Source organism: Ambystoma mexicanum, chromosome 8 (genome assembly GCF_040938575.1).
Source record: "Ambystoma mexicanum isolate Mex_15411 chromosome 8, UKY_AmexF1_1, whole genome shotgun sequence".
Lineage (NCBI taxonomy): Eukaryota > Metazoa > Chordata > Amphibia > Caudata > Ambystomatidae > Ambystoma > Ambystoma mexicanum.
The window spans coordinates 1,596,491,278-1,596,635,456 of record NC_090929.1 but is presented as its reverse complement, the minus strand read 5'-3'; the positions used below and the strand labels follow the sequence as shown (position 1 = coordinate 1,596,635,456).

General features: G+C 45.3%; 1 protein-coding gene across 1 annotated transcript; it reads left to right on the top strand.

The window, feature by feature from the left end:
- The first annotated feature begins 45,667 nt into the window (after nt 1-45,667).
- Nucleotides 45,668-138,845, top strand: LOC138473225 (guanylate cyclase 2G-like). The gene is made up of 10 exons (XM_069611789.1): nt 45,668-45,833; nt 52,841-52,996; nt 53,086-53,263; nt 57,390-57,530; nt 62,657-62,849; nt 74,165-74,339; nt 80,724-80,822; nt 81,306-81,397; nt 118,986-119,093; nt 132,392-138,845. The coding sequence occupies exons 1-10, from the start codon at nt 45,668-45,670 to the stop codon at nt 132,530-132,532; spliced, it is 1,449 nt and encodes a 482-aa protein (XP_069467890.1). The 3' UTR covers nt 132,533-138,845.
- The last annotated feature ends 5,334 nt before the right edge of the window (nt 138,846-144,179 follow it).

Here is a 144,179-nt window from a genome sequence, read left to right as displayed (position 1 = left end):
TACCAACAAGGTGCCCCTCTAGACCTCTGATTTCTGTTATCACCAGGGTGCCCCTCTAGACCTCCAATTGCTGTTACCACCAAGGTGCCCTTCTAGACCTCCAATTGGTGGTATCACCAAGGTGCCCCTCTAGAACTCCAATTGCTGTTATCACCAAGGTGACGTCTATACCTCCAATTGCTGTTGCCACCAAGGTGCCCCTCTAGACCTCCAATTGATGATACCACCAAGGTGCCCCTCTAGAATTCCAATTGCTGTTACTACCAGGGTGCCCCTCTAGACCTCCACTTGCTGTTGCCACCAAGGTGCCCTCTAGAACACCAATTGCTGTTACCAACAGGGTGCCACTCTAGACCTCCAATATTTGTTACCACCAGGATGCCCCTCTAGACCTTCAATTGCTGTTACCACCAAGGTGCCCCTCTACACCTCCAATTGCTGTGACCACCAGGGTGACCCCCTAGACATTCAATTGCTGTTAGCGCCAGGTTGCCCCTATAGACCTCCAATTGCTGTTAGCACCAAGGTTCCCCTCTAGATCACCAATTGCTGTTACCACCAAGGTGCCCCTCTAGACCTCTGATTTCTGTTATCACCAGGGTGCCCCTCTAGACCTCCAATTGCTGTTACCACCAAGGTGCCCCTCTAGACCTCCAATTGGTGGTATCACCAATGTGCCCCTCTAGAACTCCAATTACTGTTATCACCAAGGTGCCCCTCTAGACCTCCAATTGCTTTTGCCACGAAGGTGCCCTTCTAGACCTCAAATTACTCTTACTACCAAGGTGACGTCTATACCTCCAATTGCTGTTGCCACCAAGGTGCCCCTCTAGACCTCCAATTGATGATACCACCAAGGTGCCCCTCTAGAACTCCAATTGCTGTTACTACCAGGGTGCCCCTCTAGACCTCCACTTGCTGTTACCACCAAGGTGCCCTTTAGACCTCCAATTACTGTTACCAACAGGGTGCCGCTCTAGACCTCCAATATCTGTTACCACCAGGATGCCCCTCTACACCTCCAATTGCTGTTACCACCAGGTTGCCCCTCTAGTCCTCCAATTGCTGTTAGCACCAAGGTGCCCCTCTAGACTTCCAATTGCTGTTGCCACCAAGGTTCCCCTCTACACCTCCAATTGCTATTGCCACCAAGGTGCACCTCTAGACCTCCAATTGATGACACCACCAAGGTACCCCTCTAGAACTCCAATTGCTGTTACTACCAAGGTGCCCCTCTAGACCCCCACTTGCTGTTACCACCAAGGTGCCCTCTAGACCTCCAATTGCTGTTACCAACAAGGTGCCGCTCTAGACCTCCAATAGCTGTTACCACCAGGATGCCCCTCTAGACCTTCAATTGCTGTTACCACCAAGGTGCCCCTCTAAACCTCCAATTGCTGTTACCACCAAGGTGCCCCTCTAAACCTCCAATTGCTGTAACCACCAAGGTGCCCCTCTGTCGACCTCCATTTGCCTTTGCCACCACGTCACCCCTCTAGATCTCCAATTGTTGTTACCACCAAGGGGCCCCTCTAGACCTCCAATTTCTGATTCTACCAAGGTGCCCCTCTAGACATCCAATTGCTGTTGCCACCAGGTTGCCCCTCAAGTCCTCCAATTGCTGTTAGCACCAAGGTGCCCCTCTAGACTTCCAATTGCTGTTGCCACCAAGGTGCCCCTCTAGACCTCCAATTGATACCACCAAGGTGCCCCTCTAGAACTCCAATTGCTGTTACTACCAGGATACCCCTCTAGACCTCCACTTGGTGTTACCACCAAGGTGCCCCTCTAGACCTCCAATTGCTGTTACCACCAGGGTGCCGCTCTAGACCCCCAATTGCTGTTACCACCAGAGTGCCCCTCTAGACCTTCAAGTGTTGTTACCACCAAGGTGCTCCTCTAGACCTCCATTTGCTGTTACCAGCAAGGTGCCCCTCTACACCTCCAATTGCTGTTACCACCAAGGTGCCCCTCTACACCTCCAATTGCTGTTACTACCAGGGTGCCCCTCTAGACATTCAATTGCTTTTAGCGCCAGGTTGCCCCTATAGACCTCCAATTGCTGTTAGCACCAAGGTTCCCCTCTAGATCTCAAATTGCTGTTACCACCAAGGTGCCCCTCTAGACCTCTGATTTCTGTTATCACCAGGGTGCCCCTCTAGACCTCCAATTGCTGTTACCACCAAGGTGCCCCTCTAGACCTCCAATTGGTGGTATCACTGAGGTGCCCCTCTAGAACTCCAATTGCTGTTATCACCAAGGTGCCCCTCTAGACCTCCAATTGCTTTTGCCACCAAGGTGCCCTTCTAGACCTCAAATTACTCTTACTACCAAGGTGACGTCTATACCTCCAATTGCCGTTGCCACCAAGGTACCCCTCTAGACCTCCAATTGATGATACCACCAAGGTGCCCCTCTAGAATTCCAATTGCTGTTACTACCAGGGTGCCCCTCTAGACCTCCACTTGCCGTGACCACCAAGGTGCCCTCTAGAACACCAATTGCTGTTACCAACAGGGGGCCACTCTAGACCTCCAATATTTGTTACCACCAGGATGCCCCTCTAGACCTTCAATTGCTGTTACCACCAAGGTGCCCCTCTACACCTCCAATTGCTGTTACCACCAGGGTGACCCTCTAGACATTCAATTGCTGTTAGCGCCAGGTTGCCCCTATAGACCTCCAATTGCTGTTAGCACCAAGGTTCCCCTCTAGATCACCAATTGCTGTTACCACCAAGGTGCCCCTCTAGACCTCTGATTTCTGTGATCACCAGGGTGCCCCTCTAGACCTCCAATTGCTGTTACCACCAAGGTGCCCCTCTAGACCTCCAATTGGTGGTATCACCAAGGTGCCCCTCTAGACCTCCAATTGCTGTTATCACCAAGGTTCCCCTCTACACCTCCAATTGCTATTGCCACCAAGGTGCACCTCTAGACCTCCAATTGATGACACCACCAAGGTACCCCTCTAGAACTCCAATTGCTGTTACTACCAAGGTGCCCCTCTAGACCCCCACTTGCTGTTACCACCAAGGTGCCCCTCTAGACTTCCAATTGCTGTTGCCACCAAGGTGCCCCTCTAGACCTCCAATTGATACCACCAAGGTGCCCCTCTAGAACTCCAATTGCTGTTATCACCAAGGTGCCCCTCTAGACCTCCAATTGCTTTTGCCACCAAGGTGCCCTTCTAGACCTCAAATTACTCTTACTACCAAGGTGACGTCTATACCTCCAATTGCCGTTGCCACCAAGGTGCCCCTCTAGACCTCCAATTGATGATACCACCAAGGTGCCCCTCTAGAATTCCAATTGCTGTTACTACCAGGGTGCCCCTCTAGACCTCCACTTGCCGTGACCACCAAGGTGCCCTCTAGAACACCAATTGCTGTTACCAACAGGGGGCCACTCTAGACCTCCAATATTTGTTACCACCAGGATGCCCCTCTAGACCTTCAATTGCTGTTACCACCAAGGTGCCCCTCTACACCTCCAATTGCTGTTACCACCAGGGTGACCCTCTAGACATTCAATTGCTGTTAGCGCCAGGTTGCCCCTATAGACCTCCAATTGCTGTTAGCACCAAGGTTCCCCTCTAGATCACCAATTGCTGTTACCACCAAGGTGCCCCTCTAGACCTCTGATTTCTGTTATCACCAGGGTGCCCCTCTAGACCTCCAATTGCTGTTACCACCAAGGTGCCCCTCTAGACCTTCAATTGGTGGTATCACCAAGGTGCCCCTCTAGACCTCCAATTGCTGTTATCACCAAGGTGCCCCTCTAGACCTCCAATTGCTGTTGCCACCAAGGTGCCCCTCTAGACCTCCAATTGATGATACCACCAAGGTGCCCCTCTAGAACTCCAATTGCTGTTACTACCAGGGTGCCCCTCTAGACCTCCACTTGCTGTTACCACCAAGGTGCCCTTTAGACCTCCAATTACTGTTACCAACAGGGTGCCGCTCTAGACCTCCAATATCTGTTACCACCAGGATGTCCCTCTAGACCTTCAATTGCTGTTACCACCAAGGTGCCCCTCTACACCTCCAATTGCTGTTACCACCAGGTTTCCCCTCTAGTCCTCCAATTGCTGTTAGCACCAAGGTGCCCCTCTACACCTCCAATTGCTGTTACCACCAGGTTGCCCCTCTAGTCCTCCAATTGCTGTTACCACAAAGCTGCCCTTTAGACCTCCAATTACTGTTACCAACAGGGTGCCGCTCTAGACCTCCAATATCTGTTACCACCAGGATGCCCCTCTAGACCTTCAATTGCTGTTTCCACCAAGGTTCCCCTCTAGACCTCCAATTGATGACACCACCAAGGTACCCCTCTAGAACTCCAATTGCTGTTACTACCAAGGTGCCCCTCTAGACCTCCACTTGCTGTTACCACCAAGGTGCCCTCTAGACCTCCAATTGCTGTTACCAACAAGGTGCCGCTCTAGACCTCCAATAGCTGTTACCACCAGGATGCCCCTCTAGACCTTCAATTGCTGTTACCACCAAGGTGCCCCTCTAAACCTCCAATTGCTGTTACCACCAAGGTGCCCCTCTAAACCTCCAATTGCTGTTACCACCAAGGTGCCCCACTGTCGACCTCCATTTGCCTTTGCCACCACGTCGCCCCTCTACACCTCCAATTGCTGTTACCACCAGGTTGCCCCTCTAGTCCTCCAATTGCTGTTAGCACCAAGGTGCCCCTCTACACCTCCAATTGCTGTTACCACCAGGTTGCCCCTCTAGTCCTCCAATTGCTGTTACCACAAAGGTGCCCTTTAGACCTCCAATTACTGTTACCAACAGGGTGCCGCTCTAGACCTCCAATATCTGTTACCACCAGGATGCCCCTCTAGACCTTCAATTGCTGTTTCCACCAAGGTTCCCCTCTAGACCTCCAATTGATGACACCACCAAGGTACCCCTCTAGAACTCCAATTGCTGTTACTACCAAGGTGCCCCTCTAGACCTCCACTTGCTGTTACCACCAAGGTGCCCTCTAGACCTCCAATTGCTGTTACCAACAAGGTGCCGCTCTAGACCTCCAATAGCTGTTACCACCAGGATGCCCCTCTAGACCTTCAATTGCTGTTACCACCAAGGTGCCCCTCTAAACCTCCAATTGCTGTTACCACCAAGGTGCCCCTCTAAACCTCCAATTGCTGTTACCACCAAGGTGCCTCACTGTCGACCTCCATTTGCCTTTGCCACCACGTCGCCCCTCTAGATCTCCAATTGCTGTTACCACCAAGGGGCCCCTCTAGACCTCCAATTTCTGATTTTACCAAGGTGCCCCTCTAGACATCCAATTGCTGTTGCCACCAGGTTGCCCCTCCAGTCCTCCAATTGCTGTTAGCACCAAGGTGCCCCTCTAGACTTCCAATTGCTGTTGCCACCAAGCTGCCCCTCTAGACCTCCAATTGATACCACCAAGGTGCCCCTCTAGAACTCCAATTGCTGTTACTACCTGGGTGCCCCTCTAGACCTCCAATTGCTGTTACCAACAGGGTGCCGCTCTAGACCTCCAATAGCTGTTACCACCAGGATGCCCCTCTAGACCTCAATTGCTGTTACCACCAAGGTGCCGCTCTAGACCCCCAATTGCTGTTACCACCAGAGTGCCCCTCTAGACCTTCAAGTGTTGTTACCACCAAGGTGCTCCTCTAGACCTCCATTTGCTGTTACCAGCAAGGTGCCCCTCTACACCTCCAATTGCTGTTACCACCAAGGTGCCCCTCTACACCTCCAATTGCTGTTACCACCAGGGTGTCCCTCTAGACATTCAATTGCTGTTAGCGCCAGTTTGCCACTATAGACCTCCAATTGCTGCTAGCACCAAGGTTCCCCTCTAGATCTCCAATTGCTGTTACCACCAAGGTGCCCCTCTAGACCTCTGATTTCTGTTATCACCAGGGTGCCCCTCTAGACCTCCAATTGCTGTTACCACCAAGGTGCCCTCTAGACCTCCAATTGCTGTTACCAACAGGGTGCCGCTCTAGACCTCCAATATCTGTTAACACCAGGATGCCCCTCTAGACCTTCAATTGCTGTTACCACCAAGGTGCCCCTCTACACCTCCAATTGCTGTTACCACCAGTGTGCCGCTCTAGACCCCAATTGCTGTTACCACCAGGGTGCCCCTCTAGACCTTCAATTGTTGTTACCACCAAGGTGCTCCTCTAGACCTCCATTTGCTGTTACCACCAAGGTGCCCCTCTACACCTCCAATTGATGTTACCACCAGGGTGCCTGTTAGGTTTTGATCTGCCCCTGTCCATGGTATGTGTGCCTGTGTCATAGCTGGAGTGTTGATCTAGAATGTTTGAACTGGAACCAGCATGAATGTTCTACTGTGCTGTGAGTGTTCCTAGAGAAACAGTTGGGACCTGGCACTTAATGGAAGAGGGGGCCGGTGGATGTCTCTCCCTGCCTATGTACTTTATCTTATTATCCTCATGTACTTACCTGTAGACCTAACCCAGTAAAGACTTATGAAACCCATGAACGGCTTCACTCGCATACTTGACTCCAAGGCTTGAACTTAACATTGGCGACGAAGGTGGGATTTGTCTCTGGGGACGGTCACTGGATAAAGAGAGCAGGCTAAGGAGGAAAGGCTGCACTTCAGGAGAAGGAGCCCGGTGACAGGTGGCACATGCATCAAGAAAGTAGGCAGAACACCAGAGGAGCAGGAGACATCCACCGGCCACCCCAAGCTGTCTCCTGGCCATGAGGTGAGCGTACCCCATTTGCCAGAGTGGTAATAGACTGCGCCAAGCAGTAATTTAATGGGGGTTGGCTTGCACCTTAATGGGGCACTGAACTCTAAAGGACCCATCAGTCGGGGTATTAGCCTTACTGGACACCCACCTGACAAGGGTGTTTCCCCTGAGGGAGCGCTACATAGTGGGTATGGGCTGGCTAATTTAATGGCCCCTGGACATTGATGAAGGGCTGGTGAGGAGCGTGCAGGTGTGCTTACCACCAACAATGTATAACTGCTGCCGGTCCCAACGCCCAAATTGCGTAGTAATGCGGCGCAACTGGTTCCATCTGTATTGGGAGCAAGACTTCAAGGTTATGGCACTTACCTCTTCTTTGCTGGCTGCTCCTCTTGTGGGCCGTGGTGCGTGCGGTGCGGGCGGCTGCGTTGTCATGATGGCCTGTGCGGCGCCGTGTGAGTCTTGGTGAGCGTGTCCACTGCGGCGGCCCAGGACGACGGTTGGAGCGGAGCTCTCCTTCCGTGGCCGACCTCGACATCGCAATGGTGACGTCACCTGGATGCTGGGGGAGTTGGCGATGGCTAACGTGGAATGCTCCCTCCAGCATTCCAGGACCCGGCAGCGCTGTGAGCGCGACGAACAGTGTTACAAAGTTTTAAAAAAAGAACCTTCCAACGTGGAAAACGTTCCCCAGTTCCGTGTTTCATACGGAAACACAACGTTAGAAATGGGAAGTTACAACAGCCAGTGAGCTGTATGGACGATGCATTGAAGTACTGCATTCAGATATGGAACTTTGAATTACTACATTGAGATATGGAACTTTGCCTAAGTGAGTTTCCAGGCCGTGCGGTTTGAGATGCAGGATGTTGTCTTAAATTTTTCTTTTGTGGATTTTGCCGACAAGTACAACAATATCAAATATTCATGTCGATGCTGGAATTAATACAATGACATGTTGCAGAGTCATGGGAATTTCTGCGATAACAACGTTCACGGGAAGTACATCGGTGAACTTGGACATGAAGTGATGTGCCACTACTTCTGGAAGGATTGCACTTTAAACTCAAGTACTGGGGAGTTATTTATGGGAGTGGCTGTGTTTTGGCAATTATTCTGGTCAATCCATAATGGGTTGAGCATTTGACACTGTGGGATTACCATTTGTTTTAAATTGGCAATTTTGGTAAAGTGATGTAATACATTCCAATGTATCGTTATGTAACCTTGCATTTTTCCTAGGAACCTTACCAAAGGGGCTCTGAGGACTTTAAATGTTGGGTTTGGGAGGCGTTTATAATACATTGCATTGTTGCCCACTTTTAAGTCTGATTGGTTCTATTGGTATGTTATGGGAAGGGCAGAGTAATTTATTAATGCATGGCTTAGCATCATTATTATTAGAGGCAGTGTCTGTTTGTGGAGTGGTGCCAGTAGTCTGGGTTAGAAGGTGCCATTGGTTTGGCATAGGTTGTGCCATTGTTAGCATATCAGATGCTAATGGTTTGACATAGGTTGTGTCTTAGAGCATAGGTTGTGTCTTAGGGCATAAGAGGTGCCATTTGTTCGGCATTAGTGGTGTCATAGTTTGCTTTGGTGATGCCATTGTTTTAGCATAGGAGCTACACATTTTGCAATTTAGATGCTCTTGGTTTAGTGCATTAGGTGCACATTACGTCACTGTTTGGCGTGAGTAGTACATTTGAATTGTACAATTTAAGCCTTTGACTGGCATAGGATGTGCATTAGAGGTGCATGTGAGATGTCATTGGTTAGTAGCTATTTGGGCATACTAGATGCCATCATGGTTATGTGGTTAGGTGTAATGTTTAGTTGCACACAACAATGTTAAAATGTTGGGTGTTGAGCAAAACAACTGCTGTAGTGCTTAAAGTAAAGTAAATGCAATTGCGGTTACAACTGATGCACTATATGTTCAACTAATTTTTCTTCCACAGGTACACACAAATGTAATGTATGTTTAAACAAATACTTGGTGCAGCCATCGTGTTTGGCGTGAGTTTAAAAATGCTCTGCTGATTGTTTTCTGCTTATTGGGGTTTTGTGTTTCTGTCAAAAGGAAAGAGGCGGATTTGTATTGCTGTGATGTTATCCTAAAGGTTATTGTGGTGTTAAGATTGATAAAGGATTAAAATGTCATGTGAGGCCTGTTAGACCGTTTCGTTGCAAAATTGTTGCTAGGACTTTCAGGGTTGTGTGACTGTGAGAGGTTGGATGTGATGGTTGTCGTGGCCTCTGTTTCAGTTTCTCGTGTGTGACATGATGTATTGCATTATGTATGTTATTTTGGCTAACCACATTTTCATTCACAGGTTCATCAAACACAAAGGACTTTGTAGGGTAAAGAATATGGACTCGGTAGTAGTGTTGAACTCTCGCTTACCATTCTTATACCCTCAATTTATCTTTACTTGTATAGTAAGAGACTTGTGGTGAGTGAAGTGGTTGTGTTGTGGTGGTAACAATATTTTGGTTATTTGGGTGGGATGTGTGGTCCCGGAAAAAGGTTCTGGTTCTGGTTGAACTGGTGTCCTTCGCACTAGGTGCATCCTGATATTTGGTGTTTTGGTGGGATGCATGGTCCCGGTAAAAGGTTCTGGTTCTGGTTGAACTGGTGTCCTTCGCACTAGGTGCATCCTGATATTTGGTGTTTTGGTGGGATGCATGGTCCCGGTAAAAGGTTCTTGTTCTGGGTGAACTGGTATCCTTCGCACTAGGTGCATTCTGTCATTATGGTGTTTCAGTGGGATGTATGGTCCCGGTAAAAGGTTCTTGTTCTGGGTGAACTGGTATCCTTCGCACTAGGTGCATTTGGTGTGATAGTGTATTGGGATGTGTGTCCCATTCACGCTACTTTGGGAGCGTGAAACATTATTTGTAGAAATTTGTATCCTGTGTTGGTGGAAACAGTTGGAAGTGATTAGCTTCTTATGGTGTCCTTGTACACCTTGTTAAGGGTTTATGGATGATGATAGTATGGTATCTGAGTTGTTTGGTTTGGTTTGGTTTTGAGAATGAGGGCTGGTTCCCTAGTAATAGACGTCTGTGGTGGGGCCCGCTGCAGAGTTGATGAATGTCCATGGTTGGTGCTTAGCTATTTATAGGTATAGTGAAGTTAGCAAATGTTTGCTCTGAGCAGTCGCTTGGCTGGTAGAGTTGTATTGAGGAGGATTTGACCCCTGTGGTCATTATCGAATTTTGTTCGGGGCAATTGTGCATCTTTTCCCTGTGTTTTTATCCTGTGTTGTCTACTTATATAGGGGGAAGATGTGTTAGGTTTTGATCTGCCCCTGTCCATGGTATGTGTGCCTGTGTCATAGCTGGAGTGTTGATCTAGAATGTTTGAACTGGAACCAGCATGAATGTTCTACTGTGCTGTGAGTGTTCCTAGAGAAACAGTTGGGACCTGGCACTTAATGGAAGAGGGGGCCGGTGGATGTCTCTCCCTGCCTATGTACTTTATCTTATTATCCTCATGTACTTACCTGTAGACCTAACCCAGTAAAGACTTATGAAACCCATGAACGGCTTCACTCGCATACTTGACTCCAAGGCTTGAACTTAACAGTGCCCCTCTAGACCTTCAATTGTTGTTACCACCTAGGTGCTCCTCTAGACCTCCATTTGCTGTTACCACCAAGGTGCCCCTCTACACCTCCAATTGGTGGTTTCACCAAGGTGCCCCTCTAGAACTCCAATTGCTGTTATCACCAAGGTGCCCCTCTAGACCTCCAATTGCTTTTGCCACCAAGGTGCCCTTCTAGACCTCAAATTACTCTTACTACCAAGGTGACGTCTATACCTCCAATTGCTGTTGCCACCAAGGTGCCCCTCTAGACCTCCAATTGATGATACCACCAAGGTGCCCCTCTTGAACTCCAATTGCTGTTACTACCAGGGTGCCCCTCTAGACCTCCACTTGCTGTTACCACCAAGGTGCCCTCTAGACCTCCAATTGCTGTTACCAACAGGGTGCCGCTCTAGACCTCCAATATCTGTTAACACCAGGATGCCCCTCTAGACCTTCAATTGCTGTTACCACCAAGGTGCCCCTCTACACCTCCAATTGCTGTTACCACCAGTGTGCCGCTCTAGACCACAATTGCTGTTACCACCAGGGTGCCCCTCTAGACCTTCAATTGTTGTTACCACCAAGGTGCTCCTCTAGACCTCCATTTGCTGTTACCACCAAGGTGCCCCTCTACACCTCCAATTGATGTTACCACCAGGGTGCCCCTCTAGACCTTCAATTGTTGTTACCACCAAGGTGCTCCTCTAGACCTCCATTTGCTGTTACCACCAAGGTGCCCCTCTACACCTCCAATTGATGTTACCACCAGGGTGGCCCTTTAGACCTTCAATTATTGTTACCACCAAGGTGCTCCTCTAGACCTCCATTTGCTGTTACCACCAAGGTGCCCCTCTACACCTCCAATTGATGTTACCACCAGGGTGCCTCTTTAGACCTTCAATTGCTGTTACCACCAAGGTGCCCCTCTACACCTCCAATTGTTGTTACCACCAGGGTGCCCCTCTAGACCTCCAATTGCTGTTACCACCAGGGTGCCCCTCTAGCCCTCCAAGTGTTGGTACCATTAAGGTTCCCTTCCAGACCTCCAATTGCTGTTATCACCAAGGTGCCCCTCTACACCTCCAATTGTTGTTACCACCAGGGTGCCCCTCTAGATCTCCAATTGCTGTTACCACCAGGGTGCCCCTCCAGACATTCAATTGCTGTTACCGCTAGGTTGCCCCTATAGACCTCCAAGGTTCCCCTCTAGATCTCCAATTGCTGTTACCACCAGAGTGCCCCTCTAGACCACCAATTGCTTTTGCCACCAAGGTGCCCCCATAGACCTCAAATTGCTGTTACTACCAAGGTGACGTCTAGACATCCAATTGCTGTTAACAGCAGGGCCCACCTCCAGACATTTAATTGCTGTTACCACCAAGGTGCCCCTCTACACCTCCAATTGCTGTTACCACCAGGGTACCGCTCTAGACCTCCAACTGCTGGTACCACCAGGGTGCCCCTCTAGACCTTCAATTGCTGTTACCACCAAGGTTCACCTCTACACCTCCAATTGCTGTTACCACCAAGGTGCTCCTCTAGACCTCCATTTGCTGTTACCACCAAGGTGACCCTCTACACCTCCAATTGCTGTTACCACCAGGGTGCCCCTCTAGACCTTCAATTGCTGTTGCCACCAAGGTGCCCGTCTACAACTTCAATTGTTGTTATCACCAGGGTGCCCCTCTAGACCTCCAATTGCTGTTACCACCAGGGTGCCCCTGTAGACCTCCAAGTGTTGTTACCACTAAGGTTCCCTTCCAGACCTCCAATTGCTGTCATCACCAAGGTGCCCAAGGTGCCCCTCCAGACATTCAAATGCTGTTAACGCCAGGTTTCCCCAATAGACCTCCAATTGCTTTTAGCACCAAGGTGCCTCTCTAGACCTCCAATTGCTGTTGCCACCAAGGTGCCCCTCTAGACCTCTGATTGCTGTTATCACCAGGGTGCCCCTCTAGACCTCCAATTGCTTTTACCACCAAGGTGCCCCTGTAGAACTCCAATTGCTGTTATCACTGAGGTGCCCCTCTAGACCTCCAATTGCTGTTACTACCAAGGTGCCCTCTAGACATCCAATTGCAGTTAACACCAGGGTGCCCCTCTAGACATCCAATTGATGTTAGCATCAAGGTACCCTTCTAGGTCTCCAATTGCTGTTTCCACCAGGGTGCCCCTCTACAACTACAATTGCTGTTACCACCAGGGTGCCCCTCTAGACCTCCAATTGTTGTTACCACCAAGGTGCCCCTCTAGACCTCCAATTGCTGATATCACCAAGGTTCCCCTCAAGACCTTCAATTGCTGTTCCCACCAAGGTGCCTTGTATACCTCCAACTCCTGTTACCACCAGGTTGCCCCTCTAGTCCTCCATTTGCTGGTTGCACCAAGATGCCCCTCTAGACATCAATTGCCATTGGCACCAAGATGCCCCTCTAGACCTCCAATTGCTGTTGCCACCAAGGTGCCCCTCTAGACCTCCAATTGTTGTTACCACCAAAGTGCCCCTCTGAATCTCCAATTACCGATATCACCAAGGTACCGCTCAAGACCTTCAATTGCTGTTACCACCAAGGTGCCTTATATACCTCCAACTCCTGTTACCACCAGGTTTCCCCTCTAGTCCTCCATTTGCTGTTAGCACCAAGGTGCCCCTCTAGACATCAATTGCCGTTGCCACCAAGTTGCCCCTCTAGACTTCCAATTGCTGTTGCCACCAAGGTGCCCCTCTAGACCTCCAATTGATGCTACCACCAAGGTGCCCCTCTAGACCTCCAATTGCTGTTACTACCAGGGTGCCCCTCTAGACCTCCAATTGCTTTTACCACAAAGTTGCCCTCTAGACCTCCAATTGCTGTTAACACCAGGGTACCCCTCTAGACCTCCAATTGATGTTAGCACCAAGGTGCCCCTCTACACCTCCAATTGCTGTTACCACCAGGGTACTCCTCTAGACCTCCATTTGCTGTTACCACCAAGGTGCCCCTCTACACCTCCAATTGCTGTTACCACCAGGGTGCCCCTCTAGACCTTCAATTGCTGTTACTGTAGGAGCAAAGAAATATTGAGGCTGAGTACCACAAATGAAATACACCAATCACGGATTGAAAAGATTCACAGATCTTTTATTCTGCACAGTTTACAAAGAAACACGGATAGCTATCTGGCTCTCAACACCCCGCAACATATACCAGCCTGACAATGAAAGGTGAGAGAGTGCTGGACATCTAAACATTCCTGCTTTTAAACAATTTTGAAAAATATTGTCCAGCCTCTCTTCATGTTAAAAATGTGTGGTCTAGAGTTTGTGCGTAGTTCACATACAGCTTATACAATAAAATGCAAAAGGATTTCATATGTTTGCATTTCCATGAAGATAGAATGGTGGCGTATGTTCTCGGATCCCGCGGTAAACCTTAGTCTATATTCTGACACAATTTAGTTCGGCCTGTGTCTACGCTTGAGGTTTACTTTACTTTGTTCCAATGTTTACACAGGGATGAGTCTTATGTGCGCAGACACTACTCAGATGGCAGTTCATACGGAGCGCAAGGCCTCTTTACCTAGTCTAAACAGTCGGCTCTCAGTCACCCTAAACATTAACAGGACTCAAAGGTCGGGAGGCTTGGTTGCAAGTTGAAACACAGTCCACCATTTTAGAACAGAGAATCATACGAACACAAATCAAAATGGCAGATGAATCTTAAAATGGCGCCAAAGTCGATCCAAAATCAGAACTTTGCAACGCGGTTTTCTTCGTAGAGCACTAGGCGTAGGCCAACATTAATCACAAAGGAGGCACTTTATATTTACCGTTTCACAAAGCCTCCTTTTGTCCTAAGCTAAGAGCTTTAATACAAATAGTCATTACTACACGTTCAATGTCCATGCATCGTGAGTCATATTCATCAGATATATCAATCGCCATTAGGTCTTTCTCGTGATATCTTTCATCATAAATACATTAGTCATTTTCTCAGGCGCATGTACTTTTGGTCCTAATGTTACTACCGTTTGTGTGCACCATCCTCCTAGCATTGAACATATGGCAGGAAGACATTGTATGCAACAGCAACAAAACAGCAAAATGCCAAGGATTACCATTAAGGCTGAGAGAAGCTTCCATCCCCAATACAGTAAAGAGTCCCAGAACCAAGTACTAAGATCCTAGTTTCCCTCGGGAACGTGCACTTCTGAAGTTAGGACATGCAGATTTTGTATTGCCTTAAATATGGTCGGGGAGGAATCTGGTGCGAAAACACAACAAGCGGACCCCACAAATTTGCATACTCCACCACGCTCAGCCAAGATGACATCTAATACCATCCGGTTTTGCAGTGCCACTAATCTAATTGCCTTTTGCTCTAGAGTCATGCCATAGAGTATGTCAGTGGTCCGGTTGATGGTTCTCTCCAGTACTCTTGCTAGTCTCCTTATATCCTCGGAATTCATAATCTGTCCCCAAAATGGTACAAAAGATTTTGCTACATCGCCCAGAACTTGTGAAGGAGTATCACCGTTCTCGTCCCGCCTAGGACGAGCCCTAGAGATTTCAGTGGCACTAGCTACATATACCCCTGGTAGCAGAATTCCCAAATAACAAGTTCCTTGCCAATCCCTAGGTAGCCATGGAAAAGCCTCATTACCACAAACGAAGTAGACAGGTTCGCCTACATACAAAGGTCTGTTCTCACTGGTCAAGTTTGCAACATTGGTACAACCCTCGAAATCACCTATAAGATGAGTACCATTCCTTTGTATGCAGAAAGAAACAGAGTTGGGGCTATGATTAACAGTATAAGAAGGTGGCATGGCATTGCTGTTGCCTACAGGAGCCATCTTGAAAGCTGTGATTGGAAAGGTCGGGACAGTCCATCAGAAGGCCTAATAGAAGCAACATTAGGCTTGCTCCTATTTGCAAAGAGTGAGCATCCCAGAGGCGTTAAAACTCGCCTTTCAAATTCATTCAAATTCGTCCCGTCAAAATTCTCTGAGATGCTATCATTCCATTGGCCAAAGAACAGTGCCCTTAAAGAGGCATAACATGCAGTAGTTAAAGGCAAAGGATGAATATACCAGCCCAACCCTTTTTCTCCGTGTTGCGGTAAGTGAGAGCATACCCAGCAATTCGTCCTATTCAAAATCGCATGTGTCGCATTCATTATTAACAGTAATGTATTATTATGGTAGCTCTGTCTATGTTGGGAGTCCCTAAGAGATAGAGTGTACAGATGCACGAAAGGTGTAGGCATTGTAGGAACAATTTCAGTAGGCAAAAATGTTTCGAGTGGGCGCACTTCTTCCATATACCAAAATCCAAAGGCAATCAATACAGCGAGACTGTTTAATGCAATTAAGAAAAAAACAATACGTCCTCGCGGACCATGTATTTGATCGTCCAATGTCTTTGTTGGTCACACAGTCACTTGTTTGTTCCGTACAAGTAGAGACAATAGCAGGCATTGTTCCTTGAAGCCTTTTTTTCCAAAGAAGATTCCTGCGAAAAACTCTGTAGTCAATTTGCTGGTGATCTCCTGATCACGTGTTTTCTTATTCTTTACCTATCCCCGGCCACCTAATTTTTCTTTCAGTGCAAAAGGTGTGGCGAAGAACAAGCTCTGTAGTTGTTCTCCTGTGGGCACAGCCGAGCTGTGCAGTAAGTCTAGCTCCGTGGACACAGGTTGTACCTTGTGACTCCTGGTACCCTGTGATCTGCGAACAGTGTGTCGTTGCTTCCTGATGGAAGAGATGAATTGGCAACAGACAAAGGTGCAAAAGGATGTGTAGAAGAATTGGAGACAAAGCAGCAATTTCCCCAGGTCCCGCGGGCTCAGGAAGTGTCTCCGAAACACCCTCGGTGCTGCTCAATGCTGATTGGTCGTTGGGAACAGGGCAAGTAAGTTTCTCCTTGTCTTCTCAGTCGTGTGCAAAGGGAAAGGTATCCTCTTGACATGCGTCGCGTGTATCCAGTGTCTCTTTCTAATCGTACGGCAGTCTGTTTGGCCAATAGGACCTGAAAGGGCCCCCTCCACCACGGTGCGAGACTGGATGCTCTCTCAAATGACTTTGTGAGCACCCAGTTGCCGGGTCGAATTCTGTGACCTGGCCCCTCGTATTTAACTGGGAGGGCTTCTCGCACCCGTTGATATATCAAATACAGATTTTGAGTTAACCGTTCACAATACTCAGAACGAAGTAAGTGCTCCACATCTCTTAAATATCTAGGTTTAGGCAGATTCCAAATGTTAGCTGGCCTCCCCATAATTATTTCGTAAGGGGAGAGCCCAATCCTAGTCTGTGGGGTCGTGCGCATTGAAAGAAGAGCTATAGGTAAGGCGTCCGGCCATTTCAGATTGGTGCCGGCCCAGACTTTGGCGATTTTATTCTTTAAAATACCATTGCGGCGTTCTACAAGTCCAGCACTTTGAGCGTGTCTAGCCGAATGGAACCGTTTATCGATCTGTAATCCCACGCATACTTGCAGAATAACAGCAGCGATAAAATGTGGACCATTATCCGACCAGATGACCCTCGGCAAACCAAACCTAGAAAAATATTCCTTAAGCATGGTTTTCGCCGTTGTCATTGCTGTGGCATCTTTCACAGGGAAGGCTTCAACCCATTTATTAAAAGCACAAATAACTACCAAAACGTTTTTAAAATTATTACAGCGCTCCATTTCAATAAAGTCAAAGTGAATTAGCTCGAAAGGGGCAGAAGGTGGGCCAAAACTACCCCTTGCTGTCGATGTACCCTTCCCCACGTTGTGCTGTAAACAAATCATACAGCTTTGGACAAAATGCTCAGCAGTTTTTGGGATGTTAACATTTACCCAAACAGTTTCTAACATTTTACATATGTGAGTGGGACCATGAGCCATTGAAATCATCATAGTGACGTACGCGTCTGGCAACATCCATTTTCCCTCTGAGTTATCCACCCATCACCCATCATCATCGAACCTCGCCAAGCCCTCAACGCATTGTTTAGTTTCTTCTAGAGTGGCATCGGCTTGGATATTCTTCATGGAATCAATTCCTTCATCTATAGTACAGACATTTGTGGTTTCCCTTGCGGCATACATTTCTGAATAGAGATCAGTAGCAGTCTGTTTGGCTATCTGATCAGCGAAAGCGTTCCTTTTTCCCACATCGTCTATGATTTTCTGATGTGCCGCGCATTTCATAATAGCTAACTGAGTGGGAAGTGCAAGCGCTGAGAGTAGCTGAACTATCAAGGTACCATATTGAATCTTTGTTCCATGTGAGGTCAAGAAACCTCGTTCTGCCCAAAGTCTGCCGAAGTTATGAACCACCCCAAAAGCATACTGACTATCAGTATATATATATTTACTCTAAGCCCTTCGGAAAGTTCACAAGCTCGAGTCAATGCAATAATCTGCAGCCTGTGCGGAGTTATGCGAAATTCTCTTGGTTTCCACGATTGTGCTTAGTGTAGTGATGGCATAAGCAGCAGTGGATGTACCATCTGGAAGTTTGATGCAGGAGCCATCGCAAAACAGCTCCCCTTGTGGATCGTTCAAAGGCGTATTTTTCAAATCAATCCTGCCTTTAGTTTCTTGCTCTGAGGTTTAAAGGCAATCATGTGACGTTTCGTCACTGCAAGCAATATATTGTGGAAGAGGTAACAATTCAGCCGGATTTAATACACAACATCTGTTAATTTGGATATGCGGTGCAAACAAGATCAATTCGTGTCTCGTTAATCGTGCGGAAGTAAGATGTTACGTTTGCGTTCTGTTTAATAGAACATCTACAGATTGAGGTACCAACAAGGTTAAAGCATGGCCCAGGACCATCCCCTCACTCTGTTTTACAGATGCAGCAGCGACAGCTCTCAGACATCTCGGCAAAGCGCATGCAACAGGATCAAGGGTGGAGGAAAAGTAACTGCATGGCCTATTCTTCCCCCCATGTTCCTGCATTAACACAGCCAAAGCACATCCATCACATTCATGCACATACAACTCAAAGGCCTTTTCATAATTTGGTGTGCCCAAAACCAGTGCTGAACACAGTGCGGTCTTGAGCAAATCAAAAGCTTTTTGGTGTTCCAAGTTCCACGGCAATGGCAAAGAAATGCCCTTCTTTGTCAACGCCAACATTGGTTTGATCACTAGTGAAAAGTTTGTGATCCACTGTCTACAGTAAGAAGCCATTCCTATCAAGGCTCTGACTTCCTTTTGTGTATTTGGGACAGACATGCTAGAAATTATTTTAATTTGTTCAGGTGTCAATCTTCTTCCCTCCTTTGACAGGAGATAGCCTAAATAGGCGACATCCTGTCAACAATATTGAAACTTTTTCAGTGAAGCTTTATGTCCATGTTTTGCTAGATGAATAAGCAATAACACAATGCCTTCCTTACAAGCACTTTCTGAATCTGCAGCCAAAAGAAGATCGTCAACATATTGAAGCAATATACAAGTAGTAGGCAACTCAAGTGTGTCAAGCTGTTCTTTCAAAGCGCTACTGTAAATGCTCTGACTTTCCGTGTACCCTTGTGGTGCACGGGTGAATGTAAACGAGCATCCCCCTAGGGTGAACGCGAACAAGTATCTGCTATCCTCGTGTATAGGAATGCTAAAGAAGGCATTCTTAAGATCCAAGATGCTAAAATGTGTAGCAGAAGCTGGAATCATCGTCAATATCGTCGTTACATCAGGCACAATTGGAAATTGTGGAGCAACAATCTTATTGATAGCCCGTAAATTGATAATAAAACGTAAAGGAATTGCATTATCCCCTTTCTTATACACTGGTAAAATCGGACTATTGCACAAACTTCCTGCAATTTCTTCAATTATTCCACAATGTACAAAATCAGAAACTATACTCTTCAACGCTTGCTCACCATCAACTGAAATCTCATACTGTGGAATTCGTGGCAGCTTAACTCCTGGTTTGAAAACGATTTTAACAGGCTCAATTTGAAAATACCAACATCATTGTCATCAATTGCCCATACACACTCCGGAACGTCACTAAATTCCGGCGGCAAAGGTCTAGTCAGAAACTGCGAGGTAGAAAATTGCTGTGGTGAAATCATCAAATGCACTCCATCCGAAGAACAATGAATTACTGCATTTAATTCCTTCAACAGATTCAACCCCAACAAATTCTCTCCACAGTTTGTTGTCAAAAGAAACAGACAGTGATCAGTGAATGGACCCAGTGAAATCGGTACCGGAAAAGAAACCTGACTATCCACTGGCATACCAGAAAACCCTACAGAAACATTAGTTTGCCCTGACAGTGGAATGTCTGGAACCCGTGAATGATCAATGGAACACCTCTATGCTCCTGTATCTATCAATAATAGATGTCTCCTATTTCCCACTATCATCTCAACGTAGAGACCTTTCTGATTAATGGGAATAGGCATTGGTTCCAGACCCTGCTTCGGGCTGCCCTAATGGAATAATATATCATCAATGTGAAGATCTTCAGAAAGATAGGCAGTAGAAGGGTTATCGAAGATATTTTTGCTATCTGCATTAGATTGCTGGTTATCTTGCGAAAAAGGCTGAGAATTTTGAGCGAACTGACTTCTACCAAGATCCCCTACCCCAGGGCAGCCTCTGGGTCACCTACCCATGACACCAAATGTGTTATTCGACCTCTGCTGGAGGATGGGGCATTGGCTCGCCAATGACCCTCTTGTCTGCAATAGGCACACTGGTTCGCGTGTATAGGACCCAACGGCACATTACCTTGTGGGACATACTGACCCTGAAACTGTGTACTACCCGCTCTAGATCCTCTGACTATCTGCTGTAACAAGACCTTAGTTTTCAGATCTCCTTTTTTCTTTTCAATCCTTTCTTTCTCATTATTGACTCTGTTTTCATAATACCGAGCCATATGCAATACTTCGGACTGTGACTTAGCTTGCCAAGCACTCTCAGAAGTCATAATTTGCGACTAGATGTCAGGGAACAATCCACGCACATATATATCCACAAATAATCTTTTTTCGGACTCGGTGTTTAAATCCTGTCCGCTAAAATCTGAAAATACTTGTTCAAACCGATTAAAGAATTCCGTAGCACCTTCGGACTTTCCTTGAATACAAGCAGTAAGTTTGTCGCAAACTATCCTTCTTCCGGGAATTAAAGTCTTTAATTTTGCCATTATTCTATCAGGCAAAGTCAGTATTACCTGTGGTGGTTTTTCACCAGCTGGCCTATCCCTATCTTGCCTGACCAAATTATCCCATGTGTCTCCCAACCCTGCTGCATCGTCTACAGTCCTAATCTGTTTCCACAAATCAGCAGGTAGGAGCACAGGAAATAGCAAATCTATATCACCCAGAGTGAACACTGACGACTGCAAGACAGATTCTATCTCTTTATAAAACCCTGTCAGATTCTTCCTAATATCTGGAATAGATTGTCTAATAGTATTCACTTCCTGTCTTGAGAACGGGACGTGAACAAACTGCGATACATAATTTGCATCAATATCATAGGCGGCAATGCCTGTCGCAGCATTAGCCGGAACCTCAACTTTAGGGACAAATGTCGGAGGAACCTCTCTCATAGGCAACTGAGTAACAGGCATCTCAGAACGCTTACTGAGCAACCAAGCCAAAACGAGCGCTAAAGCAGCAGATGTAGTGTCAGATGAAAAAGCTCTCTTATAGATATTCAATAATTCTGCGGGACAACAAATCTTTCTCTGTATACATTCATCCTGCAGGTATTCTACCATTACCTGTATCACTTTCCTCTGCATTTCTGGCGTATACTGACTATACGTGTCATATATTTCTATGGGAGATATCGATATATCTGAAATCCATCTAAGTGCATCCCTAATGCAAATGCGCGTTTCTTCACTCATCGACTTACAAGGAGGAAGGAACCGTTTCTGTACAAAAATAGCATTCAGACTATCACCATCTATTTCATCATTCCGTAACCTTTCTAGCTCCCTTCTAAACACAAATACCCTCTCGATGTGCTCATATACTTTCTCCGCAGTATCTCTTGAATATGCTCAAATATTCAGATTCCTTAACCCTTGTGGGATATCTACATCATTCAGTCTGTTCCACATTACGGATAGATGTATTCCCATCCCTTCAATAAAGACATTTTTCTCAGGAAAACTATCTAGATTAGAGAGCGTAGCGAAGACATCAGATTGTTCACCTTTCTCCATGCATTGTCTAGCCCATGCATTTAAGTCTCGCTTTCTTTCTTTAGAAACTGTATTACGAGTTACACGTGTTGATTCAGCACCCTTACCGGCTACAAGCGGAACAGAACCACTTGGAAGAGAAAGTGTAGGCAAATTTTGTACAATAGGTAATGAAGGTGCCATTACTGGCGTCGAAGACAAATCTACCGGAAGCACAACAACGGGAAAAGATGGAGGTATAGGTGGAGGAACAATAATAGGAACCGGAGCAACTGGCGCAGGAACAGTAGGAGGAATAACAGGTAGAGTAGGAATTATTACCGGATGAGGAACGACAGCAGGAAGAGGTAAGGCAACAGGAATAGGTACATAAGGTGGAGGTGCAGTAGCATCAGGCCTTCGTTCATTTAAAAGCTTATCAATCAATTCATCTGATGCATGAAAATCTTTAGACAGATATATTTTCTGTATGCCAAGTTGAAAAGCCCTATCCATGTTTCTAACTGACTCTGACTGTTTTTGCTGATCATACAATAACGCTTTTTCTGCGTTTGACATATGTCGGCGAGCATGTTTCTCTCTACTTTTAAGCTGTTGCATAGCTTCTTTTTTCCAATTTTGTAATATATCAAATGCTGCAGGTCTAGCTTTCTTCTTTAACAATATAGATTCTAAATATTCTATGCGAGAAATCTCAAGCTACACAATATAGATTCTAAATATTCTATGCGAGAAATCTCAAAGCTACCATTGATTGGCCACTGAAGTTCGGAAGCATGTCTAGTTTGTCTGTGCCAAATATCGTTAAACACTATACTACCAATGCCGTACTTACATAGTACATGCCGGCGACCTCTCCTGTGGTGCCGGACGGCCAAATTCCAAAGATTGTCTGTCTCTGCGGAATAACGCCCTGAAACAGGCAGACAATTTCTCAGGCATGTCAGATCACTGTTACCTGGTCAATAATTGTACTCGCAAGAACAATGCTCCAAATCAAATATCAGGATACTTAAGAATCGGTGCACGACTCACCTGATGCAAAGTACTAAGGGAGGTCCGATTGGATTACTAAGGACAAAAAAGGACCCTTGTGGTTGGTGATTTCGGCCAAACTGCCCCCTCGATATATGGACCCTCGTCAAGATGCCGTCTCGGACCGCGTGCTCACCGTCCTGGGATCAGGTCATGCAGTACTGTTGAGGTGTCGCGTCTCATCCAAGAAGGGACCCCCTTTCTCACCATCCGATCCCGGTCCGGTAGCCGCATCAACTCTTCAATGAGGTGGCAACAATCTTGAGGGTCCCTATTCGGGCGCCATCTGTAAGAGCAAAGAAATATCGAGGCTGAGTACCACAAATGAAATACACCAATCACGGGCTGAAAAGATTCACAGATCTTTTATTCTGCACAGTTTACAAAGAAACACGGATAGCTATCTGGCTCTCAACACCCCGCAACGTATACCAGCCTGACAATGAGAGGTGAGAGAGTGCTGGACATCTAAACATTTGTGCTTTTATACAGTTTTGAATAATATGGTCCAGCCTCTCTTCACGTTAATAATTCGTGGTCTAGAGTTCGTGCCTAATTCACATACAGCTTATACAATAATATGCAAAAGGATTACATACCGGTAAGTTTGCATTTCCATGAAGATACAATAGTGGCGTTTGTTCTCGGATCCCGTGGTAAGCCTTAGTCTATATTCTGACACAATGCAGTTCGGCCTGTGTCTACGCTTGAAGTTTACTTTACATTGTTCCAATGTTTACACAGGGATGAGTCTTATGTGCGCAGACAATACTCAGATGGCAATTCATATGGAGTGCAAGGTCTCTTTACCTAGTCTAAACAGTCGGCTCTCGATCAACCTAAACATTAACAGGACTCAAAGGCCGGGAGGCTTGGTTGCAAGTTGAAAACACAGTCCACCATTTTAGAACAGAGAATCGTACAAACACAAATCAAAATGGCGGATGAATCTTAAAATGGCGGCGAAGTCGATCCAAAATCGGAACTTTGCAACACGGTTTTCCTCATAGAGCACTAGGCTTAGGCCAACATTAATCACAAAGGAGGCACTTTATATTTACCGTTTCACAGTTACCAGCAAGGTGCCCCTCTACACCTCCCATTGTTGTTACTACCAAGGTGCCCTCTAGATATCCAATTGCTGTTAACACCAGGGTGCCCCTCTAGACCTCCAATTGATGTTAGCACCAAGGTGCCCCTCTAGGCCTCCAATTGCTGTATCCACCAGGGTGCCCCTCTACAACTCCAATTGCTGTTACCACCAGGGTGTCACTCTAGACCTCCAATTGCTGTTACTACCAGGGTGCCCCTCTAGACCTTCAATTGCTGTTACCACCAAGGTGCCCTATATACCTCCAATTCCTGTTACCACAAGGATGCCCCTGTAGTCCTCCATTTGCTCTTAGCACCAAGGTGGCCCTCTAGACATCCAATTGCTGTTGCCACCAAGATGCCCCTCTAGACCTCCAATTGATGCTACCACCAAGGTGCCCCTCTAGACCTCCAATTGCTGTTACTACCGGGGTGCCCCTCTAGACCTCCAATTGCTGTTACCACCAAGTTGCCCTCTAGACCTCCATTTGCTGTTACCACTAAGGTGCCCCTCTACACCTCCAATTGCTGTTACCACCAGGGTGCCTCTCTAGACCTTCAATTGCTGTTACCACCAAGGTGCCCCTCTACACCTCCTATTGTTGTTACCACCAGGGTGCCCCTCTAGACCTCCAATTGCTGTTTCCACTAGGGTGCCCCTCCAGATATTCAATTGTTGTTACTGCCAGTTTGCCCCGCTAGACCTACAATTGCTGTTAGAACCAAGGTGCCCCTCTAGACCTGCAATTGCTGTTGCCACCAAGGTGCCCCTCTAGACCTCTGATTGCTGTTACCACCAGGGTGCCCCTCGGGACCGGCAATTGCTGTTATCACCAAGGTGCCCCTCTAGACCTCCATCTGCTTTTGCCACTAAATGTCCCTCTAGACATCCAATTGCTGTTAACAGCAGGGTGCCGCTCTAGACCTCCAATTGATGTTAGCACCAAGGTGCTCCTCTAGACCTCCAATTGTTGTTACCACCAAGGTGCCCCTATAGACATCTAATTGCTGTTATCACCAGGGTGCCCCTCTAGACCTCCAATTGCTGTTACCAACATGGTGCTCCTCTAGACCTCCAATTGCTGTTACCACCAAGGTGCCTGTTAGGCAGAATCATATGCAGTACCCTTTGGGAACACCACACACAATTAAGACTACAAGTGACAGTACAAATTAACCTTTGCTACAAGCCTTTACTACACAGTAAAGTGGTAGCGATGGCTGAGCAGCCAGACTTTTCTCAAGAGTAAAGTGAGCAGTATCAGAAGTTACAGAAAGGGCAGCAATTTACAATGGTTCAAGCAAACACTGACTCAAGGTTTCTGAGTAAAAGAATATACATTTATTTACACATCATTTATAAAACAATTCACTAAAGTAAAGCAGCAGAAAATCACACTCTTAATATATTACACACCACCCAATAGATTCTGGACAAATTAAGCTCAAAATGAAGTGTGAGCAAAATGGCACTCCAGAAATTTAAAAGGGACGGAAAGACAAGGTTAGACAAAAATTAAGCAGTACCAACAAGTAAGTAAGCAGGGCAATCTAGAAAATGCAACTACTGTGAGGAAATCAAATCAAGAGGCCTGAGCCAAAGTCAATGGACCAGAGTCTTTGCAGAGGATCACACAGTTCGGAGTAGTTTGCGGTTAAGTCTTTGCCAAGAGTTCGAAACGAAGTTGGTCGGAAGAAAAGTTACTTTGAAGAGTAGAGAAGGACAAGCCCTCGGATTGGCGAAAGATTTGAAACACTTTCACTGCAGTCGGACGAAACAAACAACCGGGTTAGCACGGTGGTCAGTCAAAATGTCGAAAAAAAAAGTCGAATGACAAAAATGTCGAAAAAAAAAATATATCGAAAAAAAATTAAGTCGAATGTATTCTTTTTTTATTTATATGTATTTTTTGGGTTCAGTAAGTAAAAAAAAGGGTTTGGGGTAACCCCCCCATTTCGAAAAAAAAAACGTATTGAAAAAGAAATTTGACTTTTTTTTTTTCAACATTTTTTTTTCTACATTTTGACTTTCGGCATTTTTGTTTTCAACCAAATGACTATAAGCCGGTTAGCACAGTACCTTTAGAGCAGAAGAATGCTGTAGCTGAGGCAGACGTTCTGGGCAGATCCTGCAGGCTCACGTTTCCTGAAGCAATTGTCGGACTGACACAAAGGAGGAAGACTGGAGGGTCCTACACTGCCCAAGGAAGAAACTAGCAACAGAGCAAAGCTACAAATAAAAGGTGCGCTCCTTAAAACCCAAGCAGTGTCCGATCCTCCTGGCTATCCGGTTCACTGTAGCTGTGCACAGCAAATTTGACCAGCGGAGGGAGGCCTGGCTTGTAGTTTGGCGAACTCGTTGGTCCCACCAGCTCAAGGGGAGTAGATTCCATGCAGATCTTCCCTGTCATTGAAATTTGGAGATTCGGAGCCGCAGCAGGGCTTCACCGGGAGGTTTAGTCGTGGTAGAGCTCCTGCGGTGAAAGGGCTGGACTACTGCTGTTAGGCTGTGGTGAGTGAAGAGGAGTGGTGTTTTCTAACTAATACCCACTGGAGAGGTGCGTGTGCCTTTAAGGGAGGAAGACCTGCTGACAAGCTGACCCTTAAGAGGCCGCCTCTAGCACCCTTGTGGTGTAAGCCCTGCGGTGAAAGGGCTGGACTACTGCTGTTAGGCTGTGGCGAGTGAAGAGGAGTGGTGTTTTCTAACTAATACCCACTGGAGAGGTGCGTGTGCCTTTAAGGGAGGAAGACCTGCTGACCAGCTGACCCTTAAGAGGCCGCCTCTAGCACCCTTGTGGTGTAAGCCCTAGGGTGAAAGGGCTGGACTACTGCTGTTAGGCTGTTTGGCGAGTGACGCTTGCGATTGTGCCACCAATCTATGGCCTCGCCAAAGTCCAGAACACGGGTGCAGAAAAAGCGCGTCCAACTTGGTGAAAAGGAGGAAACTGGAGTCCGCAGTACTGCGAATCGAACATGTGAGAGGAAAGTTAGTCGATTTTACTCATGTACCTCCACCTCTGTGAGCGAAGATCATGATGAGGAGCGAACCGTCATGGTTCCTAGCATTATTTCCAATACCAACATTAACAATTATAATGAAACAAGTAGCCGAGCACACACATGCTCTAAGAGTAATCACCCGTCACAAAATCACGGGGGGGATGTCGGACTAAAAACAACCCTACCGTTGAACTGTGATGCTTGCTGTGAAATCAGCCTACACACTCAAGGAATATCCCCACCCCCCTGAACTCAAGTCTCGTCGACAGGCTAAGCCCCCGCCGGAGACCAACACAAGCCGACGATCATGTGTGTAAACAGTACGAGCACTTACTCGGTGTGTCGCCTGTCCGGAGTGGCTCGCGTACACGGCCGAGTCCCGGGGAGGTGGCGCTGGGTGTGGATGGAGGCGTCCGGGGGTTGGATCTTACCGAGAGCCCCGTTGTGACGGGGGCCGGTGCCGGAGACTGTGGTGGAGCGGGCGCAGCGTCTTCAAATGGAATTGGGCCGCGCATGCGCTGTGCGCTCACCGGAGGGTGGGAGGTCCGTTTGGACAGCGGAGGCCGAGCCCCTCCCTGCTTGGGAGTGCTGCCGCCTCCTCTGTCTTCGGGCGTTGTTGTGGCCAGAGCGGTGGAGGCGGTTAAACCGACCCAGGGAGCACAGCCAGAGTCTGGGATAGTTGTGCAGGTCCAGGGTGGGGGCTCGATTGGAGCCGTTTTGGCATCCCAGATGGACCGGGAACCTGGGACGAACTCCGATGTGAATGTATTAGAGAAGCTGAATGTTGATGTTTTTGGAGCCTCAAACAACACAATAAAGGATGACTGTTTGTTTGTTTGTTTGTTTGTTTATTCATTTGTTAAGCGCACCAGACTCGTGAGTAAAAGGGCGCAGCGATATGGAGATGCAAGACTTACATAGTTGCGTATACAAAGGTTACAATATTTACATAATAGCAGTTTTTACATGAATGCAGGATATATAAAATGTACAAATAGGACGAAGAAAGGAATAACCAATGAAATTAAATAAATGGTCAGTAGGCATTGTGCAGAGGATAAGTGTGCCACATGGGCCCATTGTAAGATACTAGGCTCCCGAGTGGAACACAATGCACAAGGTCTTCAGAGATTAATGCAGAGGTCAAAATTAGTACAGTGGTCCGTTGTTACTGCAGGATGACCAAGTCACAAGGGAAGTGGGCGAGTCTTCTGAGAGTGGTGGGAGATTAAGGATCCGTAGCAGTGATATGTTTTATTAGACTTTTCCTGAAATGTAAGTAGGGTTGGTTGTGAGTTTTCTGATTTATGCCTAAGGCTGCTCTTAAGGCGTTATTCTGTAGCGTTTGGATCTTTTGAATGGTAGATTTGTTAGCACCACTGTATCGGGCGTTGCAATAGTCGATTCTGGAGAGTATTAGAGCTCTAGCCAGGATCAGACAGCTATTGTCAGAAAGGAACGGTTTACCAGCTCTGAGTAATTTGCAGGAGTAAGCCGAGGTAAGGGATTTGACCTGTTTATCAAAGGACAGTGTAGAGTCCAGGTAGAATCCGAGGGTTTTTACTTCCTTGGAAACTTTAATAGTATTACCGTCGATATTGAATGATGAGTATTCTTGGCCTAATTTTGTCCCAAACTGTGTCCAAAACGGAAGGTAAGAACCTAGACACTTGATGAGCAGGTGATTCAAAAGCAATATGAGTGCCGTGAATCGTTAAATGTTGTGAATAACATCTTGCAAAGCACGACAGCAGTAAACAAAACAAGTAATGGCAACTTAATTAACGGCAACAGTCGGCAAGAAGAGACAACACAAATACACAAAGTAGCCCAAAAAAGACAGAACTCACAACTAACTGAACCAAACGAAGACATTTGGGCTAATGTTTGCTATAAACGTACAAAGCAGCCTGCAAGGGCTTCAAACATGAGGTTAAGCGAGTCATCCTTGCAGGACATGTCATTCACCCAATTTAACTCACAAAAGAGAGTGGCTAACACTAAACAAACTGATCCAGAAATAACGCTTCTGAACACGCAAAATTCACAGTCCACTACTATGAACTCAACAGTCAACTGTGATCTGTCTGACTCGTCCTTTATTGAACGACCGTTCCTGAAAAAAAGGAGGGGTAGACGATTTAAACAAAAGAAAACTACGAAGTACACTAGTAGGAAAAGGAAGGTGGAGCCTAAGGAGTATGAACAAACAACGGGTATTCAAGTTGCAATATTATCTTAATTTGCCATTTCCATGGCACCTTTCATGAAGTTATACAAGAACCTAAACTATACAATGAAGGATTCTTCTACATTGTTGGCTCTATTGAACACCAAAGTAGCTCATCTGGAACAAATATGCAATCAATCCTCCAATAACGTTAAGGATGGCCTAAAAGGCCTGGATGCCTCACTTAAATCTCTGGCCGAACAAAAGAGAAATGACTCCTTGGATAAAAAACTTTTGGCTGAAGTCGCCCGGGAAGCACTAGCCATATTTAAACACGAAGGTTTAAATCACATTGGTCCTCATCGTGAAAATGAAACAAATAGTGGTAACACACTACAAAGAAACCAAACTTCACCTTCAACTGTGTGCCCCGAGCATTAGCCACTAATTATTGGAGGCTCTATGGCAGCGTCTGTAAACGTAATAGAGAGGCCCACCCAAGGGACTGAAGTTCGTGTGTCGTCAGATCAGGCCCAAATGATCGATCTTACTATTAGTAAAGATCGGGTACAAGCAAGTTCAGATCATGCAAAAATGGCGAGCGCAGTAACAAGCCCATACAATCGAGGAGTAAGTACCTCTCTCGGGAGCGAAAAAATTGATGACGTTTCATTTAACACGGCCTTCGAACAGGCGCGAGCCTATAAGAGGCAGAGGGGCCTTGTCGATCAAACACCTCTACGTCGACTATGGCCTCCCAAACTAACACTGTGAAAAACGTGCAGACAACCTGAAAAGGCACAGAGAAGCCGAATGTATTCTCGATCTTTGAAGGCACGGAAATTGCAAGAATCCAGTGGTAATTCATGATAAATCGACAGACGGTAAAAAAATTGAAGAACCATCCGAGTAAGAGAAATAATAAAAACACAGGAGCACGGAAATTTTTGAGGAACATAAATTTCATTCAAATTGTGACAAAAGACACAAATAAATCTAACCTGAAAGAAAATCGAAAAGGTTCGGAGCCTGCAAAGGAAGCTATTCCTCTCCTTCCAGCGATCGCAGTAGATCAATTGTCTGCCGACATCTCTGAAGATCTCTTAAACATGTCCACTTATGACGATACAGAAAAAGTGGAAATCACACAAGAACCAAAGAGGTGTGCTCAAATAACCTCTGCAGACAACGATGAGAGCACACCTATGGTTTGCCCTGCCGAAACAGAGGGAGACTCCTCTGGAGCGCTGAGCTTGAGTGCACGCAACTCAGACCAGGCAAATTCAACAGAATTGGCGAGTATCAAGGTCTTTAGAACCTGTCACATTGTCAACAAACCAGTAACTACTGAGGAGAATGGGAAGATCTCAGGAAGTCCACCGTTTATGACCATGCAAGAAAAAAGGTCAAAACTATGTAACAGATTACGAGGAGTTCAGTTGGGTGAAAGAGAGAATTCTAAAACCAGTATGTGCAATCTGGAGAAAATACCTAACGAAGACACTAACAGACGCATGGCTTCAAACAACAAAGCCTCTAACAACAAAAAAGCAAACGTGATTTCTCCAAACAGCCTACTGGAACGACTCGAATCATGAGTGAACTCCCACGGAAGAGACGGTGGCAAGACCAAAAGAGAGAACGACTTCGATTTGGCCTTTAAGGTGATGGTTGAAAGGCTCGACTCAAAGGACAAGTTGATCTGAAACCGTGCAACCATCATCAGGCTATTAGACTTGATTCCTAGTTTGCGTGCTATCACGTCCAGGGATCTAAAGATTGTTGAATTTCCTAATGAGAATCGGAATGATAAAGTAATCCTTCACGTATCTTCTTCATTGATAGCCAACACAATCATTGAAGCAAACGTTGCGCTATTTTCGCTGGGATTTGAAGTCTACTCATTAGGAACACCCAGCCCGAACCACCATGCTTCGGATGCCCGAGACAATGAAGAGATGCTAAGCGGCTGGCAACAGAGCTCTGTGCTGCACTCTATGAACAAAAATGAGTTTCTCAGATCTAAAAGTATCAATGTAAGATTCACGGACGAGGTTCAGCCCCCGTGCATGTCACGGGTAGACACCCAGACAGAAGATTTAAAATCCAATACTATGATGTCACGGGAAGGCACCCAGACAGAAGACAAAATATCTAATTCTATGATGTATAACGATACGAGTGGATATGTGGAACGCAAAACGGAGATCAGAATCACCATAAGTGGAACCCAAGGCCAGCAATTGCCGATAGCCAAAGCATTCTGTTGTACTAGCACTGCTGAGGTGAACAACGACTGGGGCTGGCTGGCAGCCTCACTTAACACGAAAGATCGTCAATAATGCCAGGAAAAGACAACCTTAAATAGGTGCCTAGTGGTATCTTGGAACACGCGTGGATTTATACATCTTTTCAATACAAACTGGTTGGACGGCCTGTCGGTCATTTGCTTCCAAGAAACTTGGCTTTCTCAAATGCCACTTGTGATTAATTACGAAGTGGCCCTGAATCCAGCCATAAAACTGTCAAAAGGTCGTCCAATGGCGGGTTTGTTAACTCTAGTAAACAGGGCCTCGGGCTTTAGGATTTCTAAGTCCTACAATCACTCCCCATTTATCCAGGAAACGACAATTACCAAGCAGAAACTGGGCCCCGGGTATGACGAGGAAATAACATTTCTAAACGTTTATTGGAATCACCAGAAGGCAGGTAAACAGGTCTTCATAGAGAAAATCGCGGAAATTTTGGATGTTCTGTATGAAGGGAAGCCAAGGGCCAAGATACTGATATGTGGGTACTTAAACATTGATTTCTTTAAACTTATCACTGCAGATAAAAAACTGCTAGCTAATGAGTGGCTCGAGGAAACGGAAATAAGACAATTGCAAATGCTGAATGGGAATACAACCGGAGATATGCCACCTGCCGCGATGTGGCAGCGTGCAGATTCAGCCTCTACAATTGACTACGTCTTTGTGTCAACTGATTTGCACGCCCGTATAAATTGCTTCGTGATCAAGAAGCAAACAACTAGGGACCATAATATGCTTATAATGCATCTCAATACATCATTAGAGGAAGGTCAACCGAGGTGGCAGCATAATATCTCCGTCGCGACAAATAGGGTGAGACTACCCTTAGAAGAACATGAGGTCGCCCAGTTGGCAACAGCTTATTGTCAGGATTCCATACAATTAGAATACGACCAACTATTGTTTAAATTTAAGACCAAGAATGCGGGGTCGAAGAATACAATCTCGGTTTGAAAACACTGGTTTGACCCTGAAATTCAGAAAAACGAAAATGGCTGCTGCGACAGAACATTCGACAGGCCCAGTCATTGGAAATGATTACTAGGAAAACACAAATAAGAGCTGCTAAACAGTCCTATAAAAATTGGTTGAAGAGCCACATGCATCTAACTCTTCAAAACGACGCTGAGACAATGTTATCCATATTAAGGAACAAAAATACTAGAGAGTTTTAGAGGATCATGAACGACATGCAGGCGCCACAAAAATCGTTACAAACATGTTTGCTGTCTGAAACAGAATATACTGCTCATTTCGAGGAGCTATACAGGGGCAACAAAACCATGGGTGAAGAGTTCAAACTATCATTCTTACCCCGAATCATCACTTACTATAAAGATGACATCGTAGCAATAATTAAAAGGGCCAATAACTCAAGAGCACCGGGCCCAGATGGCTAAACGAACTTCACCTTGAAACAGCATCCCGAGATTTGGGCAGAGATATGTGTAGCTCTAATCGAAAGAATAAATATTGCAGGAAAATCCCCCAAATCATGGAAAACGGCGATCATAATACCAATTTATAAAAAAGGGGACAGATCAAATCCCAAAAACTATTGACCGGTGGCATTATTAGATGTCCTGGGCAAGGTTTACGCTACCACACTCCAACAGAAGTTGGTTCAGTGGTCTGTACACACGGGATATGTTGACGCCAGACAGGCAGGTTTTGTCAAACAAGTTGGTTGCTCCCTAAATCTTTTACTACTTAACTTGGCAAAACTGGAGGCCATCAAAACTAACACTGTAGTACATCTAGCGTTTATCGATTTTTCAAGCGCCTTCGATACCGTTGACTGCGACCTCCTGTGGGTAAAATTACGGCGATGGGGCTGCCCAGAAGATCTTGTATCTGCCATCCAGGAGCTTCATACAGAAACATCCATAAAGATTTGTTTGGACCAAGCTGGAACATTGTCATCAGCAATAGCCACAGGCAAGGGCGTCAAGCAAGGCTGCCCGCTTGCCGCAGCCATATTTAGCTTGTTCATCTCGGACATTGCCACTGCGATAGAGGAAGTGAATTCATTCCCGCCGAAAATAAATAAATCACACATAAGCTGGCTTCTCTACGCCGATGATCTCGTCGTAATGGATTTAACAGCTATCGGCTTACAAAGAAAACTTGATGCTATTCAGCGATACGTAAGCGAGAACCAGCTGTTGATCAACCCAAATAAAAGCGAAATCCTAACATTTAAGAACTTGAAAGGAGGGTCCTCGAAAACAATGAAAAAGTTTAGATGGACTCTGGTCGGAGCAACACTGAAGAGATCACAAAGTGTGAAATACTTGGGAATGGTCTTAAGCTCCTGTATCAATGACGGTCTCTGGAGAGCCGAAGCCAAAAGGAAATGTGCTCAACTAGCCAGCCAAGCCTTAAGCATAAAAAGGAAATTTGGAAAGTTCTCTCACGAACCATTAAGACTATTTTATCAACAGAAGGTCACTCCAGTTCTAATCTACAGGGCAGAAAACGCCCTGGGCTGCTCTCATGAAGTATGGTCCTCCTTAGAGAACCATTTTTGGACAAAAGTACTGGGTCTTCCACGAGGAACGATGACATCCTGCATTAGATATGAATTATCCCTGATTTCTCTTCAAGCTAGAATTACTTGGAACCTGTTATCCTTATTTCGTAAGACACGTGCGCAAGAAAACATCCTCCAGTTCCAAATCCTGCATACCGCAACAACTAAAGGACAGAACTTAGTGGCTATGTGGATCCAAAGATGCAAAAGCATACTAGTTGAATTTGACATCAAGATTGATATGCTTCATTAAAATCCAGACGCGGCAAAAATAAAAACCTGGCACATAGATTGGGAGAGAACTTGCGCATAAAGAGCAGCTGTGAAACTGATGACAGATGTACCAGCTGAAGCTCGTGCTTTTAATACGGCACAACGCTACATCAGTTTATTCCCGGATCCCAACGCACGTAGACGCTTCATGTTATTTCGCATGAACCTATTCAAAACCAAAGAGCGTTTAGAGAAAAATCTTCGCAATGAAAGAAGTTTGCACTTGGGTCCATGGAGCGCATGCCATCTGACATTGTGCGCGGATGATTGGTGGGGTCATATGCTCAATGGAACTGATTCAAAACTGCTAATTCCATTGACGAACTTCTTACGAATAATTGAAGTGCGACTTACCTTGGTTGATGATGGCAGGACGTAGGCACTGGCCAAATGGAGGGCTGGACTTTACAGACGTTGGCGGCAGTGGGAGGAGTGGAGGAGGCTGTGGAATGACGGAAATTGATGTATGTTGCTTGTTGTTTTGTTGATTGTTTGTAAATATTTTAAAGGTTTGTATAAACCATATAAAAAAAAGAGCTCCTCTTCTTTCAGCTTCTCTTCGGTTCTCTCGATCTAGTGGCGACTCTGCCTTCCAAGTCCCAGAGACCTGCTTTTTATGCAGTTTTCCCCCATTCACACAGCCTGGTCGGACAGTCACCACAGCCAATCATACAGAGTGCGACATTGGTCTCCAAGGAGACCCTGTGCAGGGAGTCTCAAACACTCCCTCACATCCTGTCCCCTTCAGACATTCAGGTGCCTAAGGAGGGCTTCTGTGCAGAAGCCTGCCAAAGGACGGCGAACAAATGAACCAAACCTGGTTTGGCGCACAGAGTAAAACACAAGAAAGACCTTTACAAAAAGAAATGGCGAATAAACCCAGCCGGAACCTAAATAAAATAAAAGGGATCCAGCAGGTTTAAAGTTCGAGGCTACTCACTTGGCCTAAAACAGTACCAGGGTTATTTTCATAGACCATGGTAGGGAAAAAATAATAGATACCACTGCAACCAGCCAAATCTTAAAGAAAGGGGAACGAAAAAATGTTCCATGAGAGACAGAAAAAAAAGGGATAACTATTAACCCTTTCCAGTACTCTATGGAAGATAGTTTGTACTGGGTCTGTGATTTTAAAAAGACTAATAAAGTCATTGGCAACTTTACATGTTCTGGGAGACAGTAGTCAGTCCCAGAAAATGGAGTTCAGAGTGGGAAGTCTGAAAAAGACAACCCTGTGTCACTGCACTAAAGGTGCTGTGTGACACACAGTAAAAAGATGATGCCTATGGAGTAGGTGAGGCTCCATAGCCTATGAACACAAAAATGTGCAACACATAGCCAAAAACACAAAAAGGCTCACACTCTTACCAGGTGAAAAAATAAATCCTAGAAATCCAGCAAAGCTGCTGAGGGACTCAGTAGGCAAGGGAAATTAGCCATTCTGGAGAATTCTTCCTAACAGTGCCCCTCTAGACCTCCAATTGCTGTTATCACCAAGGTGCCCCTCCAGACCTTCAATTACTGTTACCAACAGTGTGCCCCTCTAGACCTCCAATTGTTGTTACGACCAAGGTGCCCCTCTAGATCTCCAATTGCTGTTGCCACCAGGGTGCCAATCCAGACCTCCAATTTCTGTTATCACCAGGGTGCCCCTCCAGACCATGAATTACTGTTAGCAACAGGGTGCCCCTCCAGACCTCGAATTGCTGTTACCACCAGGGTGCCCCAATAGACCTCCAATTGCCGTTACCACTCGGGTGCCCCTCTACACCTCCAGTTGTGGTTACCATTGTGGTTACTGATTGCTTTTGCGCTTTTGCATCTCAAAAGACCCTTCTGAAAACAATTGAAAACCTGACTCTTCACTCATGAAACCCGGCTTTAAGACAAGCCCAATACTGATGTAACCCACGTGTCTAAGTGTACGTCACTGACAACCCTGTATTCACTCCCACTATCGTCCTAACACCTGACTGCAAATTTGTAACTATGTAACTATGCATTACTCTCAATCATGTATATGTTATCTTGCAAGTACTGTACTAACCATTGTTATGAAAAGTGCCCAGGTGCCACAGGGTTCGGTGCGCTATACAAATGGCATAAATAAATAAATAAATAAATAAATAAATAAATAAATAAAATAAAAACATACAACACATTACGATGCTTTGCTACTCATGCACAATCCTAAATGGTCAAAACCTGAAATCCAGTCCAGCATTTAGGAATTCCCCAAAAAAATTTCATGGGGTAGGTGAGGATACTATTGTGCCACCTAGACCTCCCTTTTGATGATTCAGCTGAACTCCCTTACAGATCTTGGTGCAAAATCCAGAGCATAACTTAAACAATTCCTACCTCATGTTAATGCAACATTCCATGATGTGGATCCTCACAAAATAGCAGGAGCTGTAAACCTGTTCAGTAAGTTAAAATCCCCTTCCTCAAATATGCCAGCAAAAGGCAGAATGTAACCAGCCATAATCTAAAGCAGGCAGCTTGGAACAGCCTTGGATCCCAGTGATACCCTACGATGAAGAGCTGCACTATCAATAGTTGAAGTCTGCTGAGTGCCCCCCTCCCTGCTCTATGCTGCTTCTGAGTGTGTGAGTGGGGGCAGGTGTGAGACAGTGGGGTGATCCAAGCCTGCACCGAGTAAGGTTTGCAGTTAGGCAGATGAATAGGCAAGTTACTCCTCATTCAGCCACATGGGAGGTACATTTATCCCAAGATCATGGATGGGGGAATTACTGATTGCTGGACTGAATTTCAGTTTAGCAGATGAATATGCAAGTTACTCCTCATTCAGCCCCATGGGAGGTACATTTATCCCATGATCATGGATGGGGGAATTACTGATTGCTGGACTGGATTTCCGTTTAGCAGGTGAATATGCAAGTTACTCCTCATTCAGCCCCATGGGAGGTACATTTATCCCATGATCAAGGTTGGGGGAATTACTGATTGCTGGACTGGATTTCAGTTTAGCAGATGAATATGCAAGTTACTCCTCATTCAGCCCCATGGCATGTACATTTATCCCATGATCATGGATGGGGGAATTACTGATTGCTGGACTGGATTTCCGTTTAGCAGGTGAATATGCAAGTTACTCCTCATTCAGCCCCATGGCATGTACATTTATCCAATGATCAGGGGTAGGGGAATTACTGAAAGCTGGACAGGATTTCAGTTTAGCAGATGAATATGCAAGTTACTCCTCATTCAGCCCCATGGGAGGTACATTTATCCCATGATCATGGATGGGGGAATTACTGATTGCTGGACAGGATTTCAGTTTAGCAGATGAATATGCAAGTTACTCCTCATTCAGCCCTGTGGGAGGTACATTTATCCCATGATCATGGATGGGGGAATTACTGATTGCTGGACTGGATTTCAGTTTAGCAGATGAATATGCAAGTTACTCCTCATTCAGCCCCATGTGAGGTTCATTTATCCCATGATCATGGATGGTGGAATTACTGATTGCTGGACTGGATTTCCGTTTAGCAGGTGAATATGCAAGTTACTCCTCATTCAGCCCCATGGGAGGTACATTTATCCCATGATCATGGATGGGGGAATTACTGAATGCTGGGCAGGATTTCAGTTTAGCAGATGAATATGCAAGTTACTCCTCATTCAGCCCCATGGGATGTACATTTATCCAATGATCAGGGGTAGATGAATTACTGAAAGCTGGACAGGATTTCAGTTTAGCAGATGAATATGCAAGTTACTCCTCATTCAGCCCCATGGGATGTACAATTATCCCATGATCAGGGGTGGGGAAATTACTGAATGCTGGACAGGATTTCAGTTTAGCAGATGAATATGCAAGTTAGTCCTCATTCAGCCCCATGGGATGTACAATTATCCCATGATCATGGATGGGGGAATTACTGATTGCTGGACAGGATTTCAGTTATGCAGATGAATATGCAAGTTACTCCTCATTCAGCCCCATAGGGTGTACATTTATCCCATGATCAGGGATGGGGAAATTACAGATTGCTGGACAGGATTTCAGTTTAGAAAATGAATATTCAAGTTACTCCTCATTCAGCCCCATTGGGTTTACGTTTATCCCATGATGATGGATGGGGGAATGACTGAATGCTGGACACGACTTCAGGTTGCACCCCTTTAGGATTGTGCGCTAAGCCTTTTTAAGATTTTCCCAGTGTAGATCCACAATTGACGACATTCGTAGTGCAATGATTATTTTTGAGATGCAAGAGAAATTAGTACCTATAGGAACGCTATGTTCATTAAACTAACCAGTGTACATTTCCAGAACTGTTCCATCAACGTTGGCAAATGCTTGGGAGGGATACATCATTTGATTGCCATTAGTCTGTGGCCCCGCAGTGGACTTTCAGTCATCAAATATGTCATGTGTATAATACAACTGTAATGTGCAATTCTAGTCTCCCTATTTAGAAGTAAGGAGGTGGCGGTGCTTCAGTCTTTTAGGGCCCCTAACATTGCAGCTTTCTACATGTTCGTTTTTCAGGATGTTCTAAGAAACACAGATATCGAACTAGACTGGATCTTCAAGCTGTCGTTTGCGTACGACATTGTCAATGTAAGTACAGTGGGAGAGTGGGCTGGTGTAGAGGGCTACTTACATGTAATACAACAGTGCCCTGGAGGCTGACATTGCTGCATGCAACAAAGCAGGGAAGGTCTGACGGTCTTCTCCGCCAAGACCAAACCTCTGTGAAGTGCAAACTCAAAGGACGCAGGTATTTCGATTCTAGGCCCTCAATGATATAACCTACTAAGGATTAGTGACCTTGTATGCATTAAGGAAAGGTTGACTTTTATGACTTATGGTAAATCACGTGTAAGCGTTCTCTTCTGCACAAGACACCGCCATCTCGCTGACCATGTCCAAAAGAGCAGCAACACCTGTGTGGGGTTGTTATTGATAACCTTCTCAGAGGAGGATCATTGTGCTCAGAGGACATCTGTGCTAAACCTTCCTCCTCGGTGGGGCCAGCCTGATTTACAAACAGATCTTTCTCCTCATGTGAGGCCCAGTGAGCTAAAACACAATTGTGGACTTTCCCAAGTTGGCACCATCCCAATAAGCAGGCTGTTTGGTCCTACTACTTCTAGTAGAGGGGGTCTCACATATTTTGAAATGTCTATCTCTAAGGATGCACATTTGGGGATTTGCATGTGCACAGCAATGCTCACCCGGGGTTCTGGCTTCCCCTCTTAGTACACCCCTTGACAAAAGAAACATTTTCTTCTGAACTGAGCGTCTGGACTGCTCTCAGACCACAAGATACTCAGGGAGAGTTACCACACAGAGACAGATGGGGTAGTAGTAAACCCGTTTTTGACCATAATGAGAGATCTGTGGGTAGCTTTAATTTGGTTTCCCGATTTCACGCCATGCAATCAACCTAGCACTTTAAAAAAGAGCATTCGCCAGGCGGCTATCTAGCTGGGACTGGGGGTAGAACTACAAACATTTGTATAAACTACATGGATACCCTCAGGTTGCCATGGTTGTACATAAGTACATGAAGCACCAACTTTACTTGAAAGGATGCCCAGACCCTGTTGTCCGTAAACTCCGACTCCAAATGCGCACCAATCAGTTACCGGTACGAGCTACCCGTGGTGCGCAATGGGAGTTACTCCTGGAAGGAAGATTCGGTAGAATTTGCCTGATTCAATCTAACAAGGAAATTGTAAAACATCTGTTCAAAGAATGTCCTAAATTGGGTTTGGTATACATGACTCTTCTGTGCAAACTGACGCACAATTATAAGTCAATTAAATTCCCGGAATGTTGGTCTTACTGCTTGAATACGGAGTCAGTGGCTACGCACATAGTACTTTACAGAATTTGGGAAAAGAACAAAATGTCTGAATGTTTCAATGAAATGTATTCATGGGAAATGTTTGAGATTGTGATTTTATTCAATGTGGTTTTTAGCAGTTCTGTAATGATTGAATGAATTGTGTTTAGGATACGATTTTAGAGTAGTATTTATAAATTGTATTATTAGGAAAGGATTGTAAAATTGTGAAAAGTTCTGGATGGAATAAAACACAATAAATAAATAGATAAATAAATAAATAAAAGTAACAGATTTTGCAGTCATTCAGTCTTCACATCCAAATCCCAAGTTTGTCTAAATGAACATATATGGTGATGGCTTAAAGACACTGGGGGTCGTTACGACCCTGGAGGTAGCCATGCCGCAATTTGCGGCATGGCTACCCCCATTCCAGGTACCGGATCCCGGTTCCTGGAATGGGGAAATACCGGGCCATTCCGACCTTGGAGGGCCCAGTATTTCCCCATTCCAGGAACCCATCCGTGGGGCTCAATGGGAATAGGGAGTATGCTAACAACAGGCCCGTTATCGAAAGGCCCGTTGTTAGCATGCTGGTCTGCTCGCGTGATGCACTAAGGACGCCTGGTAAAACCCGGGTCCCGCGAGGAGACCTCGTAATGAGGCGGTAGGGAGTTAACGAGGCCGGTAGCTCTACTGGCCTGTTAACCCCCTACCGCCAGGGTCGTAAGGACCCCCACTGTAATGTTAGGGTTAGTATTGTGAAAAATGAAATGAGCCACAAGCCCAGTGCGCATAATGCATTTAGTGATTCAAGCAGCAAGCCTGTTTATTACAGACATATTTGTCAAATATAATGATCTGTGGTTATTCTTATCTTCACAAAATGCTCTTTGATATTATGCTTTACAGCTAGGAACCTTAACAGGGGTTATTTGCCCCTTTCCTTTATTCTAGGTTTTGATAATGTACTTTGCTCAGTCAGACAAGTGCACCATTCTTATTAGGACCACACGACATTCAGGAAGTGATCATTAGAAATGAACATTATAAAATCGCAGAAAGAGCCAATTTACAATGTTAGCAAAATTAAATAATTTCCTTTTTTGTTTTTTATAGCTTCATTTGCAAAAAAACACCTAGCCCATCAACTCAGCTGCCTTTCTTTCTCTGCTTGCACTGCTGTTGGAAAAAGCAGGGGTGGCAAGCCTGAAACGGAAAGAGGCAGGGACATCGGGGGAAAGAGAACTAACGGTGGAAAAAGAGTGCAGAGAGAGTGAGAAACAGTGCTACATTGCCGGATGATAGGCAGGGTAAAGCTAGTGTGTATAATATATATTTTTAAAAAAAGTTAGTTAAAGTTGATCAGATTTATAGCAACAAAACCCTTGAAATTCAGTTCATTTGGGAAGTCATGCCTGGCATAACTCAGGGCACTCCCGTTGATGTCCCCCATTATGCCATGTCCCCCATAATGTCAGTTTATATGTTATTGTGAATCCATTCTCTTATACTATATATGTGCTCTTGGGCTTTGCAACAGGAATGCTTATCCTAATCCATAAAGTTGCCTGCTCAGCACAGAGCTGCACCGTCATGCTCATCGTCATCCATGCTAAGGAAAGCTCTGCATTGTACCTCACCATCATGCTCATCGTCATCCATGCTGAGGAAAGCTCTGCACCGCACTTCACCATCATGCTCATCGTCATCCATGCTGAGGAAAGCTCTGCACCGCACTTCACCATCATGCATTATGCTCATTATCATCCATGCTGAGGCGAGCTCTGCACCGCACTTCACCATCATGCTCATCGTCATCCATGCTGAGGAAAGCTCTGCATCGTGCCTCACCATCATGCTCATCGTCATCCATGCTGAGGAAAGCTCTGCACCGCACTTCACCATCATGCTCATCGTCATCCATGCTGAGGCCAGCTCTGCATCGTACCTCTCCATCATGCTCATTATCATCCATGCTGAGGCCAGCTCTGCACCGCACTTCACCATCATGCTCATTATCATCCATGCTGAGGCCAGCTCTACACCGCACTTCACCATCATGCATTATGCTCATTATCATCCATTCTGAGGCCAGCTCTACACCGCACTTCACCATCATGCTCATTATCATCCATGCTGAGGAAAGCTCTGCATTGCACTTCGTCCATCATGCTCATTGTCATCCATGCTGAGACCAGCTCTGCATCGCACTTCACCATGATGCTCATTATCATCCATGCTGAGGCCAGCTCTGCACCACACTTCACCATCATGCTCATCGTCATCCATGCTGAGGCCAGCTCTGCACCGCACTTCACCATGATGCTCATTATCATCCATGCTGAGGCCAGCTCTGCACCACACTTCACCATCATGCTCATCGTCATCCATGCTGAGGCCAGCTCTGCACCGCACTTCACCATGATGCTCATTATCATCCATGCTGAGGCCAGCTCTGCACCACACTTCACCATCATGCTCATTATCATCCATGCTGAGGCCAGCTCTACACCGCACTTCACCATCATGCATTATGCTCATTATCATCCATGCTGAGGCCAGCTCTACACCGCACTTCACCATCATGCTCATTATCATCCATGCTGAGGAAAGCTCTGCATTGCACTTCACCATCATGCTCATTGTCATCCATGCTGAGACCAGCTCTGCATCGCACTTCACCATGATGCTCATTATCATCCATGCTGAGGCCAGCTCTGCACCACACTTCACCATCATGCTCATCGTCATCCATGCTGAGGCCAGCTCTGCACCGCACTTCACCATGATGCTCATTATCATCCATGCTGAGGCCAGCTCTGCACCACACTTCACCATCATGCTCATCGTCATCCATGCTAAGGAAAGCTCTGCATCGTACCTCACCATCATGCTCATCGTCATCCATGCTGAGGAAAGCTCTGCACCACACTTCACCATCATGCTCATCGTCATCCATGCTGAGGAAAGCTCTGCACCGCACTTCACCATCATGCTCATCGTCATCCATGCTGAGAAAAGCTATGCACAGCACTTCACCATCATGCTCATCGCCATCCATGCTGAGGCCAGCTCTGCATCGTACCTCTCCATCATGCTCATTATCATCCATGCTGAGGCCAGCTCTGCACCGCACTTCACCATCATGCTCTTTATCATCCATGCTGAGGCCAGCTCTACACCGCACTTCACCATCATGCATTATGCTCATTATCATCCATGCTGAGGCCAGCTCTGCACCGCACTTCACCATCATGCTCATTATCATCCATGCTGAGGCCAGCTCTGCACCGCACTTCACCATCATGCTCATTGTCATCCATGCTGAGGTCAGCTCTGTACCACACTTCACCATCATGCTCATTATCATCCATGCTGAGGCCAGCTCTGCACCACACTTCACCATCATGCTCATCGTCATCCATGCTGAGGCCAGCTCTGCACCGCACTTCACCATCATGCTCATCGTCATCCATGCTGAGGTCAGCTCTGTACCACACTTCACCATCATGCTCATTATCATCCATGCTGAGGCCAGCTCTGCACCGCACTTCACCATCATGCTCATTGTCATCCATGCTGAGGTCAGCTCTGTACCACACTTCACCATCATGCTCATTATCATCCATGCTGAGGCCAGCTCTGCACCACACTTCACCATCATGCTCATCGTCATCCATGCTGAGGCCAGCTCTGCACCGCACTTCACCATCATGCTCATCGTCATCCATGCTGAGGTCAGCTCTGTACCACACTTCACCATCATGCTCATTATCATCCATGCTGAGGAAAGCTCTGCATCGTACCTCACCATCATGCTCATTATCATCCATGCTGAGGCCAGCTCTGCACCGCACTTCACCATCATGCTCATTGTCATTCATGCTGAGGCCAGCTCTGCACCGCACTTCACCATCATGCTCATCGTCATCCGCTGAGGAAAGCTCTGCATCGTACCTCACCATCATGCTCATTATCATCCATGCTGAGGCCAGCTCTGCACCGCACTTCACCATCATGCTCATTGTCATCCATCCTGAGGCCAGCTCTGCACCGCACTTCACCATCATGCTCACTGTCATCCATGCTGAGGAAAGCTCTGCATCGTACCTCACCATCATGCTCATTGTCATCCATGCTGCGGCCAGCTCTGCATCGTACCTCACCATCATGCTCATTATCATCCATGCTGAGGCCAGCTCTGCACCGAACTTCACCATCATGCTCAGTATCCTCCATGCTGAGGCCAGCTCTGCCCTGCACTTCATCATGATGCTCATTCTCATCCATTCTGAGGCCAGCTCTGCACCGCACTTCACCATCATGCTCATCGTCATCCATGATGAGAAAAGCTCTGCATCGTACCTCACCATCATGCTCATTGTCATCCATGCTGAGGCCAGCTCTGCACCACACTTCACCATCATGCTCATCTTCATCCATGATGAGGAAAGCTCTGCATCCTACCTCACCATCATGCTCATTGTCATCCATGCTGCGGCCAGCTCTGCATCGTACCTCACCATCATGCTCATTATCATCCATGCTGAGGCCAGCTCTGCACCGAACTTCACCATCATGCTCAGTATCCTCCATGCTGAGGCCAGCTCTGCCCTGCACTTCATCATGATGCTCATTCTCATCCATTCTGAGGCCAGCTCTGCACCGCACTTCACCATCATGCTCATCGTCATCCATGATGAGAAAAGCTCTGCATCGTACCTCACCATCATGCTCATTGTCATCCATGCTGAGGCCAGCTCTGCACCACACTTCACCATCATGCTCATTATCATCCATGCTGAGGCCAGCTCTGCACCGCACTTCACCATCATGCTCATTATCATCCATGCTGAGGCCAGCTCTACACCGCACTTCACCATCATGCTCATTATCATCCATGCTAAGGCCAGCTCTGCACCGCACTTCACCATCATGCTGATGGTCATCCATGCTGAGGAAAGCTCTGCACAGCACCTCACCATCATGCTCATTGTCATCCATGCTGAGGCCAGCTCTGCATCGCACTTCACCATCATACTCATTGTCATCCATGCTGAGGCTAGCTCTGCATCGCACCTCACCATCATGCTCATTATCATCCATGCTAAGGCCAGCTCTGCACCGCACTTCACCATCATGCTCATTATCATCCATGCTGAGGCCAGCTCTGCACAGCACCTCATCATCATGCTCATTATCATCCATGCTGAGGCCAGCCCTGCACCGCACTTCATCATGCTCCTTGTCATCCATGCTGAGTTCAGCTCTGCACCGCACTTCACCATCATGCTCATCGTCATCCATGCTGACGCCAGCTCTGCACCGCACTTCACCATCATGCTCATTATCATCCATGCTGAGGCTAGCTCTACACCGCACTTCACCATCATGCTCATTATCATCCATGCGGAGGCCAGTGTTGCACCGCACTTCACCATCATGCTCATTATCATCCATGCTGTACCAAACTGTGCATGTGGTGGCTGTGAACCATGTATATTCAAGTTTCGGACAAAAACTACATTCCACAGAAGACTTGGGATGTGGGTATGTGGGGGCAATTTAGTGTGGGAGAGAAAAGAGCTGGAGACCTCATTAATTCTGCGGTTTCACAGTATTGGAAATGGGTAGACTTAACTGGCATGGTGGTCCTTGTCTGATGTCAATATCCGTGTATAGAATCTGAGGCAGAGGTTAATTATTTTGTGGTTTTACCATTGGTGCGGAATTTGAGAAAGGTACTGTGTTAGAAGTACAGCCTCACAAGAATGAAATGCTGTTTTAATAAAAAGACATCTCAAACTCGCAGGAAGGGGAAGTCAAAGTAAAACAGCGACGACTTAGTCAATACTGCCTGCTCAGACTATCTTGTGTCAATACCAAACGTGGTGCCCTTTTCCTGTGGAAAGTCTGCTTTACTTTGTGTCCTTTGCTTCTTTGCCAGGGAATGCTGTTCCTGCACAACAGCGCCCTAAAGTCGCACGGAAACCTGAAACCTACAAATTGCCTGGTGGACAGCCGAATGCAGGTGAAACTGTCTGGATTTGGCTTATGGGAATTCAAGTACGGGGCCACATCACGAACAATTGTGAACGAGAATTCAAAATATGCAGGTAAGATGCGCATGTGGGGCACGGTTGCATTAACAAAGAGCATATTGCGATCATGAACGTATATTTAAGCAATATGCCGCTGCAGCGTTTCGGGAAAAAAATAAAGCTTTTAGTGCCCCGGTCACGCAGTTTTTGCAGGCCGGGGTACTAATAGCTATATGCCCCTCGTGGCTGGGGGGCATTACCGACTCAGGGAATGCCCCGGGGCCCATAGTTATAAAAAAAAGACATCAAAGAAAATGGCCGCCATGGAAAGGGAAAACTGAGTCCATTTTCCCTTTCCATGGCGGCCATCGGGAGGAAACGTTTCCAGCACGTCTGCTCCCGAAAAAAAAGAAGGTAAGTGGGGCTGGAAGGACGGAAGGGAGGGAAAAGGGAAAAAAAAAGAGAAAAAAACGTAACTAGGTCCCCGACGAAGGACGATGGAAGTCTCCAGCCGTGTGGAGGCTCGGAGCAGGGATGGCCCCGCTCTGAGTCTTCACACGGCTGGAGGCTTTCATCGTCCCCCGCCAGGGACCAAGGCATAGAAGGTAAGTGGGGTGGAGAGGGCAGGGGGGTGGGAGGAGGGAGTGAAGGAAAAAAAAAGCCTTACCTTTGTCCCCGGCAGGGGGTGAAGGTAGCCTCTCAGCCTTGGGGAGGCTCGGAGCGGGGATGGCCCTGCTTCGAGCCTCCTCATTGGCTGAGGGGCTGCCACGCCCCCGCCGGGGACAATGGCCGTGGAATCCCGACAGAGACTCAGCGAGGGCCAATCAGAATGGCTCTTTCATTCTGATTGCGCCCTCGCCGGGTACTAATTAGCAGTATAAAAACATACTGCTCTGGAAGGATTAGGGCAGGGATCTGCAACCTTTGGCTCTCCAGATGTCATGGACTACAACTTCCATTTGCACTAGCAAGCATAGTGAATGGCGAGGGATCATGGGAACTGTAGTCCAAAACATCTGGAGAGCCACAGGTTGAGTACCCCTCGATTAGGGAAAAGAAAATGGTCTTGGGAACTGCACAGGATGTCAAACCATAAATGCACAAGTGTATATTACAAATGTGTGCTTTCCACTTAAATCAACTTTTTCCTCTTTTTAACATATATGATTTTCTTATGTATGGACAGAAGAACAACACGTTTTTTTGATTCCTCAAACATTTTCTTCACTTTACCATTATTTGGTTGAAATAGCAAAAGTCAACTAAACAATATCAGAGAAGCCTAAGGAACACTTGAGCTACAATACCCACACTCCAGGTGGCTCTGTTGACACTATGCAGTGTCTACAGTGGAGAGTGCCTTCATTTGTCATGGTTTTGCTGTGAGCTGGTGTGCACAACTGCTTGCTGTCATCTCAAAAAGCACTTTGTCAACATGGGGAGGCAGCTGCACCTTGCAACACACATTATTTCAGATGCCTACAGTCTCTCTCACACACACACACACACACACACACACACACATCATGCATGTGCACAAATGCACGCACACGTGGTCTTCTTAGCTTGTCACATGATGTCATAAACACAATGATTTGAGTGCTCATTATATATCTTACAACCAGGTCATTAGTAGCAACTCAGGCATGCCCAGACCTGAAAGTCAATATTTTGACTAAACCACGGTCTAATCGCTAACACTTATGGGGTCATCACGAGTTTGGCAGTAACCCTTAAATGCGTCGGTAACACTATTACCGCCGCATTTAAGGTTCTAGCAAATCACGGGTTTGGCAGGATTAACCCCCATCTTTGTGCTGGTGGTAAATCGGCCGTGAATTTACCAATTTTGTGCGCAATGACTGCAAGGTAATACCGCTGACGGTTGTCGGGCCGAAAATTCCCCATTGAGCCCACTGGGGAATTTCCATTCCGCCAAACCTGTGATCCGGCGCGAATAGGGCCGGAACCATTGGCGGGAGCGCTATTAGGGTTGACGGTATCCCGGCAGGAACACCATTGGGATACCACCCAATTCGTGATGAGGCCCTTAGAATCAATAGTTGCCTCCATACATGGACAATGTTTTGCATTGAGAACGTGTCTCTTCACTGAGTGGCCATCTGTTTATATACCAGATACAGAACTGGGGCAGTAGAGCCACAAAATCCAGAATTACACTTGCAGAGGTCAGACTGGGGAAACCTAGCCTCTTTACAAAGAAATTGTGTTTTTGCAGCCAACTGATATCTCAGGACATTTACCAAGGATTTCATATCTGGTTCACATCTAATTAAGCCCCCAATTTCAGATCCATTTCACTGATATTGAAAATTCTTAAAATAAGGATCATGTGAAAACAGTGGTTTCAGAGTTACCGCCAATGGCATCAGGCCGAAAGCTATCACACATATACTGCTTACCCTAAGTTATGAGAACTCAGCACATGAGAGCTACTCCCAAGTTCCATCAACTTCCTTAAATCTTACACGCATTTCCTCCTCAGCTCAGAACAGCCTCTGCCTCAAAATCAATGACCCAATATCTCATGCGAACCCCCCAAATATTACCACATAGACACACCCAGAAGCAGGTCTGAATTCTGCACACAAACCAAATCATACACAATGCACACTTTGTTAAACAGAACAAAAGACATAGAAGTGTGTAGGGGTACTTCTTATCATGAGCCAAATATTCTGCTGAGCCGATGGGCCCTACGTCTTTAAACTTGGACTACCAGTCGAACACCAATCCCTCCTAATGTATTCAAGATCACAACTTTACCATGGTTCATTCCCAGCCTGGTATGGCACATACCCCAGACACTATCCTGTCACTGATCAACAGAGGATGAATTTACCACTATCTATCTCCCCAGAACTCTTTCTTCCCTGGTCAATGTTACCCAATCCAAGGGAAACTTCTTCCACCTTCTTCCAATCTTTGTCTTAGTGCTATGAAGACCCCAGTTGTGAAAGTATTCTCAATCTGGTTCCAAGCACCCTCCTTGGTTAAAACAGATCAATCAGGGCATTCCACCACACACTGTTGATCTCACTGGATCTATCGAACCCCTTGGATACTAAGGTACTGAAACAGACTAGTCTTGGTACCTTCGAAGTCCTGGTGTTTCCAACCACCCAACATGCCACAAACCTGATGTCCTATATACGTGTAAGAGAGAAGCTTAAGACAATAAAGTTTTGTAAAGCCATTTGATTTTATTTTTTGCTACAAAAACTACATCTAGGATATGCCTTCTTAATGATGTACCAAATATCCCATCCATTTCGTGTTAATGACTACCCATGAATCTTATCATTTGCGTGTAGGTCAAAATGTATGCAACTTTAAAAAAATAAAATTAGCAGCTTGATTCAATTCCTATGTCAGTTAGTTAATAAATCAAGCAGTGAAACATCTCATTACCATGTATATCCGCTTCCAAACAAATCACAGTGTATATGTCATTCAGTATCAATATTGTCTCCTCATTTGTCATTGGCTGGCAATCTCCTTCAATAGTGTTCACCTTAACGGGCTGCAGGTCCACCTCACTGTGTGTCTCCCTAACTCCCCTCTCCCACTTACAATGCTACCATTCCTCCCTTGCCCGATAACTTTGAAAGGGTTCTGCTCCCCATTCCTTCCTCCCAGCCATTGCCATTTTCGTGATGCCTGTCTCCAGGCTCCGTTTGTTGGTGTGGTGAGCTGGCCACGGCTATTACCGAGTTATCTCTATATGTGCGATGAATGATATTGGTAATTCAATCAAGTGTGCCTAATATTGAATGGGACATTTTCAAAATTCTATGGCTTTAAAGAACATTGCTCTGAAAGGCGACTCCTTACAATCCCTTAGGTTATTAGTACAAAAGTACTATAACTTGAATAAGAGCTTAAATGAAATTTCTTATATAGCTATCAGAAATCCGATCCAGGATGTCGCAGGTCAACTGTATAAAGACGGTAAGAAAAGCCTAACCGTCCCAGACACAGTAAAGAATCAATGAGAATACAGGACTCTGCGCCATCAAATATAAAGGTAATGTTATGTCATTATTCGTTTGTTGTTCATCAAAAACGTTTTTAATGAACAACAAAGGAATAATGACATAAAATTACCTTTATATTTGATGGCGCAGAGTCCTGTATTCTCATTGATTCTTTAATATTGAATGGGATCATATGCCTACCGAAAATCCAATTTTTCTATTTACAGAGGTCGCCAACATGTGTCATCGTAGATGGACACACTCAGATGCCCGTTTCCCTAATGTTCTCAATTAGGCAAATCACAGTTGGAAGGGGGTATTTACTGGTATTTAAATGAGCACCCTGTATCATGCAATATAATAAAAGGCCAGATGTATGTCTGTCTGATGCAGTCATGCGCAGTACAGACTGCCCACTTCGCCTGTTGTCACCGCTATTGGGAGCTGTTGCCTTATAAATACAACCAAATATACCACATAACGTTTTGACAATCAGAGAATCTTGTGTCTCGTCACGCTCTTTGGCCCGTGTACACAGGCTTTCACACTAGTATACAAATGACATGCACATTGGGATGCAAGTGAAAAGACAGCATTACCCTGTGACTACCTGGAGCAAGTGTAGAGGAATGCTGAACACAGAGAGGGTTATTTTTGACCCTCCTATGCATTTCCGTGATGAGGGGGAACAGAACACTGACACACTGACTCACTAACATAAATGAGACCTACTTGTCTTTTCACTTACCCTCTCCATTTTGGTAATACCGGAGGAGTATGCAGTTACCCAACAATCCTCCCTATTTCGTTGGGTATAAGGGTTTCCTTCGTGGGTCAAAGTTCCCACAACTTCGGTGCATCCCTCTTTGGTTTTTTATGGATGAGCTAGAGGATGGCCTAAATGGAGTGGCTAACTCAAGAGAAGAAATGGCCAGGCAAAACAGTGATCGCAATCTGGGGTAACTCAAAGTCTTTGCTGGGTTTCTTAGTCTAATGTATTAAAGGTCTAATGTCCTTCCCTAGTTTTATCTCTAGTATTGAGGACCAGAGGTAGAAAGCCCATCCCTAAGTTTGCAAGCAAAGAAAGGCACCCAGGTTTCCTCCTAGGACAGTGTTCAGAGAAATTCACAGTCACAGGGAGTGTGCGCACTTGTACAGTTCTGTAATGATGGTTGAGGCCTTGTCATGACTGGGATGAAGTTCGGACTGTGACCATGGTCCTGACGCTGGTGACATCAGATGATGATGTCTTTTCCCACTTGATCATAGAGTGATCAACCACAACAAAGCAAGTAGGTATTCCAATCCTATCTGGGGTAAGCTGGGTAGAAATACTTGACCCTTTAACTAGGTCAAATATCTCTCTAACAAGCCTTCTTTAGTTGGATTGGCCAGTTCAAGCAGTGCATTGCTGCTTTATCCCCAATGTGTCTTCATATCCCCAGCTGGTCTTTTTGGCTTGGCCAGTGAGGTACTGCTTGGCCAGTTCCTCTCCTGATTTCCTTTCTCTCACTAGCTGATCGTGTTTGCTCAGCCAACCTCAGGTTCTGCTTGGCTGCTTTGCTTGCCTTTCTCTCCCTAGCTTGCCTTTTGCTTAGTCAATGCACATTCTGCTTGTCTGCTTCTCCTGCTTTCTTCTGTCCACTAGCAGGCTCTTATGGCTTGGCCAACTCACATCCTGGGTGGCTGGCTGCTACTCCTGAATGCCCTTCTCTTCCAAACTGGCCCTAATCACTTGGCCAGCTCATTCTCTCACTGGATGACTTATGTTCTCTCGGTAGCTGGCCATTTTGGCTTGGCCAACTCCTGTTCCTCCTCTTATGTGGTCTTCTTGGCTTGGCTGCCTCCAATTACTCCAATGACCTTCTCTGCCCGCCTAGTCCCCAGCTCCCTGAATCACTGTCCTTACTAACCCCATGACACCTTTCTAAGTGAGGCAGTATCTGCCTTTTTTTATACAATGGTGATTACATAATTGGGGCAATAAGGGCACTGATTTGTGGATCTGCTTCCCCCTGACATCCTGATCTGGGATTGGCCTGTGTGCACTGGTTCCACTTCCTCCACATGTGAATGCACTTCCCCATTTGTTATCTCCAGCTGTAGAGTTTTCTCTAATCCTTTGAATCGGCTCCTCTACAGGTACACCATTTTGGAGTCAGGCAGACACATCATGGCTGCCTTCTGGGCCAGGGCCCTGCCTGCCAAGTTCAATTGGCTGTCTTGTCTGTCCTCCCCTAGGATTACAAAACCCGACCTTGGAGCATCTTACCTAGTGCTGAGGTGGCATATTTCTCCATGGGACAGGTCAGGGTGCCTCCAGACCTGGACATCTGCCGACTCCCTAAGCACCCCACCCTGCATGTGACATGGTGGCAGCAATGTTTCCCCTTATTGCAGCAATATGAGCCTCTGCTCTCCAGGATGCTCTTCAATCTCTCAATCATGTCCTTTTTTTATTTTTACAGACACCGTAATCCCCAACCTGGTAAAAAGCCCTCCGAGAAATCCCATGGGTGATGGCATCCTGTCATACAATTTTGTTGATGAAGGTACCCAACACTAATGCGTGCAGGAAGGAGGCCCCGCAAAATATTTGCCCTATATCAAGTTCCCCCATGAAATGCATTGGCCACCTTTGTGAATATGAACACCTTGCATTTCAGGCCTTTACATTAATATGATTGTTATTATCATTATTATTATTAGTATTAGTAGTAGTAGTAGTAGTAGTAGTAGTAGTAGTAGTAGTAGTAGTATTAATATTGTATTTATTGTGCGTGGACCTGGCTTTGGGAAGAAACAGTGTGCTTTTCCAGTTATAGAGAGAAGTGGCCGGTGAGGGTAGCAGAGACACAAGAGAGCAGGGAGCTAAAAATGGGGATGGTGGTGGGGGGTCACAAAATGCATCCTCTTCACTACGTTTAGATGCCACGTTCTTTGCAAATCTCACCCAGACAAGCTACATGAAATTGAAATAGGGTAGTTATTTCCTTGAATAAATGTAGATCAACTAAGGTGGGTTGTGTATGGAAGATTTCTCAAATGTATTATTAATTCTTTGTTATCCATATTTCCTGACAGAACTCTTTTGGACTGCACCAGAACTCTTACGCCTTGAGAACTGTCCCTACGTTGGCACGCAAAAAGGTGACGTCTACAGTTTCGCAATCATTATCCGAGAACTGCTCTATAGCCACGACGATGGCCCGTACCAAGACCTGAATCTTGAGCCGGAAGGTAGGGTCTTGTTGCTTCCTTGCCCTTCTTACATGAGGCTAAGATGAGGAGAGCCAAGTCCAATGGCACAATTCTCTTATTCACTGCAGAGGTGATTCAGCGAATCAGGGACCCGAGCTCCATTGTTCCGCTGAGACCCACCCTCTCAATGGAGAAATGCAACAAGCGCATCGGGGCCATGCTGAGATCCTGCTGGGATGAGCAGCCAGAGAGGCGGCCAGACTTCCCATCCATTAAGAGGAAACTGAGAGGAGCAAGTCCTGAGGGGTGAGACGCCTGCCTCCATCAACCTTTTCTGCTATCCTGTAAGAATGCTTGCTAGGTAGGGGCGGCACACAGAAAAAGAACACTGTTATCTTCAGGTTCACAATTATAAATGTCATATCATTTCAGTTCATTTTATATTGTACTTTAGCACCCTGGATGGGGGTGCCAGCCAATCAGGGAACTTGCAACGTGGGCTGAATCCTTTGGCATAAGCCTGCGTTCCGATCTCCCCCGTGGCTGTGCGCCCCTCGCCCTGTGCTGTCCTTGCTTCCTCCCATGCCCTCCATACCACCTTTAGCACCCGCTAGTAACTACACACGGTACTAAAGCTGAAGTTAAAATTTTAAAAAAGGACACACTTATCTTTATTCCATCCTGCGAGACGAGCGCCGGGAGCAGGAGTCCGTCTTCTTAAGCAGCAAATGTTCTGCTTAACCTGGGTACAACAATTCTAGCATAGATGAATCGGGTACCCAAACCGTACAGTCCACCTGTGTTCTTCTGCCATGACCAGAAACCAGGGACTATAAGAAGGAGGGTAAGGGTCAGTTATCTGTCAGCAAGCCTCAACCCAGACCATAAACCTAAGCTCCTCGGCCCGCTGCTCAAACAGCACCGTGCAGAGTAACATGACAGCAGTGTGGAGGAGGGGCTGGGGATGGCAGTGGGTTCACCGTGCCTGCCTGATGTATATCTCATGCACGCGCACATGCGCGCGCACATGCGCGCACACTCCCTCATTCATCCATCCACCCACCCACCCATTCACTCCCCATCTCAGACACACGAATGCAGGACTTCCTACGAACATAGTTGCTAAGCACATTCTCTGCAATTATAGGGAAACGTGTGCACTTCCCATCTGTACAGGAAAAAAAAACATTTCTGCTTACTTTTAACAACTGTTATCTCCCCCGCTATTTGGGAAGAAAAAATACTCAGATTATAAAAGTGAAATGCCACCTGCTAGTATTGTGGTATTTACCACTGATGGTGTTCCTTTGGAATAGCCTTGAAGGTCAGCACCTGCCTGCCTGTAATGAGGTGGGTGCAAAAAAGGGCAGCATTTTCAAATACCCCCTGTTTTAGCATTACCTCAAAGGCAGTCATGAGGCCCTGCGTGCCAATCAGGATGGATTTAGAAGGAGAATAATCCCAATAGAATCTGATTTTACTGTATCAAGATCCGACCTTCATTCACTCATTATCAAACTCTGTTCTACAAACTCTCTAGACAATGGGGACCTTCCCGAATACCACATGTTTCACCATGCCACCAAATTACGAGTTTCATAAAGGAAACACTCAGAAACCACCTGCATTTGCGTGAATGAAATGTCCTCTACACAAAAGCTTTATCACATGCACTATTGCTGCACAGGGCATTACCGCACGCTGTTATAGACCATTCCCCAACGGAGTACATTGGGACCCCAAAATGGAGAATAACTGAAGGCTTTGCCTTGCCCCGAATCATGCCTACCCTTCCCATTACTTCATGCTTGCCACATGCAATACCAGTAAATGAGTTTGACGGTACTTGAAAATACTGCCAAACCGGCAATGAGGCTATAGGTCTACTTGGGGTCCCTCCAGCGATTGGCCACTTAAGCCTGATTAACAGCAGAGGTTTTTTTCTCTTGAAATATTTACAGGAAATGGTACCTCGCCACATAGACCGTGTTTGAATATTTTCCACTCTATCCTGATACCCCCAAAACCCTGCTAAGAGTAACTCACAGTAGATTTTGTGAATCAAATACACCTCTCCAAGAGTAACTTTGAGTTACTCACAGTAACTTCTTTTCGAGCTAGCATGCGTATTTAAATGTATGGGCAGCCTTAATCGGATGCCTTAACTGTTTCAATTGTATTTATACATTTATTTAACCTTTCTATCCTATCCAAAGGGATCTTTCATAGTCATACCAAAAAGCAGTCTTGACTACACTGAGATGTTATCCTGTCATTGCACATGCCTTTCGATGTCTTATTTTGTACACAGTTTTGGTTGACGGCATAACTGTTCTGGCGTACCAGAAGAAGGACTCTGACTACCGTGGGTCATGATTCAATGGCGTTTATGTAAATAAAAGAAAAAGGCCAATATGGCCCTACCGCTGTGAGGGAAGTTCCTCGCCTAACAAACTAAAACTAATGGTGCTCGTCAAGTCCCAAAAGAAATATTGTCTTCAGTCCGACTCCTAACAACTAACTGGCCCTACCACTTAAGAAAAACTTAACACAAAGAAGGCGACTGTAGCAATGGCCTCGGTTGTTGGCTTCTGCCTGGCCCAACACTATTATGACTGGTTTTCAGTCTTCAAATTTAATGATGCAGTTTACAGTCTTTTTTTAAAAAGATTTAGTTCAGTAAAACATAAATGTCCTTCGTACAGTTTTTGTCTTCTTCTTTGGGAAAGAAGGGGTCTCCTTAAATTACCTTTCTCAGCTTTTTATCAAGTATTCACATCCCTTCAGGATCATTCGTAACACAATTATTTATGCCCAGCCTACATAGAACATGGACTCCCCAAAGTCTTTTGACTCTGTGGGAGGCATACTGACTCTCAGTCCACTTAGTACTTTTGGAACACCTGTCTGCTCAGGTTTTCTAGGTTTCCGTAACCTAGTTCACATTTCCAACCGTGTTGCAAATTGTTCATACTTCTTTCAGTTTGTGTTGCACAGGACGCCTGCATGACTGACTTTGTTCGTTCCTTGTACCTTTGTCGGTTTCCCAGTCTTGGCATAAAACTTGCATATCTCTTTCACCAGGGGTGGACTGGGAACTAAAAGAAGACCTGGAAATAATTACTGGGGACCAAAAGAGGCCCTGGAAATAATTGTCAAAGTGGCCCCATATGACACATTTTCAGCAAGCCCAATGCTTTTCCTATGCGAACATTAGGAAATGCCACACAAAAGAGGCCCAGGGTGCAGAGGCCCACCGGGAAATCTCCAGAGTTCCCTATAGGCCAGTCCACCCATGTCTTTCACTCGGTTTTACATAGGGCGTGTGCCCTTTCAGCTCTTTCAGGTTTCTGTACTTTTGTCGACTTTTCCATCCTTGGGATAAAGCGTTTGTATCTGTTTTGTTCTGTTTTATACACGGCATGTACCCGTTTCGTTCCTTCATGCTCTTGTATCTTTATCAGCTTTTCAAGCCTTGATATAAAGTATTCAGCTCTCTCAGGCTCTCTTTTTTGTTGCCTTCTCCAGCCTTGGTTTAAAGTGTTTGTATCTTTTTGGCTCTGCTTTGTATAGGGTGTGTGCCCGTTCCATTCTCTCACGCTCTTGTACCTTTGTTGGCTTTACCAGCCATGGTTCTCTCTGTTTTCGATACTCCAATCTCCGTAACCTTTTGGGTTTGCCAATCTTGGAAACCAGAGTTCATAGCCCTCAGTGGCATTTCTATGCTTGTGCTTCCATCCCCGTCTTTCTACCGACCGGCACCTCTCATTCGGTCACCACGACTGCCGTCCCTTCAACGTCCAGCTAGTGGTCCTTTCCTCCTCCACGCCACTGCTAGTTCCGAGGCTCGGCATGGCTCTGCCTCTCCAGGGTGAAATCTCTCCAGAGGCTCGCCTCTCCATAGGGATTTCCATCCTCCCTCCATTGGAGTCTCTTCCTGGTTTGCTGTTGGCTCTGCTCTTATGTATGTCATAAGCAGCAACATAAACTTGTCCATTTTCTTTGATTATGGCATTCAGATGATGCTCAGCATTAGATGAAGCCAAATGAGTCAAAGAAGGGTTCTTGTGGATTATAGGCATAACCTGAGATGTCAAAGTCTTTCCAACATGCAGACATTATGTCTTGGACTGGGAGTTGCTGATCGGAATGGGAGTCCTTGCCCCTGAGAGGGGCGTCACTCCCAGTGAGGTCCCACTTGCCCAGACCCCTAGGGAGGGTGTTGCTGAGCAGGCTCATCTCTCTAGCCTCAAAGGGGGTGTCTCCCCTGTGGGGAGAAGGGACACATTGTCCAGATGTGTCACTCTGTGTACAATCCACCTCCCCCATCCAACCATGTCTGAAAAATCAACGGTCACAAGGTCATGGATTTGTGTTTATTGCTGTCATTTGGTGCCAATGTTTGTAATTCTCTGATCCACTTTTTTGCCAGTCATGTCAGCATTTTGGACAACATGGTGAACAAGCTGGAGAAGTATGCTAACCACCTGGAGGAGGTGGTGGAAGATAGGACGACTCAGCTCGTGGCAGAGAAAAGGAAGACAGATAAACTTCTATCGACTATGCTACCTAGGTGAGCGTGCAACTGTTCCTTTGTGGACTACAATGGGAGTGGAAGGATCCTGGGTTTATTGATCAATTAGTCTCTACACCTCCTTGAATGTGTTATTTGCTATTTGTTGAGTGCAAAACAGTTGTCCCCAAAAGAGTGTCATTTTGCTAGGATGACTGAGAAGAACCTACAAGCTCTTGGAAAAAGGCATCCAGGTGACATCAATAGAGAAAGCAGGGATTGCTTAGACAGGGAACAGAAACATTGGCAAACATGTGGAAGAATGAATGGTTCTCACCTTTCTTGAGGAAGAGAGGAAGGGAGAGCCTTTCAGGAATGGATATTCATGCAAAAAAAGGCGCAACAGCCCAATTTTGCATACCTGCATTTGGGAATATTGAAGAGGTTTTTTTAGTTGGCTGAGCTTTGATGCTGACCAGGTACATACATTTTACGTGTTTGACAAATTAGAGCCTCTCGATTTATCTAATGGAGTTGATTGAAGGCTGGAAAAGTGTTGGCACATCTGTGGAGGATAGTGGTATCCTAGCAGTTCCATGTCATTTCGCCGAACCCCTTTTTTCCAACGGGTGTTTTGCCGTGGGAGTTTTGCCAAAAAATGTCATCGCAATCTATGTTTGGGGGGTTCCCCCGTCAAGTCCCTTTAATTTAATAATTCTTTTTATTTCCATTTACCCCCAACACTTTACACTTTCCCACCCCACTCAAAAATCTTTGATGGACATTTTCGGCAAAACTCCTGTGCCAAAACACCAGTCGGAAAGACGGGTGTCGATAAAAGGACGCAATAGCATCCTAGCAGAGGCATTCTAGATGCTCTGTAGGTTTGTGTTGCCCACAGAATGTTAAAGATTGGTCAGTTATTCTGTCCCTTTGGTTGGGGAACACTGGCTTGGCTTTGAATCTCTTCTTTGTATTGTTTGTGTGTGCACTCAATCTATGCTCTTGCTCCATGATGGCTCTCATCCCAAATCTTCACAATAGTTCCAGAGTTCTTTTTATTTATGTTGATTGGTGGCATAACCAGCAATTGCTGACTGTTGTCATGTCCAAGGTAGAGGGTTTAGGCAATTGACACTACTAGACTCTGCTTGTATCTTTCCAGATGCAGTGTAGTGTGTTGCAAAATCAGACATACCGCGTAAAATGCTAAGCAGTTCATGTTCCCCAGTGCATATGCAAATATGCAGTGGAATTCAATTATCATCTGCTATCTACTGCTTGTACAAAGTCGCCATTTACTGATACAGCAATACCATTAACTGGTACAATAAGGGCCTAGTCCATCAATGTATTAAAGTAAATATATAAAACCCATCAATATTCAAGCAATTATTACATGTTCATGTTCACCATCAACTAATTAATACAATGTATAAAGAGCCGCCATACAATATTTACAAAACATTAGACATACTATGTGTTGATGCCTTTTTTACAATTAATGCATACTACATATCATAACTTATATCTACTAACTATACAGTTTCTATGCAGGCAGAAATGGCCCTACCAATCACTGTTCCCTGACATGTACATGTTTCTGCCCTTCTATTTTCCCTAAAGCACAGACTTGCATCAGGGGTTATTGCTTAGTTCCATCATGCATCCTGCATTTCATCTTCAATTACTATATGCCCCTAACATGTCCTTGTATTAAGTTCAAGCTGTAGAAATAACAGAACTCAACTTAGGTTTACCTTTATCAAATAACTCTTAATTGTACTTATGTATTTAATAAAGTGGTTGAGGGCTATCCACTTCATTGCCTGACATTGTATGTGATCTCTTCATGTATCCAAATGCCATGTCGTTTGAATGCTTATTCATACCTTAGTATCATCTATATGTAAAAAAATGGGAGACGAAGTGCACCTCATTTTTACTAATATTCAATGTACTTCAAATGATGTCAGAAACTTGTATCCGTTCGTATGGTTTACCTTCTTATCCAGATGTAATTATACTTTAGGTTTCATCTATTCATTTTTACATTCTTGTTTGTGAGTTCCTGTTTTTCCTTCTCAATAACATATCAATACACTTGTACATAAAACATCTTATCTGCAATAACAGAGTTCTGGTCATTTTTATATAAACGGGAAAAGCTGTGTCCGATGTATTAATGTGATGTCTTATTGTGGCATTTAAAAATAAGACCATTTACTTTTATTATCAAATGTGTCTTTATCACTCTGATTTTGCTCTAGGAAACCGCTGGCTTATGGCATTTGCCCCTATATGGAGTTGCATCTATGATCTTGTGAGATTTGGATCAAAACTACAAACTTGCTGGGTATTGTAGTTTTTCTATAGATTTGCTCATATTTATTAGACCATTGAACTTAAAAGGATTTTTCCATTCTACTTCATCGAAGCCTCTCTTATTAGTTCAAAATGTATCTTAAACTGTGACATGTTCCCAGTACCCAAAAAGTACAAATATTCATTATTAACACCGGGTAATCTTCTCATCAAATCAATCGATGTGTGGGTTTCAAAGAGGTACTTTGATGATACCTTGCAGCCCAGAACATTGTTAATCATTTGTGTATTTAGCTTTCCTATTCCATATTGTCACTTAACCCTGTCTTATCACTCTGCATGCAGTAAATCCTCCTGCATAAATATTTCCCCTTTCGCTCATTTACTCCTTGTATATGTTGCAACATCACCCACTGAAATTCCACAGGTTCATGGTCGTATTCCACAAAGTCTTCCCCTTATGGGAAGTGATTGTTTGTTTCATTAGTCAACTCCTGCGTTCAATCATCCGAGCTTTAATTGCATTTTCCTTTTTTGCCCACATACCACAGACCACACTGGCAAGTCATCATATGTAACCATGTTACAATTAGTCAAACTCCTCAAATCCCATGTTTCCCTTAGTCCTGTCTAATACCTCTGTTTCAGTCGTTTGAGCATGCATACCACCTGGGTAATGCATTTTAATATTAGTTATGCCCCATAATTCAAAACACTGAGTGCATTTTCCTAGCATTTCTTCCCCAAAACCTTCTCTTTCCATTTTCTCCTCTTCTTCTATTTTTATGTGCTCATTTTGTCTGTTCTGCAAATTGTCCACCCATTGTTTCCAATGGCTGGGCCCTGCCATCCACCAAATAGTAATATCCAGTCTAGTGTTGAGGATTTTTACAAAGAACACACATGAGAAAAAAAGTATATGCACTGAATTTCAGTGGGGCTTATTTGATAGCGTACAGTGTCCTAGTATTTTTCCAAAATGGATCCTCCTCTCTCCTCTCCAATTTATCCTCAAAGTCGTGATGCACTCTTAGCTCACCAAATCCCGAGACTGCATGCTGCGCTGCAAAACCTTCCCAAGTTATATATCCAGTTCCGCCGATCATACAAAACTTGCTTTCTAAGTTCAGAGTCAGCTACCCAGCTAGAGGCCACCCTCTGACCTCAGCTCAGCATGGCACCTATTCTTCTTCCCTGAACCACATTGTGGTTTCTGCAGCATTTTACAGTGTGGAACCGCCATCTCTTCCTGTCCATTCACTAAGGAAATGCCTCAATTCTGGCGGATGTCATGTCCTGGCTTGACTATGGTACTTGAATTGAGCTCCTCGCTAAAGCGATACGACGTTCATTCATCGCGTGTTTTTCTTTTTTTTGCAGCAGCAGCACTTTTTGGCTAAAATGTGTTGCTGAAAAAAAAATGAAAAATATGGGGGGGAGATAGGGGGTAGAGTTGGGTGATGTATAGGGAATAAATAATAGAGGAAACAGTTTTAAAACCGGCTAAAATATTCTCGGCCATTCAAGTGATTATACAGCTTAACCCTAAAGTGTGTTTTAAAAGTACGCTGAAGCGCCCATATATAAAATATTTTTAAAAAAATGCAGGGAGACCCCCCAAATAAAATAAAATGTCATTATTTTTTTCAGCTAAACATTTTTGGTAAAAAGTGCTGTAAAAGAAAACGACAGATGAATAACCCAAAACACTACAAAAATTGCAATGGGCTCAGAACTAGGCACTATACATGCTGCGGCCAAGTGTGCTACTTGGAACGGGGTCCCTATTTGGGCCTAATGACTCTACGAGTATCAACGGTGACCTAATTCCCAAGAGAGATGACGTCAAAATGCCCCTTTGCCCTGGGAGACAAATACTACATTGCATGCGTCAGCCATTACTACATTGAAGGTAGTGGGCAGGAAAGGGTAGGTAACCGGCTATGTCAACGTACTGGTTGTGGCCTCAATTTCAGATGCGTCTATGCCAGATTGTCAGGCACAACGCAGTGGATGCTCCACTGACTTACTGCAATTGGTGCATATCGTAAACTGGTTATGCATGGACTTGATAGAGAATAGATGTGCTATTGGCAAAAGTAAATCGTTATTGACCTCCTCTCCGTCAATCAGAATTTGCGCAATACAGTATATAACTTCTGGTATTGACTGCATTGCTGACATTTTGACTGCAGAAGCACCCTGGCAACCAATAGAAAGATTGTCTTTGCATTAAAAAAACAGCAGTACAACTTCCGAGCAAGATTTCTTTCAACATGACAATCCAAGCTAACGTAATACACCAAATTGAAAGTTAAAACATCGTACAATGCTTTCATTTTTTTTTAAAGGAAACTTATTCATTTTAACATTTCACAAAATGCATGCTTCTGCTTAAACTGCTATCGTACCTTATAAAGATCACTTATTATTAAACTATTACAAAATAAAACCACATTTCATTTAATAAAACTTTTTGTGTGCTTGCATCACTTTCAAAATAACATGTTTTAGTTCAGCACCACAACTCCAAAACCTTTATTGCTATTACCACCATCTGCTAATAATAGCCTTGGAGACCTCCGGATGAGTTTGTATCGTTTGGGATAATGACTTGGTGGCGGGTCATTATCCCACGATTACTACCCCTGCCTCTGTCTACAAAGCTATATTATTTGCCGCACTCCTAGGGAGGATCAGTGAGGATTGGGAAACATATTGATTGGCCAAAATAGCTCTTTAATTCTTAGCTCATTCTTTTATAAAGGGTTTGCAGGATATTCCTTACTTTGAGGGAACACGTGGGTTAATGTATGTCTTCTTCCCAGAACAAACCACTCCTCTCCTGCTTCTCCTTCCAGTTTCATCGCAGAGCAGCTCATGGCCGGGAAGTCAGTAGAACCTGAGAGCTTCGTTTCGGTCACCATCTTTTTCTCGGATATTGTGGGTTTCACCAATCTATGCTCCCAGAGCACACCCCTACAGGTTGTGGACCTGCTGAATGACCTGTACAGCTTATTTGATGACATAATCCGAACATACGATGTGTACAAGGTACAGTAAAATACCAATTAAAAAAACAATTTCAGGACAATGGAAAATAGTTCACAGTTTTCTAAATTTGAAAATTCTCACTGTTGATGTTGTATAAACAACATAACATTCCCATTGGTCTCCCAAATGTCTCGCTATGTATAGTCTCGACTGCTAGAATTCTAACAATGTCTACACTAACCATTTAGAATGCATTCCTATTCAGAGGTTGAGATGTAAGTATAATTTATTTTATAATGATAGGAAATGTCCTGACAAACCTCAAATGCTACTTAACTAAATGAATAACTGTGTGATGAAACATCACGAATGAATAACTGTGTGATGAAACAGCACGTCACGTACCTTAGTCATGTTTAATAAAACATGCAAAACGCTATACTCCAACGCATTAGGGTGCTGGGTCTAACTCACTCAGTGCATATCAAGGAAATCAAGATTTATTAAGTGACGACATATGAAATACAGAGGCAGTTGACACTACACTACCTTTTGGTTAAGTGTCTGACCAGTGATCATTTGGAGACAGGACATTGGCTTTAATGATTTGACGTTTGATGTTTTGGGATTGCAGACCTGAAGAGGGCATTGTAAGGTTGAAACTTGTGTTGGCTGTTGTACAAATTCAAAGTGTCATCCAATAAATATAGAACTAGAGCGTTTTGTTATCTATTGATTGACTAGATGCCAGTTGGTTTCAAATACAAATGATTGTGTACTAGCAGAAGTGAATAGAGTACAAATTGGTCAGGGCAACCATGTCTCATCTAGTTTCTCTAGTTTGCCTGTAACAAACCTGCCGCAAGCTTCTAAGCAGGCTATCTGATGAATAACACTGATAAGATTACAGGCCTAATAGCCTCTCCAACAAAACAAATATAATTATAGATTAAGCCTTTCTTATCTAGGCAATTCCAAAAACAGTTTTAAAACCGGCTAAAATATTCTCGGCCATTCAAGTGATTATACAGCTTAACCCTAAAGTGTGTTTTAAAAGTACGCTGAAGCGCCCATATATAAAATATTTTTAAAAAAATGCAGGCTTCTCAGTTAATCCAACCTGCCCCCAAAGAATAAACACAGTTTGTTTTACATTGTCGCAGTTAAATAAAAATACACAGTGCCAGATTCTGGAACAAAATTTAAATACAATTACTTTCGAACCATGGTTCAAATTCACATTCTCAGCCCCTGCTGATACAGCATTTGACACATTGTGTGCTTGTGTGTTGTTTAGCAGAAACGCGATTTCCTTCCTGCATGACCTCACAAAATGCCTATATCATGTTTATACCACACATTAAATAGCTGGGCTATAAATACTTAAAAATATTTTTACACCTTTTCCACGACAAATGCAAAGTCACAAGCAGATGTTAGCACCTTGAGGCACTTTCTCAGCACTAAAAATACTAATCTTTAGATTGAAAAACCGTATAAATATTTCACACTTTTAAACACAGTCTGCTGGGTCTGAAAAACAGCTTTTTTTCTGCAAATGATTTCACACAGCTGTACATGCATGCATAAAAAATAAATGAATAAAACATCTTACCAAAGAAGGGTTCTTTTGTCACTGGCAGTTCACAGGGTCTTCACTTCCATCCACGGTCCACAGGGCCTTTACTTCTACCAGAAATCCAGAGATTGTGCAGTTCTCCTGGAAACCCACAGCGCTATTCTGGCTAGCTTCCAAAGTTTGGGTTATAAAGGCCCTACAGTTGATCCACCCAGCCCCCAACCCCCATCCCCCTTATCAACACAGCCCCCACCCAGCATGTTCCACACCCGATATGACCCATCCCACTACAGTTCCATAGTCACTTTGACTTTGCAAAGAAAATGGGCTGGATCATACTGTGTGCGTAGAATATGCTGGGTGGGGGCTGGGCTGGTACTGGGGTGGGGTTGCCACTCAAGATAACATGATCCTCATGGCTTGCAAGTCACCCTGAGTGGGTGGCATTACACTGCTATCGATTTCAAATATTTTTTATACTTCGAAGATCACAACTAATGGGGTGCATCACCAAAAGGTTGAGCCAGACCACATGGGCTGTGTCGACAGCTGCTGCTAGCTTCATAGATAAGAACCTGTCTCTGTCAGCCTGTATAACACTAACATAGTCAAACAATCAGTGCACACCCCATGAGATTTTACAATTCCAATTTTATTTCCGTTTTTTAGCAAATGCTTGGGTGCAGTGGAGGAATACCGCCCCTGACACGACACTGTAATACAATATACAACCAAAGGTGTACAATCTATGGACACCCCCATCCCCTGCACACCTTAAAGCTGAGAAATCAGCCAATACTGTTGATGCATATTAATAATTTCCATGTTTCTTTTCAAACAACATGTTAAACACAAAGCTCCATTAAAGTACTCAAAACGTCTTATTCTTTAATGTTCAAAGGGAGGCTGTGTTTCAGGGGTGATTTCCCCTTCTTCAGGAGCACAAAACAGTATAAAAAGAACATCAATAAAACAACAGTCAAGCATGCATTTTCCATAACTCGCATGTATCAAATTATCTATCTGCATTAAATCAATCACCTAGATGTTTGTATGTCCTCAGTATAGTTTGACGATGACTTCTACCTATTTGACTAAACTAGCCCTGATGACACTACTTACCTGTGCCATCATAACCATCATGACTACCGCTACTATGACAAACCCCCCTAAGGATAGAAACCTGAGACTTCAGTCTAGATTGTCTCCTATCCATGAACCCCATAGAAACCTCCCCAATAACGCCCACTATCACCCGCTCTATGAACCCCTCTTCTACACCAACGCAAAATACCAATACCACTGATCAAACTCCCCCCAAAAATCACACTTCCCGAGACACCCCTTAACATAAAACTTTGCCTACCCTGATAATACCCTAATGCTAACAGGGTCCCCCATAAATTCCAGATCTATGGTAGCCCATGCCACTGAAATTGCAGACATCTTAAACAATGACAATCTTGATCTACTGGCTCTAACTGAGACTTGGCTACATGAGGCCGCAGGACCAACTCTCATGCTAGCAGTACCTGATAACTACCAAATCATTAGAGTGGACCGGCCTAATGCCAGAGGTGGTGGCCTAGCCATCATTTTCAAAACTACCCACCCTATTAGACTTGCCACCCCAGCTCCCTTCACATCCTGTGAAGCACTTACTGCCAAATTGCCCCTATCCAACAACCGTACTCTAACTATCCACTTGATATATAGACCCCCTGGGCCACTATGCACCTTTGAAGACAACCTAACTAGTCTTCTAGCCGAAAACACCAAAGATCACTCTCAAACACTACTGTTGAGAGATTTAAATCTAGGCTTCAATGATACGGACAACAAACATGTTGAATCTATTGCAACCTTACTAAACGACTACGGTTTTACACAAAAAGTCCTCTCACCAACACATATCAAAGGAAGGACCCTTGATTGGGTATCCTAACTAAACTGCAACATTAACATTACCGACATTATCCCACAATCCTGGACAGATCATTACTTAATACATTTCTCAGCCGCATTAGATCTCCTCAGCCCTATGCCTAATAACATGGCACCGCCCCTCCATACCAGAAATAAGAAGGATGTCACTGTTGAAAAACCTATCCCTCTTCTCCTCCCTGCCATCTCTGGAATGGAAAATAACAACAACCCTGACGCATTGGTAAATACCTTCAACAACGCTATGACAAAGGCACTGGACATGATTGCTCCTGTCAAACTGCGCAAAGCTAGACAAGTATCGCACCTGAATGCCTGGTTCACCCTCCAACTTAAATTCTTAAGATCACAAAAAAGGAAACTCCAGGCTATCTGGCGCCACTCCCCCTCTGAAAATAACAAAAATAACCTATCGGAATTTGCAAAAATGTACAAAAAAGAAATAACTAAAGCCAAAAAGAACACCTTCAATGATAGGATTGAGAAAGCAAAATCTAACACTAAAGAATTATTCTCTACCCTCCATGAACTAGAATCTCCAATCCAACCGATAGACAATGCCCCAAAGGACAAAGTATGGTGTACTAACATACAAAATGCCCTATCGAAAAAAATTCTGTCCCTACAAAGTAAAATTGCTAAAAAAAAAGGCCTCACTACCACTCACTGACCAACAAACCAGTCAACCCTCGGCGACTAGGACAACCACACCTTTTAGATTCAAGACCATCTCCATAACTGAAACAGAAAAAATAATACTCTCCCTCAAACCTTCTAAAGGTGACACGTGCCCAGCACAGATTATAAAGGACGCAGCTAGAGACCTAGCTCCATTTATCTCCAAGTTGATAAACGCCTCATTTAAAACGAACACAGTACCAGCTTACCTTAAAGGACCCCACTATCCCTACTAATTACAGACCCATCACCACTGTGCCATTTCTTCTTAAAATCTTAGATAGAGCTGCTTATATACAAATTCAGGACTACCTAGAGGCCAACCACCTACTTGGCTCACGACAATCGGGCTTCCGCCCTCTCCACGGTACTGAAACAGGGCTCCTAGATCTTAAGACACAAATTGAAGAATTAAAAGATAATGGAAAAATAGCCTTGCTACTCCTACTGGACTTGTCGGCAGCATTCGACTTGGTGGACCATGTAGTGTTATGCAGTCACCTTCAATCTGCCGCCAACTTCACTAATGATGCTATAGCTTGGGTCCAATCCTTCTTAGCTAACAGAACCATGAGTCTTCTCTATCTCAGCATCTGCCGACCCTATCAATATAACCTGCGGGGTCCCACAAGGCTCCTGCGCATCCCCCATCATGTATAATATCTTCACGAAGCCTCTGTTTGACAAGTTGGATAGACTGGGCGTCACCTACACTAATTATGCGGATGACACACAGATCCTCATACCCCTTTCGGGCAACTTTGAGGCGGACTCAGCCTTGATGAACAAAATATACTCCCTCATTCAGGCATAGATGGCATCCCATGGCCTCTTCCTGAATGACGAAAAAACGGAGCTACTAATCCTAGGCTCGGAAGCCAATATTCAAAAACTTAGTCCAAACTACACATCCTTTAACATTGATAACAACCCGATCAAGGTGATGTCTGTAGTTAAAACCTTAGGATTCTACCTGGACTCCTCCCTCACCCTTAAAAATCAAGTCAACTCCCTTGCCTCATCCACAACGTACACCTGCAAACTTATCAGAGCCTCCAGACCATACCTTTCGAGAGCGAGCTGTACCACACTAGCCAATTCTCTTATTATGTCAAGATTAGATTACTGTAATGCCCTGTACTCAGGAACTAACAAATATATCACTGACAAAATTCAAAGACTGCAGAACAATGCCCTGAGGGCAGCACTGAACATCCCCTACAGAGAGCATATAACCGAATTCAGGAAAGAGGTAATCTGGCTGAAAATAACGGACAGAATTCTCCTCAAAACAGCATCCCTCACCTCCAAATGCTTGAATAACCTAGCACCCCCATACCTAATGGATAAAATTACTAGGAGAACAACTACCCGCCCTACGAGATCTGCCAACTCATATATGCTGGAGATCCCTAGGTTCAAACGCTCGACAGCAGGAGGATCTAGCTTCCCTGTTAAAGCGGCACAATGTTGGAACAAATTACCAGTTGACCTAAGACTAGAACAAACCTACCTTAAATTCAGACAAAAGATACTCAACTGGCTACACACTAACGATACCTAATGAATCTATACTCCTATCTCTCCAGCCCCACCCTTTTTTATCCCATCTAACTACTCCGTAGCCTGGCTAACTATGTACGCATAGTCGTCTGCTCTGTCATGTTTGTATCTAACAAAGTAGACATGTAAGGTGCTTTAAACACTTTCTTGGCAACCTTTTTATGGACTTTGTTCCCGGCGAATTCCTTCTTTTTTGCTTTTTATATTGTTTGTAGGGTTTTGTCAGCTGCGGTATTGCATCAATACCATGATTGCCACTGGTAGAGTTAAGTCATTTATCAAATTCTATGCATTTCCACTTGCGACTTCCCTTTGCATATTATCCATGAGTGCCAAATAATTGTCTCCACACTTGATTGTTCTTTCAAAAATCCTTTATACTTTATTTCTTTTTTACATTTTTTTCTTTTTTTTTCTTCAAATATAATTTTGCCTCTCTACACGTGTTTCACCTTTGTTTAAATCACAAAGGATCTTCAGGAGAGATGTGGTAATAGTTTTATCTTTTAAAAAAAACAAAAACATATATATTTAGTAAAGCATAATTCGCCAAAGAAAAATCAGTTGTTTAGAAAACATCTTTTTCACTTATTTTTCATTCTACCATTTTCAACCTTTTTGTTTAAAAAGCAAATCATTGAAAATATATCACCATGGAAATGACACTCACCAAGTATATTTTTAGCCTCAATTCTTTTTGTATTTCCTGAAAGTTTTACTATTCAATCTTCTTGGGGTGTTTTTTTACCCTATTACAATAAGAGAGCATACATTAGTTTAATTTAAGGTATCTGGTGGAATTAAATTACATTGTTTAAGAGTTTACATTTCAGTATTCTGACAAGGTTTTAAGCAAGAGAGGGAATTCGGGGTTTTCCTAGCTTACCTTGTGTGCTGCAGTGATCCGCTTGTCACTCTGGCTCCTATTCTCGTGCTCTGTTTACTAGTGAATCGCGCGTTATATTCTATTTACGTGTGACGTCATCACGCACATTTTTTACGTGTGCGCGGTGACGTCATCACGCATTTGCATGCGTGACCGCGGCCATTTTTGATGCCGCAATCATTAATACACATGATTTGCTTCATCATGTTCTTATTGTTGGATTTTTCATATGAAACAACTTTCGAAGTGAGTCACATTTACAGATTAACTTTGATATTATTGCCATACCATACTAACGTGCATGTTTACCGTACTAGCGTGCAATTTGTCACGTTTACAAATTTAACAATCATGTAAATGTTTTCAAGTATTAATGTTCATCTCACTTGCCACTTTAAATGTCACAAACTGCAAATGAAAAAACCGGGGGAACTGTAAAGTCAAGTTACTCTTAGAGCCAATTACAAAGCTCGTTCTCTGAGTTTAATCCATTCTCACATGTATCCATAGAGCAAATCCAACGAGATTCTCTTTGTCTTAGGATCTGTTCTTTGTTACCACCTCTAGGCAGATCTCCAATTTTGTCTATTCCATAAATTTTCAGTTGTTCCACATTCAGGTTTTTATGTTCCATTAAACAGTGTAGTGTTAAAGGATACCTTAGATCTTGATTCCTTATGGCACGTAAGTGCTCAAATACTCTTGCTTTTAGACTCCTTATTGTGCTTCCTATATATATTTTTTCACAAATACATTCTATAACATATACCACATATTTACTGTTACAGTTAATGAACTGTTTCATTTTGTGCTCTTTTCCATTGGGTAACAAAATTGTTTTCTTTCCATTAACCATTTGCGAACATAATTTACAGTTTCCACATTTAAATGAACCAAAAATTGGTTGCTGATGGAACATGCTCCTTATATCTTTCTTTTCCGTAGATTTTAAATGACTTGGACTTAGCTTATTTCTCAATGTTAGCGCTTTTCTAAAACATATACCTGGTTTTTCATCTATATGTTTTTGTAGAGAGTTATCCAATTTCAATATTCTCCAGTGTTTTGTTAAGATTTTTCTTAGTTTCGAGGCATCTGAGCCATAGGTGGTAATAAATTTCGTTTTGGTAGGTTGTTTTTCTCTTCTTGGTTTATCTTTCAACAAATACTCTCTTGAGATTCTTTCCGCTTTTTTAATTGATCCCTTGATTTTTTTCTCTTTGTATCCTCTTTGTGTAAACTTTGTGATCATTCTTTCAATATTGGTTTCAAATGTTTCTTTTGTACTACAGTTCCTCTTAATTCTCAGTACCTCTCCATATGGAATATTTGATATGATATGTTTTGGATGATTGCTTTGAGCATGTAGTAAGCTATTTCCAGCAGTTGGTTTGACATATAAATTTGTGAGGATTTTATCTTGTGCTGCATAAATTTCAAGATCTAGAAATTGAATTTTTTCTTTGCTAAAATTGGCTGTAAATTTTATGTTGTATTCATTAGACATGTAAGGTGGTTTACACATAGGTGTACATGTGGGAGTGCACATACTGATATTCACGATAATGCTTCCCTGACCTTCAAAGACCATTGCTTTGTATTTATTGTATCCTGTACCTGCATCTTGCTCCGATTGCAATCACTGCTCTATGTATTGCTACCTTTGCACTGTAACTAAGTTTTAAGATTTCTTATTTCTCTTACGCCTGTCTACCTAAGGGCTTGGTGCGCATTACCAAACAAATAAACAAACAAACAAACAAACATTTAATCTGATTAGTGTGCTTTGAATAATACCACCATCAACTGTGTCGTCATGCCAGGGGGGTACAGATTGGGTCCAATGGTATACTGTGTATGAGCCATCGTGTGTTGTGAATCATTGTCAATGTGCCATTATTGTCATTAAAGGATGATAAGGTATTATAGTATGTGTAACTTAAGGATGGGATCATCCAAACTGGTGGGGGCAATTAGTGATATCAGCGCCTACCTGGCCTCAAAAACTTCTCCCAATCTGTATTTAAGTCAGATAGCAGGGTTCTAGGAGTACCGAACAGCAAGGTAAATTAACTTCCATACATCCACTTAACTTACATCAACTAGTACAATCAAGTACCAATCTCAACTCAGCTTTCCAATGCTTACCGCCGCCTCAGTGTTTCGAGGAGAATGGAGACTGCTATTAATATTGGGTGGAGAGGCTTTTGCAGCATCTCCACCAATCTGCAGTATCAATATAAAAAAAATAAAAATAAAAAATAAGCGTTATCTAAATGTGAGGAATAGCGGACTTCTCCGTGTTAACTTACTTCCACCATTACAAAACCGTTGTGAATCCCACTGTCTGCGTTCGCGTTCCACCACTGAAATCTGGAAGCTTGATAGCCAGGTTTGATACCCGCAAGAGAGCGAGTCAGGTGGGGGGCCCATCACGTGACTCAATAAATCAACTTTACTGTGCACTGAGTTGCGTTTGTAACGTCCAATTGGACGCCATCTTGTGAGGGACATGAACAAATACTTCCTATATTGTGAGTAGGAGTCACATATATAGAGAAATGATGCAGTCTGTTAGCAGGAGATGCAGACACACCGCAAATCACCAGATAACGTGACCCTATATCTTGTCCAAGGGGGTAAGGGGAATGTGATGTGAACCTAATTCACGTCACACCTGTGCTATTCAGAGTATACCATACATTATGTATTACAGGTTGGACTCCCTGTCATTAGAAGTCATCATGGTGGGGGCGAAGGCAAAAATCACCCCCCCCCTTTTTTTGTTGCTTCAAAATCCCAGTCAAATGTACGATCGCAATTTTTATAGTCACAATACATTCCACAAATGCTGATATCCACAATTTAGAAGGTGCAAACCAGCTATATCTTCGTGAAACTTGCTTTATAATCTAGCATCACCGTACATATATAGTAGACAACATCATCACATTTAGTCACAGATGGCAATACATCAATCCAATGCCCCTCTACCCCGTGGCATGTTGACCTAAAATCACACTCACCCACTTAACATACTTATGATTCCTAATTCATACACAGTCAATCATGGAGCCAATACCAAAATGTACAGTATTTTTCCATTAACAACTTGTTAAAACAACCTGTATTTACATACTACTCCATCATGTTTGTACAAATATCTGAATTGTCTAGTACAATTTAAACAAAGCAATTTAGACAACATTCTTCATTCTTCCCCTTGGGATGCACAGTATCCAAACGATGGATCCAAATATTTCTCCTTGAGTCAAACTGGTATTGAAATCACCCCCCCCTCCTGACCCCTTCCAGGGAAGTCGTTTGAATCTTCTTCCCTGTATGTGGATGGGAGATATTCTTTCCTTTCAGAACATTATTACAATGGCTACAGGAAAGACATGGGAAAGTTCCCTTCTTCCTTGTACTTAGCACTGATTGCCTTTCTTTCTGCGGCCTCTCTGCCATTACAAGTTTGCCCTTTAAATTCGTTCCTTGTTTGTAGGCCATCATAGGGGGTTTCGGAAACAATTTGTGTAATACGGGGTCATGTTGTAAAATGCTCCAGTTCTTCAATATATTGTTAATCTGGAAGATGTTGTCTATATAGCTTTCCCAAATAAGAATCTTGCTGAACCAGTTAGGATGTTCCAATATAAAGGTCTTTTAAAAAGTATACAAAAATATGTTTGCATATACTGGGGCCATTGCTGACCCCATTGATGTTCCTGATGACTGTGCATAAAATGTGCCCTGGTACCTAATAATTGTGCAAGATGATGTTGCCTAGTTCAATAATGAACTATTTGTTACCTCTAACTGTTTCCGAATTCAACTGCATCCACTCTATTGCATTGATACCCTCATTATGGGGGATGGACGCGTACAAACTACTTACATCTAGAGAGAAGAGTAGACATTCTGGAGACAATATAACAATCTCATTTAGGCAGTTCAAAAAGTCCCTGGTGTCTCAAGTATGTGGGGATGCCCTGAACCAGTGGTTATAGAATCCTATCTACAGATATGGCCAAGGGATCAAAGACACTATCGGTCCCGGCCACAGTCGGTCTTAAAGTAGGTTTTGTCTGATGCTTGTGAATCTTCGGAACGCCATAGAAGACGGGAGTGATGGGAAACCAGTAAATGAGGAAATTCATAGTTTTTTCATTTATCCAATTGTTGTCTAATGCTTTGTTAACTGCTGTATGTATCAAAGTTTTTATTTCATTAATGGGATCAGGGTCTCATACAATATATGTAGATTCATCCCTCAAATGTGTCGAACAGCTTTCAAGGTAAAAGGATGTATCCATAGCAATTATTGCCCCACTTTTGTCTGCAGGCTTCAAGGTTAGTTGTTCGTCCCTTGCCAATTTCTCTATCTGTTCTATCTGTTCTAATTGTGAGTTTTTGATGTTATACAGATGTTATACAGAGATAACCTCTGGTAATTAATTTTCTGTATTTCTATCTCTACTTTTTTCTCAAACATGTTAAGAACTGGATTTTGAGTATGTGGGTCAAAATTACTCTTTGGTCTCATTTCCAACCTGTCATACATGTCCGAAGGTCCCTCAATGTTGGGTTGTGTTTCAAAAAATACTTTCCGTTTCCATAACAGTGTAACATCCTGCAATTAAACAGCTACTGTGACATCTTGGATGTTGCTTGATTGTGATGGTATCTTAATGCTGCGATTGGTTTGTCTTCCTCGTTTTCCAGGTGGAAACCATCGGCGATGCCTACATGGTGGCAAGTGGCCTCCCTCTCCCCAATGGGATGAAACACGTGGAGGAGATTTCCACCATGTCCCTGCACTTTCTCAGCGCCATGATCACCTTCCGGATCAGGCACATGCCCAGCGAAAAGCTGAAGCTCAGGATCGGCCTGCACACAGGTACTGCTGCGCCTCTTCACTAGTATTGAACGATCCTTAAAGCGCTTGACTCGAATCATGGCTCGAATTATCAAAACATTGGTTAAAGAGAAATGGTCCACAATAAATGATTCGCATGGGGATTAAAAATGGACCCATACAATGTTCGATAACCCTTCGTTTGGGTTTCAGTCACCGGCACCTCTGGGGCCACACCAGTTCGAGTCAATTAAAAGGTAATAAAGGCCCGATATGAGAGTACAATTAAATAAAATCTAATACAAATGTAAATCATTAACGGCCCCATCGTCTCTATCCAACACGCATCTATTAGTTCCACTCAAATCAGGATTTGAATATTTCAATTCATTCTGATTCCAGCTCCAAATAGTTCCAATTATTCTGTACATGTTCACCCGCAATGTTTCACTCTGATTTACACTGATGGATCTATCCCATTCCCTACTCTTAACACAGGCCTCTGTGTTGCACCGGCAGCTAGTAAATGAGGGTGATATCCTTCCCTGGTTAGCAAAACTCTAGTATCACCACAAACGTCTTACTCTATGGTCAAATTTTAAACCCGGAGACTGTTAAATTACCAAGCATTGGCAAAGCCAGTTGTTTCAGCGTTTACTGCTGTTCTTTGTATTTTGAATTTATAGGTACCAGGGTGCAAGGAGGAGAGCGCAAAATGTCAACAGAGGATGCAATGAGGGGTGAAGGTGTGTAAGAGAATAAGAAGGGGAATAGAACAAGGGTGGAAGCCATTGACAAAGGGTGCCATCAAAGATGCCCAAGAGGAAATATGAGCAGGAAAAGGTGAGAGTGAGAGGGTAAGAAATAAAGTGAGAGTGAGAGAGGCGGGATGGGATGGAAGGGGTAGAGAAAGTGGAGGCAGAGTGGGGAATGGAGGGTAGGGTTGAGTGGAGAGAGAGGGGTTGGTGTGGGTGTTTGGGGGTAGCGAGAGGGGGATAGAGTGGATGAGTAGGAGTAGAGATTGGTGGCACGGTGGGTGGGGGTAGAGAGAGTGGGGGTAGGACAGGTGGGTTGGTGTAGAAATAGTGGGGGTCGAGAGAGCACAGGTAGGGTGGGTGGGTGGGGTAGAGAGTGTGGGTTTAGAATGAGTGGGTGGGAATAGGTAGAGTGGTGTTGGGTGGGACTGGTTAGAGACAGTGATAGGGTTGCTTATCGTAGATAGGGTGTAGAGTAGGAAGGTATGAATACAGAGAGTGGTGCTGGGTGGGTCTTGGTAGAGACAGTGGTAGGGCTGTTGAGGGTAGAGATGGTGGGGTAGAGAGAGTGGCAGTAGGGTGGGTGGGTATTGTAGAGAGAGTGGGGGTAATGTGGGTGTTGGTAGAGAGAGTGGAGTAGGGTGGGTCGCAGTGGCTGGAGAGAGTGGGAGTGGGGTGGATTGGTCGGCTATAATAATTGGGAGTTAGGGTGGGTGGTAGTAGAAAGATTGGGCATAGGGTGGGGGTATAGATAGTGGGGGTAGGGTGGAGGGTAGCATCATGGGTGGGTAGGGTTAGAGAGAGTAGGTGGGTGGGTGAGTGTAGGTGGTAGAGAGAATGTGGGTGGGGTGGGTGAGTGGGTGGGGGTAGAGAGAGTGTGGGTAGTGTGGGTGGGTAGTGATAGTTGTTTTGGGCAGAAAACATGAAGAACAAAGTCAAAAGTAGCCCAAAATAGGCCAAACAACACCCAACCGGCACAAGTAGTGGACATGGGGTGGGTGGGCGGTAGTGAGAGTTGGAGTGGTGTGGGTGAGGGCAACTAGAGTGGGGCTAGAGAGAATGGGCATGGGGTAGGTGGCTGGGTTTAGAGAAGCAGCCTCAGGAGGGCTTAAAAACAGAGCTGTCATTATACATAGCCCAAAAATAGGCAAAACCCTTCATATGCAGTAATTCCCCACAGTAGCCCAATTGTGTGCGAAATAGTCCAATTGTCTGGGGAAATACATCAAAATAGCCCAATATTGCAACCTTGCAAATCACTGTGCAGCTGGGAAATGAATAACCCAGCACCCGACTTACTTCTTACAAAGCTGCTGATTGGAGCAAATATTGTTAGGGAACTCCCCATTGGGTAGTACCGCAGGGGAGTTATGAAAAATAACCTTGAGTGATTTGGCCTTTCATGCCGTGGCATTGTCAGTTGCTATGCCAACCAGATATTCTCAGTTCAGAACTGCCTTCGCTGTATCTCTTCTGAAACACTGATTTTGCCATTATTTTGGCACAAGTGCACAACAATTCACCAAAACCAATGAGCTGTAAACTTTTCAAGAATAATCACAATGCATTGTTGACACTTTTAGAAAAGAATGTTCAATTTGCATAAAGAAACCTTTACCACGTCAATTTATCTGGAAAAATGTCATGCAGCAAAATGGCTAAAATGCGATGCTTTCCTTTCCTGCTAAAAGATGTTAGCCACACCTATTGTATTGTGGTGGTCAAGCTCTTCGTTCAAATATCTGTGTATTTACTGTGGCTAGAGAGACAAATATCATGACACGTTTCTAATCCCGATAGTGACATTCATTTTTTCCATCATATTCTGAGTCAAACCAAAAGGTGTAGCCAACTGTATCATTTTGCAGGAGCAATGTGCACGTTGTACAGGCAGAACAAGAAACAATACTCAGTTATCTGGTAAATTATTTTGGTTCCTAGCCTAGCTGCATAATGCAACCATTGCTACAAGGGGGAGGGCCTACCCAGTAGAGGAAGGCACCCGGGGTTCCACTGATTGTCAGGCAAAGCGGCAGTAGTGTGTCACAGCAAGAAACCTGCTCTGCTTCTGTAGGGGGTGAAGCAGCAAAGATACCCTGTGGTCCTGAACTGGAGATATTTCTCAGCTGCTGTGGATTATAGCAGTGTTTGGGAGAAAAGAGAAGGTACAGAGAAGGCTCTAGACAAAACCAAACAAATGGGGGTGGGGCATGCAACCTGCAGCTCTCCAAATGTTTTGGACTCCCATGATCCCTCAGAATGAACTATTCTGGGAGTATTGTGGAACCGCCGCACAAGATGGCGGCTTACTAGCGAGCTCTGTGCTTTCGACTCTGGAAAACAGCTATCCAAGCAAACCCCACTGACAACTAGGATCAGGGTTGCCCATGTCTCGGCTGCCGGTGGCAGCTCCCCAAAGCTTGAGACAAGCCGTGGACAACTGCTGAGTAACCCTGTCTGGGGGGCGCATGGGCAAGGCCGCGACGACTGGTGATGTACATCCCGGGCCGCTGGAAGCTCACACCCATAGGAGGTGGGGACGGCAGCGGCCACATCTGGCTGACATGGAGTTGGAGGCATTGGGCCACCTCGAGCCATGGCTGGGCTCCTGGAATCGAGAAGCAACTCGGGGGCGGTGCAACACACAACTGGAGGTAGGCTAGGGACTATGATCTCGACACCTGGGGCACCAGGGGCTGCACTGTGTTCTCTGTGGGGAATCCATCGCTATCAGTGTCCAAGGTACGGGAGCCTCCATTTCAGCTGGTGCACCACGTGACAGCTTTCCCCCGTTCCACCCAAGTTGGCGAAAATGACAAAAGGTCCAGGCAAGAAGCAAGATAGCATGAAGAAATATGCCCATTTAGTACCCAGAGCTGGGCCTGCACCGCCACAGGAAGACTTAGGGCAGGAAGCCCAGCTGGAAACCCTGGCAGTGAACTCACCAGATTTGCAGAAGATCCTTAACTCCATGAAACAGGACTTTGAATCAGTCAATAATAAACTGGATGATATCACAGTCAATATTGCTCCCATGCATTCACAACTAGAGAATGAAACACAAAGGATCAAAGAAGCAGAGGGTAGAATCAGCTCAGCCCAAGACACCATTGCAACTATGTAAGGGAACCGTATATGTGCTGGTTGAATGCATGGAGGAAGTGAAGGAAACGTGTGATGATCTTGAGTGGCGTTCACAAAGAAACAACGTCCACATTGTTGGGGTCCCTGAAGATGCATTACAAGGGAAAACGGATCTCACGTCGGAGGGCCTGCTCCGATGAGATACTGGGAAATCCAACTTTGTCGCCAAATGTTTTGGTTGAAAGGGCACACCGCACCCTGGCCCCTAAGCCTAAAGCTGGAGATTACCCACGTCTGATAATAGCATGTGCTCTGAACTTCAGGGACAGAGACAGACGGCTAAGGGCGGCGCGTGAGATAAAGGAACTCAGATTCTCATCTAGTGCCATACATCTCTATCCTGACTACTCCTTTTCAGTCCAACAAGAAAGGCGCCCATTCCTTGGAGTCAAGAATCTTCTCAGAAAAAGGAAAATACAATATGCAGTGATTTTCCCTGCATGCCTCGGGTTTCAATACGAGAACAAAACATATTCTATTACAGTGCCCAATGCATCAGCCTCCTTCATTGAAGCCAAGATCGCCATCCCCATGTCCCTTTATCCTTGCACCTCCCAGTCGGGGTCGTGAGTACATGATATGATATGATATGATAGGTTATTTATAATGCACTTAATACCCAGAGGTTTCTAAGCGTGGACCCGGGGATCAAACTTGTGTTGCTCCATGTCGTCTTGCTTCCAAGGTGAGCACATCGCCCCTGAGCTATCTTCCCGAGACATGCATGCTGTATGTAACTTATCATCCTATGTCTATGATAAGAAACCATAGGTGTTCATTTGTTATCCGCTAGCTAGCTCCTATTTAGGCAACCGTTATCCAGTTCATAAACAGTTAGCTCCTGTGTGAATGCATTGGTGTGTTCTTTGGTTCCTTGGAGTACTATTACACTACCACAGTTCAGGGTGCAGTGAGGGTGGCGGTGGTTGCAAGTGAGCAAGATCCTAACAGACATCAATGGCTTTCAGGTGGAGGTGCTTTCACAGACAGGTATGCTTGGGGTGGCAGACAAAATGTCTATTATCCCCCATAGACTGTTAAATCTGGGTATTATATTGGCTAAACAATGTATACTGTTGAAGTGGGAGGACACCTCATCTCCCACGACTAATATGTGGATGTTAAGTATTATATGGGCCAATGATATGGAAGAATTGTATGCTGCTCTCATTCCAGTGAGATGACATCCCAAAGAGATCTGGGCTGCTCTTAAGGACTATATAAAAACACTGGCAAATACACAGCAGGATCAAAGTACTGAATCTGCTGATGATTAAGAAAAGGATGTATACGATCTGCCGTCGAACGTTTTGTTCACTGGCAGAGTGCCCACATTAAAACTGCTTGGGCCCCCATTTTGACAGTTCATTGAAAAGACGGGCCTGAGCAATTTTTTTCCCACGCCTCCATTGCTAAGTATGCGTGGGACACCTCTGCAACCCCCTTTTGACCTACTCACATGAACAGGAGGAGCGGGGGCACCCCTGCAGCCCCCGCACCTCATGTTCATGTAAGTAGGTCAAAAGGGAAAAAGGTGAAATCGTACACCTATAATTAGGTCAAAAAGACCCAACACTCTGTTACACTCTAAAACACTTGTGTACGAGCGCGATAGAAATAAAATATCGATATCAATAACATACAAATATAAACAATCAAATTGGGTAATTCCTAAGAAAAAATAATGTAATCATAAATTGTATATGTTTTGTCTCTTGGTGCTTTAGTTTGTACTGTTTAAAATTAAACAACAAAAAAGAAGAATTAGCTCTGCTGTACAGAGTTGATCAAAGATGTAGTCCAAAACATCTGGAGAGCCAAAGGCTGCAGACTCATGATTTTCTTGGCAGAGGATAGATTTGTTAATAGTCCTGGCCCCAAAGAACATCGGCTCCCCACATGTCGGAGGACTCCCCGATGTAACAAGTGTAGTGCTGTGGTACCCTCTCGCACAATGCAGACTAGAAACACACAGGCGTTGGTACTTTGTGTATATCATGTCTTTGAGTGAAGACCAATTTTTAGGGGGCACTTCCTGTTTTGGCATTTTCATTCAGAAAAAAAGAGCAGAAGGACATTTGAAGGTATGTGCTGCTGCGACTATGGTCCCCCAGAATGGGAATATTTCATGGACCCCTTCCCCTGTCTATATTGGAGAATCAGAGCTCTTCTTTCCTCCTTTCTTCCCTAAAGAGTCAATGAGGTAGAGACAGTGGACACAGTGGCTGGCTACGGTCCTTATCTCAGGTCAGTAAGCCCAGCCACCCCATAGGGTATCATTGCCCCCACATGACCCTCCATATGGTAAGTTCAAGAGAAAGATTTATGTCGTGAAGATTGTCACCCAATATTGGGTCAACTAGGAGATCCTCTTGGAGTCAAGAAGTATTGGGTTTTCTGTCTTGTGTATTGCGCAACCATCATGCCTCCAATGGTGTGATAATTCTCTCACATCATTGGTTGAGCTCAGTGCAGAGCATGTATTCTGCCCAGGACCCCATTAACGCCTCTCTTCCTATATTTACAGGTCCGGTGGTGGCAGGAGTAGTGGGTGTCACAATGCCTCGCTATTGCCTTTTTGGGGACACCGTCAATACAGCATCCCGCATGGAAAGTAACAGTTTGCGTAGGTAACTCTCTCTCTTTGTCCCTCGGTCAATTTGCTTTGGCGATCCGATGCTGCCACGTCTCACCGCTCTGCATTGATCCCAAGATGAACATCTAGACATGGCAGAGGAGGCTATCTAGCATATGGACTGCGTAAACCCACAGGAAGTGATGTCAGAGGACACAATCTCATAGCAAGGCAAAGCCAGCATTTTAGTAAATCATGCGTCTTGGGATGAAGCCACTTATTCGGCAATAGACCAGTTTTTTCCTCTTCTGCCACTCTAGGGTCCTTCCACTGCAAGTTGAGTGGCTTAGGAATATGTTGATTTTGTTTTTTTTGGGCATCAATAGGTGGGGATCACCCAAGCAAAGTAAAGGATGCGACCAGGGAAAGTAGGAGGAAATGAGGGATTGTTGGCTTGCACTGTTTAACCCACGCATTTGTAAAGTACAGACACCGCGTGTACTGTTTGGTTAATGACTCTCTATTCTTCTCCAGCTCTTCGGATCCATGTCTCAGAGACCACGGCGAAAGCCTTGAAAGCTGCCGGAGGCTATGAGCTGCTCGAAAGGGGTACCATCCAAATCAAGGTCTGAGCCATTGAAAAGAAACAGAGAGTTCATATGTTGTATGCACAGCAGGCTTACATACATCGAACATAGGTCACACGGAGGTCTATGTTATTCCTCTGTCCGAACTCTACCAGAGGTCGCTCCTTGCATGTGAAGGGTACATTCTGAAAGAGTCTTCGTTCGTAGCACGAGTTATCTAGTATAATCTCCCCTTTCAAGTGAAAGTATGGATTCGGATGTACAGTATTATGCTCTAGCAAAACAAAGAGGTGATGGCTGAAGGTTTACAATTAATCATAAATCTCCGGCAATTGCTCTGGGCAACACTCCAGACCATCATTCTTCGCCTGCCAAGCCATTAGAGAAAAGGGGATGATCATATGCAAATCAGGCCTGGTCGAACCCCCAAAGGGGCAGTCTAGCCTGAACTGCTAGGTCACATCCCTTCTGCATGAGACCACAAGCATCCCCAAACATGTTTCGGCCTCATTGGGCCTCATCAGTGAGGTGTAGCTTGGTCTTGCTTCAGTCTTATGCTATAGTAGAATTTACCTTCCTCGCTAAAGGGGACTGAATTTCTGGCCGACTAGGACCTTCTCTTGGGGATGGGGAGATGTCACTGGATCAGCATAAATCATTCCCACTAGAGAGGTAAGGCCAGCTTTGCGGTATCCCCATCAGGACTACAGCATAATGTAAATAATGCTTCCACATGGTATATCCTGGAGGATCCACACTCATTATGACTTTACCACTGCTGCAGTGGTGAAGTTATGCCTGACTTTCTGAAACGTTGCATGCAGTATTGGAGAAATATCCTATGTTGGTTATTCTTAAAAATGAAACGAAATCAATTTCCATCCGTGTTTCGAGGGATGGAGATGCATGTGGGTCAGCAACAGGTCACACATGTGCTGCATATTTAAGGAAGAATGCACAGTTGGTTCGGTAATTATTTTTCTGTGCATTATGTATCTCAGTACACGCTGTGGGTAACGATGCTCACATCCTCTCACACTTTGCAGCTCCCATGCATCGTTTTCACCAGACGGTTAAGCACTGCATTAGCACATCTCATGGCCAGTGCAAGGATTTTTACCACTGTAGGCAAAAGGCAACCTTGCCACAACCCCAATTCAAACCTCATGTGTTCTGACTATATCATCCCCTTGCCAGGCATGTCCTGCACACCACTCCCACAAGCTGACATTTCACTATTATGTTTTAGACCTACTTTTCATAGCAAGGTAAAATGTAATCAACCCCTTTTAAAAGAACACTCTATAGTCAGGATTAGAGACAATAGGCATATCAACAGGATTATCCATGGAATCTGGTAGAATGAGAAGTAATGGGCAACCAGCATTCCTATCACACACTAGCACATTACCCCACACCCTACACTGGCATGATCCCTGTGTGAGACAGTTACCCGTGCCAATGTGCCCACTATATTGACATAAAACGGTATCTAGTCAAGGCTTGTCAGAAGGAGGCTAATTCCTGCCTCCAACAACAGGGCCGGCTCTCTGTCAGCACCACATTCGCCCACCCGTCCTGCTCCTTCGCCTACACCCACATCCATTCTGCCTTCTCTGAACTGGGAAGCAGAAACCATTGCTTTAATAAATGAAAAGCCAGAAGCTTTAGTGGGTATCACTCGCTGTAGTACCACCATGGCTAGATCAGGGATGGTGGTGGACCCCTTTCACCCCTGGCATCAGTGGTCGCAAAGAAATAGCATTGACATGGCAAACGACTGCAAGGACCTGTTCAAACTTTCCATGAAATGGTACATATATAGTAAAAACAAGGTCAGTGGAACCTTTCCTTACACTGGAACAGTTATATCATGTGCTAGTCCAGTCCAATTTTTCCTCGGGTACATCTTGGGAATGGCCAACAATTGGTACAGGCACAACATGGGCAGATACAGGCAAACTACCCTCACTGATGCACCTACCACAGAATAGAGAGATCTAATGCAAATCTAACTTGCGAATTATAGGTAAAGCACGGGTACTGGCTCCTTGTAGTCTACCAGATCCCATTCATGCACGAGCTCAGAATTCACGTGACCCTCTCTCCCAATCAGCAGCTATTACCAGTGGCCACGTGCTGTCTAGGAAGAGGGCTGATTAAAGGCAGTGGACTGCACAAAAAAGAATGGTTCCTGTCCTTTTTTCTCAGCATTATTTGGCATGGGAGAATCCTAACACTACAGAACCAGTGCGTTTTAGCTGGACCATGGGCGGCCATTGGGGTGCAAGTGCACTGCATGCAAATGCCATCAGTGCCCCCTGTCAATGTCCCCGCAGCTCTACTTTTACCCTCACCATGCACATATTCTCAGCCAGCTTTCTATCTTGGTTTTATAACCTGCACCGGATAAACATAACATGGCATAGAGAGGCAAGCCCTGACCAGTGTGCTCCAGCATGGATTGAAAAGGTTGCACGGAAAATTGCAAATCAACTGAGCAGCATGTGTTTGTTAACTTTCCAAAAGTGCTGCATATTTCTTGCAGGTGGCACAAATGGCACGAAACATGTGCACTCAAAATAAAGTCGATTCATTCAGTAGTTTTAAAGTTGCATTTAAGCTTGAGAGCAAACACTGTAACTCATCAGTTGTGTTCTAGCATGTTGTGTAGGTGTGGCTGGGGCCTTCTAGCAGTCACCCCAATCATCAGCAGAGAACACTTGGACCCATCAAAGACTCCCCACCACAAGAACGGAAGACTCAGTCGTGGGGCAAAGCTACTGTCCTTTATTAGCAAACAAAATTATAGGGCTCACACAAGAAAAACAAGTATCCTCTGGAGCTCTTGTCTTCCAAGCATGTGCCACCCGGTTTTATCCCGATGTGACATCACAAATCCAGGTTGCATCCCAGATACCTATCTCACATTTACATTGGTCAGTTTGGGTAGGATACATATAGAAGATATATGGGTTAGTTCTACAATATGATAGCCATGTTGAGGGTCCCCTCCTAGGACCATCTCTACTAGTGTCCATCTACAATGTTGCAGGGTCGCAGAGACACCATTGGCCCTTGCAACAATTATATCCCCATGTGAAAGGAGAATCTGGATTGGGCAGAATGTGTCCTCCCATCCCTTGGACGATGCACAGCTACCAGACTGAGTGTACCTTTTCAAGGCAATGGGAATGAAATTGGAGGTGCAAAGTGTTCCCTAATGTTGCCATCTCTGATCACCTAAGCCTGGGACAGCGCATTCAGTTAGTCGCTTGTGGGCAACACTTATAGATTTTTTCCCCTCTGGTTCGATGGGACCAGTCCTCTTCATCTACCTTTGTTGAATGGGCATTGACCTGTTCAGCTGGGTCAAGTGTGTGGAGACAACGAAATTAAGCTGTCCTGCTTGTAATTATAAGGATTTTAGCCTGACTTTCTGCAGGTGGCTCATTGTCTTGGTGCTGCTGTTCAACCGCTACCTTTAACAATGCTACTGGCATCACTGGCTTTCCAGTACTGTCCTGACGCCATAATGCTTCTGTGGGGGATAAAGAACACCCCCTTTGTTTCCATAATTCCTGCTCTTCCTGTGGTGCACTGCCTTGAACCTCCATTAACTGGGCTCTTCGTAAATGATTAAATCCTTAATTTACTACCATAATCGTAACTACCTTCTCCTTAACATCTGGAGTATCAAAACTTGAAATATCTGGTGAGTACGCAATCCTTTTGGCCTCTCCATCTGCGGCTTCGTTCCCGCAAGAGATAAAGTCAGCTTGTTTAGTATGCGCTGCACATTTAACTATTGCTATGGCTTCTGGGAGTTGTAGTGCCTTAAGAAGTCTATCCAATAATGATGCGTGCTGTAATCGAGTGCTGTCCGTTCGGCGGTAGCCCCTCCTTTTCCAACATGCTAGCCCTGCATGTACGGTTGACGTCACATAGGCAGAGTCACTATACACCGTCACTTCATGTCCTTCATGTTTTTCAGGCGCGACAATACGTGCGACCAATTCTGCCGCTTGCGCTGAAAAGTGAGACGTAGTCTTGCTTGTGCTACAACCTCAAATTCACCATTTGCTCTATGCCTCTTTACAGCTACGCCAGAATGCCTTTCTACACTTGTTTGATACATTTTCGAAGAACCATTAATAAAGAGAATCTTCACTCCTGACAATGCATTCTCTTTTACGTGCGGTATGTCGTCATAAAACTCTTCATAGTTCACGCAATCATACACATGCTCGCCCTCTGCCACTGGGTTTGATATGATTACTTCATATACAGAAGCTCTCTGAGATGTCAATGTACCCTTAGGTTTCTCCAAAATGGCAAACAAAGCATGCTCCACAAAAAGCGTCATAGAACAACCCATTACAATGCTTGTAGATTTCTCAATTGTGAATGCGGCGGTTGCCAATGACTGTTCGCAAGGACAATGCCCTTTCATAACCGTGTCTAAATCCTGTTGTCAATGTTCCCTGATAATTGTGTGCATCGACTAGCTCAATTGAAGAAATCTCTGTAGGGGAGCACCCTAGTTCATATTCCTTATATTTATATCATCTTCCAGGAAATAATTTAGCAGGAGATCAAAGCCCTTTTCTACCGTGATCTACACTTTGATAGTGGCATAGAATCTGTAGTGTCCCACAGCTACACAAAACAGATGACACATCACAACCTAAGATCTACACATCTACACACACCACCTTCGTAATAGCTTTCCATCCCAATGTCAATTCCATCTCAATAAGATATTTGTGCCATTCAATGAGCCCAGAAAGGAAGGAGACTCCATATGCGCATAATTGATGTACTACTCCAAGAAAAGCGTCATCACAATGATCTAAGGTGCAAACAGTTAATGCACCTTTACGAGTACCTCCAAAAGCCCTTTATTTTTTTTTGTTAAGGGCTTCTTCAATCTTGCATACAAGTCGTGCTGTAGCGATAATGATCCGATCAGTACTACCCCACATACACCGTGACCAGACTATATAGCCTTCATGTTTTAATTCTGACCCTATATAGGCTCCAAGGTATGCTTTCCTATCATGTCAAAAATACGGACAGAACAAAAAGAGATGCTGTAGGGTCTCCATTTCATTTTCATTAGAACAAAAGTGGCATTTAAGACCGAGATCGATTTGGTCGTACCTGTGCCATTTACATATTCGTGATCCAGAATGACCTAGATCAAGGCAGAATCTCATGTATGTCGCATGCACTTTGTTATCAGGAGACTGCAACAAATATGCACATCGTGGTTTCTGTGCTTGTCTGAAATTGGAATAATTAGCGAAAGAGGAGTAGCTTTCAATCTTATCTGAATTCAATGCCCAGGAATTAAGATGGAATCGTTTTTTCACCAGTCCTGGACGAGTGATGATATCTTGTTTATTCAAATTAAGAGACGTCAGAATCATGTTCATACGATCATGAAACTTAGAGATTGATGGAGGAGGATCATTAGTAAACATAGTATGAAGATCTTCATAGAGAGAATTAGGTGGAGTTGAGACCATTTTCATAAAGTTGTTGAACATACGCCATTCAAATCTATCACTCAGGGGAAGTAAACCCAGTTCATGAGTGAGGAACGGATTCAGTAAATATCCTGGCAATCCCAGAACTGATTTCCACAATTTGCCTTGGATTGCATTTAGAATGGTACCCATATTCAGCAAGCATAGATCTTAGCCATACAGAAGGATAGGTTGGCCCTTTAGTTGGTAGTGATCTATCAGTGGCAGCAGTGAAAACTTGCAATGGCGCTGGAATATAAATTTCATCTGAGCTGTCAGCTGCACAGCTTTAAGGTTCAGTGAGATTTGCCAGTTGTTACACGAAAGACTATTTGTAAGCTGGTATCCCAAATATCTCATCTCATATTTCATAGTTATCTCTTTAGCATCGACATACCATATATATCTTAGCAGTTTCTTCTTAGCTGTAAAAATGACAATATTTGATTTTGCCAAATTGATAGTAAGATTATTGAGTAGGCAATATTGATGGAAGTAAGTCAATTTATTTTGTAACCCAGAAGGGGTTCTGTCTAGGAATATTACATCATCGGCAAAAGCAAGACAACTTAGGCACAAGTGGCCCAATTTTATAGGAAAAATGTCTAATGCTTCCCAGATGTTACCAATGTCTGCAAGGTACAGATTAAAAAGTACTGCTGCAAGGTTGCAGCCTTGTTTTACACCAACATGGGTGGTGATGTGGTCAGATAGCAGTCCTGCAGCATGTATACGTACCCTGTAGGAGGTCTTTGAGTGAAGATGGGCAATCAATTCTACAATGTGCGATGGAATTCCATACGCCAGCATGTTTGTCCATAGTCTGTTATGCAGCACACTGTCAACCGCTGATGAAAGGTCCAGTGAGGCCATATATATTGGCCCACTGGAAGCATTACAAGATGACATCAACAAATGAGCAAGTATGGTCGCATTCAATGGGATTCCCATTTGCTTGCGAAAGCCCACTTGTACTTTAGATAGAATTGGTGATCTGATCATATGTGCTTCTAGATCATTCAATAATAGGCGTGAAAAGACCTTTGCCGCAACATCAATGAGGGCGATAGGCCGAAAGGTGCCCGGGTTGTCGGGAGGACCGTTTTTGTGAATTGGAATGATTATGGCAGTCAGCCGTGATGACGGTATTGCTCTCAGCGAGAATACAAAAAAAAACGAGTGAGCAGATGTTTAGCCCAGAAATGAGGGTCATCTTTAAGGACACAAGATGGAAGCCCATCAGGGCCTGCCGCCCTAGAGGGCGAGAGTTTAGAAATGGCCCAGATCACATCTTCCAGTGTCCAGATACAAGTGGATGCCATCTTCATCTTGGGAGCTTCAAGTTCCTGTTTGGCATGCTCGTGCGGTAGGGCATGTTTGAGCTTAAAATAGTCTTGCCAAGTGGATCTATCTATACATGCAACCATACAATTTGACTGCTTATTCAATGGATTTCTAAGGGTTGCCCATATTTCCCTAGCATTCCGTTTACATACATCTTCAATAATTTTTTGGTTGTCCAACATGTAGCGCATGTAACATATTTCTTTCATTTAAATTTTATATTTAGCTCTAATGCCCCTTTTGCATATTGTATATATAGCATTGCTTTTAGATATACCTCTCACTATTCTTAGATCGTGGTTTTTCAGACATTTCAATGCTGTTATTTCAATTGAGAATTTGGCAGAAGCGTCAGTTGTTTGAGATTTTACAGGTAAATTCGATATCGTTGCAAGATGTTGCCGAATGATCTTTAAATTCCTATTCATGAGACTTACTACATGAGGAGATGGTTCCAACTTGGCATCACTGACAAGCATATCCCTGTTGACTAAAAATATTAGTTTTCTACATGTACTGACATTACAACGGACTGAAAGGGCAAAACGATTGCTTTCCACTAGTGCAATATGGAACAAGATGTCAAAGATTTGGCAAGTAGAATGGAGAACAGTGAACAATATACTGTGGTCACCCAAACCTACATTAGAAATTCAAGTGGGAGCAAGATGGCCAGCTAATTCACTTGAGGCCAAGAAAAAGGCAATTAATGAGGAAGAAGAGTCTCGCTGCAATGAAATTAGATTGCTTGTTGAGGCAAAAATCAAAGGCTGGATATTCCAAGCTTCAAAGAATTCCAACCAAAGCCTGCCCCTAATTCGAGCCTGTTGTGCGTAAGGCGTCATATTGTGGCAGTCGGATCTAATTACTTCCAATTCTAAGTTTGAATTGAAATCACCTCCAATCAAAATTTCGTACGTTCAATACTGCAGCATGGCATTGGTCAAGGCTTTGTTTAAAAGTTGAAAGGCTATTTCCAAGCCAATCTTCGTGGGGTTCCAGTAAACTGAGATAAGCAGTAGATTACAGGCTGCTTTTCCAGCCATGGTCATGACGACCATCAAAAAGGTATCTGTGTATTCCAGATACTTAGCTGTGAATCTGAGATTGTTCTTAATAAGAACAGCAACACCGCCACTAGGGCGACCCACTAAAGCGCGACGTGCTGGCACACAACATGAGGCAAAACCATTGAGAATAATCTCTGTGGTTGCCATTGTTTCCTGCAATAACAATATCTCCTGCATATGCAAAAGCCCTACAAGTTTAGACCATGCATAACGATTATTTGCCCCACAACAATTCCAAGAAAGAATTGCCAATTCTGGAGACAGGTGGATTATTCATGGTGGCTGCCACTTTAAGAAGTGGTTCCATCCAACTCTGGCCATTTAGTTAGCATTTCAAGTTGTTCCCATAAGCCACTATTAGATTCAGATGATACTACCTGTAGCAGCCCTGTGGGGACCCTGTCCTTTGGGACAGGCAAGATAAAGTCCAGGAAAGCCCTTGCGATTTCCATCTCTATAAAAATATGAGGCTAGAGACCCAGAGAAGCTAGATCATCTGTATGATCTAAAATCAACTTACTGATTATAGGAGATTGTAATTTACACATGCTTCTAAAATTGTTCTCACTTGTTAGTTTGACCCACTCAATGTCTTTTGTGGCCAGGATTCGTAGAGAAGGAATCTGATAGAAAGCATTCATCAGGAAGGAACGGTTAATACGAGTAATACTGTTAATATTCAAATCACTTCTCCATCCGATGATGTGTTTCATCTCCTTAGACAGGTCGGTTTTTCCTTTGATCCTGGCTCGTCATTGAGGGTCTGCTGCAAACTTGGGAGTGATTTCGAATCTACTTGGGACTTAGGTTCTTTCCCGGATTCCTCTGCAATGGTCCCTATGCACCCAGCCCAAGCAAAGCAAATTGTGGGGACCCGCCTGCTGTCCGTCTATTAGCGCCTTTGGCAGCTGGTCAGATTCTGAGTAGGTAGTGCAACAGCCAGCTGGGCATCCGAAGAACACACCTCAACTGAGCCAGTGCCACCTGCCTTTTTAATTTGGATAGTAGGAAAAAAGTTGTGGAGTTGAGCTAGCGTCTCATCCCCATTCTTGGCCAATGCCTTCAATGAGGAGGTTGCCATTTGTGGCTCGCACTGAGGTTTAATTTGCAGAAGCCTCTTACTCTCTTCATTCAGTTCTGATAGGTTGAGAGCTGGCTCAGGAACCTTAGCAGAATCTGATACTTCAACTTTAGGGGTTTTAGCTGAGGTGTCCTTTGCTTTTGCTTTAGAGAGATTAAGTCTTTTCTGTGTTCTAAGGAATTACTTCTTAGCCCTCCAAGATATAAAATGCGACCCTGTTTGGGCTACTTCCTTTTGTCTGTCTTGGAGCTGTGAATCAGTCACTTGATTCTTGTTTGCTTCCTGTTGTTCAATAATGTCCGTTAATACAGACGGACTGTCAGGTGGAGTTTTTTTCTTTTCGCCATTGTCAAGCAGTTCATTCAACGCGTCCTCGCCTACTAATGTAGGGTTTCTAGAAACAGCGTCGAATAGCATCTGTTCAACTTGAAGAATCCGATTGTGGTGCAATTTAGCCACTTTCAACAAGTTAATGGTATCATTCTTTGACAAAGAAGTCACCTGAGGGAGGGTTCCCTGAAGTGCCTGAGCATAAGACTTGCCTACGAGGCTCAAGTCCGTCTCACCACAATCTGTTTGAGATCCTCTTGAGGTGGTAATTAGTGCGGGCTGCAGGACTCCCACTTGTTGATTTGGCATCAACATTTTCTCTATATGGGAAGCATAAAAGGAATGGGCCTGTTCCTGTGCCATTATGTATCCTTCAATTTTGCTGATTTTGACCATCATAGAACCCAAGGCACCTTTCATTTCTCCAAGGATAGCATGAGCAAGATCATGGCCCTTGTCGAGAAGGTTAAGGATTCTCGTAATGACTGGAAAATTATGTAGGTCATGTTCCTCAATATTCGTGAGGGGATCTTCCAGTGTCGAGAAGGCATAATACCCAGGTTGCATCTCGAAATAATCTAAAAAGCCGGAATTATGCTCATGTTCAGTGAGCAAATTTACTAAAGGGCAACATTTATCTTTTTGAGATGACGCATCTGTATAGATACCAGTCTCGTGGAAACTGGATCAAAAGAAATCTCTTCCTGGTGCAATGTTGTTTTTGTGGAATAAGTTGTCAGCTAAGTGCAGATGGACCTGCTCCCGTCACAGTCGACCTGCAGAGGCAGGTGTGGATGGTCCAAGAGACACCCGAACCCGTCTCCCTAGTTCATCCATTACGACAGGGGCTAGCATTGAATTGTCTGAGAAGGGCACAAAAGCCCCCTGGTCATCATTCCCATTTGGGCCAACATCAACTCCTTGGGGGAGCTCAGTCATCATATTGCTTGCATCATTATTCGACTCCTTGACCGAGCATGAGGCATAGGTCAAGTGGGGATGTCTTTAGCCAGGCGAAGACCTTCACTAGAGTCAGGAGATTTTAGGGAAGGCTGAGTCAGATCTTCCACTATACCCGATGGATCTACCACTTGGGGTACATGAACTGACATTGACAGTAAGGACTTTTTGCTTGATGAGAGCGAGGGAAGGGTAGTTTTAGCAGCTTTAGTTATTATCATTTTGGGCCGCCCAAAAGGGCCTTCACCCATACGATTAGTGCTGCGCAGATTGTGATTCATGTTTTCAGAGGCAGGCGAGATGTAAGGAAGAAAAAACCTTTCACACACAAACTTTCACACACCAAAAGGAATCGAATTACAGGTCAAGTGAATAAGCTTAAATGCGGAAAGAGGAGTTATATCCAAAGGTAGGATCAAGAATAAGCAGATTTTTTATAACAACCTAGAAAGGATCAGTGTTGCTCATCTACTCAAATATCACTACGGACTGAGAATATATACAGAATTGTGTCAGACTTTAGAGTACGCATACATGTGCTCAGCAACGCGCTTTATTGAAAGGCACCCAATTGATTAGATATACACATATGACTACTTAGCTGTTTGAATGTGAAATTGGGGGCTTGAAAGCTCCAAGGCTCACAAACACCTTCAAAAATAGTGCCCCTAGATATACCTTTAAGCAAGACACTCATGGCTGGGCAGAGTTAGGTGCATCTACCTCAATGATACACAAATCACATTCATTCACACTTTATCACAGAGGAGGCAGCCTATTTCCAAGGTTTACAGAGGTCAGTACAAAAAGCCACTCTGCAGCGGTTCAAAATGACTCAATAGCCCGCAATCGCCTCTTTGTTGAAGAGTATTTGCTATAGTATATTCAGCCAGCTCATATGTGCCTGAGTTACATTCACCCACACATCAGGTTTTTAAACAAATGAATAGGCTTCATTGGGTGAGCACTTAAGAGCTGCTTTCCAGGGTTCAAAGGCTCAGCGGCCCGCAGTCACCCTCCATACTGGAGTGCGAGTTCAAACACTTGATAATGGGTGTTCTCCAAACAAGTGCCCAAAACCTGCCCCTCAGGGTTCAAAGGCCTAACGGCCCGCAGTCACCCTCTAAACAGGAGCTCTAGCTCACACGCCTAATAAACCAGGTTCACCAAAGCAAGTGCCCAAAGTCTGCACTCGAGGGTTCAAAGGCCCAATGGCCCGCAGTCACCCTCAGAGGAAGTGCAATTCAACCACCTAGTAGGCGAAGTTCATCAGATAAATGCTTAAAACCTGCCTTCTGGGGTTCAAAGGCTCAATGGCCCACAGTCACCCTCTGTGCAGAAGGACAGGACAAAGCGTAGAAAACAAAGTATAATTAGGGAACGCAGGCGCTAGAGCACAAAGAGTTAAAAAAAGCCAGCTCTATGCACCTGCCATACCTACAGCGGAAGCTTATCAGTGAGAGCGTAAGCGTCTGCAAACCCTTGTTACTGAATAAACAGCCAAAACCAGAAAGCTTCCAAATAATGTGAACAAAGACACTAAGAGCAGTACACAGATCACAAAAAGGCGAAATGGCCAAACAGGTTCGGGGAAGCAGCAAGATTACTGCTTCAGATTAATGACGTGCATGGTCATGAAGCCAGTTCCAGGGCATCGAGAAGGAACAGCAATGTTCACCACTGAAGTTTGGAGAAAATAATGAGCCGTAGCACGCCGCTTTTATAAGCGTCAGGTCCACTCCTGATAGTTCCACAGTATTGCAGCGACAGGATAGTTCTAATAGAGATAACGTGTAGCACGTTGAAAAACAGAGCGCAGCATACGTAATGGTGGGCAGAGCGAAGAAACAGTCAATTTGCCATGTTAATGTTAATGCAGAGCAAATCTTACCGATAGTTCCATAGAAGCTCCCACAGGTAGCACTGCCCCATTGCATCACTGCTCCACCAAACACCTAACACACTGGTGGGTACACCGCGCAGCGCTGTGCGCATGCGCAATGAATATGTAGGCTGAAGGCTGGAGGTGGGCTGGGAGTCAGAGCAGAAAAAACAGAAGAAGGACTAGGCAATGTCCACACGTCTCCAAGGAGCAAAGAAGAACAGAACCTTCCACCTTGAAACACCTAACGAACTCCTGGGCACACCGCGCAGCGCTCAGTGCATGTGCAATGAATATGTAGGCTGAAGGCTGGATGTGGGCTGGGAGTCAGAGCAGAAAAAACAGTAGAAGAACTAAGCAATGTCCACACGTCTCCACGCAGCAAAGAAGAACAGAACCTTTCACCTTGAAACACCTAACACACTGCTGGGCACACCGGACAGCACTCCGCACATGCGCAATGAATATGTAGGCTGAAGGCTGGAGGCGGGATGTAGGCGGGCTGGAAGTCAGAGCAGAAAAAAACAGTAGGAGGACTAGGCAATGTCCACACGTCTCCAGGGAGCAAAGAAGAACAGAACCTTCCACCTTGAAACACCTAACACACTGCTGGGCACACCTTTGTATCCCTTATCTGCTAGAATAGTCATTAACTGAATTGAGTCTTGTCTACAGTCATCTTCTGTTGTGCTACAAATCAAAATGTCATTGATGTACTGTATCACAGTGCTTTTCAAATCAATATTGCCTAGGTCCATCTGTAGGACTCCGTTAAAGATCGATGGGGACTCACAGTACCCTTGAGGCAGCCTTGTGTGTTTCAGGCAGATTTGACAAAATGTAAACAAAGTCAAGTCTTGAGAATCTTTGTGCAACGGGGTTGAGAAAAAGGCATTTTTCAAATAAATCACCATACAGTATTGTGCTTTTACTGGGATACTGCATAGAATCATCTCTGGATTAGGAACTAAAAGAAACTCTGCCTCTACAATCTAGTTAATCGGTCTCATATCTTGTATAATTCTCCATGACCCTCCCTTTGATTACTTCACAGGGTATTGCACGATGATTCGGACTGTAGCAGAATACCTTGCTCCATCAATGCTGAGATAGTCTAAAAAAAGCCCTTGTCTGCCTCTCAAGACATTGGGCCTCATTATAAGGTTGTCGTTCTGGTAACAATGGTACCGGTAAACTTGCCAGTACTGTTGTAACTGGACTGGCAAACTACGAGGTCTGCTCGCAAGTGCCTTTCCGCCAGCCAGGTCTGACCTGGCTGGCGTGCCTGCAAACGCGAGCAGACCATGTCGGATGCACCGGCACCATTCACGAATGGTGCCGATGCATCCGGCCTCCCTAATCCATTGAGTCCAATGGGACTCATTTGGGAATGGCGACCAGTATTTTCTGGCGCCGAGAAATGGGCAATTACCGGGTCCGCTGCGGCCATAATGCCCCGGTAATTGCCCATTCCCGGGCAGCAGAAAAAAAATGATTCAGCCGGCAGCCGTGCCATTCGGTATTGTCTTGCTTGAGGTAAAATCGCCCCTGGTTTCAGCTTTATTTTAATCTCCCCTAATCATAAGGACCTTAGGTCCATAAAACGCTTGGCACTTTCTACAAGTCTTCATCAAACCATGCTGGACGCTGCATTATTATCGCCATGCACTGTGGGATCTCTCTTTTCTCTATTCTGATCCAATATTTAATGCTCATAAAGAACAGCAACAAACACAAGTATTCCTTAGGTTACGCATTGTAGACCCGTCAGGTAGATAGCTAAGTATTTGGATACAGACTTTTAGTGCCTCTAGGTCAGTGTATCCGTTTGTCATTCAACCTTCATACACTACTTTTTAACCAATACAGGCTTTTATTACATCATTAATTAATACAAAAAAATTGCAATCTAAAAACAATCATTGTAGTACATACGTTGTGGAAACATACGTTGTGGAAAGGCAACAGCCAATGGTAGCTTTTACTTTCTTCTACCACCTTTTCTTTTCATTAAAACTCTTAACTCACATTCTACTTGAAATGTCAACAGTCACTCACTTTCTACATTCACTACCCAATATGTTTCATTCCTTAACTCTCACAATTAACCTGGAAATTCTTCAGGGGTACACTATTTTACAATTCCACTTTTTTATGACAGGCAGTGCATTAAGCCATGGGTTTACTCTCAAATGCCTTCTCCTGTATCCTGTCTTTATAAATCATTATGTCTTATTCCATGTGGCTCTTTTAGTGGCTCCCATGTCTTACTCCATTTTCTACCTTAGAATCCAGTGACAAACTTTTGTGTGCAAGGTTTCCTCCCATGCATTTATTTCAATTTTTCTTTTTTTCTCTTATTTCACTTTTTCTACAGCTGTTTTATCTTCTGTTCGTTTAACTCTCACACTTTTAATTAGCATCCATTTCTTAAATTTCTTGTGTTACATCCGTCTAAACGGTGCGTTTATGGCTTGATGTCCTTTTCTTTTAGTCAGTGAGACCAAGTGCTTTCACCACACCGCCACTCTGCTGTTAATAGCGTCGTCCTCCTTCTTCTCCTTTCGTTTCTTTCTTTAAACTGGATTCTTCGCCTTTCATGCTCATAAAGAACACCACTTCATGGGGGCGTGGCTTGGCGCCGATGGCGAGCGGTAGCTGATCTGCCGAGCTCCAGCCGAGACGCCGTTTCCTGATCCTTTTTCTCCGGCTCACGTGCGGCCCCAGCCCTTGCAGAGGGATGTGCGGTTGGGGGAAGCGGTTCTGCATCTGAATAACTATTGGGCTCGCCGTATGGGACCCCCAGACGCAGCTGCGGCCCCAAAGCGGCTCTTCCCCCTCCCGCTCTAGTCGGATCCAAGATGGCGCCTCGCATTGCATAGCGGAGCCTACGAGGGGTATCCCTCCCCCGACGGACTTCCAGGCCTGATGGGAAGAAGCGGAAGCACGAGAAATTAAAACGACTCCCCCCGGTGCCGCCTGTCTGGCAGAGGACTGTCCCGGCTCGGGTCACTCCACTGATCCAGCCCCACAAGAAAAGGTGCGCGGCTTCCCGCCCACCCTTACTCTTCTGAAACTCGCCTCTGTGGGCCGCACAACCAGACACGGGGGCAAAACACAGCTCACGGCCCGAAATTCGGCTAAGCAGAGGGCCCCACTAGCAACTCTGCAAGCAATCTATCCTTTGAGGCCTAGGACATCCGCAACCATCACCTCAAGATGGCCGCCAAGAATAAGTCCAGAGCCGCCACCATGGACTCCTTTGTTTCCGCTAAGGTGAAGACCCCCGCTCTGGCCGGGGCCAGCTCCTCTGAAGCCACACGGACGAGCGAGGGGGTGGCCGCTGATAACCACTCGCAGATACTTGATGCCATAGCCTCATTAAAAACGCACATTGACTCTAAGATCGACGAATTCAAAGTTGAAATTCAACTGATCCGCCAAGACGCTCGTAACTTAGCGGAGAGGGTTGCGACCGTCGAACAGTCGATGGAGGAAACATCCACAGCCACTACAGCCATGAATTCAGAAGTTGCCCTCCTGAAGAGGAAAGTTGCCTTCCTGGAGGAAAAGGTGGAGGAGGCCGAAGGTCAGGCCAGACGGAGCAACATCAGGGTCCTGGGTGTCCCGGAGGGGAACGAGGGGGCAAATACCACATCCTTCGTTGAAACCCTTCTGCTGCAAGAAATAGGGGCCGGCAAACTGACCCAGGGATTCTCAGTCGAGAGGGCCCATAGATCCCTCCAGAGGCGCCCTCCCCCTGGATCGCAACCAAGACCTATAATCGCTAAGATACTGAACTTTCAGGACAGAGAAACTATCTTACGGCGATCCAGGGAGGGGGGCCCCATCGAAAGAGGGGACTCCAAAATCTCTATCTACCCGGACTACATGCAGAAGGTTCAGAGAGAGCGGAATTCATTTGTCCCGATAAAAGCTAGGCTCCGTCAACTGAACCTAAAATACAGATTGCTATATCCATCACGCCTCAGGGTTGTCTACAAAGAGCGGCTGGTATTCCTTGATAATCCAGAGGCAGCCACCATGTGGCTAGAGGATAATAACCTGGCGGATGGCAAGGACAACTCACGGAATGAGGCCTAACCCCCCCTGATCCCACAAGCGACCCACAAGTAACAGTAAGAATCATCGTACATCACGCTGGACCACAGAAGGTAATCCAACTTCAGTTTTTCATTCGGAAACTGCCTCGCTCGGCTCCGCCGCCAGGCCCTCGCCCCACCCCCAACGTAGAATTCACCCGGTCTAGGCACCCGCCTCACCTAGCTCGCGCCCGACTCCCGGATGGGCTCCGACGGCTCGAGAGCGCCTGAGCACCACGACAATGTTGTAGTCGCTGGGCGCACCAGTTTGATTTCTGTTATTAGTTTTATTAGTTGTACAGTCTTCATGCTTCTTTCGCCAACAAAGACCGAGATGGGACCAGGACGTGACCCCGACGACTGGAACTTAATGTTGTTCCCCCCTTAGCCTACCTACGGAGGACTAAAGCAGAGCCGGACATCCGAAACTCAGACCCGATGGCGGCACAGTTCACTGTGATGACATGGAATGTGAGGGGTATGGGCTCGTACCTCAGGCGCAATCGTATACAATCCTATCTCAAGAGGAAGAAAGTTTCGTTCGCACTCCTCCAAGAGACTCACCTCACGATGGAGGCCATGTCCAAGATTGCAGACCGATGGGCTGGGACTATGCGAGGGTCCCCCTACTCCAAATATGCCAGAGGGGTGCTCATATGGATAAGCCCGGATGTGCCCTTCCAGATGGAGGGGAGTGAACAAGATAAAGAAGGGAGATACGTAGTGGTTTGGGGCACAATGGAACAGACCCCAGTTTGCCTGGTCAACTCCTACTTCCCACACCACGGAATACCGGCGTACCTCGCCACAATGATTACAAAGCTGATTCGGCACCGGGACCGCACCTTCATATGGGGAGGGGACTTCAATTGTGTTGCTGATGTAAGCGCGGACAGATCGCTGCCCCCCCCACACCCGACCAACCTTGCTTCCCGTGCCCTGAGGGAAACTCTGGAGCAGCTCAATCTAGTGGACATCTGGAGGGAACATCATCCGGCTGACAGGATTTACTCCCACTACTCGGCCCCTCACGGAGTCCACACAAGAATTGACTACCTGTTCATCAACAAGGAGCTCGCCCCACATGCTGCAGCTACAGAGTACCTGGGGCGAACGATCTCCGACCACTCCCCACTGACCATGCTATGGCAGTTGAGGGGCCCCAGACCCCCGATCCCCATGTGGAGGATGCCGACTGCAGCACTTGAAGATCTCGAGTTCAGGGAAGACCTTGCCGAAAAATTGGAAGATTACCTGGAAATCAACATGGGGTCGGTATCCTCCTGGGGCACATTATGGGAAGCTATGAAGGTGGTGACCAGAGGCGAAATTATATCGAGAGCCGGTGGTACTCGCAGGCAATTGCAGAGAACGCTTGAAGCACGAGAAGCTGAGATCTCCTGGCTAGAATCTGCTCACGACAACTCCACAGAGGCCGAGAATAAATTGAAGGAAGCCCGCGCAGAATGTCAACAAGCATGGGAAAGACTAGAGAAATTTGATTTCACCACACACAAAGAATCGGTTAAACCAGGGAGATTACTGGCCTGGCTCTGCAAGCGAGAACACCCCAAACACCTCCCAGTGGAGATACGGGACGCCGATGGGACATCCCACACGACCCAGCTGGGGATCAATGAAGCCTTTGCCAAATTCTACACCGAACTGTATGCTCACAAGATGCAAATTCCTACTGAAGACATTATAGACACACTTGAGGAGATAGAAGTTCCCCGCATCTCACTCGAGCAGAGAGAGGAACTGGAGATGGAGATCACTCTTGAGGACGTACAAGGGGCGATCAGGTCCCTCTCTAACAACAAAGCCCCTGGCAGTGACGGCCTCCCACCTGAGTTTTACAAGGCTTATGAGTCCATCCTCACCCCAGTTCTCCACGAGGTCTACCAGGAGCCATACACGAATGGGATTCTCCCCAACACCATGAAAGAAACCATAATCGTCCCTATGCTCAAGCCGCACAAATCGCCCACTGATTGTGAGTCATACCGTCCTCTGGCCATGCTAAACTATGATGCCAAGATCCTCACATCCATATTGGCTCGCAAGCTGGCCAGAGTGGTGGGATCCATCGTCCATGAAGACCAGAACGGATTCGTGCCTGGGCGCAACACCACTGCTAACCTCAGGAGGCTACAGCATGTAATGGCTGCAACATACGAGAGGGACGAGGACCTGGTGGTGTTGTCGCTCGATGCTATCAAGGCCTTCGACTCCATATACTGGGAATGGATCAGGGAGGTCCTGAGAAGATTTGGCTTCGGAGGGGGCTTCATCAGGTGGATCGAGGTCCTCTATAATTCCCCAATGGCGAGAGTGAAAACGGGAAGAACGGTATCAGCAGCCTGGGAAATACAAAGGGGAACGAGACAGGGGTGTCTGCTATCGCCCATGCTGTACATACTGGGCCTGGAACCGATTGCATTGTACTTCAGGCAGCAGCTTTTCGACGCTGGTATTAATGTGGGCACTGTACACCACATAATATCTCTATACGCAGACGATGTCCTCCTCTACTTAAGCACTCCCGAGGTTAACGCACCGACAGCACTGGAGGTACTAGATAATTACGCGAAGTACTCGGGGATCCGATTCAGCAGAAGGAAGTCCTCTGCCTTTCCCCTGGCGGGCCTTCGCAACATTCCAGAGAGCGAACTTCCAGAGATAGGAATAGGTTGGCAACTGGTCAAGTTCCGTTATCTGGGGATCAACGTAAGCCACACCCCACTACTCACGCACGAACACAATACGGAGGTCGCCATCATGAGTCTTCGACGCTCCTTAAAATTCTGGTCTAAGCTCCCACTGGCCATGGTGGGCAGGGCAGCAATAGTCAAGATGATCGTACTCCCCCGATTCCTATATTTCTTCGTGAACATTTGCCATTACGTTCGACCGCCCTTCTTCAAGAAGCTGGAGGCTATCATCAGGGACTTCCTTTGGGGCCCCCACAGGCACAAACTGTCACTATCTGTTCTCTCCCTGCCACATAAAGAGGGTGGAATAAAGCTGCCGGATCTCCAGTTATACTACCATGCCGCCCAGCTGAGTCACATAACGAAATGGCTCTCAGACGAATCTTCGGCTGAGACGGAACTACTGAGGCAATCCTCGAACGATGTGATCCCCAAGGAGACCCTGTGGCATCCTATACGGCAATCCCTGGTCACCTCACAACTGATTGACCTGGGAAGGAAGATATGGGCCAGGTCCTGCTACATCAGGAGAGTACAACACCCATATTCTCCGGATAACCCCATCTTAGCAGACACCTGCCGAACGGATGCAGACCTCTCCACGGCAAGGAGATGGGAAGAAGCCGGCATATACACGTGGGGTGACATGTACGAGGAAGGGGAATTCAGGGACTTTGAATCTCTTAAGGCTGCCGAAGGAATACCCCCGGGCCAGTTCCTCTGGTACCACCGCCTTAAACAGACGGCCAAGAAACAGTGGACCGGCTGGCCGGAGGAACCCTCCCCCGACCCTCTACTTCAAGAAATGCATGACCTCTCGGATGGCTGGAGACCAGTCTCCAGGCTCTACAGCAGACTATGCGACAAACCTAACCCTAAAGGCAAAGATCTGAGAGCGAAATGGGAAGCGGATTTTGAGACCCCGATCACGGATAAAGAATGGGAGAGAGTGCTAATATTTCCCAAAAAAGTGTCCAGGAATACCAGATTTGGTCAGATTCAACTGAACGTCCTGTACAGGACATACATGACCCCTCATAGGGTCGCCTCCTTCAATAAGACATCCTCCCCTGCATGCCCATGGTGTGGGAACGATAAAGCGGACATGATCCACATGTTCTGGACTTGCACTAAGGCGATGACACTATGGTCCAAAGCCAAACAGACTTGCATGGACGCTGGAATGACAAGGTACGAATGGACCCCTGGCGAGTGCCTCCTGGGGAATTACCCCAGACCTGGCAAGTCCAAGCATGCTGTCAGACTAATGGACATCTCATGTATTCTGGCTAAGAGAACAATTGCAATGGCCTGGAAGACGCCGTCTGGCCCCAGGCATGAACGTTGGCTCAAAGAACTCGAGAGATGGACAGTAGCAGAAACCAGGGCCTGGCAAGAAGGAATCACTTCAAGCGGCGAAGCCGAATGCGGCACCCTAGAATCATGGAAGGCCCTCCTCAGAGACATACACTTCAGCGCTGACTACAAACCCCCCTGAAATCTCGCAGCATCATACTGACACTATCCCCTGATGCCAGCACTGGAGGGACAGCCCTCATATGCGACCTCCCCTACATCCTGAAACTCTGGGTCACAGGCCCTAACCCACCCATCCACTGTAAGTTCGATGTAACATGAAGACTATTGTTGATTTGTTTGTTCCATCCCCCTCCCTTGTTCCCCTTGCACCGTCCCCTCCTTTGTTTGAACCACCGTTTGATTTCTCGTTGTATTGCTTGTTTTTTTTCCACCAAAATCAATAAAATACGTTTACAAAAAAAATAAAGAACACCACTTCATCATCTGATGGACCATCCCTAAACATATCATCGTCAGTGACATCAGTCAATCTGCACACTTCCCCAATGGCAATCACTGTTCTCCATGGCCTACCCTCATCATCTGTTCCTTTGAGCCTTGCCATTTCCCCTCGTACTATGGCTGCATCTAACTCTAGGTGGATGGTCTGTCCCCCCTCTTCGTCCATAGGTATCTGTGGTTTAAAGAAAAATTCATATGAAACAGTAAGGTGGGGGATCCCCTTCGTCGTGGGCATCTGGGGATAAGACTGTCAGATACAAACCAAAAATGATCGTAACAGTAATACTTTAACTCAATATTGCCCTAAGGGCAAAAGGACCATTTTCATATCGGAGTCCAAGGATGGGGGATCAGTTTAGAGTAATCATATAATGACATAACATTTTTATCAAAATTCTTTATTAAACAAATGCATATATTCTTTCAAAATCAAGTACATATATATATATATATATTACATAATTTAAACATATGATGTGTCTAAATTCAAATTCGTGTTCTCACTCAATTTCACTTTGACATACCACATATATCTAGACTAAGCATCAAGTAGTCGACACACACAAAAGAGAACTATAAATGTGTGCAAAATTCACATGTGCAAATGACGCAAACAGTGGGGAAGGCGCAGTGGATGTAAGCACCTATTAATGATGTCAAAGGCACAGACTTTTATTCCCTACTAGAAAAAGTTAGTCCACTAAGGACTAAATCATCCAAGTTATAGCCAACTAAAGGTTTCTAAGGAGGATAATGCCTATGTTCCTCCTTGTATAATTTACAAACTTCCCTTGTCTATAGTTTCAATGATACATTGTCTGGATGCCCATTCTTGATACTCGTCTTCTTCAGGACTTGCAAAAGGGTAGCCAATATTCTTCCCAAGGGATTGCTCTAAAGTTACTGTTTTTGCTCAACTCAACAACTGGGCAGATACTCATTTCTTTTAATCCATTCTCAATTATGCAGAGGACCTTGAAACTCAATATTATATATCATTTTTATTTTATTTTTTTATTCAGTGTACTTGGTTTATTACAAACCTTTCACAAATGTTCACAAATGTCAACAAAGAGATCATGCATAATAGAAGAGGCAAAAGAAATCATGCGTAAAAACTAAAAGAACCAAAACAAACAGCAACCTCTAACAGAATTCTAACCTAAAAGAAGTCTCCAAAAGTAAGCAAGCATTTCTTAATAGGTATTAAAACAAGTTTATAAACAAGGTGGCACATAAAACATTGCATCATTTTAGCTAGGCCAAATTAACTTTTTTACTTTGCATCCTCATCGCTAAAATGGTCTAGCATTTTAAGGGTTTGTTCTAGAAATTTGACTGTTACAAAGTTTATTCTTGGTGTTCGACATATATTATATTAATGTCGGTCTTCTGGATTTACATTTCACCCATCGCTGTTCAACAGCAGAGAATATTCAAACAGATGCCCTGTGCAGGAGAGTTTTATCCTCTATTTGGACATCATACTCGAAAACCTTCCAGTTTTTGGGAGCCTCCTTGCACCATATAGTGAATTTTGATGTACCCGGTCTGGGGGAAATGAAGTTCACTTGCTCTAGGGACTCCTCTATATACAAGACACACACATTAAAGTGGCATTTAGCCTAACTTGTATGTGTAGACAATAATTTGGAGAAGGCCCGCAGCAATTCCCCTGTGACAGTTTTGTCCAGAGTCAGTGCCTGTCTACTAGATCGGAAGCATCAGACAGATCTAGTGACGCCATATAAATAGAAGTCGAATATTTATCATAGGCACCTTCCTGTAAGGAATTTATTATAAACCTGCTGATTGGTGCCTATGTTGTTTCGAAAACCAGTTTGGTACATTTTTAAATGTCCGGTTGAGGTGGTCCAATTCTCAAGTACCCTGAGAATAAGTGCTACACAGATTTTACTGTCAGCATCTAATATGGTAATCAGTCGGTAGTTTCTAGGGTCAGTTATGTTCACTTTTTTTTTAAATTGGGACGGCATATCAAGTTTTCCATGAAACATGGGTACTCTGTTGGTTTAAAATATGCTTGATGAGTGCATATAGGATAGGAGGGCCAGGTTTCTGGAGCTTGGTTGAATATTCTATGTGATAGTGAGTTAGGTCCCACAGCTCTCGAGCTGCTAGCTTTATTAATAATAAGGTGTATATTTTCTATGTCAAAGTTCAATGTCCAGTGTGAAACATAATGAGCCTGCACCTTCGCTCCAAATTCTCCCCTGACCCCATAGAGTTCACCAAAATAATCCACCCACACATTCTCCATAATTGGGTTTATTTGGCCCTCGACTTGATTTTTTTCAAGTGCATTAATAGTTGTCCAGAAATTGGATTTTGATTTGCCTGCAATGATGGCTAACATAGTTTCCCTATTTCATTGAAGTAACAAGTGGCAATGCTGTCTGGACCAATTCTTATATTTTTGTCTCTCTTTTTTTAATTGCCGTTTTCATGTGTGATGGATCTCTGCCACGGCTTCTGATTATTTGAATCTTCTGTCAGGTTATTTTTGTGAGAATGTACTTGTTCATTGAAAACATGCAAATGTTTTTTCCTACTCGCAAATTTCTTAAATGTGCCGTTTTCATACTAAGATTATTGAATCTAGAGTAAAAGTACCTGACTTCCACTCTAATGTTGTATCAAAAAATACATTACTAATTTGATCAAAAATCTTCTCACGTTTTAGTCGATTATTCACACAATTTATTTCCAATAAGGTGGGACCCTCATTAATGGTATTGCTAACCTGTAAGTCAAAAGTCGACAAGATCATATTATGGTCACTTAGTGCACAATTCCTTACACCAAAGTTTTGGCATTTGTTGATAATTCCAGAGAGAGAAAAATACAATCTAGAGTTGAGTAGGCGTCTTCTCTATGCCCAGTGCACTGCATTGGTATATCTCACGCTATGGTATCATTTTACATGTGCATCCAAAGATATCTACAGGGCCTGTCCAGAGAGTCCTATAGAGTGCCTTATTAGTTTATAAAATAGGCTCTTTAAGAATTCTCTCTCTCTCTTCCATCAATATTGCCTAGAATGTAGGTGGAGTTCAGATCACCCACCAGAATAATGTTCACCGAATTATCATTAGAATACCATAACTTCAGATACACTGATATTTTACCCCAACAAATGGAAAGTCGCTATATTATTGATGGCAGTACATATGAATAATTAAAAGATCTTCACTTGTCTTACCGGATTCAAGAGACGGAAGGGTTGCTAGCGCCCCCTCCTGATGTTGCAGTAACTGATCATCTTTATGCCTGCGTCAGTTTTAATAGCTGTGATTAGACCCCCCGATGGGCTCCCCACATATTAGCCATCTAAATATACAGGGTAATTCATAGAATTTCGCACAAAAGTTTCGCACGCGGCTGGCGCACAGCGTGCCCGTGCGAATGTCTGCGCCAGCCGCGTGCGATAAAATCAATTTCCGCGCACAGCGTATTCATGGATTCTCGCCTCCAAAAGCAGACGTGGCGCAGAGTGGCGCAGCGACCCTGCAGCAGCGCCAGTTACGCCCCCAAGAAGGCCCTCGCGCAAGGAAAGGCCATCAAGATCGCAAAACCATTGCAAAGGGCTGCGCCAACCCTGTACCAGTTTACCGGACTAGCAAACAGCAAACGCAAAGCGGGGAACGCGTATTACGGGTTTCGGGAACACGCGTGTGTGAGAAGTTTCACACGGGATCTGGCCTCGGGGGAGTGTGTGCGTGTATTTCAGCGGTGCGCGAGAATTCAATACGCAAATGGCCTGGGCGCGTGTAATTCAGGGGTGCGCGAGAAGTTCCACACGCGAATGGCCTGGGCGCGTATATTTCAGGGGTGCGCGAGAAGTTCCACACGCGATCGGGCCTGGGGGAGCGTGTGCGTGTAATTCAGAGGTGCGCGAGAAGTTCCACACGCGATTGGCCTGGGCGCATGTATTCCAGAGGTGTGCGAGAAGTTCCACACGCGATCGAGCCTGGGGGAGCGTGTGCGTGTATTTCAGGGGTGCACGAGAAGTTCCACATGCGATTGGCCTGGGCGCGTGTAGTTCAGGGGTGCGCAAGACGTTCCACACACGAATGGCCTGGGCGTGTGTAATTCAGGGGTGCACGAGAAGTTCCACACGCGAATGGCTTGGGTGCGTGTATTTCAGGGGTGCGCAAGAAGTTCCACACGCGATCGGGCCTGGGGGAGCGTGTGTGTATAATTCAGTGGTGCGCGAGAAGTTTCACACGCGATCGGGCCTGGGGGAGCGTGGTACATGTATTTCAGGGGCTCGCAGGTGGTTTCACACGCGATCGTGCTTGGGGGAGTGGGGTACGTGTATTTCAGGGGTGCGTGAGAAGTTCCACACGCGATTGGGCTGGATGCGGGTATTCCAGGGCTGCGCGGGAAGTTTTACACGCTCGCCTACAACACGTATTCATTGAATCAAACGTGGCCAATCCGGAAACACGTACGCCAGCAGGAAGTAGGCGTACATCCACCCGCACAGCATAAAAGTGCACGCAAACAACAAACAAGCTCAGACGCCAGGATGAACATACCGTTCCTAGCAGCAGTGGCCATGGAATACCGCAGGAGGAGGAGGAGAATAGTCCGGGCCAGAATTTTTACACCCAGAACCAGCCTTTTTGGGATGCCTGATGACCATGTGCATGGGAGGTACAGGTTTCCACCTCACATAATACTCGACCTGGTCAGTGAGTGGGAGGATGACCTCACATCAACCACCCTGTGCTCCCAAGCACTCAGCCCCCTGGAGAAGGTCCTCAATGTACTGCACTTCTTGGCCACTGGATCATTTCAGCGGACAAGTGCCATAGTGGGGGGGTGTCACAGGCCACGCAGTCACGCTGCCTACACCAGGTCTTGGCCATCATCACTGCACGCCCATCAGTCCGCAGGCACATATACCTGCCCAGAACACCTGCAGAGAGGCAGGCTGTCGCCCAGGATTTCTACAGGGTGGCACAATTCCCCAAAGTGCTAGGTGCCATTGATTCCACCCATGTGGCTCTACGTCCCCCCAGGGCAACTGAGCACATCTATAGAAACCGCAAGCACTGGCATTCCATCAACGCCCAGGTAGTATGTGATGCCAAGGGAATCATCACCTCAGTATATGCCAACTATCCAGGCTCCACCCACGACAGTTTCATCTACAGAATGTCTACCCTAAACCGGGACATAGAAGCTGGGCGGCATGGCGATACATGGCTGCTCGGTGAGTATAAATGCCACTGTGCATGCATGCATGTCAGATACTGAGTAATGTCACAACCCCACTAATGATACCCATCACCACCTCCCCAGGGGACAGTGCCTACCCTCTCAGCACCCACATGATGACGCCAATTCAGAACCCCACCACGCCACCGCAGGTAAGATACAACACAGCCCACATTGCAACCCGGGGCATCGTGGAGCGCACATTCGGAGTGCTCAAGTCACGCTTCCGCTCCCTTAACCGTTCTGGCGGGCAGCTGTTATACGCTCCCCCAGTAGTGTGCAGGATCATAGTGGCAGCATGTGTCCTGCACAACGTTGCAACACGCCGGGGCCTGGCCGTGGACATGGTGGTGCCCCCACATCCCCAACCACATGCATGCCCACTGCGCATGGGAGGGGAAAGGGCACGGGGTGAGGCAGCCCGTACGCAGCTTGTGGCTAATTACTTCACATAAAATCACACCCTTGTGGAGTGCACACAGCCGTGGCACATAGCAGCTGACAATCAATGATGATTGTAACTGACAATTATGATGTGTCAATGGACAGTCAACTGTCACAACCATACCAGCCCGAGATTGTACATCTGGAAGTGTTCCATTGTGTGCTTCCCTACCTACACAAACACCACCAATGCTGTGTTCAAAAGACACACTTCAATGCTGCTAAAATCATTACCCCCTTGCAAGACACAACATGACAACAGTGCCATGTCACCCAACCCCTCCCCAGCACCGCCACCCAACACACCATGGCATGACATGCCATGTGAGAGCAAACAAAGTCATCCCCCAAACATGACACGTGTCACAAAGTACAGTGTCCCTAATGGAAACTGGCCACACACAATATGCCCACATAAATGTAGAAACAACAACACAGATGACCAAATACTTACCACAATACAATCAACATAGCATAAACATGACATTACTAAGGCAAAGGATACGTATTCTTACAACATGAGAATGCCAGCACATCCACCACCTCCAACTGTACAGTGTTGTTGCCACGCACATCTGGAAGTCCACTGCTCACAACATGAGCTCCATCTCCAAAGTGGACGGCCTTGTGAAGACATGAGGAATGAACCTGCAAATTAGGAGGGAGACATGGATGCACAAGCACACATCAATACACCATGCAGTGCACAATACAACAACAATATGCACTAGGAATGTATACACAGCATTGACTACAGACTGCCCACACATGTCGTGGGAGTCCAGCATCCCTGTGGAAGTCACTGTCACTTGGGCACACCCTTTGCAAGCCCATGGAAACGGGAAGCAGGAGGGGTGTGTGTCTCACGAACCCAAGCATCTAACCCAAACTCAGGACAAGCCTGCATGTGCCCAGCCAGAATACAGTAGATGCCCACGGGAGCCACACAAGGCAACACACTGCAACAAAAAATCAAAAATCAAAAATCAAAAATCAAAAATGGCCATGTGTGGGCCAGGGGGGTGGGGAGGCTACCCAGGAGGTCTGAGGACAGGGTGGCCACCAACAGCCACCTGCGTGAATGTTGGGGAAAAAAAACACCTCCATGGGCTCATGGCCTGCACGGCTACTAAATTGTGGGAGATTCACTGCTGGATTCGCTCTCCTCAACCTCTGCTGCTGCTGCCACAGGAGGTGGTGGTGCTATGGGAGGCAGCCCACGCAAAGCCCTAGTTTGGTCCTCCATGGCAGCAAGCATGCGGGTGTGGAAGACCTCGTTCTGGAGGGATATGGTGCGGAGATCCCCATGCAACACCCGACGTGTTGCCAAGGCCTCCGCCCGGGTTGCCTTCATCTCTGCTGAGAGCGTACGGATGACGCGCTCCAGTAGCTGTTTCGTCCTGGTGACAGTGGAAGCCTCAGGGTCCACAAGAGTCTGCCTGAGGTGCCTGACCTCTCCCCTCAGGGCTTCCCTCTGTCCCTGGGCATCTAGAGAAATTGATTCCCTCAGATTGTCCAGGGCTGCCTGTCTGTCCCTGTTGGACGCCAACATGTCCTCCCTGACTGATTGGCAAATGGAGTCTGTTGCCTGCTGTAGTAGCTCCATCTGCCTTTCTGGGGGGACAATGGAAGTGGCCACCCTCTCCATGGCTTGAGCAATCATTTCTGATGATGCTGCCTGTTGGTTGGCCATACCGTATATGGATTGCTCCCATGCGGTATTGCCCAGTGGCGGACGTTCACCACGTTGGCGGGCAACACACCTGTCTGGGGCAAGGCGAACTGCGCCTTGCTGTGTCGGCACTGCCTGAGGCTGCAGGACTGCATTTCCCCTCGGAACTGCTCGCCCAGGAACAGGATCAGATGTTGCGGAGTGTGGCCCTGCATCCGTAACCACCACAGGCGCACCTACCAACACTGACATCCCCATAGTGGGCTCTACCCCTGGTGCAGGTGGGTCGGACAGAACAGTATCCCTTCCATGAACACATACCTGCGAATCCACATAGGTCTCATCCGAATCAACACCTGAAAAGAGTTCTGGGGAGGTGCAGCCAGGGACACCCCTGGACAGTATGGCCTGCAGCAAGAGAGGGTTCTCCCCCACCACCAAACCACGTCCCCCACTGGTGCCTGGTCGTGCTTCAGATCCCTCCTGGGCCTGCACCATCTCCTCTCCCTCAACAGCATCAGGTGCGTCATCCTCTGCAAAAACATGAAAGACAAAAAATGGAAACAGGCATTAGCACCATGGCACGCTATTAGGCCAGACAAGCTACAGTACCAGTACTTGATATAACCCTCCCATGCATGCACTGTCCATGAGTTGGAAGGGGAGGAAAATGTCAGACACTGATGACACCAAGATGGGAGAGCAACACATTAGCTACATGCTGGCTAGCAGTGCCATCACTCATTGGCCTGTGAGTGGCATGTCCAATACACATACATGACACATGCCATCACACCATAGGCATGTCATATATGTGACAATAGGGCAGAGTGATGCGCAGTAGAACCAGGTGAATATCTACAATCAGCCTGAATGAACACAGCTAAATACGGAACAATGTTGTAGCAAGATGCCACTTCAAGGGCAACTGGCGCGATGTAGTGCAAAATGCCTACTGTGGGCAGAAGGGATACTGTAATACCCAAATCCCGGGGTGCCAAATGCATTGGATGAAGCACATGGGTGGCCCAAAACACTCAGGCACACACACCCTGACCTGGGACTCAACCAGAACCCCTCCCACAAACAACATACACATGGATCACACACACATGCATGTGCACTCACCGGACAATGCCTCGTAATCTGACAGTTCTCCCACACCTTGGATCTGCTCCTCTGTGACGTAGGTCCCAGCAACATGCTCATGTAGAGTGAGTTCAATGTCCTCTTGTGGGGACCCACCTCCAGTCACCAGAGTTGCGGCATGACTTGAGGCCAGCTTTTTCTTTGCCCTACGCTTAAGGTCGTTCCAGCGCTTGTAGCACTCAACAGCTGGGCTCTTATGCTGTCCGCGATGGACTGCCAGTGTGCCTGACGTCAAGCAGGTGTAATCCTACACCCTGAAGTGACCAACATTTCGGCGTCATGTTCGGACAGATACTGCACAAATGCATCCAGTTCGGCATCATTGAAGCTAGGCTTCCTTGGCGTGCCGGACCGTGTAGCTGTGTCGGTGTCATCAGCCTGTACTGGACGAGCACTCTTCCTTTTTCTTTTTGTGGGTGGTGGGGATCCAGAGTGCCCTACGCCGCTCTGGACACTAGAGGCAGGAGCACCGGTAGACTGTGTAGTAGTAGTGTGCGATGGCACACTGACCACATGACTTTCTGCAGGCATTAGCTGAAGTGTGATGATGGCAGGGGGAACCTCAGTCTGATGTACCGGGACCAACACTGTCCTCGCTGGGAGAGTCAGAGCTGGGGTGGACGGAGCTGCAGCTGCCCCTGCAGCCTCCCCACCCCGCCTACTCGGGGCAGCAGATGACATGGCTACCCCTGTACCACGTGGCCTGGTTACACTGGCTTGCGCCGCCACCCGTGGCCTAGACTTGGCGACCTGGAAGTCAGCCTGGGAGTCACCCTGTGCTAGGTCAGGTGCCACAACGGGCCGGTCCAACAAGGGCTGAGCAGGGATGGTGTCAGCCACGTTTCCCTCAACCATGGGGGGGGGATGTGTGTCCCTGACTGGTCCTCCAGACGTGGGGGGCTAGGGGTAGTCTGCAAATCCTGGCCACGTCCCCTACCGCGCCCACCACGCCCACCTCTTGAGGCTCGGCTACCTTTGCCACTCTTACCACTTGCTCGCCTCCCAGCCATGGCACTGATGGAGTTGTGCGTATGGGAGTTGCAGTGGACAATTGTCCTGGGCAATTGGGGGTCAAAGGGGTAGGGTACTAGATGAAATTCGTACCCAAGTGCTCTAGCAAGGCTGTATGGAACCCCTGGGGAAAGATGACGGGTCACGCAAGTTTACTAACCCAAGTTGGCCGATCTAAATTCTTTTAGGCCACAGTATATGGAGGACTTAACAATCTCATTAGCAGGTGGTCAGACTGGAAGTCACTCTATCAGTTTGCTAAAGCTAAACAAGACCAAATAGTTTGGTGGTAGTGATTGGTCATGGCTTGCGGGTGCCTTAACCAACACCAGTTCAGGGCATGTGAGATTATTGTCAGCTTTAGTAAATGTGCTTAGAGTAGTTTTCTGGAATGCATGTGGGCACTCACAGCTCTTAACTAATACAGACTTACAGGCCGATTCATGGAATTAATGTGCACCGAAAAAACGGCGCATGCGTGTGAAAACGTGCGATTCACAGTGAAATAGCGAAAATCGCAGTGCAAGTGCGATTATCGCACAGAAAACATTGTACATCTATTCATGGAAGTCCATGCACGCGCAAAATGTGGGATGTGCGCTGAAAAAGTGCACGGCGCACGCTGGCGTACGCTGGCGCACGCTGGCGCACAGGTCATCGAGCGCCGTGCGATAAGGCCACAGCGAATTCGCACATAGCGCGGCGCACATAACAAAAGTAGGTGTAACACGGGGCGTTACACGCAGAATGGGAACAACTCGTGAAAATGTGGGCGTCACGGGGGAAGTACAGGAGGCAAGTGCGCAGAACGCCCACACGCTCGCCTACAACACGTATTCATGGAATCGAATAGGGAAAAACAGCGCACGGCCAAAGACGTGCACTGGCCCATACATGTCCGCCACACGAAAGCAGGCGGTAGCGTCCCTGCGCAGGAAAAAAATGTGTGCCAAAGTTCTACACGCGTGAGAAGTTCCACACGCGATCGGGCCTGAGGGAGCGTGTGCGTGTATCTCAGAGGTGCGCGAGAAGTCCCACACGCGATCGGGCCTGGGGGAGCGTGTGCGTGTATCTCAGAGGTGCGCGAGAAGTCCCACACGCGATCGGGCCTGGGGGAGCGTGTGCGTGTATACCAGAGGTGTGCGAGAAGTTTCACACGCGATCGGGCCTGGGGGAGCGTGTGCGTGTATTTCAGAGGTGCACGAGAAGTTTCACACGCGATCGGGCCTGTGGGAGCGTGTGCATGTATTTCACAGGTGCGCGAGAAGTTCCACATGCGATCGGGCCTGGGGGAGCGTGTGCTTGTATTTCAGAGGTGCGTGAGAAGTTTCACACGCAATTGGCCTGGGTGCGTGTATTTCAGGGGTGCGTGAGAAGTTCCACACGCGATTGGCCTGGGCGCGTGTATTTCAGGGGTGCGCGAGAAGTTCCACACGCGATTGGCCTGGGCGCGTGTATTTCAGAGGTGCGCGAGAACTTCCACACGCGATCAGGCCTGGGGGAGCGTGTGCGTGTATTTCAGGGGTGCGTGAGAAGTTCCACACGCGATTGGCCTGGGCGCGTGTATTTCAGGGGTGCGCGAGAAGTTCCACACGCGATTGGCCTGTGTACGCGATTCCATTGGACCAAAGGCCCTGACAGCGCAGGCGCGTCTGTGACGTGACACGCGCGGGCGTGTCCCTGTACCCGGGGGAATGTTACAAGACCAAAAACTGCACGTCCGAGTGTCAGCCCGCGTAAATGGAGGATAGTGCCGCAGTGCGTATACGCGGAAGTGACGTTGGACCTGTGGGGCGGTTTAAAATGTACGTGTAGTACGTCATTTCCTTGTACGTGCTTCTCGTGGAGAGCGAGTGGGTGAAATCTGTACTCGGTTCACACGCGATTTACTTCACAGCGTTTCTAGTTCGTACTCCCTGTTACCTCTGTCAGTATTTTTCTGATTTTCTCTTCGACCTGTTTCCTCAAACAGCGTTCACTTCTCCATTTGTCCTGTCTCCTCAGACAGTGTACAAATCTTCTTTTGGCGGGGGTGTTGCCAACGCGCACATGCGCATATTTTTCACGCTCTTTTCCCAGGCAGACGGTGAGTCGCGCACGTATTTACCAACTGTGCTAGCCCCGTGTGTAGCGTACCCCTTCAGAGGTCATTGTAGGCTGCGTGTGACACGCATACGTTCATTTTTGTGTTTCTGGGTGCCACAGCGTAGTGCAGGTTCCTTTTCCCACGCACGTGGTCTACGAGGGGTCGCGTGCACGTCATTTTCTGTTTTAGGGGTGCCTGTGCGTTTGGGTTAGTAAACTTGCGTGACCCGTCATCTTTCCCCAGGGGTTCCACACAGCCTTGCTAGAGCACTTGGGTACGAATTTCATCTAGTACCCTACCCCTTTGACCCCCAATTGCCCAGGACAATTGTCCACTGCAACTCCCATACGCACAACTCCATCAGTGACTGAGGTAGACTGGGATTCATAGGGAACTGGATCATATCCCAACTGCCTCAGTGTGTTAGCCTCCTTAATTAGAGTGACAAACTAAAACCAAAGAATTGATGGGTTGAAGGTTTCAAATTAATCTGAACCACTGACATTGCTCTGGGCAACCTTTCACGCCACAGTTTTCTAGCCCGTCTGCACCATTGCAAAGAGGGTCCAGCCATATGCAAATCAGCAAGGTACTGCCACCAATGGGAACAGCTCTGCCCAAAGTACTCGGCCGAGGTCCCCTCTGCACGGAAACACAAGCAACCCCAGTCAATTAGAGTGTGATACACAAACCTGGATGGAATGTCCATAGTTACACAGTGGTTTCTCTTTGGAGCAATACATTCTACTAAGTTTATGTCATGTGATGAGATAAGTCTGTGGCTGGGAATTTCGAAGAGCAGTGCCAGGATATTCGATCTGTTGCTCCTTAAATAGATACTTCAATAGTAGTTTCAGACGGCGCAGTGGAGAATGGTTACCAGCTCATCTGTCAATTTAAGCTGGAACACTTCTAACCCCACCAAGAACAGCTTGGTCAGTGTCAAGGCTGGGGTTGATGCCCGCCCACTCAGAAGAAGAAAGAACTGCTCTTAGACATGAGGTCATCTCAAGCTACCAAGCTACAAAACCATTATATTAAAAAAAGACAGTCACAAGGGGGCACGGATGGGGTGGTGTTCAAACAGTTAGGATGCATGAGGTCATCCCACTGGTTGAATTAACACCTCTGCATACTGGGCTACCATCTTTACAACGTTGCGTGTTATGTTGTGTGTCGTCTGTGTGAAGACGCTCCAACCTGTTCTCAGTGAGTGAAACAGGGACATGCCTTTCTTTGACACCTCCATCGAGCAAGGGTTCCACTTCATGAAGACTTCCAGGCTCCATGAGGGCTAATTCATGCTCCTCCATACTTTTATTTTGGGCAGCAAGTTTTTGGCTTACATTAATAACTTGCTGCTTTGTGATATTCTCTGTTATTACTGTGGGGGATGTTTCCTTGCCACTCTGGTTGGGCAAACATTTTCTGGAAGATGTTTTGGTTTTTAGTTTTCTTTTCTTGAGTCTGTTTAGCAGATGTACATGATTTTTGGGCCAAACAGTTCACGTGGATTGCGTTTAAGCTCCCATCAATGGCAATAGGTGATCTCGGGAGGATAGCTCAGGTGCAACGCGCTTGCCTTGAAAGCAAGATGACCTGGAGCAACACAGGTTCGATCCCCAGGTACGCGTTTAGAAACCTCTGGGTATTAAGCACGTTATAAATAATCAATCAATCCTCCCTAGCTATTTGATCTGTGTTACACACTACACTTTGATTTATATCCTCTAGGGCAGAACTTGCAATTGCCCTTATGCTACACTGCCAAGTTCGGACACTCCTTTGCAGTTCATCGCAGAGCTCAGTGTGGACTGCAATTTTAATTTAAAAATGGTGTCTTTAGCAGCTTCCCACTTAACCAATCTAGTGTTTATTGTTTTTAGAAGTGTAGTATGCAGCAGGTTCATGAATAAAGTTAATACAAGGTGTATCGCTATCACTGATGTAGGCCCTGTATCATCTGTTTTTATTAAAGTCAGGAAAAGTCCTGAGATCTCTTGAGTGATTCATGGCAGGAGTGGACATAGTAGAATTTTCAGTCAAGGAAGATTCAAAGTCCCCAAAGATGGGAGACCCTTGTGAATCCAGCGTCATTGTTTCAGTTTAACTATCATTCCTCTGTTGTTCGTCAGTAGACATAGCACCAGGATAGGCCCCATTCAGACTGCGAGATCCTGCCTGATCTGGCTCGCTAGGATTGTCTTAACTGGGAATCGTGCCGGCTCCGCCAAGCTATTCCCCCTATTCGGATCGTTAGGGCCCATAATCATAGTAGGGAAAAGTTTGTTATTTTATTACCTTTGGTCACTGTTGATCAGAGAGATCCAGTCAAAAAGATACAGAGCTTTGGCGATAATGGAGCGGGAGTGGCTGTGGCAAGTACCGTAGTTTCTGGAGCATCTGCACCAGTGAGGTATTTGGTTGCTGCTTTTACTTTTGCTGTGTAACTCATAAATAGAAAAACAGGTTCAGTAGCTTGATACAACCACCCATATTCAGGGGGATTACCTGTAATACACAGCTATCCAGGCCGCCCAACCTCTGTCAAACTGCAGCGCAACTGCACTCTCCATCACTCCGCAATGCACTCTGTGCTGACACATGGTTGTTCTGTAACTATGTGCTACTTCTTTAACGTTCTTTGGGAAAACAGCAACTCTGCATCAAACGGTCCTGCAGCTCATCTGCTCTCTCCTGCACTCTCTGCGCCGTCATGCTGTTTTTCTGTAGCTATATGCTACTCCGTTAGCGTTACTGAGGGAAACAGCGACTCTGCATAAAATGGTCCTGCAGCTCAACTGCACTCTACGAGCACTCCGCGGCACGTGCACTGATACGTGGTTTTTGTGAAGCCATGTGCTAGTCAGTTAGCATTCCTGGAAGAAACAGCGACTCTGCAACAAATGGTCCTGCAGCTCAGCTGCACTCTCCAGCACTCCGCAATGCTTATATGTGTAAAATGGTTTCGATGGGGCATCAGAGATGCTTTCTTTTTAAACCCCTTCCTTTGCTCCAAAAACATTTGCTTGCTGTACTGAGGGTAAGCACTTTTTTAGTGTCCTTTTCCATTTTGTACCTCCACCATCTATGTGGAGGTCAAAATAGGTGAACTTGGCAGAAACTCTTCCTCCACTGGTCATGATCATTTGCTAGTACTTTCGCCAAAGCAATATACATAGAACATTTACATACAATGATCACCGAGCCATAATCAGTACTCCTTCATCAACGTCAGAAGGATGAAAGGCTGCGTTGGACTTGTACGGATTTGAACTGTGATCTGCAAATCACAAACATATCACAGCAGTGAATGCTCAACCCGCTGAGCCACGTTACCAGATCCACTAGTTGTGCATAGGAATTGCTCAAAACCCTGAATCCCAGGTATGGTCATTTCGACATTATTTTGTAAATACTGCCAGAATTTCCAATACTGCTGAACTTGTACTAATGTCTTAAGTCATTTATTTCAAAACATAGTAAACAAGTGAATTTGTTTACTTAAGGCCCGATTCATGAAATATTTGCCCAGTTCAAAGTGACTTTGCTCTGCCGACACAAACCCTGATTCATGGAACCGTGCAAAGTGCATTTTTGTAGAAAATGACTTTGCCCGGACTTTGCACAGCAAAAACACACTTTGCACGGTTCCTAGAATATGGGGTTGTGTGGCAGTGCAAAGTAATTTTGAACCGGGCAAACATTCCATGAATCAGGCCCTTAGTTTTTCCAATGTCTTCTGGCTAAAAAAAATACCCTTGTATGGATGTGACTCACTTTTGGAACTCCAGGCAAAGTTTCAAATTTGCTTCAATGTCAAAAATTGACAGCGGCACAGAAATCAACTCTTTCCATGTGCAAGTTCAGAATGTGTGCACAAATATGCACAAAACGTACACATAAATGCAAAGGTTGCATTGAAAGGGGTGTGTGATGTAGGAGGAGTAAGAGATTAACCCAATTGTTGATGAATATCCACCAAGCCATAACTTACATGGACATTCACAAACATTTGCAATTCATTTTCTTATCTGCACCACTCACTAACATGTGTGCCATCTAGGTGTAAGGGTCCAAGAAGTGTAGAAGCTGAACCCATGTTGTCAAATCGGTAGCATGTATGCAACTGTGACTGCAGCAATGGGGCAAGTAACTGCATTGCAGCCAGGAAGAAGAGCACACAATCACAAGTTCTAACTTGACATGTTTTCTTGACTCCTAGGCATTGAGTTCTCTGCATTTTGCACAGATTACACCCACGTAAGGTCACGTTCTCAGACGTAAGCGAACCTTCTGGGTGAACATGAACAGCAGCACTCGCAATCTGCCACATATGTAACTTATGTCTCTGCTGCCCATGACATGTCCCGTCCAATGGGAACTGGGGATCACCCACAGAGACACAATTATGTATGGTGTAAATTAGGGGTGTAAGTGCATCTTTTTGTCAATGGAGGATAGCACAGGGACAAGACGCAGAGCAACAGAGGTTCGAATCCCGGGTCCGTGCTTAGAAACCGAACTTATGTATGGTATTAGGGGTTTTATAAAAATACAATGAAATAAATAAATTGTACCAAAGCTCTGTTGCAGAACTCTTGGGCAGGCAGTCATGTTCAATTTGGCGTATCTTAAAAGCATGTGTAAAACGTTGACACATGATTTTTACACCATCATCCTTTTTACACCATGCCATATTTTTTACAGATTTGTATGGTGAACAGTGAGCATTTCTGGCAGTTCCACCCACTCCGCCACACAAATGCGCTTGCATTTACACCAGCTTGACATTTTGGAATCTGCCTTTCTCCACCAGCTAAATGCAGACACATTCCGTAGGCATCCGTTGTAAGGCTTGGCATGCGTAAATGGCAGGTGGCATTTACTCAAATTGAGCCGCGAAGTGCAGAAACAAACACCTACAAGCAATTATGCATGCATTTACCTCACTTGGCTGTTTGGTTGGAGCTGTGGTGTCTTGTGCTCCAGGAAGCACCAGGTGGAGGGGATGGTAGCCCTTCCGGTTTTCAGTATACCCAATGCATGTTGACCTTACTTCCCTGTTTGTGCATCAACGAGTACTAATGAAATAGACCGGTCTCGTTTCTTCGCGCTTCAGTGACTCATACTCATTGCCATATGATCTCTTTTTAATTAAACCTTCATCACTCTTCCTTAGGGTAAAGGGAAACAGAAAACATTCTGGCTGAAGGGGAAAGCTGGGCTGCAGGTACCTTTACCGGAATTCAGTTCTGAAGAGGAGGAAGCCATCATTGGGTCCTTTGAGGTTAGTTTATATGCAGCACATTGTTTTCTACATGGATGGCTACAGTAGTGCAATGTGATGACTGTTGTTGCAATGTAATGTGTAACTGGTTTTGAATGAATGATGCACACTGTTTGTGGCAGCACTATGGTTCACCATTTGGGCAGGACAATCTGTAATCAGTGAAAATGTACTGCCCCGCTGAGCTGTTTAAGAAACTGCAGGTCTCCTTATGAGAGAGGTGGGAATGGTAAAATATGTCCTACTTAAAATGCCATTTGTTTTTAAAATGTGTATTTAAAAATGCGAGAACATTCACAGAGTGAATATGAATTGTTTACCCTACTCAGTATTTCTTGGTTACATGTCATTTCATTAACAGTAATTACTTTTTGGAAATTTAATACGATGTAATTACTTTGAAATGTTACTTTGAATTTTTTTTTAATTTTATTTTGGGTGGGTCAACCTCATCCCCCCTTCCCCTTCATTACTACCCCTCCACAAAACCCTCCCCACCCCTCTTTTATCCGTTAACCCTTAAATACCCATAGTCATCGAAGTCATTTTGAAGTAATTACTTCATAGTAAATTACCACAAAGTAATTACTGTGGATGAATGAACAGGATACTGTGTTTCTTATTTACTATCTCATGTCATCCCAGCTCATAATTAGCATATTCATAACAAAACAGGAGTATTTTTAAAGCGTACATTCACCCAATAGCTGTGTATTGGCAGTGAAAAATAACTGATTTGTATTCTTCTCCATTTTTTTTTCAACCTCGAAAGGATGGGGCCTTCGGGTGATCTGGCACGTTATTAAGAATTAAAATAAATAAATAAATAAAGGGTTGAGTGTTCACCCTGTGACCATGCGGCCAAACAAAGATCTTTGAAGTGGATGTAATCGCGCAAAACACTAAATATCCCCCGCAACACTTTTCGAAAAGCAGTTTGGCCCCCACAATTAATAGAATCATTTATGAAAAGTCCAGTAACAAAAGTCAGGAAAGCCTGCTATCTTTCCCTGAAATTGCTGCATACATTGTCTACCTCTCTGGCCTTTCTTTCAATGCCAGATCCAATCTGTTATGACAGTTGTGTGGACCCAAGTGAGAAAACTTTTAAAAACATTTTTATAGTGATCTCTGTGTGTCTCAAAAACCTCAAATTGTGGTCTGTGAAAAGCACTGGCATTTTGTAAGACGCCTTTGGAAAGCAGGAAGAAACTGCTGGTCACAAGGTGTTACCCAAATTGACCTTTTACAATTGGCCTTTTGTCCTAATTGACCTAGTTATAGTAGTCCTAGTTGACCTTCTGCACAATTGACCTTTATATTATTTTAGTTATTTTATATATGTATTGGGTTATTTTTGGATTATAAATAATATAAGGGGATTGGGTGTGGGGTTGCGGAGGGTTTTGCATTGGCTGGGGAGTTGCGGGGGTTTTCCCCCGTATATATGTCCTAATTGACCTTTTAAATTAGGTCAATTCTCCCGAGATCAGTTGTGAAAAGGTCAATTAATATACATCCGGTCACAATCCCTCAGAAGGCTCTGTGCCTCTTTGTCACATGATCTTTGGTTTAAAATGAAGCTGTTCCTTAATGGATAATTGTGCAAAATAACCTAATTGCATAAGTGAATGTTGAGGGCCCCCCCAAATGTTTTTGAAGATGTTTGGGCTGCACCAGATTCCCAGGCCAGCCAGTGGCACTGTGCATGCTCAATGCACATGACGATCATGCTGCCACATTGGCATGCCACACTGGGTGAACGAGTTAAGCATGTTTTTAATCAAACCTTGGATCTTTCACCTTGCATACGAACAAGGTAGTGACACTTGGTGCTCAAGCATATCAGCCACCACTGTGTGCAGCCAGTGACGTTACTGTAGTCATGCCAGAGGCAGAGGCTGCTTTTGGTGCACTGGAATGGGCAGATCCCGAGTGGGTATTTGTATTGGGAATAAATCGATAATTCAAGGTCTGTGCTGGCAGATGAATATTTTTAATGGAGTAGCATGACTGTCTCCCACACATTGGGATGGAGGATTCCTCCGAGAACATTTTTAAGATAACATTTTGAAATGGTGCATTTTACATTACAAATTATGTGGAAAATTGGGTAAAAAGCCAAATTAATTCTCTTGAGCAACACATAAAAAATTCAGCAGATGCCATGTCACCTACAGTACACAGGAATTCTTCAGAACATTTTTATAATGTCTTTGCCCATGCCATTGTCACTGTAAATCAATTTCATGAAGCCATGGCCAAAATGACATTTTTTCACTGTTGACGTTTTTGGCTGTGATTTTTTCCAGTGCCTCCTGCGCTTAGCTATATAGTTAGCATAGAAATACATTGGTGGACTAGGGACATTGTTGAGGTGTGTGGCGACAGCCAATAGCCTCTGGCATGGCTCTGGGCAACTCTCCTGACCATCGTTCTTCGCCTGCCAAGCCATTACAAAAGAGGAATGACCATAGGCTAATCAGACTTGGTCCCAACCGTGAAGAGGCAGTCCAGCTCGAACTGCTTGGTCACATCCCTTCTGTACAAGACCACAAGCATCTCCAAACAGGTTTTGGCTTTGTTGGGCCTCATCGGTGAATAGTAGCTTGCGTCTCTAGGCCCAGCAGGCACAGGACCCACGTCTGGCCATACCTGTCCCACTGAGTGTGACTATAGGGTATAAGTATGCCAGAGAGGACCGGGGTTCACACCACGCATTCACTGTTCAGAGCACCCAGAGCCGAACAAACCCTCCCCGGCATACAAACGGAGGACTCAGCCAATGGCAAGTTAGAACTGTCCTTTATTTTCCATAACAGACAGGGATCATGCAGGAAGGACATAATTCTCCAGCAATCACAGCTCCTGAGCTCGTGCCAGGGGCTTTTGTTATGGTCTGACATAACAAATCAGGACTCTTCCCCAAAATCCTAAGAGACTGCGTGATTGGGTGGTTGGAGTGGTACTGCCTATAGCTGGCACATATAGTTGTTATTTGACTGGCCCTTGCATGTCAGGTGGGTTTGCCTGAACTTTCCCCAGAAACTATCTATTACATTGTTGCAGGGTTACCATTGGCCCTTGCCCTCTGCCACCCACCCATGGATTTGTGTTCTCTCATTCGCTGGAGCTGGTCTCCCCAGGCCTGGGACCCAGCTCTGTTCTCAGTGCTCCAAGCACCTTCTCAAGGTGATGAGAAAGACTATGTGTCCCCATTGTTGCCATCGGCATTACCACTTTGCCTTTGAGAGTGCCTGCAGGGTTGCTTCGCTGGGTACTGCTCCTCTTCCCACCACAAGTAAATGACCATTGTTTGTCTCAGCTGCACCATGTGGGTGAAGACTGCAAAATGTAGCTTTCTGGTCTGCAATTAGTGAGGATTTATTCTGATACTTTGCAGGTGGCTCCTTGTCTCTGAGGCTTAGGAATGTTCTGCTTGTCTCTGACCTTGGCTGCGAGCCCTGGCCTGGTGCTTCGTGCAGCCTAATTCTGCTTTTCTTCGCCTCTCGTCCTGAGGCCTGTGGCTTCATATCATTCTGCTATAGTTATGTTATAATTGCTATATGTCTATATCGTGCTATTCTTCTTATAGGTTAGTAGTATTTTGGTCCTTCAAGGTGTCTTTAACTATCCTGTAGTTCCATAAGGTTAGTTGCAATAAACCGCTGCAGGCTTGCTCTGCATCTCGTTCTTCCTTGCCTTTCTGCCTTTCTGCATTTGGCTAATGAGAGAACATAATAAAGGCTTTTGACAGTATGTATATGTATCTGTCCTCTATCTTCAGAACTGTGTAAGCATGTTCTTTGTGAGTGCACGTGTATGTCTGTGTAAGTTCGTGCATGGTTGCGAGTTTGCTTCATGGGTAACGTTACGATGTCGTGATGTTTCCAATGACATCAGCACAGTTAGATATTTGCCATTAGTCAATCATGTCCAGAGAGGCACCTGGATCCATGATCAGTGTTGGGGCACCTATATCCATGATGACGTTTTCTGGATAGGGTTTGAATGATTGTCTGAGAGAATATCTGTTTGCATATGTTTTTGTCACTGACCCTCCTGGGGGCTGTCCAAACAGTGACTGGCATCTTGCATCTCTGACTCTTGTGGCTTTCATCTTTATAGGGGTCAAGAGGGGCGTTCCTGGGACCTTCTCTTCAATAGAAAAACAAAAGGGGTGATGGCTGGAAGGTTTAGAATTAATCTTAACCTCTGGCATTGCTCTAGGCAACCCTCCAGACCATCGTTCTTTGCCTGCCAAACCATTACAAAAGGGGAATGACCATATGTAAATCAGGCTTGGTCCCACCCGAGAAGGGGCAGTGCAGCCAGAACTGATTGGTCACATCCCTTCTGCACAACACCACAAGCCTTCCCCAAACATGTTTCAGGCTTTGGGGTCTCATCAGTGAGGAGTAGCTTGGGTCTCTAGGTCCAGCAGGCACGAGCCCCACGTCTGGGCATACCTGTCTCCCTTGGGGAGACTATAGCAAAACAAAAGGGGTGATAACTGGAAGGTTTAGAATTTATCTTAACCTCTAGCATTGCTCTGCGCAACCCTCCAAACCATTGTTCACTGATGACTGCAATATCTCATATTATATAAACATATAAATGACAAAACGGTATTGATTTATAAACATAAAGTAAGTGAACAGATTAATAGTTTTCCCTTTCATAATTTCTCGCAAACGCACATAACTTAAAATTAACTTTGTATTCTCTGGAAAAAACCTTTTTAGAAAAATAACACGAGATTATTGCCAACATGTATGTGATATTGTGTTTCAATAAAATGGGATGTAAATGCATCTTGGGTGTGCTACTCTGTACTGCTTCACCTTCCGCAAGGAACTCTGTCACATACCTCATCACAATATGCCAGATAGACACCTACCCAAGACTCTAATTCCTTTCATGACGCGGTTAAAGTGCTATGACACACTGCAGAGTTATGAATTCAAGTCAAGAGCATCAAACCGATGCATGGTGTGAAAATGAACACTGATTTAAGGCTAGTGTTTTGTGCGATGCAAGGGACTCATGCTGTGCCGTGATGGGTTTGCAACTCTTTTCTGTGTCTAACATCTAACCCGCAATCGTAACTCATTCCCAATACTCACCCAACTCTTCCGAAGCACTCCTCCACCTGCCTCACAAAAAAACAACCACTGCCTACTTTCCCCCATTCCTATCATCCACACTTGCCATCTCACACTACCCCTGGATTAACCGGGACACCAGTGATAGGGGTATGGCTTGCTGGACAACAACACTCAGCAAGGTCTACCACATTCTGCTCACGATGCAAACACACAGCCATATGTACGCACCAGTAATACCCAGTCTGCCTGCAAAGGGGTTCTTACAGCAACCACTGCTTTGCTCCCACTGCTCCAATTAACCCACCCGTAACCCAAATGCTAGACTTGCAGAATCAGAATGAGCAAAAGGCTGTACAAATGGTCAAATCTGGCACAGAGCAAGACCTAAATAACAAACATACTGTTCTTGGCGGCTAAACGCCACACTCCTCACAGCTCACATAGCAAAACTATCAAAAGGTTGGAATCAAAGCTAGCCTGCATCCTCCAAAGCTAGCCTGCTAGCCTGCATCCTTCAGTTCCACAAAACACTAAAGTAGTGGCTCTTTCAACAATACCTGCCGGATGAATAAAAATCCCTCTTTCCCTCCACCAGCAGTAGTGTGTTACTGTGTAAAATGCCAAATCCAATTCAAGCACAATCCCTGCTGCTCTTGAGCTAGGTTTGCTCTATAAGCAACAACACAAGATTTGTTCTTTCTAATGTTAAAATGAATGAGCAGCACTAGACCCAAGTACAACAGTGTTACGATTTCTGGCGCACAATTGACAGCAATTCTGAGCAGTTCTTAAGCAAGATAACTTAATTTGGTCACGCCACTAAACGGCATTATTTAATTAGATTAACATTTATCTCAGAGTTTATTGCCTTTTAAATGGGAGTGGGGCTAGTGACACAATACCCAATTTATCAATTTAGAAGACTGGGGCTGTGTAGGATTAATATCTGTCAAGGGTGTAGAAGTCCTTGCTGTTTTATTTTTATTTACTATGAAATGATGCATGCAAGTCTCTCAGAGAGGGTGCTTTGCTGGCCAGACTCCCCTCTCCACAATCCCCATGCCAATATCATAGAGTATACCTGTGTCCTGCTGAATCAGCGACCCAATTTGCACCTCAGGGTTATGTGTATTGTTGTCAGACAGCCTGGCCCTGCCATATCACAGGGCAGTCGAGCGAATGTCTGGGTCTTGCCTTTGATCTTTTGTGTGGTCTGGTGACACCTGTCTCTCCAGGAGGACAGTCTCCCAGCAGGAGCTGCCCTGGGAAGCAGTAGCAAAGGACACACCCATCCAAAAAAAGGACTAGCCTCGCACCAGGGTTCTGTATGCTAAAAGAGCCTTTGATGTTTTTGACAAAGGAAGGGGGTGGAGTCATTGTAGACAGATGGAATTCATTACCTTTAGGGTAAGATTCCACTCTCTTGTTTCCCTCTATCTTTATCGTTCCTTCCTGTCCTCTCCACTTCCTCAAGCAAAAAACACTTTGGGTGGAATGTCAGAAGGCAAGGACGACTTGTCTGAAAGACAGGGATTGGAGACCCTTCAAGCAGGTTTGTTTTAGTCCAATCAACTGTGGACCGTTCCCTTTAAAAGTAGTTGTCTCCCATTCCTTCATTGATTCGCTCTTGGATAAACAATTGAGGAAGAATTCAATTGGACCTCTTTTGGGAAAGCTGATCCTTCCAAAGCCCTAAACTACTGAGGTGAAGAAGGACCTATCCAGGGAGATGCAAGCTCAGTTCCCTTCCCACTGAGAGGGCACACTGGGGGTGACTGTTGCTGAGGACCAGGACCTGCCACTCAGCAGCAATTCTCCCTAGGCTTGCAGAGTGTAACTTGAAAGGGCTCATCCTGTCCTAGAGTCCCTAGAGTGGGTCTCACCGCATCTGGAGGACCAAATTAGCCAAAGCTTCCTGTTCTGCTGCATCAAAACAATCAAACTCCATTTGAACTGTGTTCATCTCACTTGAATCAAAGGGACTCGCTGGTGCTGCTTTTGGCACTCCATTGAACTCGAACTACCATTGCGCTGCACTTGCTCACTGCTGCATCATGCCAAACAGAGCCTGTCACCTGTTCAGCCTGAACAACCTGCTCGCTGCTGCGCACCAAACTAGAACTGCTGCCTCTTTGACCCCTGCAGTAGAGGTCAAAAGTCACCACATCGAACCAAAGGACCTCAACTGGAACCACTGGATTAACGTGTCCATTTGCCGACCCAAACCAATGGTTACAGAAATGCCCATGCAACCTTGTTGAACCATCTGAACTGCACAGCACAAATGGCACACTCTAACCACAATGACCTGCTGATTCGATCCGACTTGATGCCCTCTCACCGCTTGACTCAGCACAACTTGTTGCACCTGAATCTGGTTCGACCCATTCCACAGTACAGCTTGTAACCTGGTTCAATGCTGTCAAACTGGTTGAGAACAACAGAAAGGTACTAATGACATATAACTGCCCCCTTGTCCTTCTTTGGTCCCTAGTGACTGGTTAGATCACCTTTGCACCGTATTTCCACTGAACAACATATCCTTCTGAATTACTGTTCACCCCTGTTTTCATTACCCAGAGTTCTGCATTTCTCTATCTTTACGTATTCTGTGTTCTTTCTTATAGGATTGGGTTTTTATAGTGATTTAATAGTCATTTGTACAGTGGTATGTTTAATGAAAGTGTTTATTTATTTAACAGAACCTTGATTGGACATTCCTTTATTTTGAACAGTTATACTTTACTGTTTGGGTCACTACTGGATCACATTCACACCCCACACCCTGACTAAAGGCCACAGGGGGCACCCCTGGGAACACCAAACCAGAAGAAACCACCTCATCCCAGCAACACCAGGGACAAAATCAGAGAGACCAACCACTGATTGACTAGGTGATCAGGTGACAGAAGCACGCAATATCACTTCTGGTTTGTGACTTAACAACCTGTTTATGTCTTCACTTCCTGTCTGGGACATCTGGGATGATTCACTAGATGTCGTCACATCTCCCCGAGGGGGAGCCCTTTCCCATGAGGCCAGGGAGGTAAGGCCATTACCGGATAGTCCCCCTGGGGTTGGTATAATGTTGGGAGAATCTCATGGGGAGGTACTCCCCCTCTGGGGATAAGGATGACTATCTAGAGTACAGCCCCTATGAGAACATCACACCCCGGCATACTCTAGCCTCTCCTTCCTCTGCTATCCTCTTTGTAGACAGTAGACCTATGTTCCGATATATAAGGCAGAATAGCTCATGGTTCTTGAAAGTACTGAGACAAAGAACAACAGGGACCTAGGTAATCCAAGTACTGGGACGAGTTGGCCCCAAAGAGCAATGAAGATGAAACCTGTGAACCAGATGAAGGACTTAAACAAAGGGCCCAGACACTGCTGGCAACATTGTATAAAAATTGACAATGGACTAAACACTTGGTCTATGGCAGCCAAAGAAGACAGCAGGTGTGCTTTCACCGAATGTGGGAGATTCAAACCTGCATCACCAATCCAGAGTGATAGAGCTACAAGGATGCTGCATCTGATGATCGGTAGGTCTGCAGGAGTAGACCTGTGCCCAGCAGTGTTGAGAGGCGGGATGAATGTAGAAGGCAGCCGGGAACGTTGTTGCACAGCCACAGGATAGCAACACTCTGGAGAAGCTGCACCGACCTCCCGCCATCCCAGGAAGCCCTGGCGATGTGCTGAACCACCCATCAAGGTAAAGGGTGGTGTGGGAGACCCAGAGGGGACGTAGGGCAGCCTTCCAAGAAGACACATGCAGTTTACCCTAGGCCCCTTCGCAACCATAACGCTTGGGTGGCATGGCAGGGGCAGAAAGCATGCAAACCTTCTCCTCCTCATCTAGGTGGTGAAACGAAGTCCCTTGACCATGAAGGAAGGGCTGAGGACCCTGAACACCATAAAGAGAACTTGAGAGGTAGAGCCCCTCATGAGAGTGGTGGGGATAAACCCACTGACAGCCAAAGGAGGGCCAGGGACCCTAAACACGATTCAAGTCATCTTCCTCGAAGCAGTACTTGGCAGGAGAGTGAACCAAGTGGGTCAGTTTAATGCAGGAGAGAAACCAATGTCTGGGATCCAAATCAAGAAAGTAAGATGAGTCATCTTCCTCGTGGCAGTACTTGCCAGGGAAGTGAACCAAGTGGGCCAGTTTGAAGAACAAGAGAAACCAGGGTCTGGGGCCCAAAGCAAGAAAGTGATATGAGATATTTTCCTCATGGAAGTACTTGGCAGGGAAGTGAACCAAGTGGACAAGATCAAAGAAGAAAAGAAACCAGGTTTGGGGACCCTCCTAACACTCAGAAATGGGTGTTGCAGGTGTGAAGCCTAATGAAAAGAAGACATGGGGAAGGGAATCATCTTCCTCTCTCTTCCTCAGAGACTCAACTTCTCTGCTCATCCTTACTGCATGAGCTAAACATTGCACTCTGGAATGCTTAGTCTGTATGCAACAAAACGTCCTTTATCACTGACCACTTTCATGCCAGCTCTCCTCCCCTACACCTCCTTGCTATCACTGAAACCCAGATTTCTCCATCTGCCGCTGCCCCTCAGGAGTCCCTTAACTACGTCAAACTATCCTTCGTTCACTCTGCTTGTCTGACTGGCAGAGGTGGACTCATTGGAAACCTATTCTCTTTCTGCCTCATTGCCTCACAAATCTCCAATGTCACATGCTCTCCTACCTCTTTTGAATTCACCATCTCTACTATTGCACTGTCTCACACTCGATTCACATCATCTCTATCCTCACTGTTTTGGCCCACTGGACTCCTTGTTTCTGAACTTCGAAAACTCCTAAACATCACCTCCTTCTCCAACCACTTCTAAGAAATCTGAACTTCAATCTTTTCTTAGTGACCTCAATCTCTACTCTATCAATAACCTATCAACCAACACTGTGGGTAACGCTTTGGATCTCTTATTCACCTCCTTCTCTCTCTGAGCCTCTAATACTACTGTCACACCATCCATATGTAATCACTCTGTTGTTTCCACCACCTTCTCCTTTCCAAACTCTGACCTCTCCTCACTACTTTCCTCCCCTATTAGTATAAAGAAATGTACATCTTTTGGCATTCCTCCCTTTCTCTCTGACCTACAGTTCACACTCTCCTCCTTCACACCTGATGCCTCTTCCACTATTACTGCCTTCTCTTGATTCCAATCCCTACTTTGACTCATTTTCCTCTCACTTTCCACTGCTAACATTCACCCATAAGTCTCATTGTCCTCTACCATGGGGTGCCCCCATTCATAGGCTATCTCCGAAAAGATATGCATTGAGTGCTGCTCAGACTGAGGCGTACCCACTCTTATGAGGATGTGCAACTTTACCTCTCTGCCCTGAACTCTCTAAAGTCCTCTCTTGATAGAGTGAAAAGGGGATTCTAACTCACCCTCTTTGACTCTCATTCCACCCATCCTTACCAGCTACACGTCACTCTAAATTCACTCCTCCTAAACTGATGATTATTAACTCCACCCACACAGCTAATGACCTAGCTGAATACTTTACTGCAGAAATTTCCAAAATGAGAAACCATGTACTTACCTCACATTCCCTCCTCCTACATTCTAAACTCTGCCTACTCTACCATCATTCTCTGCCTCTATTCTATTCCCCACTTTCGTCCCTCTTGCTTCTCAGCTGGTCAAGTCTTTTGCCCTTTTAGTGACCTCTCACCGCACTGAACTCTTACACCTGTCCTTCTACTCCGCTTGCTTTCCCTCTCATTTCGAAATGGCCATCTGCACTACTCTAAAGTTCTGGAAAGGATTGTGTTCAACATCCTACCAATTTCCTAGATATCCACAACCTTCAAGACCTCCAACAAGCAGGTTTCTGCTCCTGTCACTCCACAGAAACTGCTCTCATGAATGTCTACGACTCCATTGCTGTCCACTGCCTTTGACACTGTTAATCATTCATATCTCCTTATTGCTTTCTCTTACTGGGATTTGAGATTGAGCCCTTACCTGAACATAACCCTACCTAGCCTCTCTCCAATTCTCTGTTAGACTACCAACACCTCTCAACTAACTCCTCTAACTGTTGGTGCTCCTAAGGCTCTGTATTTGGTCCTCTTGTCTTTACACTATACAACTTGGCTCTTGGGGCACTAATGCTCTCCTTTGGGTTCTCGTACCAACTCTTCATGGATGGCAACTAAATCTTCTTCTCTTTTCCTGAACTCTCCTCCGATCTCTCTACCGACACTTCCAACTATCTCTCTGCTATTAAATATTCAGTTCCCACCTGACATTCTCCCCACTCTTCATCTAGAAACATCAGCGTCATCTATCAAGTTTTGCCGTATATGCCACCGATGAAGCTGTAGCATTTATCTGTTTGGTTAGGGAGAGAGTCGAGTCAAGGTAGATCCCTAGCGCTTTGACATCTTTTGCTACTTTAATGGTATTATTATCAATGATAAAAGATTTGAATTGTTCAGGTAATTTGTTTAAGCTGTTTTGTGAGCCGGTCAATAGCAGCTCCGTTGTGTTGTCATTCAGACAGAGGGCAGGAATGGCCATCCATGCCTGAATGGCTTGGTAGATTTCATTCAAATGTTTGGAGTCTGTATCATAGCAACCTGAGAAGGGTATGAGTATTTGGGTGTCGTCTGCATAGTTAGTGTAGGTGACACCCAAACTATAAAGGTAGTCGAATAGAGGCTTTGTAAAGATATTGTATAAAGTAGGCGAGACGCACGAACCTTGGGGAACGCCACATAGGACTGGAGCCGGGTCGGCTGATGCTGTTGGTGCAAATACTTGCATAGTCCTATTAAAAAGGAAAGATTTAATCCAAGATGTGACTTTGGTGGTGAAGTGTGCTGCTGAAGTCAAGTGTTTGCATAGGACATTATGGTTGACCAGGTCAAAGGCCGCAGATAGGTCTAGTAGGAGAAGGAGAGCTATATTACCTTTGTCCATTAACTCATCCATTTGTATTTTAAGGTCAATGAGTGGTACCTCTCCCTCCCTCTCGCTTCCACTCTTTCTCTCTTCGTGCTCCACTTGATGGAATTCTCTTCCCCCGGGGAATCTGAGAAACAGTCCACACCAATTTGTTGTAAGACAAATTGAAAGCCTACCTCCTCGCCTACAAGTGATCCCATTAAACTACCTTTTGTGTGCCTTCGAGCTAACATTTTTTCCTCCCCTCTAAGTTGCCTCTGTCCTTCACCTTCTCTGCCTCCACTCCAACACTTCATCTATCATGGTCACATCCCTAATACAGCTAGCTGTACAACCTACCTGCACTTTAAAATGTCTAAAGTTGTTTGTTCTTAATCTATGCAAGTCCACCCATGTATTGTTCCCAGTGATAGTTCTGTTTACTCCCCATCACAACCTGGTCAGAAGTCAATTGGACTCACCCGATTGTAAGTAGCTCACTGATTCCCGTCAAATCTGATATCTTATCTATTATACGTTCTTTTGCGATCAAAAGTTTATTGTTCTTCCCTGTATATAAATAAACAAAATAAAGTACAGACTTCCTTCAGCCCACTTGGCCACAAAAGGCGAAGGAGGTATATCTCTTGTCTGTGCCTGTTTTCTCTTTATGATTTGGATCACTGTTGGTTTGTAGAAGTGTGGGGGCTCAGCAGGTGGTTTAGCCACCACTCATCCTTATACTACTCCAGAGCAGAAGGCTTTTAGTCACAAGGCCCGAGCAGATTGGAAATTGTCAATTTCTGTAAGCTGAAGCCCCATTCCATAAAAACAAGATGTATTTCTTACAATGTCCAGGTGGCTAGCTCGCGTGTTATGTGCCTGCAAAAAAGACAGGGTCAGGTTGTACTCTGCAAGTTCAAATCCCACAGCAGGGCCAACCCAGCATTTCATACTTCTGAGTCAATTAATTGAGTGTCATCAAATTAGGTAATACCTGTTGTTTCAGTGCATAGAATGCTGAGAAAATCCATCATTTATTTATTTTTGCATTTGTTAAACGCACTAAACCCAGAGGCATCAAGGCGTGGGTTACTTGAAGTTACATCATGAAACACTATACAAGTGCACTCATTATTATTAATGTATCTCTCTGAATGGTATCTTCTTTCTTTTCTCTGTTCTGTACTAACTACGATTATTTAGGCATGTGCCCCAGTGATTGAACATTAAATGTCATCCAGATGCGCTCTGTTTCTTTTATAGATAATTCCGTGCAGCATTACTGCTAACAGAGAAAGCCAGCCGTTGCTGAACAAGAGTCTTTGTTGTGCATCTCAAAATGGCCGCCCTGACCTGGATGTGTTCTCACGACCGGTAACACCAATGCCGGGTCATCATCGCTGAAGTTCTTCTGGGAGGATCTGACTGTACTGTATCTTGCTGAATCAATCATCAACTCACCTTAACTTTTATACTGTTCAGTCAAACTTTTAAGAGCATTCAGACGGTCTGCAAAACAGGGCTCAGTAGGGGGCAGTGTCTGAGTAAGAAGTATTCTGGTAAATACGAGAGAGGAAAATCTGTCTGAGGTCATTCAGGTGCTATCTCTAATATAGAGCTGAAGTTGAGGCCCAGTGAGGGTAATGTCATTCCCCAACCTTATCCTAGAAACGCTTTAAAGGAGGATGATTTAGGCTGTGTAAAAGGGCTGCTGAGCCTAAATATGCTGGCCTCTGTCTGCGTCCCCTAAACCCGCGAGCCAGTCTTTCAGCAGAGGTACATATAATTACCCCAAATAGAGGCGGCACAGAGTATATGGACCATCAACAAGACATTTAAAGCTCACACTTGAGTGGGGCTTCATTAAAGACATTGAGGGAAAATATTGTTGCATCTGGTTTGGATGTGCTAGTGATTTTTTTTCTCTGTGGTCATGGGTCTGATGTATAAATTCCATTTGATTGTTTGCAAAAGAATTCTACTGGGGCCAGTTGCTCACATATGGGATTTTGGACATCTGGAGATTTCCACTTAAAAATAAAATCCATGCAATCACGCCAAGAAATCCATGTAAATTGCAGGCTGCCATAAATAGTTTGAACCATTTTAAAAGTGCGCAAAGTTAAAAAAGTTAAAAAAACAATTTGCCTCCAAACCCATTTTATGTTCGCTTTTTGAGTTTCCTAAACCATACTGATATTTAAATCCTCTTTTCCTCCTAAGAGATCAGCCTTTGAGCTGTTACCAATGACAACACAACTACACAGTAAAAGGGAATAACTGGAATTAAATCCTTTATTGGGAAAGTTGATGGCCCATAAACTAGCCTGGCAGGGTTTCTTCCGTTTAGGAGCAAAGCGCAGTTGAATTGAAAGCAGCCAAAAGATAAAAGAGGGCGCGAGTGAAAGCTCTCCATCTGAGGACTAACATAACACCAATGCTGGATATCTTATGTCTTCTTGGGGCTCAGGGCAATGGCACACACTCAGGATGGGCTACACTGAGATCTATGATGTTCCCTTGAAAACCATGGCCTGGAAAACTCAGCTCAGCTAAACCAGTTCTTATATTCCCAGATTCTTCAATGCAAAATGAATTCCCAGCCTAGAATCCCTTCTGAGAGCCACTCTGGCTGCCAAATGCACAAAAGAGGGAATCCTTTCTTAACAGTATTTATAAATCCTTAATCTGTTGACTTGTACCAAGAGATGCTCTTATTAGTGCAATGCATACATGGCTGTGTTATGATTACAACATTAGCCAATTCCACTTGTTTCTTAACTATGCATTCACATGGCTTGCAGTTTAAACCAAAAGGGCCCATTTCTGAAAGATTTGCACTGGCACTAAATCAGGAGATGCCCCGAGCAGCACAGATTTGCTCCTCCTGCCTTATACCTTACCCGAAAAGCCTAAATCTGGAGCAAACCTGGAGATGCCTGGAGCATCTTTGAGTTGGTCTGGTGCAAATCAATTTAAAAAGATTTGCTCAAGGACCTCTCATGATTTGCTATAGTGCAATTTTGCGAATTGGGCACCGAAAGACCAACTTAGAAGGACAATCTGTGCCACGGATGCAGTAGAAGGTGTGACCATTGTATGTCACACTAGGATATTATATGAGCATTTCAATCAAATGGGGCATCACATATACAATATATTCTGTACATATATTTCTGGGGCATGCTGATGACACTCCATTTTCTTTTCCTTCTCTTCCTTCATTACCTCTCTCCAAGACACTGCCTCTTCTTATCTGTCTGCTGTTATGTTATGGAGGGCCTCTTGCTTCGTTCATCGCAACCCTTCTAAGACCAAGATCCTCTACTTTCCTCCTACCTCTCCACCCTCCTCTCCAATCCCCTCTGGCATCTACGTTCCCACATCTTTGCTCCCCTTCCCCCCCTCTGCTCACAATCTTGCGGTCATTGTTGACCCCTCTCTTTCTTTTACTCTTCATATCTCTTCCATGGCTCATTCTGCTCGCTTTCATCTTTATAATCTTCAGAGTGCCCATCCGTTTGTCGTTTTTCAGGCTACAAAACTCCTCGTCTATTCTTTGTTTTTTTCTCAACTTAATTACTGTTCTGTTCTTTTTCTTGGTCCCCCCTCCTCTCATCTTGCTCCCCTGCGCTCCTGTCTTAGCTCCCGTATCCGCTTATTATTTCAGCTCCCGTCCCGCTCCTATGTCGCTCCTTCCCTCATCTCGGCCTCTCTTCTCTCCTTTGACCTTTATCTTCTCTTTAACTTTCTTTGCTCCGTTTTCAAATCTTTGCACAGTCTTGCTCCTCCCTATCTCTGTTATCGGCTCTCCTTCTACACCCCTGCGCGTTCCCTTCTCTTTCAGTCCCTCTTTCATTTCTATGTTCCTACACCACCCTGTGCCTCCTCTCGTTTTCGTTCATCCAAGCTCCTTGCACCCAAACACTGGAACGCCCTCCCCTTCATATTCCCCCCTCCTCGTCTTTCCATGTGTTTCAGACTCTGATTTGCTTCAGTCGCTCTGCCACGCTTAATTCTGTTCCAAGATCTTCATGCCCTTAATTGCTATTTTGTACTGTTGTTACTAATTAATTGTTGTCAAGGCGCTATGCCAAAATACAAATACAAATACTCATGTTACAGGTGTTACAGCTACGGGTCTTCAAGGTCAACTTTCTTCAGACCGATGAGCCACTCCCACAAAACCCACCAGCATAGCATCTCACCTGACAACCACCCTTTACAACCCATCCCTTTTCACCCTGTGCACCTGTCACACTTTTTGGAGTCTCTGCTAATCGTACATGTTATGTAATCCCAGCTACCCTAAATGTTATTCCAGTAACGCATGCTATTTTATAAGGACTGTTCTGTCTGTAACCCTCTAAGGTATGCATGGAAACCCTACACATGTACAGGGCCCTGCGGTATCCGGTAATATTACCCCCACACAAATGGTCGTCATACATATAGTCGCTGGGAAAAGGCTGTGCCGACATTATGTATGGTGACCATTTGTAAGGCGAGCGGGCTGTGAAAAAAACATTTAAAAAAATCCCCAGCAGGTTTTGCCACACAGCCTTTTTGCGAGGTTTTTATCACATGGAACCGGCTCTGTTGCTTCCTGAAGCAAAGTTGACACTCAGAATGTTGCTTGTATGTAGCAAAAAAGCAAGCTTTCCATTTAATGGCGGATTACCCAGAATTCCTTATCCTGAGGCTCTGGACAGAAGGAGATCTTCCATTGATGGATATTCAGTGACACTATGGAATGTTAACTGAAATTACCTATTCTACTTTCATTTTAAATGGTGGAAGGGTTTTACGGGTGTTTAAAAGAAATAATTGCCATAATAGTAATGGGGTTTGGTAAGCATGATCCAATGCTCCAATTACAAGGATGTCAAACTACACCACTCTAATGATTTAGAATGAGGGTATGCTCTTGTTGTAGTTGTAGTATCAGTCTTAATAATAATAATTTAGCGCTACGAACCCTCAGGCATCTGAGCGCTGCTTATTATTACCCACACTGTGTGGTGCTCATTTATCGACCTCGGAAGGATGAAAAGCTGAGCGACCTACTCACTGTGCTATTGGACAGGCTTGTACTGATAAAGTTATGTATACAATTACAATGCCCATTAAGGCAATGCCTTTTTTCCTGTATGGAGCAAAAATGCAAGCGTTTTATTTAATGGCTACATACCCACAAGGTCTTGCTCTGTGGCTATGAACTCAAGGTGTGCTTCAATTAAATTCGACCAGGACGTGCAGCATGTGTGGCATTTAACTGGAATGGCCTATTTTACTCTCAAAATAAACATGGTGGGAAGCCTGTCCATCCAAACTAGGGGTATTCACAGAGAAGAAGTACAAGGTGCCACGAGGACACATCATTCTTGCTCATGTGTTAGAGCATAAAACAAAGTCTGACAGGATAAATATCAAAGTTCTATGTGAAAATATCCCCAGGGAAAATATAGTCATGTGAAAATGGAGCCAGCAAAAAATCGTTTAAAAAAACGTAGTCATTCAATACAATCAATGCAAAGTGGGACAATGTTGCCAGTAAAAAGGTTACCAAAATACACAAAAGCCCAAGGCAGTAACCCTAGCAATGACCCAACCTTTAATAAAACATCCACAATCATCCGAACTGAGTTGCTAAACCCTCTCGTAACTCTAATTACTACCCTGAACTCTTACAGAACACTAAATCTTCAGCGCGCTAAAGCATTTCATTTGCATGTTACTCAATACAAAATCAATGGAAAATTAATTGTCAACCTGACTATAATCCCATCAGCAGCTTGCAAAAAATGACATAGTCCTTACCCTAATCCAAACCCTTGTTTTAATCTTAACCTTAGCTTTACCCTAACTGCAACTCTGACTGTGAGGAATTCGACCATCTGCACGGGGAGAGGCCACTCGCCTGGGCTTTGTTGATTTTTTTACAAAGAAAATGAATGATGGGACACCAACCTTTGAGAAATGTGTGAGGCCATTCCACGCACATGTCATCTGCTTCCCACACAAAACGCATAGTCACATGTACTCCGGGAAGACACAGCCTACAGGCACCATGCTCCCCTGTCATATTCAAATGAATGTGAGTACATCAAAGCATCTCAAGGAGGGGGAAGGCAAACCTTCCTCCAGCATGGGAAGCCTAATTTAAATATCAAAGGCTCCATGGATCTGCATTCCTTTTGTCCTCCGGCTGGTGGCAGTGCATACTAATGAGATAATTGAATCAAGCCCGAAGGGGTTTGGTTGCCGGAATAGACAACAGCAAAGGCGGGGCTAACATCCCTTTGGTATGCAATGTGTGAACTTGAAGCTAGTTACCACCTCTGTGTATGAAAGGCAGTGAATGGCCTATCTGGGTCCAGCAGTTAACGCAGGTGTCCCTGCAGAGCATACGCCTTTCAGAGGGGAAAGGTTGTGGTTTGGGGGAGACAGGAAGTCTGCTCCCAGCACATACTTCAAGGTAAACCTGTGCTTTTAATAAAGAGTCACAGAGGGCTCAGTTAACCAGAGAGACACTTTCATCTACAACAGACAGGGAGATGGGTGGGACTTAGCTATATGTTGTCATCCCCTTGTCTGTCCTCTTGCAGAGCACTCTGGTCCTGACCTCATGCATAACAGAAGATTGTTGGAGGGGACCCAGGATTGGTTCATTAAGGTTGGCTTAGCCTGCACCAATCACTGGGGCCCATTCGGCTATGAAGGAGGGCTGAACCCCTCACTTAGCAGATCATCTGAAGACTTCAAAAGGAGTAAGAAGAAGGACTCATTTGGACCTGAGCTGAAGGTACAGTACCATACATTTTTGCCAGTGAAGAAAGGCCAGGATCCTAAACATCTCCCAGGGAACAGAGGGAGATACTAGACTCAAGACCCATCCAGCAGCTCCAGAACTGGTACCCAACCAGCACACAGCGTGCCCTGCTAGGTTTTGCCAGCAAGTTTCCTAAGTGGGAAGTGTCAGAGAGTCTCTGGACAAAGGACAAGGCCATTGCCTGCAATCACTCTCCTGAGCTTTGGGCCATCTGCCTTGAAAGGACACGAGCCCTGCGAAGAAGCTAGGAGGAGTGCCACACAAGCATCAACCAGCATTCATCTTTTATGTACATTTTCGAGACAGTTGAGTCCTCGAACCGCATCCGGCTGCACTGCTGACTATTGTCATGCCGCAGTCACAAGAGCCGTCCGAGCCGCCTCGACCAGCATTTCAGATCCGCCAACCTGCACAGAGACAACGATTCTTGGCCCCGAGCCGCTGCGCCCGACAGCCTGCAGATGTCCGTCCAGCCTGGCTTGCCGAACTGCCTGCTGCCTGGTACCCGCATCTGTCCCCTGCCAGTAACTCGGTCTCCAGGGCTGCAAAGTGCCCTGGAGCCGCCTTGATGCTGTCAAGCACCAAGTACGTCTTCAGCACCAGGCACATTTTGTTTTTGCCCCCCTCGTCCTTCTCTGAAGTCCCCTAGAGGCAGTTCAGACCCTTTGAACAGTAAAACTGATTACTTTACCAGCTACCCTCCTGTCAGTATCCAGAGTACATTCCTTTCCTTTGTGAAATTTTCTGTCCTCTGTGTTCCTTTGCAGGGTGGGTTGTATTTGTGCCAGAACTGTCTGTTGTAGTAATAATAAAGTAGATATCTGTATACAACCTTGACTGTACAGTACCTTTTATCATTGGGTAATAATTGTATTTTTGCTGTGTTGCAACTCACAAACAATCCACGACCTTGTGGAGATAAGCCTGCCGTTCCATCCACGTTACCAAAATTGGACAAGGAAGTCTTATAATTCACTTGTATTACAATCTGTTTGGGTGGAGTTGATTGATGGTTTAGAAACCAATATTCCCCCCTGGAGCACTGGTGCCCCGGAAGTTGATTTGTCACACTAACACTTACCCTAATGCTTACTTTGCTCTAACCACTAGGTTTATCCTAACCCCTATTGTACGTCAACATTACCAACCCTCTCAAACTTCACTCTCTCTTCCTTTGACACCAAAACCACTACTCTATTAGCCCTAGCCGTACCATGACCCCTACCCTAACACTTACCATGAAACGACTAATTAAACATAAACGTCACCAGCTCTGCAGCAACCACCCCAACCTTAACTCTTACCCTACTTCCAACCAAAATCTTTACTCTATCCCTAAACGATATCCTACCCCTAAACGAGGCAATCACAAGCCCACAAAACCGTCCTTAACCCTAACAATTACCCTAGCAGCACTACATTTTTGGCTACTTTCCAGCTGCATTTTTTGACTACTTTATGCTTCGCAACTTTATCACTGCAGAGGTATTTTCACCTCAAGGTTTTCACTGACTGCATTTTTGCTGGTCACATTTTCAATGGATAGCGATATCACGTCTAAAGGCTGTGCCTGTAGGAAAGGATTATCAGTATCTAATGGTTATCCTTTATTCTCAGCTATTTGTGACGTGCTATCACCTCCCTGGTTATTTTCTACTGCACCTATATAGGCCAATGTCTACAATCTCATATGTTGCAAATTTATCCAGTAGGAACATGTAGTTCCTAGTCCAATGGAATGTCCACCAGTCTTCAAAGCCTCAAGACCTCCAATGCCTTTCATGGGGATTTTGTAAAAAAGGGCTAACTTTGAAAAGAGGACTGTTCATTCATGTTCTCATGCAAACTCATTCCCACAGAAGCATACATTTCCAAGACCAATGTATTTTTTAACAAAAACCTTTATTTCTGAAACAGACATGGTGCGGTTATCCAAAACTACACAAACAACATTTCAGAGCATCTTTGACACATATGACATCAGCAGTTTATAGTTCACACCCCATAACCATCTGCACTTCATGGATGACTCTTGCTCATTCCTCTCATCAGCCAAGTATATTCTGAGGTGATTTCATATATCCTTGGGTCTACTAGTCACGAGCACATAATATTCCTCCCTTTTGTTCATATATATCAGGTCTCTTAGCCATTCTTTGCTGCGAGGGGCAAACTTTGACTTACAGTGTCTGAGGATACATTTCTTTGCAATACCTCAAGCAGTGTTAACAAATCAGCGTGCGACTATGGACACTTTATCTGTATCTCCTAATAAGTATTTGAGTGGCATTATCCATGGCGGGATATCTAATATGTCATCTAATATAAATGCAATCTTTTGCCAGAATGCCAATATCGGGGGGCACTCCCAGTGCATATGGAAGGAATCTGCCTGTGTTCTACCCCATTTACCACAATCGCTAACTACTTCTGGAGAGAATTTAGCCAGATTGGACGGGGCATAATGTAACTGGTTCAGCACCTTAAATTGTATCAATCAGTGTCCTGAATTCATAGAAACTGTCTTAGTCAATTGACAGCATCTGCTCCATGTATCATCCTCCAATGTTAGTCCCAAATCCTTCTCCAATTGAACTCCTATCATATTTTTGGATTTAGGATGGGCTTGAAATAGTTTTTATAGCCTTGATACCAAATGCCTAGTCCCATCCCCCATTACTATCACTGTTATGCATTCATGAGTTTCTGGTTAATTCAGAAAAACGGGCCACAGACTACGAAATTCTGCCTTCATGATGTAGTACTGCAACATCCTAAGGGGACGGCCTCCTAACATATTGGTGTAGTCCTCCAGGGACACAAATCATCCATCCAAGAACATGTTCACCATGGTCAGCCATCCCAACAGGTCCCAGGACCTTCTAATCTCCTCGTCAAATGAAGGAGGGATGCTAGGGAGACCCCACAGAGTAACTGTTCTATTGGCATGTGTCTTTATATCCAGTTGACGTAATATTCTTGAGCAGGCATTGACCATGGTCTGACTGGGTCAAAAGGGCAGGAGTCAATCTTCCGATCATTGAAGATGACCGACTTCAGGTCAGTAGGTGACGCCTCATATTTTTCCATCCATAAGTGTACCGCTGTTGACCCAGTGGCATACCAATGTCCAGTAAATTGTGCCTGCACAGTCTAGTAGTGTAACTCGAAATCAGGAGCTGCCAAACCTCCCCGTTCATAAGGTCCAATCATTTTCTCCCAACTGATCCTCGCCACTCCCGTGTCCCAGAGGAACATTACCGCCATTGATTGAACTTTATTAAAAGAGACCTGCCCTGGCTGAATCAGGATATTGCAAAATAGATACAACAGTTTTGAAACCACCAACATCTTCAATAATGACATCCTCCCATAAAACGATATTGTAGCCCAGCCCATATTTTTAACTTTGTAGCGAGATGTTGTAAGTAAACCTCATGGTTATTGGCATATAGAGACTGTTGAGACTTGGAAACAACTACCCCCAGATATCTAAAGTGGAATGGAACCCAAAGGAATACCATGAGGTTGTCAGGTTGCATGGTGGAAGCTGTGAGAGGGAATAATTCAGATTTAGTATTATTTATTTTATAGCCAGAATATTGTGTAAATGTTTGTATATCGCTCCTAACAGGGCCTGGATTTTGTCAAGGTCTCGAATGTATAGCAACGCATCATCAGCGTATAATGAGATCACCTGAGGCGGTCCAGTTATCCTGATTTCTCATTGCGCATGGTTTTTTCTTATTAGGGCCGCAAGCGTCTCAATTGTGAGCGCAAAGCACAGAGGGGAGAGTGGGCACCTCTGTCTCATGCTCCTCCCCAATTGGACCAGTGCCGATATCACAGTATTAGTGCACACTCTGACCATTGGGTCCCTATACCGTAACTGTAAACACTTAGCAAAATAAGGACCGAATCAAAATCGTTGGAGCACCTGAAATAAGTATCGCCACAAGACTGAATCAAAAGCCTTTTTGGCATGTAATGATGCCGCAACTGCCTTGGCCTGGGAGTTGATTTGTGATATGAGGCAAAATAGCCTTTGTAGGTTTAATGCAGTTAACCTGTTTGGAATAAGTCTGACTGGTCCAGGTGTACTAAAAGTGGCATGTGTGGAAGAAGGCGTGAAGCCTATATCTTGGCAACCACCTTCACATCTGAGTTGATTATGGACAACGGTCGGTATGAGGCCTCATCGTGGGATGGTCTGTTTTTTTTTATTTCATCCATAATTATTGCCTCCTGGAGGGAAGCAAGAAGGCTACCACACCCAAGTCATTCTTTCCACACCTGCAGTAATCTAGAGTCAAATGGCTGTTGGTATTCCTTATATAGTTCTATCACCAGCCCATCAGATCCTGGTTGCTTTCCCGATGCCAGCAACATCATAGCTGCTGTTGCCTCCCAGAGTGTTACAGGTTGCTCTAGAGCCAAATATGCCTCCTCTGACAGTGTCGGTAGCTCGATACAATTCAGGTAATGTTCAAGAATTTCTTCCAATTCCACATCAGAATTAGCATAGTGGTTCGAAAAGTATATATGAAATACAGCATTTATATCAGTCTATGTTGTCAAACTTAGTCATCATGCCCCCCAATCCCAGTAATGGGCTGTCTATCAGCCCTGGCTATTCTGGCCAGGAATCTGCCTGGCTTGGACATATACAATATTTCACAGTCTGCTAGTTCATGAAACTTCAACACGTTGCCCTGAAACAATCCTAATATTTCTCTCTCATGTGCCCTGCCATACTCATTCTCCAATTCCCACAAATTGTCTGTCAACCTCCCTCAGTTCCCCCTAACATCTCTGAGTGCTTCAGTTGATATAAAGAGGAGCACCCCTCTCATCAAAACCTTGTACGCTTCCCACAAAGTTGAATACCGTTGTACTGACCCTTCATTTATCTAAAATAATTACACACTTTTACTGTGTTTGGTCTCCGCCACATCAGCATCTCTGAGCATGGATGGAGCCATCCTCAGTAACGGACGAGGCCCAGGGCATTGATCAAACACCAGAAACAACGCTACTGGAGAGTGGTAGATAAAGTGTTAGGAAAAATGCTACAGCATTGAACTCTCGTCATCCAATCAGAGGCAAGCAACCAGAAATCTATCCGAGACCCAGAGTCATGGACCGACGAATAGAATGTGTATTCACTGGCAAGTGTATTCATGACACGCCATACACCAGCTGTGGATAATATAACATCAGCTGTGGAAGCATCTGAGTTGCCCTGGTCAGCACCCATTGGGCACCCAAAGATCTAGCCACCTGGACATCAAGGATAGTATTAAACATTACCCCCCTGCTCCCCATATTATCGGGGCTGCATCATCCTTTGTCAGTGTGCCTGAAATTTGTTGATATAGTTCAGGGTCATCAGTATTAGGCCCGTAATTGTTGACCAGTACAACTGGCATGCCAACCAGTACACCCCAGACTATAACATAATGGCCCTGTGGTTCAGCACTACTGTTAGTAACCTGAAACCCCAAAGAATGATGAATAAGCGTGAGAATGCCTGGTAAGGTGTAGTCTGTGTAATATCTCAAGGAGACCCATTTACGCGTAAATGTCTTGCAAACCTTCCCCACAGCATGTGTTTCCTGGAGCATAAGTATCTTTGGACCATGCCTTTCAACATAAGCAAGAATCTTCTGGGCCTTAACAGGGTTATTAAGCCCCCGTACATTCCATGTTAGTAGCGCAACAGGCAATCCCATCTTATTTTCACCATTAACTGACATATACATATTCGTTCTTAGAAGTGTCTATAATGCTCATATTCATCTCATGTGCAACCTCCGTCTGCTAAACCTTTTAACTTGTCAACATCATCCCACCACCCCCAACCCGACAGTTTAACCCATAACCTGCATTGTTTTGGACTCTAGGGAGCACAATGTAAACAACAACTTAACTTTGGGTTTGTAACTCCATCCAGTATAGTGTCCACTCAAGCTCAGCAGATCATATTTATGCAGAAGTGAAACAATCACTGCCAGCAACAGTGTTCAGTGTTCATGCACTAGAGGATGGCTGTGCCATCGATGATATACAATCCTTCCTCCTCCCGACTGGGCCACTACCCACAGGAACCACTATTGACCTTTGAATATATGCTGCAGCCTCATCAGGATATTCAAAGAAGTGTGCCCTTCCTCCATGTTGTATTCACAGATTAGTTGGCAACATCATGGTATATTGTAT

Coding starts and splice junctions, on each gene's coding strand:
- LOC138473225 (XM_069611789.1), top strand. CDS start 45,668: ATGCTGTTCCTGCACAACAGCGCCCTAAAGTCGCACGGAAACCTGAAA. Junction 62,850..74,164: donor GAACATACGATGTGTACAAG/GTACAGTAAAAT, acceptor CTCGTTTTCCAG/GTGGAAACCATCGGCGATGC. Junction 80,823..81,305: donor CATGGAAAGTAACAGTTTGC/GTAGGTAACTCT, acceptor ATTCTTCTCCAG/CTCTTCGGATCCATGTCTCA.